Here is a 144179-nt window from a genome sequence, read left to right as displayed (position 1 = left end):
AATAAAATTATGATTATTTTAAACAAGAATGACAGTTAATACTGCATCAGATATACCGGTATCAGCTATCCTGCATTGGCAAGGCAGAGAATCGACCATTACAACGCCAACTCTCTTCACTGCCATTACAACGTGGACCTTACTATATTAAAATTATTGTCAAAACTGTGGTTATTTATTTATTCATATGGCTTTTATCGGCAGAGAGATCCTTTTGTATGTTTTGCCTCGCCCTATTACCCAATGTCATTTCCTATCAACACTCAAGTTTATAGGTTATATATTGGGTTCTTCATGTTTTCTCACTGAACATTTGCACTTTCACACCCTGAGTTTCTATTTTATAAAGTTTAAATCTATGGTGTAGTTAAAAGTAATGAATTTAAAATGTTTGAAAAGATCTAGCTCTGATCAAAGCTACTAATAATTTACAGAGTTTACCCTTTAAATGTTTAATTTTTTGGTTGTTATTGTATATTTAGTTAGTCATTCTTCATTTGAAATATTTTAATTCAGATTTTTTTCCAGCCCGAGAGTGCAAGCATTAATAATGAACTGCAAAGTCGTATTAGCACTCTACAGCGACACTTGAACCAATATCAGGAATCGAAAGAAAAAGTTTACCATAAACTTTGTTGTCTTCAAAATGATCAAGTGAGTGTTTTTAGCTGGTATCACAAATAAATATAATTCAATTATGGTTTATAATTGGACCAATGATTATTATAATGATTCATTGTTTTTTATCAGCATGAAAGGTTCTAGTTATTCACTTTTTGTGTAGTTGAGAAGTTGGTATTGTGGTAATTATTCATATCAAATGAAAAAGACTAATAAATTGTCAAAAATCTGTGTTTTTCTGTGTTAATCTATGTTTTTTTTTGATAATTTTTTAGTCTTTTTAGTTTGGTACTAGTTATTATTATAAACTAGCAGGTAACCCATGCTCCGAAAGGTATAATTAAAAACTTGACGTAATGAAATCTTGAAAAATTAAAAATAGGCCTATAACCTTCCTCGTTTAATTATTTATCTATATGCAAAATTTCAAGTTAATCAGTCCAGTAGTTCAGACGTGATGATGCGTCAAACATAAATTTTCCTATCCCGTACGTCTATAAGCCAGCTCTTTCCTTTATTATGGTATAGATAACTAACATGTAGCCTTATAAAAAAATTATTGTTTGTCATCCACATGAATAATAAAATAATCTTATGCTCGATTATAAATTGCTACAATTTGGACTGTTTTATAAGTTAGAATAGACAATAGAAACCGTTTTGAGCTAGCCCCCTGGTGTTTTCCTAAACTTTCTTTCATTTTAAGTGACTGAATGATTGAAACATTGAGAATTTGATAAAATTATTGAAATAACAAACTGTCTATTCCAGTGTTTCAACTTGAAAAGATTAATTTTTCATCGGTATATCACGGTATACTATTCTTTACTATTTAGTTCCACATAGTTTTTTATACAAAATTTAATTTTTAGATTTCTTATTGACGAGCTCAGGATAGCATCAATACAATTTATTGATGTATCTTTACGATACATAAAGACTTAAAACACTTATTGATTACTGATTTATTGATTGATTGATGTGAGCCAAATGTTTTGACTTATCGATTATTGTTTCATTCAATTTTTAAATAATTTTTAAATAATCATTGATTAATTTATGTATTCATTTTCTTTTTAGAACGAAAAAGTTACCAAACAACCCACTGAAAGTAATTGTGATGTACGAAAATGTGAAGAATATAATCAGTCTGGAACTAATAATATACAGGTAAATTTTATCTTTATCTACGGCTTTCACTGTTAGGGTACAAACACACTGTTGAGGTGCGTCGTGAACAATATAATGTTAAGTAATGAGCTAAAACACACTGCAAGCGTCTACTTGCAGAGCGGAGCGTGGCGTCAAACTTTGGAACAAGCTGGTTTGTTTTTTGGAGCGTCTACAAGCGGAGCGTCACAGTGCGAGTGCCAGTCTGCTCTACTCTTGTACTCTTCTAGGCTCTTGACGCTTGACGCTCAGACGCTTCCTATGTGTATCATGAACGCTCTGACCACGCCACGCGACGCTTCGCTCTAGAACGCCACGCTCTGCTCCGCCTTCGGTGTGTTTGTGCCCTTACACTGTAAAGACAAGTTGCTTTGTCTTTTTAAATATATATTTTTATAAATAGTTTCAATAGTTGAAGTAGTAAGTTTTAATAAGAAAGTAACAATTTCAGATTAGACTTAGATATAGACTGTGTTCCTAATTCACTGTGAGTCCAACCTTGAAAATGAACAAGAAATAAGTATCTTAGGTGAATCAAATCAACCTTGAAAATGAACAAGAAATACATTTTTCAGGTAAGGACTGACATTCTACAGTTCTACAAGAATTTGATTAATATAAATTCGTTAATTGTCATAGTTGAAGAATTAAAACAATATAAACTTGTTTCTTCCAAGTTATCCAAGTAAATACTACCTGTGAAGAACTAACAGAATAAATGTCGAGTGTGGCGAATTATTTGCGCACTCACATATTTACAAATTGTTCAAGGTGCACCAGAGAAACGTACTTATTTGAAAGGCCAATAAAACAAAAGTACTTGTTTCAATCTTTTTTTTATTTGAGAATACAATATCTCATTTTTTTCCATGCAGTATTGAAAATGACATCAGACCAATGGCGACCCCCATTGCGCATACACTGATGAAGTGGATTTTTGAAATTTTGTTGCAGTATATCAATCAGTATGTTGGCAATGGCGTCGCGAATGTTGTTCTTGAGGTGTGCTATGGTCCGTGGTCGATCGACATAAACCAAGGATTTCAAATAACCCCATAAAAAATCGCATTGAGGAAACGCATGTGGAAATGAGCATTGTCAAATGACCGCGTTTTCAGGCAGGTTGTCCATCAGCATATCACATGCAACAAAATCGCGTTCAGTCAATTCTTGAACAACAGCCAATTTATAGGGATGAAGTTGAAGGTCTTAATGGAAAACTCGTTGAACAGTGCATTTAGAAATTGCCATAGCAGCTGTGTGTTTGCGAGCAGAACGCCGGGGAGTACACACATCTGACTGCCTCACTCATTTTCTGGAGTTCTGATGGTACGTTGAAATCCATTTCTGGGTTTAGCGACACTTCCACACTCCTGAAATGAGTTAACCCACGACAGAATCGAATTATGGCCAGGAACGAGTCTGTGGGGAGGAATCTCAAATCGAGCGCGGAATGTGATCGACCATTAGAAAAGAATCTCTCAACTGTGAAGGCTCGCTGCTCTCTAGACCGGAGCATGATGGCTATTTACTTGAGAGAGGATAAATTTGAGAACCTCCCCCTCCAGATGCGCCCCCTCCTGCCCCTCTACACGACCAATTCAACCCACGGGAATTTTTTCAAGTTTCTCTGGCGCACCAGGTACAAACACGTTTGCACCTTTAACACCAACTTTTTACAGTTTACTACAGTAACATGGCATTTTCTCTCGACCTTTCTCTTCTTTCAACTCGTGCTGACCTGTTACCAGTATGCCTTGAAGGAGATTAGATTTTGATGTTATCATTTTTGATACACCAACCCCAACAGCCATTAGTCGTTTTCACACCGATATCTCGCCGACACGACAGAACAGGACTCACTCTGATGGACAGTATGGATAGAGGAAGCTATGGTTTATAACTGCGCGAGGTCTACTGTTCACAGAACTTCTAGTTTACTACTTTCTACTCATTCTTCGATTCAACAATGTTTGATTTTTCTTTTTCAGTGTGAGACAAGTAGGGATGCCACGATAAGACAGTTAACAAATGACCTGCAAGAACTCAACTGTCAACTCAAGTCCAGAGAACAAATTGTAAGTTTTTTTCTGAATATTTGTATCGTAATTATTAATTTGTATAATCACAACCAACTATGAACCAACTAACTATAAAATGATAATATCGAGTGACCTGGCTGGCTCAGGTCTGGTGTCAGAGTTTTCAGGTCGCAACTGATCAATTTCAGGGCCTCTGACATGACCTAACGACTGAATAATTCTGTAAAAAACTGAAAACTGAACAACTAAAATAGACATAACTCGAGTATTTGAAAACATCTAGAAATAAGCATTTATTTCAATTACAAGACAACAACTTTCTCTATATCTTGATTAATTGAAAGTGAATATATTATGGCACTCTTCTCCTCTTCTTCCTTTTTAAATAAATGAAAACAGGATGCACTTTGGGGATAAATAGTTAGGGTTATCTTGTTTCCCGCCTTCCAATATTTAAAAAAAAGATCTATCCTTATCATTTCAAACATTCCAAGTACGAGATTAAGCTGAACTTTATACAGAGATATTGAAAAGTCGCCCACATGTGAATGAAGCTTGCTGTAAATAGTAGTTTCCATGAATTAGCTATGCTGGCTTCTGCAAGCTAGCACAACATTATAGTACCTACAACCAATCTAGAGATCATTGAACTGGATATTAACCATATTAAAGCTGGCTTTACACCAAAGTTATTTACATTTTGTTAATAACTTAATCCTTATAGATTCTATTAGATTGAACGGAACTTGACAAACACATGTTTATCATGTTGATACCTCCCTCGCGTTCGCTACCTTTCAGCCTGCCGCTCTGCTCTGCTCCCCACGCCACGCATCAACCAAATGAGCGGTTGACCCACCCGCCACCAGGGTGCGCCTCAGTCGCCGCCACCCGTTCCTGCGTTTCTATTGGCCGAGCACCGCCGGCCAATAGCAGCGCAGGTGAACTCGGGGACTGTGAATAAAAGGGGGCTACTCAGCTATTTATACAATACAATATAATTCTCAACTATGAATGATTGTGGAAGGATCAACAGGCTTAAAGCCCAAAACTGTTCCTTCCCCAAATTTAGAAAGAAATTGCCCAAAAATAGGTTATGTTTAATTGTTTATCACTTCATATTTGTCCAAATTTGAGTCCAAAATATAATATATAAACTAGGAATTTAAAATTTAGATAAGTTGAAAACCAAATTAAATAACAATATTTTACCAAACCATCACTGATAACTGGGAAATACTCTATTAAAATATTGAAAATTGTAAAAATTGTAAAGAAACTCAGACTAAAGCTGCGTTTACACCAAAGCTACCCTCGATAGCACTTGCTCACTAGCAGCCTTCCACTGAAGAGCCAGAAGAGACCACCAGCCGAGACCACTACCAGAGACCACTACCAGCCGAGACCACTACCGAGACCAGGAGCAGAGCAGCGAGCAGGCCAATGAGGGAACCACGGCGAGACTAACCGCAACCTGAGGTGTCTTCCTTGTCTACTACCCAGCCGATGCCTAGGAGGAACCGAGCCGGCCGCCGAACCCAGAAGAGGAGGGCCCTACGTCGGCTTCGCCAGGTGGAGGAGAGGCTGAGGCTGTACACCGCCGCGCCAGCTGCGCCCCAAGACTTAGCGCCCCAGCCTAACAACTGGCACGCGGTTCTGGATGCGCGGGTTGGATGCCGAACCGACATCGGAGTGTGTGCAGCGGAAGCCTACGACCCTGCCTGCCCGGGGTTTGACCGAAGGCCCCTTCTAAACGAGGAAGTGGTCGAGGAGGTCCTCCCGGCGGAGATTCGGCACGACCTCTGGCTAGTAGATCACCCGGTCAGCCCTCTCCGTAGCCCGGGTAAACCAGAGTGGAGACTGCGAACCATTGACTTGAGCCCCTGCCGGCCTGCTCTCGCACCAGACGGACCTGCCCGGGACCCTCGCGCGGCGTGGTATCGCGCCAGTCGACGACTACTAAACATCTAGCCTGCCTTGGTCCCTTTTAGGGCCACCAGCAACAATCTTGGTCCCTTTTCAGGGCCACCAAAAGCCATTTTTTTCAGACAGTGGTAACAAACCCCTCGCTCGACCCGACTGACTAGCCCAATTGATGAACGAGCCACGCCTTCTGCTATATCAATTATTGGCACCTGCCAACGTGGGGCCACTCACTGTATGGAGATACAGTAACCCGTTACCACTGTCAAAACTTTTTTTTCAAACAAAATGTCAACCTAAATTTTCAACTAAATGTATGTCTTAAATTTTTCATCTAAATGTATGTCTTGAATTTTTCACACAAAAAAATTCAAACTTATTTTCTTTCAACAAAATGTGTCTCTGAATCTTTCAATTCAGAATACCTGTCTGGGAACAGGCAATTTCCCAGTGGCGCCCATAACACCTGAACATGGTAGCGACTAGAACCGGAGCCGGAGACAGTGGAGATACGACCACCGAAGATTCGATGCAGTCAACCAGCCAACACACCGAGTCTACATTCGCCGGCTGGCCTGCACAGACCACCGGTCAAACCGACAGCAGCACGACGCAGCCGCCCGCTTCCACCAGCGAAACCGGGGCAATGCAGCCACCCGCCTTCACCAGCGAGCCCGCTCGACCAACCACCCTGCAACCCAGCGCGCTGACCGTCAACCTGCCTGCTCCACCGTCAACCTCTAGTCACGCCACTACCGCAACCAGCAACATGGCCAACTTACCGGCTCCAGCCATCAGCTACACCGGCAACCTCAGCCAGCTGACCAGCATAGCGACCCTGCTACCGTTCTTCCGCGGCAAGCTCCATGAAGACCCCATCACCTTCATGCGACAGTGCACCGAGCTGCTACAGGGTCACCACATTCCCAGCTATACCTGGGTCATGCTTCTAAAAGCGCAACTACAAGACGACGCCGCCGCCTGGTGGAGAGACTACGGAGAATTCGTCACCACCTGGGAACAGTTCCGTGACTGACTTCAGGCCCATTTCTCGGGAGCCCATCGCAGCCGCTCACACGGAATTTTATGGCACCACCCACAAACCGAACCAGCCAGTGGAGCGATTCATCCGTCAGAAGCTCCAACTACAGCAGCGCTTAGGAACCAACCTGGCTGAAGACGAGGTGATCGCCCTGCTCATCGGTCAGCTGAGTTCCGAGCTTCGCACCCTAGTTCGAGCTGCTTGTCCCACGATCTATGAAGAGCTGATCATGATCGCCAACGACCTGGAAACCGACCTCAACAGTCGACCAAAATATAAGCTGCCTCAACCTACGGCACCCGCAGGGCCACCCCATCGAGAGCCGCCGCCGAGGTTCAACTACAACCAGCTTCCTCAGTGTCATTACTGCCCGGCCAAGCATTTTCATCGCGACTGCCCAGAACTCGCGAAGAAACGGCAGGGAAACGGCGATACTGGAGAGACTCGGACTCCACCCCTCCAGCACGGAAAGTAGGAGTCCACTACACTAACGATGAGGTGCAAGACCCGCAGCGCCAGCCTCGCAGGTCACCACCCCAACTACAAGCGATAACCGTCACCGAACCGGCCAGCCAGTCATTCCTTGGTCACGCCACCGTGGATCCTGCCAGCGTCACCAAGCCTCCTTCCAACGTCACCGAAGACCCCTCGCTCTTCTCGGCTGACGGAGACTCTCCACGGTACCTAGCAGCCGCACCTCCATGGGCTATCAAGAATGACCCAGTACCAGTCGTCACCCGGGTCACCGTCTCACAACAGCAACCGCGTCCGGCACACCCTTGCGCGTCAACCACCCAGCCGTCACTCATGACCGTCTCACTCACAACGGATCGATCGCCTACCCGTCACGCCACCATAGACCCTGCTAGCGTCGCTAAGTCTCCTTCCAATGTCACCGAAGACCCCTTGCTCTTCCCGGCTGACAGAGACTCTCCACAGCACCCAGCAGCCGCGCCTCTACTGGCCCGCGAGAGGACAGCATCACCAGCCGATGAGCGCGTCATCGACCACCAGCCTGGGGAGGAACATGCAACTGTGACCCACACGCACCCGCCACCTACCGGGGTCGCTGTCATGGACGGAGTCACCAACACTGCCCCGCCGCAGTCAGCCACCAGGTCACCAACACTGACCCAGCCGCATTCAGCCACCAGGTCACCAACACTGCCCCAGCCGCAGTCAGCCACCAGGTCACCAACACTGCCCCAGCCGCAGTCACCGACAAGGTCACCAACACTGCCGCCCCAGTAGTCAACAACCACATCACCAGCCCTCCGCCCAGCCAAGCACCGAACCTAGCCGTGATCCAGATAGACGGACAGACTCTACCCCGGATCCCTGTCATCCTCGCGGGTAAACAACTACACGCTCTACTCGATTCAGCCGCAACGCACAACTTCGTGAGAGCTGCCCACCTCGACCACGGTACACGGATCCAACCGCTGAAGCTACCTGTACTGCTGGCCAACTGTCCCACTAGCTGCGAAACGGCCATACAAGGACATCTGGAACTCCAGATCCAACAGCACATTCAAAATATTCCCTTCCTAGGTCTACCTGACCTACGCGAAGACATCATCTTGGGACGACCATGGTTTCGGGAGAATAAGGCAGTGCTTGACTTTGAGCAAGACAGGCTAATCTACGGCAAGACGCAGCGAGACACAATCTTCTGGATAGCGCAACCACCAGTCTCAGTAGAGATGGACACTCACCTGGTTGACAAGTTACTAGAAGACACGCCCAGCGACCAGCACCGACGGTTAACAGTATTACTGCAACAACACGCAAAATTGTTCATGGAGCAGATGCCACCCTCCATCACCACGGCCGCCACCATGACAATTCAACTCAACAGCTCAGAAATACGCAGCCAGCGGCCTTACCGATACTCACGGGAGAAACTGCAAATTATCGAGTCCGAAGTTGCCGCCCTCAAGGAACGCAACCTGGTAGAAGCCAGTGATTCGCCTTACAACTCTCCAATCGTCGTTGTCCCCAAGAAGGACGGCACATCACGGTTCTGCATCGATTACCGATGGCTGAATTCCATCACCGTTCCAGCCACGGCACCGCAGATGACCCTACAGGACGTCATTCGAAGCCTGGGAACTTCAAAAATATTCAGCTCACTCGACCTACGGATGGGATACTGGCAGGTACCACTCGCACCCCAGTCTCGACCTTACACGGCCTTCACCACTCCCTACGGCGAAAAGCTACAATTTAAGGTCATGCCTTTCGGCCTACGAAATGCACCCAGCTGCTTCCAATCCATGATGAACAAGGTACTGAGTGGATACGTCGACAAGTTCTGCTACGCTTATCTCGACGACATCATTGTGTACTCGGATACCTGGGAAGAACACTTACTCCACTTAGCCAAAGTGTTTGAACGGTTAAATCTATACAATCTCTCTGTCTCAGCAGCAAAATGCCAGATCGGCCGCAAGCAACTTGAATACCTTGGTCACATAATCACCTCCGAGGGCAACCAAGCAAAACCGCAGGCTATCCTAGCTGTGACTTCTGCCCAACCACCCACCACCAGAAAGAAACTGCGAGAATTTCTCGGAGTAGTCGGCTGGCTACAAGAATTTTTACCCAACGCCGCTGACGTTTGTGCGCCTCTGTCTGAGCTACTTAGCACGAAGACGCGATGGAAATGGTCACCAACAGAAGAGACAGCTTTCTGCTGCCTACAAGCATTGACCGCCAACATCCAACCACTCTGTCGACCAGATTTCTCCAAGACCTTCATCCTACAGACAGACGCCAGCAAGGTCGGTATAGGGGCTGTCCTATACCAAGAAATCAACAATGACCGTAAGGTGATCGCATATGCCAGTGCCAAGCTGAACCACACAGAACAACAGTATCACAGTAACGAACAAGAGTGCCTTGCGGTTGTCTGGGCAATAAAGCGATATCCCCCTTACCTGGAAGGCAGGCCATTCATACTCTGTACCGACAATAAGGTGATTACCTGGTTACAAACTGCAAAGGAGAGCCGCGCCAAACTCACTCGATGGGCCCTGCTCCTACAAGAATTTGACTTCACCCTAGAACACTGCCCGGGTAAAGAGAATCAGTTCGCCGACGCACTGTCATGGCAACCCGACAACGAAAAAGTTGAGGAGACCAGTCAACAACTAGAACGAACCATGCCTCCCGACATCCTGCCAGTCACCAGTGAACCCGCTACGCTAGCAAGCATCGCAACCGAAACTGAACTGTTAGAAGAGATTCGGAAAGCACAGGCCACAGACGACCAGATCAACGCGCAGGTGCAACGATGGATGGAGATCGAACCCCGACCGTTGGAGGATCAACCAGGAACTGATCAAGTATTCCTCACCAGTTACCGCCTACACAACCGACTCTGGGAGAAGAAGACACGCGACGGTTGGCGAATAGTCATACCGCCCAACTTTCGCACCTGGCTACTGTTCCGCTATCACGACGATGATCTAATGGGACATCCAGGCTACGCCGAAACCTACCGAAACATCGCTACATACTACACTTGGCCCCGTATGAAGGCGCAGATAACCGCGTACGTACAAAATTGCCTGCTGTGTAGCTGCTCAAAAGCGTACAACCGGAATCACGAACCTACGCAACGACCGCGACGGTCTACTAGACCATGGGAACCGTATGTCTCGATCTGATGGGCCCCTACCCACTCTCCAAGCGAAGAAATCGATTCATATTGGTCATCACTGATTCTTTCTCCAGGTGGATAGAAGCCTACCCGCTGCCTCACGGCGACGCCAACACGATTGGCCGCACGATGGATACGCACCTGTTTCCCAGATGGGGATACCCAAAAATCCTACTCTCCGACAATGGCACTCAGTTTACGGGAAACTATGGAACGAACTCTGCCTCAAATGGGGAGTCTTACACTACACCACGCCAATTTATCACCCCCGAGCCAACCCTACCGAGAGAAGGAACCAGGAACTCAAGAAGGGACTACGGATCCGCCTACAAGAACAACACCAAGAATGGGAGAACCAACTACCATCCGTGCTATTCACCCTGCGAAATCGACAGAACACGGCAACAAGATACAGCCCCAGTCAAATCCTGTTTGGCCAAACCCTTCCACGGCCAGGGGAATGGAGCCACTGGCCCGAAAATCAACTCGAACCGCACAAAGACCATATTAACCAGCGTCTACACACGCTAACCGCAATCCAACGCGAAGCCGTGTTGAACCAAGAAAATTATCTCAATAGGAAGGGAGACCCGATAGCCGAGACACAGCCTCGTTACCAGATCGGCGACCAGGTGCTCACACGGAATCATCAACTCTCAAACAAGGCTCAGAAATTCCACGCGGGCCTAGCACCCAGATGGAAGGGACCATATACGGTCGCCCACAACCAAGGAGCTGTCTACTGGATCACCCGTGACAACGAGACCATCAAGGTGTACAAGACTCAACTACGCCCGGCTCCAACCACCGACCAGCAACATCTCTTGGAATAACAACCCACCTGTTGGGGGAGACCCTTCTGGTCTTATTTCTGTAATTATTGACCACAACCCACCTGTTGGGGGAGACCCTTCTGGTCTCACTTCTGTAAAATTATCGCCCAATGGCACTTTTGTATATTTTGTAAACATTGTATCTTGTTTTTTGCAATCAATAAATTCTCGCCGTGGCTACCTCAAACGGGGGGGGGGGGGAATTGATACCTCCCTCGCGTTCGCTACCTTTCAGCCTGCCGCTCTGCTCTGCTCCCCACGCCACGCATCAACCAAATGAGTGGTTGACCCACCCGCCACCAGGGTGCGCCTCAGTCGCCGCCACCGTTCCTGCGTTTCTATTGGCCGAGCACCGCCGGCCAATAGCAGCGCAGGTGAACTCGGGGACTGTGAATAAAAGGGGCTCTCCTACCCTCGATAGCACTTGCTCACTAGCAGCCTTCCACTGAAGAGCCAGAGAGACCACCAGCCGAGACCACTACCAAGACCACTACCAGCCGAGACCACTACCGAGACCAGGAGCAGAGCAGCGAGCAGGCCAATGAGGGAACCACGGCGAGACTAACCGCAACCTGAGGTGTCTTCCTTGTCTACTACCCAGCCGATGCCTAGGAGGAACCGAGCCGGCCGCCGAATCCAGAAGAGGAGGGCCCTACGTCGGCTTCGCCAGGTGGAGGAGAGGCTGAGGCTGTACACCGCCGCGCCAGCTGCGCCCCAAGACTTAGCGCCCCAGCCTAACAACTGGCGCGCGGTTCTGGATGCGCGGGTTGGGTGCCGAACCGACATCGGAGTGTGTGCAGCGGAAGCCTACGACCCTGCCTGCCCGGGGTTTGACCGAAGGCCCCTTCTAAACGAGGAAGTGGTCGAGGAGGTCCTCCCGGCGGAGATTCGGCACGACCTCTGGCTAGTAGATCACCCGGTCAGCCCTCTCCGTAGCCCGGGTAAACCAGAGTGGAGACTGCGAACCATTGACTTGAGCCCCTGCCGGCCTGCTCTCGCACCAGACGGACCTGCCCGGGACCCTCGCGCGGCGTGGTATCGCGCCAGTCGACGACTACTAAACATCTAGCCTGCCTTGGTCCCTTTTAGGGCCACCAGCAACAATCTTGGTCCCTTTTCAGGGCCACCAAAAGCCATTTTTTTCAGACAGTGGTAACAAACCCCTCGCTCGACCCGACTGACTAGCCCAATTGATGAACGAGCCACGCCTTCCGCCATATCAATGTGTATGATAAGTTATGTTCAATCTAATAGAATCTATAAGTTTTCTTAAGGATTATATTATCTATTAAGGATTTGGTGTAAACGCAGCTTTAGTCTGTAGTGTTACTGAGTTTACAGCTTTGTGAGCATGTCGTTTTATCAAGGGCAGAGTTTTACCTCTGTGGGGTAAAAGTAGGGTTAAGTGGGATAAATAAACCAATTTACTGTGGAGTTTCCTTGAAGAAATAATTTATAAAAACATGCGACACACGCTGGATGAACACACTGGGTCAACATCAATGTAAACGTGCTAAAAAGTGTCATCAAACATGATAAAATAAGTTCGTGCATGAATTACTGGAAAAGGCAGCCATTTTGAGCATTTGTTGTAAAAATGTTAATAATTTTTATATACATGTACTAATCTATACTATAATAAAGGAAAGAGCTGGCTACACACGTACTGGATAGGACAATTATGTTTGACGCATCATCACGTCTGAACTACTGGACTGTTTAACTTGAAATTTTGCATATACATTCTTAATTAACTGGGTATGGTTATAGGCCTATTTTCAATTCTTCAAGATTTTATTACGTCAAGTTTTAAAATAGACCATTGTGGAGCACGGGTTACCTGCTAGAGAAAAATGAAGTTTGTGAAATGCATTTTACTACTTCCTTATCCTATATGATGTGCGTATTGATATGCGCGATTTTTCGATCACTCTGTATTATAAAATTTTTATCTAGAATTTGTAATCGTTTTCAGATAACCAATCAACAAGAAACAATCGATTTGCTGCAGAACTCTCTACAAATGGAACAGACTGAGATGGAAACTTTGGTATGTTTTTCTCTATCTAAAAATGCTAGAATCGTTCTTCATTGTAATTAAATTAATGTTTGTGTGATTATATTTATCTCATTAGTATTTTTGTAAGAAAGAATTCTTAACATTGCTTATTTTTCTAAACATAAGTCAGATGTGTAAGCAGTTTTTAATTTTTAATTTTACAGATTTCAATTTGATATGAGAACTATTTGTGTAAGTAATAGGAATGAGAGTAAACACGACATAAGTATTTAATACCTTAAGAAAGGTTTTTTAATAACTTGAACTATACAGGTTTCGAATTGGAATGAGTTTGTTTGGAGACTTAGTAACAGTAATAAAAAATTCAAAACATATGTTGTTATACAACAGTGTCGTTGAGAAGTTAATATTGTGGAAATTATTCGTATTAAATAAAACGAGTATTGAAATTGTCAAAAACCACAGATTTTATTGAGAGGTTATCAGAGATTGACAATGGTGTAACAACCGAAACCGGTCTTTCTAACTTTCAATAAAATATGTTGTTTTTGACAATTTCTTAGTCTTTTTATTTAATATGACAAAATTTATATTCCAAGCAAGAGAAATTCGTTAGATTGGATTCCAATATTGTAGAATTTAACTGAATTAATATCACATTTGTCTGGAGTCTAAATGTTGTATAAGCACTTTATATGATCTGTCACCTCACACATATGTTATAAGTGTCACTTTATTCTTTATTAATTCAAGTACACCATCAAAAAGAATAAGGTAACCTTGTGCTATTCCTCTTCCAAATTTAGATGAGGTTATTTATTTATTTACTTATTTCATTGACAATCACAAATCATAATAATAATAATATATAATATGATTGGGAGAAGACAACAGGCATAGCCCAAAACTGTCTTCTCCCAAATTTTTAAAAATAAAAGTTTCAGAAAAGAATGAGGTTAAGATTTCACTTTTCACTTTAAAAAGTCCAATTTCCACTTCAAAACTAATAACTAAACTAAATAGGTACACATAGTCCATAGTTACACTCTGTGGGTTTCAGTCTTATGACGCATCCACACCTTGGCCCAACGCGTACAAATGACGACCAGCTCCAGAGTGTGGATGGGTGGTTTTCCAGCGCTCGCCTTCATTGGCCATCGTTGGCCGTTGCTCCGATTTTTGTCGAGTGAAGGCCAATGAAGGCCAGCGCTGGCAAACCACCCATCTACACTCTTGTCAAACAATGCAATACAAGCAGTTAACTGATCAATGCAATACCTTTTGACTTGGATTTCAAAATTAGTAAAAAGAGCGTCAATGAGTGGATTAAGAGGGAATATTTCTTTACCCTAAATATAGCAATTTAATTTAGATTATTTTATTTTCATTTTATAGTATTTTCTCTGCACAATATTTGTTTGATTTTTATGATTCTGCTTTTATAAAGTTTTGTAATTATTAGTTAAATTTAACTTTAACTTTCTGCATTATTTCGAAATATTATGTTTTTCTTTTACTGTTTTGCAACACTCACCAGCGGGCAAAGATTTTCTTTTTGCTGGTGATGCCTAGATTTTATATCTTATTTTAATTTTATTCAAGTATATGTATGAGTAATTATGCTTATGTAATTATATTTTTAATGATATGTCATATTATAAAGATTTTGTAATATGTTTTGAATATTCCAATTGGCAATAAATGAAATTGAAATATTGAAATGCATGCTGTTCCCTGTTTTGTCGTCTGCTCTGCTGCTTTTCTGTGTAATTGAGTTGCTATAGACCTAAATATCATCAATTATTATTGCGTCACTTTTTTAAAGTTTTTATTGTGTTCATGTTAGTTAATATTTTCAATTTCCATCATGGATATGTCGCTGGCTACCGCTGGCGTTGATTGGGCACTGGTCACACATTGCAGTGTGGATGACAAGACCAACGCGACCAAGCAAACTATAGTGAGGTCCACGTTATAATGGCAGTGTTTGATTAGCAATGGTATTGCTATCCTTGTCTATCATTTAACAAAGCGGATAGCGCTATCTCTTTCTCGCTTTGCTCTGTTGCCAGATCGTCTTTTAACAATGTGTAATTGATAATTAATTGACAAAACATTTCATCTCAATTATGAATTGGAAAAAAATAATGGCTCGTTTAATAAAATATAATTGATTATTTTAAACGAGAATGAACAGTTAATACTAGTAGTTCTGTGAACAGTAGACCTCACGCAGTTTTCTCATCCACAAGTATCTGATGTCACCTGTTTGAAATGTTCACAAACTCATTTCACGTTTGAATTTGTATTACATAAATGATAAAATTCATCCAGTTCCGTGATAATCTTTCCATCTGATGAAAATATTATTTCTCAAATATTTAAAAATTGATTTTTTTTTCAATCAAAAATATTATAATTCCTTCAGCATTTAATTATTTTTAATCACCTATTAAATTTGTTGTTTTTTTTAAATGTGAGAATATTGGTACTGATGGACACGCATAATAATACCATGAATGCAAAACAAAATATTGAAACCATAGACCTTATATAAATAGACACGGCTTCTCCAGACATCTGTGTAATGCATGCAAAGAATAATTCACTTGTCAGCTGATTGATTATGAATAATTCTATAGTCTGATTAATCCTTCCTTCAGAGAAGATGATATAATATAGTGATATCGGAGTATGGAGGAATTCCTTTTCTTTTCTTTTCATAGTTGACCGAGCGAAGTGAGGTCTAAGATTCAAGTCGACGGTTTGGCATTTCTCTTAATGTTTAAATGTTTATATGTTGCGCATTCGCGGCGAAACGCGGTAATAGATTTTCATGAAATTTGACAGGTATGTTCCTTTTTTAATTGCGCGTCGACGTATATACAAGGTTTTTGGAAATTTTGCATTTCTAGGATAATATAAAAGGAAAAAGGAGCCTTCTTCATACGTCAATATTAGAGTAAAAATCAGACTATGGAATTATTCATCATAAATCAGCTGTCGAGTTGACTATAAATTGCATGCCATGACGCATGCGATTCAATATCTCAATGTAACTTGGTAAAAAATTAGCAGCTGTGTAGACTATAAATTGCATGCCTCATTGAATGCAATTTTCATGCACTATTAAATAGGATGCAAAGAACTTATAACAGCTCGTCAGGGCGCCTAGATGTCTTCCGGTTTTCTCGCGCTAAATTCCGGAAAGCGTTATATGATAATTAAATCTTGTGTAAGCATGGTCTGATCAAATAAATAGTTAGTGTATCAGTGTGGATGTGCTTATGGTTTGGGACGTCGTTATAACTGCGTGAGGTCTACTTTTCACAGAACTACTAGTAACCTTGAAATGCGAAATTTCAAAATAACCTTGTGTATACATCTACGCGCAGTTGAAAAAGGAATATTCCTGCCTAATCTCATTGAATTCTATCAATGCGTTTGGCCGTAAATGCGTTACATACATACATACAGACAAAAGAAAATCGAGTTACAACATAGACCTCACTACGTTCGGTCAATTACATCAATAAACCTGTATCAGCTACCGTCTATAGAAGGCATTGACAAGACAGAGGTTCGGCAACGTTTTTCTCCTATCTTTCTCCACTGCCATTATAACGTGGACCTCACTATAGGCATTACAATAGGCAAGATCAGTATGACTTCTAATTATAATTTTGTGTAGTTTCTCTCTCACTCCATTACAATAATTCTGTCTCTCTTACTTGCAGAAAGTTGAGAAGGAAAAAGCTGACGCTCAAACCCATGCCTTGAAAGCCAAGGTGAGTTAATTCAAGTAAGAATTCTATCTTCTAAATTCGAAAGTTGAAACTTATATCATATAGTATGACATTTGAAGAACTAAGTCCACAAGAATATCCCATTTTTGGATAATTAAAGTTCAGACTATTCAATTGTAAATAAACAAATCTCTTTTCTGTATAGGGCTACTTGTAATATAAATATAAAGAAAATAAAAATCTCAGTACCCTTTTTTTGAAATATTTTATCACAACATGTTTCGGACATTTATGCCATTTCATAAATGTCCGAAACATGTTGTGATAAAATATTTCAAAAAAAGGGTACTGAGATTTTTATTTTCTTTATATTTAAACAAATCTCTATTTAATTTCTTCGTAAAACCTGGTTTTCACTAGTAGAGTTAGTGGTCGAATAACTGGAATACAAAGGCCCGCCGCGAAGTAGACCCACGCTAATCCACGAAAAGCAACCCACGCTGTGGGATGTTTTTTAAACCATTGCTAGGCTTCTCCAGTTTAAACTATCAGTTCATTCAATTGAAACATATAATAAATTCGTCCATACATTGATTAAATGGGGTTAATGTTTAAAATAACTCTTGGAAAAACGACCATTAGTTTGACAATTCTCCTACAATACTAATCCCTCTATTGTGGGTTATGATTGGTCTTATCTGTTATTTTTTGGCAATTGACAGTTCTACAAACTGTACATCAAGAACCGGATTAGAAATTATTTTTAAAAGACGGCTGTTTTGGCAAAGAAGAATAGAAATATGAACTGGAACTGCAGAATATACATAAAATTGTCTTAGGCCCGGTTGTACAAAAGCCTGATGTATTTGAATCATGATTAAATTCCACGATAACCAATCGGAGAAGGAGGTTTTCTTAGAAGGAGGCTTCTGTGATTGGTTATATTTGCATTCAATCACGGTTAAAATTTAACAAACTTTTGTGCAACCGGGAGTTAGCTCTTAAAGTGCGTACAGACTTATGCGTCACTAACACGTGCATTTCGCTTTTCATTAGCAGCTGATGATATGCTTATTATATCTGTATCTGTACGAATACAGATATAATAAGCATAGCATCAACTGATAAAGATGGTGAAATGCTCGTATTCGTGGGGCATAAGAGTGTGATCACATTGAATACGTATGTGTACAAATGCAATCTTGTTTATGCATGAGAAAACAAATCTAGAAAGAGCAATAGTATCTCTCACACTGAACACTTGCACTTTCTGGTTGCAGCTACAAACAAGTCACAACGTGTTTCAATGGCGGCACTTGATTTTGTTTCACGGCTCATGCATGATCTGATGTTCACTTGCACAGAAATAAACAACAAAAAAGATACAACAATAACAGCCAAGGCATTCCCATTTCCCCTGATAAAGATCTTCAAAACTATAAGTTTCTAACCCTATTAGGTACTTTTTCAACTCAGTTTTAAACCTTACCGTATCCGTCTCGTTTATGATGCTACTCGGAAGGTACCTCACAAATGTTATTCTCATATTTCATATGGTTGAATTTATTTAAATTTTTCTATGATCAGAAAGCCTCATGATATGACCAAAGAATTTAAGACGTCTTTTCTTCATGTCTTTTACAATATTTGAATGTTGCTCAACTAATTTATTTTTTGTAATCTATAACCGTTTTCAGTTAATGTTGGACCAAAAACTTTTCTTATTATTTTCCTTTCCTCCTTCAAATTTTCCAAATCGGCATTCCTGTTAAGGTTCAGTGTCTCACTGGCATAGAGCATCGATGGTTTGATCACTGTGATATAGTGTCTAATTTTTGTGGAAAGCGACAAACATTTCTTCTCTTTTTTTATTTATAAAATAGAATTATAGCACCCTTTGAAATTAATAAAATAATAGATAAATAATACAAATTATAACAACTAGTTTGAGTGTTCACACCATCGACAGGTTTTAAAAATAAATTTCAAATAAACGTTCACCAATAGTTTTGTTATATTCTAGTTATATTTTGCTATATTACTTTCCTTGCCCTATTACCATAGGTAAGGAAAGTATTGCTTTCCGAAAAAATTAAGGTACCCCAATTTCTAAATTTCTATATGTTTCAGGATCCCCTGAGTCAAAAAAAGTGATGTGTGTGTGTGTGTATGAGTGTATGTGCGTCTGTGTACACGATATCTCATCTCCCAATTAACGGGATGACTTGAAATTTGGAACTTAAGGTCCTTACACTATAAGTATCCGACACGAACAATTTCGATCAAATGCAATTCAAGATGGCGGCTAGAATGACAAAAATGTTGTCAAAAACAGGGGTTTTCGCGATTTTCTCGAAAACGACTCCAACGATTTTGATCAAATTTATACCTAATATAGTCATTGATAAGATCTATCAACTGCCACAAGTCCCATATCTGTAAAAATTTCAGGAGCTAATCTATGCAAAGTTTGATTCTAGGTTCCCAATTATCAGGCTTCAGATACAATTTTAACAGAAAATTCAAGTGGTAAAGATTCAGCATGAAAATCTCTACAATTTATGTTCAGTAACATTTTCACCTGAAATTGAAAATAAGCTCGAAATTCAAGAAAATATGATTGTTCAATATTGCAAACTATTGGCAAATGTTGATTCTATTAAATGATTCACTATGAAGAGATAGCAGATCTCGTGTGTCTCCATCGTAATTGTCCTGTCACCAGCTGGCTCAGATTTTTGAATAGTAGACTTGAGATGCGCGTGAACACTAGCGTCAGGTGATCAATTTTCATAACGGCAAGGAAAGTTGTGTGAGTGGGCCACACTAGATCTTTTTAGTTGGTGTGAACACTGAAACTAGTTGTTATAATCAGTATTCTTAAACTATTATTTTATTAATTTCAAAGGGTACTATAATTCTATTTTATAAATGAAAGAAAGTAGCCCTGAATTTATACATTTAAAGAAAACATTTCTTCTCTTATTATAAATAGATTGGTATTATTATATAGAAGGAATTATGATATAGAATAGTAGATATTTCTGAATAATTCAGAAATATCTACTATTCTATATAATAATACCAATTTATTTCTTCTCTTATTATAAATAAATTTCTTATTAAAAAAACAAATTTCTTCTCTTAAGAAGAAATAAATTGGTATTATTATATAGAAGGAATTATTATATAGAATAGTATATATTTCTGAATTATTCAGAAATATCTACTATTCCATATCATAATTCCTTCTATATAATAATACCAATTTATTTATAATAAGAGAAGAAATGTTTTCTTTAAATCTATGAATTAAGGGTTACTTTCTTTTATTTATAAAATAGTTGTTTTCATAATTATTATGAAATAATAAATGCTTATTTACTGTGAAATATGTTTCTGTTTGTAGGTATTGTTGCTGGAAGCAGAGTTGAAGGAGGTGCAAGCTGCCTTGACCAACAACTGCTGTGTTGAAGCAACAGGTTTCGGCGCCGGTAAGGCGTTGAATTCAACATCGAGCAAAACATGGACGCCCTGGTCTGGCAAGCAGACACTCCCCACTCATCGACACATACATGATGTGTGACGTGACGTCATCACATCTTGAATTCATCCATCATGCCCTCAAGCATCACTTTATCATAGATAATAGCAGGTAACCCGTGATCCGCAAGGGTCCAATTGACCTACTGAAGTCTTGAACAATTAAAAATAGGCCTATAACCATCCTCGGTAAATTGAGAATCTATATGCAAAATTTGAAGGTAATCAGTCCAGTAGTTCAGACGTGATGATGCGTCATTCGTGATTTTCCCATCCCGTACGTGTATAAGCCAATTCTTTTCTTTATTATATTATAGACCAGGAGATAATGATCGAATCAATGATCTCCATGGAAGAATCAGAACTTCTGATTTTTGAAGCACACGATTGTCTCTAGTGAACCATTGTGGCGATTGAGTGTACCCAGTCTTTTTTGGCTCAACTCACGCGACTCAAGTCGAGAAGAGACTGCAACTCTAGTCTCTTCTTTACGCAGCATGTGTTTTCAAATGGTGACACTCAAACCAGTCGACTCTAGTCTCCGCGACCTCACGACTGTGAGACTGAGTCGAGCGTCGACTCGACATGTTGGTCGAGCCTCGACTTGAGTTGCATAGTACCGTGCATTTTTAATTGAAGCGAGGTTATTTTTTATGAAAGTGATGTTTTATCATTCTAAAGTCTTGTCATTCAAGATAAGAATTAAATGAGACAATATATTCATAACTAGCTGGCCCTGTGAACTTCGTACCGCCAAATAGTGTAATGCATCTCATGACAAACTTTAGCTGGATGCACACCTGAGGAGGCGCGATGCGGCATTTTAATTATACAGATTTTCCAACTGCAAAATAAATAATTTACAAAAAAATCAATTAATTCTGAACACCGATGACAGCACAATTATTCGAAACAGAGCAATGCCTTTAGAGCATGTAAGTCTTTAACCTGAGGCCGCACTGCTGGATGGTTACACACAGAACAGTCATTTAACTTTTAGTCGGGGCGTTTAGAATAAAATACATAGACGGTTATGCAGCAGCACACACTCTTGTCTACTATCTACCAACGGCTGTTGTATGACGCAATGATTATAACAGCTGATTTTTATTTCTGTGTGTGGCCAGCTTACAAATCTTCTCCCATAAGGATTACATGTGAACTTTGAAGGACCGTAGGAAAGAGTGCTGAAGTCGGATTATAAATTTTATAGTCCATAAACCTGCTCCTGAACATAACAAACACAACTAAACAAAAATCATCAAACTCGGTGCACACATAAAAAAGGTATTGAATGTCAAAATTTGAGGCTCGATTTTTATTTATATAGATAATTATTATAAAATTTGTTACATGCGCAAAAGTGACGAAGATATCATATTTTCAATAAAGTGAGGTTAGAAAATGGAGTAGCATGGAACTGAAGTAGTGACAATGAGCAAGAAAGTCGTAAGGTCGAGAGACTGGAGTCGTACGATTTGAGTCGAGCTAGTGTGAATTGAGCCTTAGAGACTCACTTCCGTCTTTGGTATTCCCCTATAAAATGAGATTATCTCTTTGAAGTCAGCAGCGTCTCATAGCTCCACGAAAAAGAATTACTACAGTGAGGTCCACGTTATAATGGCAGTATTTGATTAACATTGGTGTTGCTATCCTTGTCTGTCATTAGACATAGCATAATTAAATAAGACTAAAAAATTGTCAAAAACAACTATTAAGAAAACTTTATTAGACTTCATATTTAATATGAATAATTACCACAATATCAACCTCTCAACTACACAAAAAGTGAAAATAACGGAATTCATTCATTCCGTAATAATTGTGTATGTGTACAATAATTGTGTACAATTATAATGTGTACAATAATTGTGAATGTTTTTTGAGAAATAAATTTGAATTCATCATGACATCATTCATCACTTTATCATAGCTATAATGTCGTCAGAAATGAGAGGTCCTTCCGTCTTTGGGCTTCCTCTATAAAGTAAATTCGTATGGCTTTTGTTGGTGGGGTTCTATTTCGCCTGAATATATAATTTAAGTCGTCAATGGGCCTTACGACTGTCATACTTCAGCCAGGAACGACAATTTAAACTTTTGGTAATGAGAGGGTTACCTCTATAAATATAGTGGGGTTATCGTTATTTTGGGGATTATAGTCATAATTATATTATGATTATAGTGCTTTGTACATTAAATAAATAATAAAGAACAGCTCGATTTCAAGGCAGCTATCAAATTTATATATAATATTCAAGTTAATAGCTCACGTAGATCGTGTGTTATTTTATATTTGTACAATGCTTCTCTAATCAAAGTAAACCATACTGAATATTTATTCCAAAACTAATAAGGACATAAGTGTGTTTACATCTGATTACACAAGAGTGTAATTACTAATTAAATATAAATGTAGTCATCACTTATCATTGTAATAATAATTGTAAATGGTGCTAACGTTTGATATATTGACGGGTGTCTGTGATATCAAAATAATAATTTATCAAAGCTTTTATGAAAAATTGTACTTTATCCAATTAGGGTTATGGTGGAGAATTTGAATATGAATAGTATTATTAAAGCTTTTCAAACTTTCTTAGAAATGATTTTTCATTACAGTATTAGGGCTTTCTATAAGTTTTAATCTAATCAGGATTATCAAAGCTTTAGAATTTTTATTTGTTCTCATTCAAAATATTGAGCTACTTTTAAAAACGGTGTTATTTATAGTCAATTTTTCAATAAAAAATGGATATGTATTTTATATGTAAATAAAAATATAAATCTTGGTACACTTTTACAGAGCCACAAAATTATTTTGTCATTTTTAAATGGGTACTGAGATTTATATTTTTATTTATATTAAAAATAGCCTTAAATAAAAAAGGACAATTTTATATGTATACACTCAATTTGTATTAGCCAATTTATAGCGTCATACAGAAATTCTGAAAATTTTTATTTTTTTAATGTGTAACTTTATGCTTTGGCATAACATTTTACATGTACGGTAATAGTATATTTCGCACCTAGAGCAGAAAATGAGATTTTTCCGGCTCGAAATCGGTTTTTAAGTCCGAGGCCGTAGGCCGAGGACTAGAAAAGATTGAGAGCCGGAAAAACATTTTTGCCCGTGGTGCGAACGCTATTTTTCGCCACACACAAAAATAAACAATATATATATGAGAATAGTTGTTTACTAACCACTTCCGAAAGCAGAAGTGGAAGGTGATAGCTCTAGCAAATCTGAGGTAATCTGAATATCAGGAAATTGTCAAGTATTTTTATTTTTTATTCTGATTTGTCTAAATAACCTAAAATATGATGTTCAATTATGTGAGAGGTTGAGTTTATACTTTTTTATTCTTTCAAATGACAATAAGATGATATTATTATAAATGTTTTAATTTTTGAATAATGAACACAAATAATGAAAAGTTTTTTGATCAGCTGTTTTTTGATCACCTTTCTTAGTTACATGTTAGCGGCTGGAAAGGGTACTCTTTCCGGCCTAGGCCGGAAAGAAACCTGTTCTGACGTCAGACGAGAGTCGTGTGCAAACAATGTCTTTCAGATCTACGTAGGGACTGGAAAACAGCTGCTTTCTGTGCAGTGTGGCGAAAATATACATTCTTGAACATTAAAAATCACTACCAATTTCTTTGTATTTTTCAAAGAAATAAAAGCAGATATGATATAGACCTAAGTCTATTCTATTTTGTGAGAAAGTTTTCTTATTCTAAATGGCATTTAGAATATCTACAAATTATTGCTGGCTATTGCAATGATACAGTAAAGAGATATTTTATACAATATTAAAATATACACTGGAAAAAACAGTATTATTTGAAGGCAAACCATTTATTTTCAACGTGTTTTATATTTTATACAATAAAAATATAAACTGTAAGAATACAGGATTATATTTTGAAGGCTACCATTTCTTTTGAAAGTGTTTTATTATAGAAGAATATAATAGGGAATTGACATGTACCGAATTAATACTGTAGGCCTACTTAATCAACTATAACTTTAGTGAGGTCCACGTTATAATGGCAGTGTATGATTAGCAATGGTATTGCTATCCTTGTCTATCATTGAACAAAGCGGATAGCGCTATCTCATTCTCGCTTTGCTCTGTTGCCAGATCGTCTTTTAACAATGTAGAATTAATAATTAACAAAATATTTCATCTTAACTATGAAAATTCATTATGAAATTATTGAAAAATATAATTCCTTGCTTAATAAAATATAATTGATTATTTTAAACGAGAATGAACAGTTAATATTACGTCAATAAACCTGTATCAGCTACCGTCTATAGAAGGTATTGACAAGACAGTGAGGATCGGCAACGTTGTTCTCCTATCTTTATCCACTGCCATTATAACGTGGACCTCACTATAGGTCTATTGTTCTTGAAAGAGAAAACAAATGTTAGCCCAATAACTTTCCTAAATTTTCTTCCGGTTGCATAAACGCCTATCAAATTTAACAGCAGTAAAATGACGTTAGCGCATTTTCGTCAGATCCGTTCAGTGGTTTTTCTGGCATTGATTTCGTAAGATCACTTCATAACAGATGGAATTAAATAGAGAATGCATTTATCCAAATGCTAATTAATATATAATTATTATTTAACGAAAATCCCAAATAAATGCTGCAAATCACCCCGAAGACCTCTGCTACTGCAGACATTGACAAAAAAATTTTTTTTTTTTTGGATAATAGTTCTCATCGAATTTCCATCTAGCTGTTAGCCCTGTTGTCAATGTCTGCAGTAGCAGAGGTCTTCGGGGTGATTTGCAGCATTTATTTGGGATTCTCGTTAAATAATAATTATATCACTTCATAAGATGACTAATAAGATGTCATTTCACGGCGGTTAAATTTAATAGGCATACGTGCAACTCTAGGTAAATTAAGGCTGTGCAAAGGCTGAAAATAAACTTTCTACTGGTGATATTTTCAAAGTTTTTCGATTTGTATATCATCAAGCTATCAACATTAAAAAGTTTTCTCAGGAAAACATTTTTTTCGATCATTACTTTTTGAGATATGAGCGCTTAAAGTTTAAATTTTTGGGACAACATTTTGAATTCGGTAAGAGATTTACAGGATCGATTCTTCATGGTATTGTTGATATAGTAAAACATAAAATTTTCTGAAAATATCAATTTTCGAGAAACTTACTCAATTTACCAGAAATGACAAAAAATAACTTTCAGTTGAGTCATTTCTGGTAAATAGAATACATTTCTTAAAAACTGATATTTTCAGAAAATTTTATGTTTTACTAGATCAACAATACCATAAAAAATCTATCCTGTAAATCTCATGGATTTATCTCTTACCGAACTTGAAATGTTCTGTCCCAAAAATTTAAACTTTAGGCGCTCATATTTCAAAAAGTAATGATCGGAAAAAATGTTTCCCTGAGAAAACTTTTTTTTTATAGCTTGAAGATATACAAATCGAAAAACTTTAAAATATATCACCGGTCGAAAGTTTATTTTTAGCTTTTGCAAAGCCTTAAGGAAAAGTTTTGCGCTGACTAGTGTTTTTTCTTTCCATAATAACTGTTTTTTGATCAACGTTAATAATGGTAATAATGTTTTGATGAAAATAAAAAAGAATGAAGGTTTTAGACTTGGTTGTTCCCTTGTTTTTTTCGTGCTAATTTGATAAATAAAAATATAATAAAGCACAATAATTTAATAGATTCAACTTTATCCATTCAAATTTCAATACAGATGGCTTTATTTTTTAATATAAAAATAAAATTGTATAATAATTAGAATTGTATGAGGCTTTGTATTTGTACTTTTGTAAAAAAATATTGACGATTTTGCTATAACTTTTGCTTGATGCATTTTTTACTTCCTTTTATTCACATGATGAAGTAATATTGTGCCAATTTGTTGTATTTTTGTGCTCCAGTATTGTTACTAACAGGGTTATTTTTATTTTCAAAATACTATTTAATCAATTTCCAACTTGTTATTTATACATTAGTTTTGTTGTTTTAGTTAGAAGAAACCTTTTGGTTTATACCACCATTTTATTTATGTAACTTATTTATTTTCCTCAATTGTATGATTTATTGCTTATTGTATGTTGTTCAGTATTCTTCAACCGTCCTCTCACATTTTATTTTGGAATTTGTTGGCTATTTTTAAAATAAATTATAAATTATTTATTGTGTCTAGTCTTCTATTTTTTAAATCATTCCTATTTTTTGTTCCTCTTGCAGCAGACTTAGATTTGATTAAAAAGTTATCTCTGAATCGTCTTTTCTCAGCTTATAACTTTCAAGTTGAATTGTATTAATGATGTATGAAAGAATTCTGTTTATTTCTAACAATATTTAATAAATTTAAAACAAACCAGGATAAGACGATTTTCAAAACATATGATGTAGCCTAATCAATGAAGTGTTATAGAGTGAAACGTTTTAAGGACAATGTGTGACTCCGCAATCCTGGAACCGCCGAGTTGACACTTGTGGCCAAGTTGAAAATTTCACCACCATATTGGAGCTGTTACAAAAATGCAAGGAAAACATCAAATAGGTTAGAGAGAATTTAATGTTCTACAAACCTAGAGCATCTTACTACCCTAAACAGAACTGCGGGGTCAAATAATGTCTTCCAAACTTTTCCTTTGTCTATACCCTTTTTTGAGCATTCATTGCCTGGACTATATATATTGAAGTCTCTAGTTAATGACAGTCTCCAGTTCAATCTACAAACCTAGAGCATCTTATACTACCCCAAAACAGAACTGTGGGGTCAAAAATTGTCTTCCAAACATTTCCTTCTTTACCCTTTTTTGAGCATTCATTGCCTGGACTATAATATTGAAGTCTCCAGTTAACGCTGTTCGGTTTTTTTTACTTTCCTTGCCCTATTACCATAGGTAAGGAAAGTATTGCTTTCCAAAAAAATCTGGTGTGGTACACGCACACAACTTTCCTTGCTCATTGAACTGTAAACCTCATTCTTAGATGAGAATAATTTAGGGGAATAATATAATGACGATTGGCGGCAAAATATTTGCAACTACGATCAGACTACTTTATATGTGTATATATAATTGTTTTCAGAGTACTTTTTCCTTTGTGTAAATTGTGAAATTCGATGATTTTTTCAAAAGTCGTCGAAACCGCTGTTCTACAGATGAAATATCTCGACTATGACTGTGTTCTTTTTATAAACTGCTCTACCTACCGTACCCACGGTATATGGAAGAAGAAAAAGTAAAAACCGTGTACCTACCTATCTCATGCACGAGAAGGAGGTTACAAAGTCCATTTCTCAAGGATTGGGTGGACCCCCCATTAGTACCCCAGGAAAAAGACTCATGTCAGTTGATAGAGCTAATAAATGACTATACAGGGTATGGATTTTAAAAAAATCGTTAGAGCCGTTTTTCAGAAAATCGTTAAAAACATGGTTTTTTAGTAACTGTCATTTTTCTCAAGAATATTACGGAGCTCCTGCAATTTTCTCAGAAATGAGACTCATGTCAGTTAATAGGGCTTATAAATAGCTATCCATGGTAAAAATTTGAAGAAAATCGTTAGAGCCGTTTTCCAGAAAACCGTGAAAAACATGGTTTTTTAGTCATTATCCGCCATTTTTCTCAATAATATTAAGGAGCTCCTGGAATTTTCCCTGAAATGAGACTCATGTCAGTTGATAGGGCTTATAAATAGCTATCCATGGTATAAATTTCAAGAAAATCGTTAGAGCCGTTTTCGAGAAAACCGTGAAAAACATGGTTTTTTAGTCATTATCCGCCATTTTTCTCAATAATATTACGGAGCTCCTGGAATTTTCCCAGAAATAAGACAAATGTCAGTTGATAGGGCTTATGAATAGCTATCCATGGTATGAATTTGAAGAAAATCGTTAGAGCCGTTTTCGAGAAAAACGTGAAAAACATGGTTTTTTAGTAATTATCCGCCATTTTTTCCGCCATCTTGAATTGAATTTTATTGAATTTCTTATTGTCGGATCCTCATGGTAAACTTAAACCTTAAGTTTAAAATTTCAAGTCGATTGGTCAATTAGGAATGGAGTTATCGTGTTCACAGACATACACACATACACACACACAGACCAACACCCAAAAATCATGTTTTTGGACTCAGGGGACCTTGAAACGTATAGAAAACTTGAAATTAGGCTACCTTAATTTTTTTGGAAAGCAATACTTTCCTTACCTATGGTAATAGGGCAAGGAAAGTAAAAAATTAAGGTACCCTAATTTCAAGTTTTCTATACGTTTCAAGGCCGCCTGAGTCCAAAAACATGATTTTTGTGTATGTGTGTAGTGTGTGTGTATGTCTGTGAACACGATAACTCCATTCCTAATTAACCGATTGACTTGAAATGACTTTAAACTCAAGGTCCTTATACCATGAGGATCTGACAATAAGAAATTCAATAAAATTGAATTCAAAATGGCGGATAACTACTAAAAAACCATGTTTTTCACGGTTTTCTCGAAAACGGCTCTAACGATTTTCTTCAAATTTATACCATGGATAGCTATTTATAAACCCTATCAACTGAAATGAGTCTCATTTCTGGGAAAATTCCAGGAGTTCCGTAATATTCTTGAGAAAAATGGCAGATAATGACTAAAAAGCTATGTTATTCTTGGTTTTCTCGAAAACGGCTCTAACGATTTTCTCCAAATTTATACCATGGATAGCTATTCATAAGCCCTATCAACTGACACGAGTCTCATTTCTGGGAAAATTCCAGGAGTTCCGTAATATTCTTGAGAAAAATGGCAGATAATGACTAAAAAGCTATGTTATTCTTGGTTTTCTCGAAAACGGCTCTAACGATTTTCTCCAAATTTATACCATGGATAGCTATTCATAAGCCCTATCAACTGACACGAGTCTCATTTCTGGGAAAATTGCAGGAGCTCCGTAATATTCTTGAGAAAAATGGCGGATAATTACTAAAACACCATGTTTTTCATGATTCTCTCAAAAATAACTTGACCGATTCTTTTCAAATTCATATCGTGTATAGTTATTTATCAGCTCTATCAACTGGCATGAGTCTTCTTTCTGGGAAACTAACGGGGGGTCCACCCCATCCTTGAGAAATAAACTTCTTCTCGTGCATGAGGTAGGTAGGTAGCGCAGTTCATAAAAAGAACACAATTATAGTCGAGTTATTTCATCTGTAGAACAGCTGTTTCGACGACTTTAAAAAAATGACGACTAAAAATATCATCGAATTTCACAGTTTACACAAAGGAAAAAGTACTCTGAAAACAATTATATATACACATATACAGAAGTCTGATCGTAGTTTCAAATATGAGCAAGGAAAGTTGTGTGAGTGTACCACACCAGATTTTTTGAGCATTCATTGCCTGGACTATAATATTGAAGTCTCCAGTTAAGGCAGTTCGGTTTTTTTTATTGGATAATCTTTTCCAATATGATTGTTAAGATCATTATAAGAGTGAGAAAAAGTGGCAACTGAAATTTCTAAGTGGTCTAATAAGCGAGTTATGGGTTGTTGAAGTGCTAACTTCGTTTTCTTTCCAGATCACAAACGGTTTCGACTATATTAACAGAACTTCTCTTAAAAATTCAAAAAATGTATCTTTCCAAACTGAAACATTTTATTCCTCATATCGTAATAAATAAAGAAGTAACATTTTTTGTAAATTCGATAACTTGTTTATTTTGGCGAAAATCGCATATTAGAACAAAGCCAATGATGTACCAAATGTATTAAAAAAACTCCAATGGAAAATTCGAAACCGTTTATGATCTGGAAAGAAAACGGAGTTAGCACTTTCAACAACCCATAACTCGCTTATTAGAACTCTTAGAAATTTCAGTTGCCAATTTTTCTCACTCTTATAATGATCTTAACAATTATATTGAAAAATATTCTCAAATTTAAATAAAAAAAGCGTACTGAACAGCCTTAATTACACTATTCAATTAATATTAGCGTCTTGATAATTTCATCATAATATTCACTTCTCTAAAAGTTTTATTGCTTCAAAAAATACATTAAAGTATCATTTCTAGAACATTTTCAAATCAAAACAAATCTTTATTTGTCCCAAAAACATAATTACAATGACAAAAATGGTTGTAAATGAAAAAAGTAAAATACAATATAAAATGAAAAAGAAAAATACCATTAAAAGGATTATACATAACTTTATTAAAAACGGGAAGTCCCTGCAAGGTTCGAGGAACCTGAGCGCAGAGGCCGAGTGTTCAATGCTTAACAGTACAAGAAAATAATAATGGGATATTATAAAGAAATAGGGAAAAGAAAAAGTGAGTGAGGAAGGGAAGAGAAAGAGCAGAGTGAAGGCATAGGGGAAAGTAAAGAATATTTGAAAATTACATAAAAAACATGAGAAGTCTTTATACTAAGCTTTGAGGAAATTACATTGCCAAAATTACATTGTTCGAGATTATCCATGTATGAATTTCAATTAGCAGTTTTCTATTCAATTTACTAGTGATAAAATGGTTAGGAATAACATTGATGAGCTTTGATACCTGATATAAAAATTGTTTTCTACAAATTGATAAAATAGTATCTGTTATTTGAAAGGTAATAGATGAGGGACGGAGGTTTTACGGTTTTTACACATGAAAAACAGCTCATTGTTACACATATATTTATTTATTCAAAGACAATAGATACTATCCAGATGACACAACAGGCATTCTCCCAAAACTATTTGAACCTTGATTTAAAATAAACAGTCCAGAGGTTATGTAAAGTTCATGATTTGATTCACAGTGGATAATTATTGTCCTATTTGAAAAACCCAGAGTCCTTTTCTATTCATTCATTCAAGCAAAATGAGCGGATTATAAAGCATTGATCTTCAAAAATTAAAATAATTTTAATTGTAAATAACTTCAATAATAATGATAGATTTTTTAAAGTGGATTTTTTTCATCTTACAGCATAGGAAACTCACTGATATAATTAAAACTTATCACATTTCTAGCCTACAATTTACAAGTTTGTGTTTCTTTAAATAACTCAATATTATTCGTTGCAAGTAGTAATTGAGTGGAATATTTCTAATTAATTTATCAAATCAAGCCATTTAAATTCAAAATTTATAGTTTTCATGTTTATTTTGGACTAAAATTTTATAAAATTGTACACGTGAAATTCTTGGACTTTGTCACCTATAAATTTGGAAGACAATTAGCACAAGGACTAACTACCTTATTATCTTATCTGCTAATGTTATTACATTAGTGTCATCTGCATTGTAAACGAATAAAAATAAATTTGCGAGCTCTGGGGAATTTCTCATTTCGAGCACTCATTAATTCCTCATTAACCACAAACGAGAATAATTTATTGTGGTTGTTTTATGGAAACTCCAATATTATTATAAATATCGACGTCTCCATAATATGAGTCTATGACATTTTTTGGAACCCGTAATAAAGTGATGACAAACTTCTATCCAAAGTCATTATATCATCAGCCACCAACACCCACCATATTGTAATTCTACTCAAACATCCTTCAAATTGGCCACTTTCGATGGCTTTAAAAACACCATCATATAGTTTCTTCTCATCGGCGTTTTCTCGTTGCCTCAGCAAAGCTAGATCTATACTTGATGCTAAAACCTGCTCAAATAAAATTTCCAAATCTTGATCATCTATCTCGAAAAAATCTCCGTTGCCGAAACGTTGATTCGACGAAAATGTTTCAAAGAATGTTGAATATTTTTCATCTGTTTTTTTACTGCGTTTCTGTTGTACCCAATCTTGGGTGAACAAATCCACGTGTTTTTTGTTCACGTTTGGGAATAATTGAAAAAATAAGTGACATTCCAAGTAGGCGCTGATATGTTTTTGGAAAAACTCGTAGTTTTTTATGTTTTTGATAAATCCCAGCACGTTCTGAATTTCAAAAAAGGGTACAATAATATTATATTTTATAAATATATAGATTTTTTGTTTACATTACAATTCCATTTGGGCCCCATCACACGATCAAATATAATCGAACAATACATTATATTCGATCAGAGATCCTTGATGGAGTGACAGATCTTTTTTTATCAAATATTTGATGGTCTAACAGCTTGAAGGAAACCAACTCAAACCAGCTGCAAGTTTTAAGTACCTGGGTTCAAGTGTACAGAGAGATGGAGGGCTTGATGTAGAAATACAGCATAGAATAAATTGTGGATGGATGAACTGGAGAAAAATGAGTGGTGTTCTTTGTGATAAGAGAGTGAATTGTCAAATGAAGAGAAAAGTGTATAGATCAGTTGTAAGGCCAGCTATGCTGTATGGAACAGAAACATGGCCCATTTCAAAGAAACAGGAACGAAAGATGGAAGTGACTGAGATGAGAATGTTAAGATGGATGTGTGGGGTTACTAGAAGAGATAAAATGAGAAATGAATTGATCAGAGGCACTGTAAAAGTTGGACCACTGGGAAAGAAAATGCAGGAGACAAGGATGAGGTGGTTTGGGCATGTACAGCGACGGGAGGAGGATTATGTTGGACAGGATTTGGTTTTGGATGGTGTGAGTGGACGAGGTAGATCTAGGATGAGGTGGGGAGATAGAATAGCGGCTGACTTGCGGGAGAGTGGTTGGAGGAGAGAGGAAGCATTGGATAGGGCTTTGTGGAGAGGCTGACTAAGAGGAAGGAATGCCTACCCCATTCAAATGGGATAAGGCACAGCCAAAGAAGAAGAAGAAGATTTGATGGTCTAACAAACACGGGTCTCATAGTAGGGAATAAAAGAATTATTATAAAAAATGGTTTCCTTTCAAATATTTCTTGATAGTCAAATTCCAGTCTTATAGCTTCATAAAAGTTTGCCCTGTATTGTAGTGAAACGTCTCATATTATAGCACGACACTTGTTAGGTCGACCTCTATCATAGTCCGAATATCAACCAAATCTGGGAGATTTGCATTTTTTATGAAATCCATGAATAAAACATCATAGCTTTTTCCAAAAATTGTCGAAAATTAAAATCGCTCAAACTCTCAGGAATGATAGTAGTTGACGAGAGGAACAATAATATGTCATCACGTTGGCAAAATTCACTCCTATTCTTGAGTTGTACTCATTTGAAGATAAGTGATTTCTCTGATCTGTGAGGTGAGGAGAGATTTTATGTTTGAGTGAATAACTCACCCTGTATTGTAGCAATACGTCTCATATTATAGTACGCCAGCACTTGTTAGGTTTACCTCTATCCAAAGCCCGAATATCAACCAAATCTGGGAGATTTGCATTTTACATGAATGATGCACATGGCCCATTGCAATAATGGAAGATCTTTTACCAGCGCATTTTATTTGATCGAATTTATGACCGTGTAATAGGGCCCTAAGACTATGAGCGATATATTATTAATTACAACCTTCTGATTTGAATATATACGACTAAGGCCCGGTTGCACAAAAGCCTGTTAATTTTTAATAATGATTGAATTCCAAGAGAAGGTTTTTTGAAAAGATACTTCTCTGATTGGTTCATGTGGCATTTAATCGGGATTAAAAGTTGACAAACATTTTTGCAACCGAGTGTTAAACTTTCTATATCAAAATGACTGAGATGTTGCAATTATATACAAATACAGGTATAATAAGCTGATGAAAGGTGAAATGCCAGTGTTTGTGGCGCATACGTCTGTACGCAGATAAAGGAATTACTACATACAGTAATAGATTTTCTGGTGTATGACATTCAAATATACCACTCCACACAATACTGGAACCTGATTGACTTTCCAGTGACAAAATTTTTGTAACATTTTTTATTGAAATAATACTGATTGACTTATCATTTGAGAATAATATACAGTATATTTATTATTATTATTAAACGAAACTCCAAATTAAATGCTGTAATTTACCTCGAAGACTTCTGCTACTGCAAATATTGACAACAGGGTAAACAGCTACATGGAAATTCGATGAGCGCTGCTAATTCCCGGGCTGACAAATAATTTTTGAATAGTAGCGCTCATCAAATTTCCATCTAGCTGTTTACCCTGTTGTCAATATTTTCAGTAGCAGAGGTCTTCAGGGTGAATTACAGCATTTAATTTGGAGTTTCGTTTAATAACAATTACTATATGAACTAGGCTAAAAAACAGCTTGATAATATCTTCATTTACATACCAGGATTGATGTGAAAGTCATCAATAAGAAGAACATTGATCGTATTTTTACAATCATATTATTGATGATATTCAGTTTATCTCAGCAAGACTGAAAAATTCAAGCGTTCAAACTTGGTTGATCATCAAATAACAAGAAATCTACTTGGTACAGCTTTCTGAATATCAATTTTACTCCATCAAATTGTACTGAAAAATGTAATAAATTTGAGTATCAGTTGAAGCATTATTGAAGAGGTACGGTAAGCGACGTATTTCATGTCAAATGCCACCTGAATAAATAATAGGAGATACCGTACCATGAAAATGAGATCACTTAATAGCTATCACCATTAGCTCTATAGGAAACGCTACCGTTATCTCAAATTCAAATTCAAATATTCTTTATTCCAGAAAATGCATATATACAATAATAAATACAATTACAATAATTGTAATAGAAATGTATGGAATACCCCTACAAAGTCTATACATCTGTGAGTAGGGGCATAGAGAAACAATAGCGTAGGCTATAAGTAGATATCCCATGGTATAGGGCGTTCATGTCGCAACTTTTACTGTTATCTCAAGCCGATTATTGTCGATTTTTACTGTTTTGACCGGGTAAGAGTGTATGAACGGCACAATATGAGAAACTACCAGCGTCATAAAGCTTCACAGGAAAGAACTACGTGGACTATCAGCTTGAGATAACAGTAAAAGTTGCGTCATAAACGCCCTATACCATGGGATATCTACTTATGCTTTTGTTTCTCTATGGTAGGGGTGAGTTCCGGTCAGCCTGTCGAGGCCTGAATAAGCAATAAAGAAACAAAATGAGCAATAAAGATTTTCAAAATGCTACCAACTATACTCTAAGATAAATAACTAAAAATTGCAAATTAAAATAATAAATAAAAATGAAGCAACTTCTGGTAGGATATAAAACCAGTGTGGGCTACATTATACTCCTGTATCTATGATACCAGGTAGTTGAATTTCAGAATGTGTAAATTAATAATAAATGCAACTCAGTAGTAAAATCCAAAATTAAAGTTAGGGAACATCCTAATAATAAAGACCAGCCGATGGCCCGGTGATTTTTCATTGAAGAAAAGAGATAAAAGAGAACTGAAAGCTTCTTATACAAGAAGCTGAAATGCGGGAGAAAAAGGGAAAGAAAAACACTTGTTAAGACTGATGTTATTTTCAATATAAGTCGACCGAAGCAGGCTTTATGACCTTTGCCAGCCCAAGCGGTAAATCCACCCCTGCACCATGCGCTTGAACACGTTAACTCTGCAGACCTCCATGATATTCCTTATCTCAGCAGGCAGATTCCTGTACACCATTTGAGCTAGATAAAAAGGCGTTCTGAGCTCCACTCCATGAACCACCTGAGGCGTCGCTTAGCCACAACTCAAACTATATCTTGTGGGATAAGTATGAATAATATAATTATCTATAAAGAATCCTGCCAGATTGAATTGAATCTTACTATAGCTTGATATGGCAATTAACTTAGAGTCTACTTTATGAAAATTGATAGTTACTACTCAATTAAATGACATTTGAAAATTTCACAAATTCTGTGAAAACTAATGTTTTGGAAAATGCCAAGTAAAAAGTTTATGTATTTATACATTGATAGATACGGTACAATATCATACTCAACCATGAATTATTGGAAAAGGAACAACAATTTGATACTCTTGGGCTCTTTCTTCATTTGTTTTCAAATTTATTTTAAACAATTGACTTGTTAGAAGTAATATAGACACCGATTGTACAACTTTTGAGGGTGTTCAAAAAATATTCGAAAACGTCAACCATTTATTTATTAAAATAAGGAGGTATCCTTATTTGATAGGATCCTTATTTGAGATATGCCAAGATTGTTGCGTACAATTGACATCTCTATTGACAGATGATTCACTTTGAATTTTCAGCATTTGTTGAATGTGGAGACCTGATGCTATTTATAAGGAACTAGCTTACCTGGCGAACTTCGTACCGCCAAAAAGTCAATGTATCTCATGTCATGTCACACTTGACTTTATTTGGTGAATCATTAAATTTATCTGACAATCAATATTTTCATTTACATCTCAATACGGACTTCCTATGTGCTTGAAACTACCGTTTTAATACCAGTAAACAATTTTAGAATTGTTGAAGAATATCTTGGCTGCATAACCTAAGGAAATGGACGGGAAAAACATCAGCTGAACTCTTCCGCATGGCTGTGGACAAAATTAGGCTTGCCATGCTGGTTGCCAACATCCGAAACGGATATGAACTACAAGAAGAAGAAGAAACAATTTTACCACAGAGTGATGTGTTTATTACAGCTGGTAATCATAATATTATCACAACATGATCTTGAATCATGATGATCTTCCCGTTCTACGTTAGCCGCTCGGCCGACAATTTCGAAAACATAGGTCTGTAAAATGGAATAATATATAATTATTATTAGCCCCCTATTAAAATTTCTGGTCTGAAACCATTCCCAATATTTACACAACATCTTCCCGAAGTTTCATACTGTTCTGTCAAGTAGTTTTCGAGTCTATAGGGAACAAACAAACTAACACACAAACAGACATTCATTTTATATATATATAGATGGTGGCAGTAGAAAGTAGTAGATAACACATAGTAAATCTAAAGAACATTATTGAAATGTCCGGTTTATTACTGGAATCACAAATCGATTGGAAATAGTTTAACAGTAATGTGCATTCATTAGGCCTAAAATTCTATATCATGATACTAAATTAAAGAAAAGTATCCATGAGCCCTTTATCTTTGATTTGATATCAGACTCGATATATGCATTCTATTTTCAAAAAGCGGAAATTCATATTTTTCATACATTTTAAAGTTTATAAAGCTGCGTTTACACCTGAGTTAATAACACGAGTTATTAACAAAAAGTTATTAACTTGACTGAATCGTCAAAAATGTCTCTTGACAAAAGTTAATAACTCATGTTCCTAACAGAAAATTCCTTGTTATTAATAATTATTAACAAGATCTTGTTATCAATATAATTGACTTCCATATGATTTCATTTAACGAGACTATTCATATGATAATTATAACAGCCGGAATAAAAAGCAAAAAATTGTCTTCAAATTTGAATTGAAACATGTGTGTGATCATTAAAATAATGATCTTCATCTGATCTAATGTAAACAAATTATAATGCGTTTACACCAGAGTTTAAAACAAAAGTTTTCAACATAAGTTAATAACATTTTGTTTTCGCTGCTAGTTTTGTTATCAACAAAAGTTAATAACTTTGTCAAGTGTTTTGTCTGCAGCTGTAGTTATTAGGGAACAGCTGTAGTTGTAGGGTTGGGATCCTTGGCAAGGGGGTTGGGGGGAAGATAGTAACCTGTTATTAACAAAAGTTACCGACTCGATGGAAACATAAATCTTGTTAATAACAAGGAATACTGTTGAAAACACGAGTTATCAACTTTTTTCAAGAGAATTTCTTGTCGATTCAGTCAAGTTGACAACTTTTTATTAATAACTCATGAAAACATAATAATATAATATGAAACATCATTTTAGCAAGGATTATTTTGCTGGTAATTATTGTTTGTTTTATCAATTTTCATCCTTTCATTGAAAAAGAATAATTTTCCATCCAATATTATTGTACACCAGCCTTAAAATCGTATATAAATTAGCTTAAATATATATTTTTTAATTTCAAACCTTTCAAATTTTACTTTGATATCCCAACTTATATGTGGAATATTAAGTTTTAATAATAATCATGGATTTCATAAAGTATTCCACATGATAATAAAGAACAAGTTTTTGCGTCATTTGAAAAAATATGTTTAATTGTTCAAGGCTTGATCAAACCTACAAAGCGTTGGAAATTTAGTCGTTTATGACGTTTTTAATCACTTTTTAGCCATTATTATCCAACGTTTATTCAGCTGTAATTCAACTAGAATTTTATAAACGTCACAATTCTATTGAAAAAATATTCTCTTTAATTTTCAATAGCTGAATCCACTAGTAATTCAACTGTTGAATGTAACACAACTTTTTGAACGTTGGGTAAATTTCGATAGCTACCGAGAATAAAGATTTCAATAATTTTTAGCTGAGTCCACTAGTAATTCAACTGTTGAATGTAACACAAATTTTTGAACGTTGGGTAAATTTCGATAGCTACCGAGAATAAAGATTTCAATAATTTTTTCAATCTCCAATCAGCCAACCATGTATTTTAATATACGTTTATTGGTGACTTTTTCAACTTTGGGGTCGATTTTGGTAAGTCTCAACAATATTTTTTCAAGCTTCAACTACTGAGTATACAATAAGAAAAGTAGTACCTATGTTCAGAAAAAAAGCCACATCTTTTCTAGGATATTACAATTTTATCGGTAAGAAATTTAGTGAAAACATTCACATATTTATAATATTATGGAAAACATTTATTTAAAATGTTCATGTTTTTTTAGTAATACTAATATACTAGTGTACTAATATACTAATAACAGTGTATAGTAATTAGTAATACTAATAGGCCTACCTAATACTAATTAATTATTTATGCTGTGCCGTATTTACTATATACTTTTGTACTATCAATGATTATCATTTAAATCGTAAAACGAGAATATTATACAGTACCCAGCTAAATAGTCAATCTTTCAAGAGTGTATTTTTTTTATTCCTACATTTACATTGAATGTATCAGCAAATTCCACTAAAATTCAAATTTGCTATAGTTATATTATTCATTTATTTATTTACAATGGAGACAACGGGGTTCCCCAATGTACCTAGAATGTATTCTGGGTACCCTGGGTTCCCCCAAATATGTCTCCTTTACAATAAAAATCTTACAAATACAAATGAAAAAAATAATACAAATGGAAGAAATAATACTTATGCAAAAAGAAATAATACATATATCAAAAATAGTGCCGAACTCAAGAGATTCATGATTTCAAATACTAATGGAAAAAGGTGAAATTGAAAATATGAAGAATTGAAAAATTCCAAAACTTATGAGGATATAAGATGTGATTATTTTTGTTTATAAGATGAAACATGTAAATAATGTAATTTGATCCAATAGAGTATACCGTTAATATCATTCATTAATGTTTTAATTAACTATAAAACCAGAAATGACAGAAAATAATCAATAATAATATTTACTGAATGAAAAAGACTAAGAAATTGTCAAAAAACCACAGATTTATTGATACTTAGAAAGACAATGGTGTAATAACCGAAACCGGTCTTTCTAAGTATCAATAAATCTGTGGTTTTTTGACAATTTCTTAGTCTTTTTCATCCAAAATGAATAATTACCACAATATCAACTTCTCAACTACACAAAAAATAATATTTATTTTATGATTACACAATATTAAAATGTATTGATACCATTTATTAACAGAGTAGGTCCCATCATAGAAAACATAGGTAACTTACTAAGGTACAATATATATTTATTTTTAATCTATGGTTCCAGGTTCTGACAAATGCTGTAGTGGAAGAAAGCGAGGTAACGATAGGAAAGATAAACGACATTCTCTACGACTCATATGCGGAAGCCAGTGTACGTTTATTAGGTGAAGCAGTACTCTATGATCCCAACTTCAAAGATTTCCTGGGAGGCAAAACAGTCCAACAGTTTCACGACGACAAAAAGTTCTACGATATATTCCAGAGCCAACTCGACATCTACTACGTTGGCTATCTGTTTTTCAACACCTATCCGTTACTGAAAGACTCGGTGACCAGTTTCGCCGCAGATTGGGTCAAACAGAACCCTAAAAACGAAGACCCCGCTGACGGTTACACCGTCGAATTCAAAAAAGTGCTCAAAAAAGACGCAACAAAGAATAAGGACAAAATTAATTTGGTTGAGAGTTTTGATAGTAGCCCGCCGCCAGAAGATTTGAACATGATCTTTGAACAGGTGCTGAAATCCAGGGTGAGTTTGGCTGAAACGAAGGCAGCTGGTCCGCAAAAAGATAATGATTATTTTGACAAACTGTTTGCTGCTGTCGAAGCAAAGAAATTTGAAAATAGTCTCGACAAGTACACAGAGTGGCGAAGAAGGCTGTTGGCAGATCTTGAAAATGTCCAGTTGTTGGTTAGAAAGCTGTATGCCAGTTTTAGTAGTTTGGATGCTTTTGAAGACGAGGATGAAGATTATGAATGAATCTGCGGATATAAAAACAAATATAAATCTTTAAAAAGAATAGCCTACTCATATTTATATTCAAATTTAGCCCTAAAGAAAAGAAACAATGAATCTGCAGATGAGTATTGACGATATGGTTTGAATCAGGGCAGGACTTTCTATATCCTTCCTAGTTTATAGGAGGTCCTAATCAGGGTAAAGTAATATAAATTTTACACATTTCTTTTTTCTGTTGTTTGAATACAGCTGGAACATTTCCAATGCTTACATAAATTTTAAAATTAATACTTTTCATCAGTACTGTGTGTAATGTATTTTATCTCAAATAAAACAAGAAAAATCATGGTAAAATTTGTGTTATTCAATAAATTATTAATTTGTTGTTGAATTAATACTGTTCATCAGTAGCATACTGTGTGTGATATGTTATCTTATTAATGTTGATTTACTTGAAAAACATTGTCTCACGAAACCTAAAATAGGGCTAATGTATATCAAGAAAATGAGACAAATTTAATGGAAAATTCAATAAATCCCACTTGACTCTTCTTCATCATTTCAATGTTTATCTCAAATGAAATAAAAAAAAAATTGTGTTTGAATTAATACTGTCTATCAGTACTGTGTGTAATATGTTATCTTAAATAAGATAAAAAAAATCATGGTAAAAATTGTGTTCAAGAGCTTTATCTTCCCTGTGAATATTGTAGAATTTGAACCATATATCTATAAATGAATCACTTTTAGATACTTGAAGGATGGAACAATCAACAATAACTATTATTAGGCTACTTAAATATTCAAACGCACGAAAATAGTTCGATGTGATTATTGAATGAAAAAGACTAAGATATTGTCAAAAAAACACTGATTTATTGAAATTAGAAAGACCGGTTTCGGTTATTACACCATTGTCAATCTCTGATATTTTATATAGGAGTTTATCAGAAATTGACAATGGTGTAATAACCGAAACCGGTCTTTCTAATTTCAATAAATCAGTGGTTTTTTGACAATATCTTAGTCTTTTTCATTCAATATGAATAATTACCACAATATCAACTTCTCAACTACACAAAAAGCGATGTGATTATAGTACCTACATGCAACGTTGCCAAATAAGAGTTCATCAAGGATGTCCACAGTTGATTATAAATGAGAATTAATTTTATATCAAATTCTTGACAAATTGGCAACGTCGATTGGTGCGGGGGGGGGGTTGAGAAGGTACTCAGTTCTTCCAATTTTGGCATTGGACTATTTGAATAGCATTGCACCAATTGAATAGCATTGGACTATTTTCGTGCGGCTACTGTCAAGTAGCTGTGTAGGTACTGTGGTGACTTTTAACTATTGTTCCTCTTGTCAAGTACTATCATTTCTGAGAGTTTGAACGATTTTAATTCTCAACCATTTTTGCAAAAATCCATGACAGATTTCTATTAATGGATTTCATGAAAAATGCATATCTTTGATAGTGTTTGACCTAACAAGAAATTTCGTGCTATAATATTAGATGTTCAAGATCACTTGAAAGCTTTTAATTCAATAATACCTAGCCTGTATAAATCCTAACACAAAAATTCTTATACTAATATATTTCAGAATGCCTCGCCCGAATTATATATTATGATAGCTCAGGTAATGGAAAAAAGTATTATAAGTAAATAGAAGATATTCATAAGTAAAAAAAGCAGATATCCATAATTTTAAGTTATTTGTTTCCACTTTTATTGATACCGTACTCTGTAAGTTTCTATGTATTCCATGATGTGAATTCTATGTTTTCATGTATTTTACAATGTAAGTACAGCCCAATATTCTACTGTGCTTGATAATAAGAGCAATAAAGTGATAAATAAGACTGAAATCAATAACTTTTCAGTTTCAAATAATTATTATTAATCTTTTCAAATTTGAACGACGCGGTACTCCTCCTGAAAAAGATGGCCGTGAAGCTTACAGAATTAACTACTAGAAAGCGCTAGCTGCTGGATATTCTCTTTTCCCCACCGTTGCTGAGGGAAATTCCCTCTCTGCTGAATTTTCCCCACTGACCGAGCGACCGTAGTATTTTGTATCTTTCAAGCTTTCAAGGTTTCAAGTTGCATCATTCTTGTTTACGTTTATTCATTTACCCACATGCTTCTCCGAGTTATCTGTCAAAGTCTTCGATTATTGAAATAGTTGATTTCAAATTTAAATAGCTTGCAAGTGTTAATAATTATTATTCAGTCTCAGCTGTGAAGAGTTATAATATTCAGTTATATAGGAAGCTACTTGGTTTGTCGTTTATTGATTTTTCACGTTTTGAGGTTATGAATACCGTTGAGTAACTCGTGCGCAAAGTACCGGCTGTTTTGATTGTAAATTATTGACGGTAAATTAATTGATTGATAAACGGATTGTAAATTGACTTTATTCATAAGGTTTATCGAGCCGAAAGAGTGATTATTTGCCTTCAGGAAATTTTTGGTAAGCAAGACTTTGTATTATTATTAAAATTTTGCAGAAAAAAATCAATTTTTACGCGTTCTATATCTGTTCTAAATCTTCTATTAAAATTCTAAACTAAATATTATTCTTGGTCATTTTTTGTAAATGGGATAACTTACTCAAAAATTGATATTTTCATGAAATTTTCGTTTTATTCAATCAACAATACCATGAAGAATTTATCCTCAAAATTACATGAATTTATCTCTTACCGACTAAAAAAAGATCTGTCCCAAAATTGGCTAAAATGGCAAAAAATGTTGTCAAGAATTTATCCTCAAAATTACATGAATTTATCTCTTACCGAATAAAAAAAGATCTGTCCCAAAATTGGCTAAAATGGCAAAAATGTTGTCAAGAATTTATCCTCAAAATTACATGAATTTATCTCTTACCGAATAAAAAAAGATCTGTCCCAAAAATGGCCAAAATGTTGTCAAAAACAGGATTTTTGCAATTTTCTCGAAAACGGCTCCAACGATTTCGATAAAATGTATACATTAAATAGTAATTGATAAGCTCTATCAACTGCCACGAGTCCCATATCTGTAAAAATTTAAAGAACTCCGGCCCATCTATGCAAAGTTTGATTTTAGATTCCCAATTATCAGGCTTCAGATACAATATTTAAACAAAAAAAATCAAGTGGAGAAGATTGAGCATGAAAATCCATCTATACAATTAATGTTCAGTAACATTTTCACCTAAAATTGAAAATAAGCTCGACATTCGAGAAAATGTGATTATTTAATTGCAAAATGTTGGCAACTATTGATTCTATTAAATCTTCCACTATGAAGAGATATCAGACCTCTTGATCTCCAGCGTTATTGTCCTGTCACCAGCTGTCTCAGATCTTTGAATAGTAGACTTAAGATTGAGATGCGCGTGAACACTAGCGTCAGGTGATCAATTTTCATAACGGCAAGGAAAGTTGTGTGAGTGCGCCACACCAGATTTTTTTATTTTGATCGCTTGATAGTATAAAAATCGAAAAGCTCTGAAAAATAATATTATCATTGAAAAGTTTTTAAGCCTGTTGCACAGCCTAACTGTCTCCTAGTACAGCTGTCCTAACGCGGCCACCCTTCCAAAGTAAGAACCGATTGCTCAATATTTAAACAAAAATCTTCATAAATCAGTAATGCCTTAAATGCTGTGAAGAAACAATATAATTTGATAATTTGATATATAAACAGCATGAATAAACTACAGTGAACTTCAAACTGTCATCTTTCCTATGCATAACTTCTATCGAAGATAACTTATGCGTTCTATTTTAAAATTTAAAACGTTTTATAAGATCACTAGCCGTCAGGCTCGCTTCGCTCGCCATATCCGTCTAGCCAGGGGGCTCCGCGCCCTGGACCCCCGACTGGATCGTCCAAGAATGAAATCAGCAGGCTCGCTTCGCTCGCCTGCATTTTTCATTTGAGCATTTTTATCATAATTATGTTAGGACGATCCAGTCGGGGGTCCAGACTAAACGTCTGGCTAAACGGATATGGCGAGCGAAGCGAGCCTGATGGCTAGTAATATAATATCCCAGGAATAGCTCTGATTGAAGTAGCAGTGCCCAATCAATTTTTCCGCGATAAATGCATTTCAATCTTCAACTTGGTGCCAACCTAACAAAGTCAACTCAACTTAATGCCAACCTGATAAAATTATTAATTTACTGTTGTGAAAGATAGATAGAGTGAGAGAGAGAGAGTGAGTGAGTGAGAGAGAAAGGACTACAACGACAACATAGTACAATGGAAATAGATAGATGATAATGAGTAGATTCACTGCAAAATGTCAGCGTATAATGAATGAGTAACATTGATGTTAATTGTAAGGAATGCTGACATTCTACAGAGACATGAGTTGATTTCACTATTTGGCAATAGGAAAAAGTACAGTTACGTCTGTCATAATAGAATAATAGGCAGCTGATAAATAATAGATACTGATGAGTAAACATTTATTCAATACTATCTACTCAGTATGGTCTATCTATTGTACTATGTTGTCATTGTTGGTCTCTCTCTTTATCTCTCTCTCTCTTCTCTCTCTCTCTTCTCTCTCTCTCTCTCTCTCTCTCTGAATAAAGTACTCAATCAATCAATCAATCTCTCTCTCTCTTGGTAGAGGTTTTGGTAGAGAGTTAGTGGGAAGGATATTTTGAATATTCTTTCCGAAGAATGGACATTGATATCTCCAAAGCTCCGCCAATTTATGTAGATGCATAACAATATCATCTAGATTTATTCCAAATTGATTTTTTCATATCATAGGCTATACAGTTCAATCATTATTTTCTTAGTCTATATTATGTAAATTCATCTATAATTTTGCTGTATTGTAAGCTATATAAGTGTATAAGCCAGTATATATTGTAATCTACATAAATAAAGTACTCAATCAATCAATCCCTCTCTTTGTAATCTTCTGTAATTTTTCATTTTGTAATGGGTTGTGTGGCAGAGAGGACCTGGAGTACTAACTCCGCCCTAATAAAGGCAAATAATCAATCTCTCTCTCTCTCTCTGGTAGATTTTGGTAGAGGACTAGGAAGGATATTTTAAATACTCTTTCAAAAGAGTGAACATTGATATGTTCAAAGCTCCGCCAATTTAAGAAGATACAAAACAATATTATCTTGAAGGAATTTCTAAGGCGGGATGCACACCGGAGAAACGCATTTCGTGAAGCCCTCTTTCATGAAACTTGTTTCATGCAATCCGTTTCACTCGCGCATGCACACAAAAGAAACGTTCCCTGCTTAATCTTATCAGTCGATTGCGAGCAACTTTCGTTTCACGTTTCCTGAAACTTTTTTCACGAAACACTTTTCTCCGGTGTGCATCCCGCCTTAATGCATTTTTTTCTTATCATGTACAGTTCAGTAATTATTATTATTTCAGTTTATATTATGTATACTAGTAGTTCTGTGAACAGTAGACCTCACGCAGTTTTCTCATCCACAAGTATCTGATGTCACCTGTTCTAGTTGATTCACAATTCACAGTTGAATCATGATTTACTCTTAACAACTGTTATTTGTTTTCTCCAAGAACAAAAACTCTCTTATTCTAAAGACTGCCTTATCTTATAAACTCAGTTCACGTTTGAATTTGTATCCCATATGATAATTTATCCAGTTCCGCGATAATCTTTCCATCTTATGAAAATATTTCTCAACTATTTTAAAATTAATTCTTTTCAATCAAGAATATTATAATTTCTTCAGCATTATTCAGTTAATGTAGTCATTTTTTATTTTATTTTTTAATCACCTATTAAATTTGCTTTTCAAATGTAAGAATATTGATACTGATGGGCACGCATCATAAAAAATATTGGAACCCTTCCTACCTTATAGAAATAGACACGCCCAGACATCTGTGTATTGCATGCAATGAATGAACCACTTGTCAGCTGATTGATTATGAATAATTCTATAGTCTGATTGATCCTATCTTCGAAATAGATGATATAGTGATATCAGAGTCTTCTCATATTATCCTTAAAATGCAAAATTTCAAAAAACCTTGTGTATACATCGACGCGCAGTTGAATTCGACGCGCAAATCTCATTGAATTCTATCAACGCGTTTGGCCGTAATCGCGTTACATACAGACAGACAAAAGAAAATCCGAGTTAAAACATAGACCTCACTACGTTCGGTAAATTAATCTAAAACTGTATTGTAAGCTATTATAAAAAGTGTATACGCCAGTATATATTGCAATCTGGATAAATAAAGCAATAAATCATTCTCTCACTCACTCTCTCTCTCTCTTCTATTTTTTTACTCGATCACTTTTGGGGCACGTTTAGCATCTCAAGAGATAAGCTAGATGTGCTCCAAGTTTTCAAGTAATTGAAGCATCTGTAGCCAAAAATAATAATCACTTTTTTATTAGACAATCATGTTTCTTTAATTAACTTCTAGATAAGTAGGCCTATCCACCTCAAAATTTTTGATTGAAATATTCATTGATAAACTGTGAAACATTCATTGAAGAACAAGAATAGTTATTTGGGAACTTTTAAAACCTTGGACTTGACCTTCATAATATTTGGACGATTTGTGACAAAATTAAGAAATAAAAGTTTTGGGCAATAGCCTGTTTTTTCTCTTCGAACTATTTTAATGTTTGTTTTACCCAATAAATAATTAAATAGTTGATCATTATATAATCAGTTCGTAGATTGCCAGCAATTTATTGTGACATATTTAAGTAGTTGTGTTTGCAAAAATTGGGGCTCATAAAAATTTTAGTGTCAAGAAGTGATAAGATACGGCTTCAGATAACATTGAACTTAGCATTTACAACCTATGAAGGTTACAGTACTTCTGTTAGATAATGTTTATGACACTCCTCATGGCACTTCACAACAGTTTTTTCAAGTCTGATGAATGTCTACATATTATTTTATTATCTTGGAAAAAATGCTCTCAATTTTATCATCCGAATAAAGTAGCAACTATTCGCTAAATTTGTAGAAACACGAGTTGGGTTACTCTTATCTATATAGTGAGATTAAAGTTATACAATCAGAGGGAATGATAAGGCTAGGCACACACCAGTCAGTCAACACAAGAAAAGACATGATCAGACACGTTTAGTCACAATACTTCACATCATTGCTTATGACTAATCAGTGTGTGTTGCGTCATAAGCAGCTATGTGAAGTATTGTGTCTGATCATGTCTTGACTTGTCTTGACTAACTGGTGTGTGCCTAGCCTAAGACGGCGTAGTTGCCAAGTCTCCTTTTCCACCGCTTTCTATAGTGGGTAGATGTGATGGGTTTGTTGGGTTTGGATGGGGGGAACGTCACTTATGGGGGGCGGGAAGGGGTTTCTTGGGTTTCTAGGGGGTGGCATAGGGATAGGGGGGGGGAAATTTACATTTACATTTAATGTAGTTTCATTCTCAGGGGGGGGGGTTTAGTGTCACTATTATTGAAATGTCAACAAGCTTAACCGATCTGTGCAAGTACTGCGAAATATTTATATATGCCTATTCCTACCTTAGACTCATTCTCGCACACAGGCAGTAATGCCTCTGCGAGAGTAAATATTTCTTAATATATATTTGTATATCTGCTGTCATTTCTGTGGTGCTGACATTGTCTTATTTTTATTGTAAAGTGAATTCTTATTTTATGATGTAGGCTACCACTGTGATTGCTTGTAAGACTTGTGAAATAAATAACTTTTTGAATTGAATTGAATTGATTCAAATAATACCAGTGTATCTGATATACAATATTAAATTGTTGTTAATTCTTTTCAATAATGATTAATAATTATATCAAATACATTATATTCACAAAGAAGATATACAGTTTATCTTTACTGTCTGTACAGTCAAAGCTTGAACTGAATTTAATCAGCTGGTGGCTTAAACTCAAAATGAACCACATCATAACAAACGAGACTTGATATGGATTCAATCCAGTTTAAAATGAAATTTAGTTACAACTGTGTCACTGTGCAAACAGCACTTAATACATTTTCGTAATTGAGATTTAAATATTGTGGTAGTTTATTATATTTCCTCTCAGCCTACAAACAATTTGGCAACGGTGCAGAGATGCAGAAAAATAGAAATGTCTGGTTTCTCTAATGTCGGGCAAGGATCTCAATCCTATGTTAATTAGGTGCTGATTTTATAACATGAAACTCACTAAGCATATTATTGAGATCTATGCATTGACATTATCTCTCTATAGATTTCTTCGATTTTCAAATCAAATGCTATCATATTGAATTGAATCACTCAAGATTAATGTAATAAAGTAAAGAACTGGCTTATACACGTACAACAGTGGTTCTCAAACTTTTCACTTCGAGCCCCCCCCTCCTGCATAATTCAGCTGTAAGCCGGGCCCCCCTACATGTATAAGCGTATAACAAAAATTCTATACAATTATAATTTATTCAGGTACTATAGCTACTATAGTACATAGTTGTTACTTTTGTTTCTCATAGTAATTAACAATAAAAAGAGCTTCAATGTGAAGGATGAGCTTGTTTTTTTCGCACAGAGTTTGTTGAAAAGAGGTGTCAGCTCTGATTACGCTACTCTAAGTTCCTGGGTCACATCCAGTCTTGATGTAAATTCACTTTTTATGGCAGCTAGAGAAGAAAACCCAGTTTCACACGAATAAGTTGTCGCAAATGGAGGCAATATCTTCAATGCCTTTTCACTCAAAATTAGGTGTTCCTGTTGCACACCAATCCAGAGGAATGTGAGAGAATATTCTTCAAACTTCATTTTAAGCGCAATAGTCAACTTGGAGATCAATGAGGTTTTCGTTTTCTATCATGTTAAGGGATCACTCATTGATCGAGAATTTGAATGGGTTTTGAATCCATGCCAAACCATTCAAGTTCTCATTGAAATATTTGTTAGTAGAATTTTAAAAGTAGAAAGATTGCTTATCGTAATTATTTTAGAAGTAAATTTGAATAATTTCCCAACAAAGCTTTGTGCCCCCCCTGAGCACTTATCGCGCCCCCTTGGGGGTCGCGCCCCACACTTTGAGAACCACTGACATACAAGATAAGAAATTCAAGAATAGTGCATCATCACATCTCAACTACTGGACTGATTAACTTGAAATTTTGCATATAGATTCTTCATTTACCGAGGACGGTTATAGGACTAGTTAGAATTTTCCAAGATTTCAGTAGGTCAAGTTTTTCAAGTTTTTAATAATTAGACCCTTGTGGAGCACGGGTTACCTGCTAGTCTTCAATGAAATACAATTTTTTCATAAAAGTGAATGATGATTTGTCATTGATGCTCAGTTCAGGATTTTACTAAAATATTGAAATGATCAATATGATAGAATGATACATAGAATGAAATGAAAATTTGTATCAATTTCCACACAGAAAATACTAAACATGTAGAAGACACATTATTTATAAGAAATATGCGCATCATCACATCTCAACTTGAAATTTTGCATATAGATTCTTAATTTACCGAGGATGGTTAAAGGCCTAGTTTGAAGTTTTCAAGATTTCAGCAGGTCAAGTTTTCAAGTTTTTTATTGAAACCTTACGAGCACGGTTTACCTGATAGTTGAGAAATAAAGATAAGAAATCCCTTTCTCAAGATCACTTAAAGGATTAAAATATCTTCTCTCTAATGTTTTGCAACCAATTCTAACGAACTGGTTTCATTCATTTCTCTTGATGAACCTATATTTCATTTACATTCCCACCTTCTATTCTAGGATTGAAGGGTCGTCAATCTTAATATTCTCGTATTGGACTCCCATTGCTCTATAGCTATACTATGGTCAATTATTTTTGTTTCCTTTGCAGATTTTTTCTTGTTGTTTGGTATTGTTTTGCTGACGTTGTGGTCGATTAAAAAAATAGGCATTGTTGTCCATTACTGTGCCCCGAATCATCAAATCAAATGAAAATATTTATTTCCTAAAAGCTAATAGAATACAGTTAGAAACAAAACAATACATTTTTCTAAACGCTGAATACACATAAATTACAATTATTGTGAAGAAGTTGATGGTTCATTGTTAAAGAGGGAACTGACCTACTTGTTTGAAATTACGTCTGCTTTGCTCTTTTATTTCATTTACTCATTTATTTAATCATTATACAAATACAATTCAGGTAAAAACAACAGGCATTCGCCCAAAACTGCTTTAAACCTTAATTTGGAATACACAGTCTAGTCTAGAGGTTATGTAAAAATTATAACTTAATTCACACACTATTTTGAGTCTAAAAATGTCATTATAGAAAAAATTTCATTAGAAGTCATTCTATTGTTTTATTCTAATATTTATTTATACATTCATTATCATTCTTGACTTATTGGGGAAGGAACAACAGGCTTATAGCCCAAAACTGTCCCTTTCTCAATAATATTGATTGAAATAGTCCAAAAATATGTTTAATATGTGAATATTTTCTATTTTAGTTGAAATAATGTGAAATATTTCTTTTATGTTTAGTTTTGAAGCATCTAAATTTGAAAATCTACTTTGTGAAAATTCTTGAGGACTGAACATTTTGTGAATTGAAGAACTACAAGACTTAACCTATTTCGGACTATGTGTTATCATAGAGAAACAATAGCATAAGTAGATATCCCATGCTATAGGGTGTTTATGTTGCAGCTTTTACTGTTATCTCAAGCCGATAGTCCATGTAATTCTTTCTCGTGCAGCTGTGTGACACTGGTAGTCTCTCATATTGTGCCGTTCATACACTCTCACCCCAACAAAACAGTAAAAATCGACAATAATCAACAGTAATCGGCTTGAGATAACAGTAAAAGTTGCGCCAAAAATTCCCTATACCATGGTATATCTACTTACGCTATTGTTTCTCTATGGTATTATCTAAATTTGGGAGAGGAATAGCACAAGGCTACCTTATCTTTCCTCCCCCTACCATTTTGATAATGTACTTAGTATATAAATAATTAATAAAGAATGAATGAATAGACTATATATTTATCTCTATTTTTAATGACAATGTTATTTTTCGTTTTCATTTAAAAATTGATTAATGTGTTTTCTTCAACGTTGTATCAATGATTAAGCTATTGTATTATTTTTATTATGGCGAAATAAATTTGTTTTGATTTGATTTATCGTAAGCAGATAACGAAACCAACAGACAAACAGTAATTTGTGACTTCTATCTGAACCTGTTGCAGATCCAAACCACACAATGCGTGCGAACTTCATCTACTGGTACCTCATTTTGTCACATGGTGTGTGTTTGTGACGAGTACTGTGTTTAGCAGCTACGCATGCCCCTTCAACAGGCGGAGTCTGCAACCTGCTCAACTCACAACGTTGTACTGTGTCTAGCTCGACGCATGCCCCTTTATCAGACCGACTCTGCAACCCGCATTACTCGTATCTCAGCTTCCAGCAGATGATGATCAGACTGAACTTTTAGATCATGGCAGACGACGCGAATCGCGTCACGTTGCGACGCAAAATCACGCTAGCCAACGGCGTCGCGTTGATTGTGGGCTCGATCGTCGGGTCTGGTATTTTCGTGTCGCCGGCCGGTGTTTTTCTCTATACGCGATCAGTCGCCGCGTCGTTGGTCGTGTGGACGCTATCGGGCGCGTTCTCGGCGGTCGGCGCGGTATGTTTCGCCGAACTGGGAACCTGTATCGCGCGTTCGGGCGGCGACTATGCGTATATTCTGGAAGCGTTCGGCGATCTTCCCGCGTTTCTGTACCTGTGGGTCGTGTTGTTAGTGATTAGGCCGTGCACACAGGCTGTGGTCGCGCTGACGTTCGCACAGTACGCGGCGAAACCGTTTTTCCCGACTTGTGAACCGCCTCCTGTGGCCGTCTCTCTTCTAGCTGCTGCATGTTTATGTAAGTTCACTCACAATTTTTTCCTATAATTTTATTAATAGCCTACAAGTTTTCATTTCATTCTATTCATAATAAATTTTATCTTATTGGTCAATCAATTCAATTTTATTTTATATTAATAAGTTAATTTCCCAAAAAAACTAAAACTACTACATCAATTACAGAAAATATTCGATAGTTTACAATTAAATACAATAGTTAGATTCAGAAATTTCTTATAATGTGTCTTCTACATGTTTAGTATTTTCTGTGTGGAAATTGATACAAGCTTTCATTTCATTGTATGTATCATTCATTCATATCGATCATTTCAATATTCTAGTAAAATCCTGATCCAAGAATAAATAAGACAAATCATCATTCATTTTTTTGCAAAAATTGTATTTCATTGAAGACTAGCAGGTAACCCTTGCTCCTTAAGGGTCTGATTAAAATCTTGACAAACTGGACCCACTGAGATCTTGAACGATTCAAAATAGGCCTATAACTGTCCTCGGTAAATTAAGAATTTATATGCAAAATTTCAAGTCAATCAGTTGAGTAGTTCAGACGTGATGATGCGTCACTCGAGAATTGAGGATTGATTCACGACTGACGCACCATCACGTCTGAACTACTGGACTGATTAACTTGAAATTTTGTGTATAAACTCTTAATTTACCGAGGATGATTATGTGTTTATTTTAAATTCTTCAAGATTTCAGTAGGTCAAATTTTCAGTTTGTCAAGTTTTTAATCAGACCCTTACTTAGCACAGGTTACTGGCTAGTGCATTAACAGAGAAAGCTATAAATAACCAGTGTGTTTTTTCTGTATAGGGCAACTTGTAATATATATTTAAATAAAAACCTCAGTACCTTTTTTTGAATTATCTTATCTATATCCATTATTCTATCTATTTTACCTTTTTACTTTCCTTGCCCTATTACCATAGGTAAGGAAAGGATTGCTTTCCGAAAAAAATTAAGGTACCCCAATTTCTAAATTTCTATACGTTTCAAGGTCCCCTGAGTCCAAAAAAGTGGTTTTTGGGTATTGGTCTGTATGTGTGTGTGTGTATGAGTGTATGTGCGTCTGTGTACACGATATCTCATCTCCCAATCAACGGAATGACTTGAAATTTGGAACTTGAGGTCCTTCCCCTATAAGGATCCGACACGAACAATTTCGAATAAATCCATTTCAAGATGGCGGCTAAAATGGCGAAAATGTTGTCAAAAACAGGGTTTTTCGCGATTTTCTCGAAAACGGCTCTAACGATTTTGATCAAATTTATATCTAGAATAGTCATTGATGAGTTCTATCAACTGCCACAAGTCCCATATCTGTAAAAATTTCAGGAGCTCTGCCCCATCAATGCAAAGTGTGATTTTAGATTCCCAATTATCAGGCTTCAGATACAATTTAAACGAAAAAATTTAATTGGAAAAGATTGAGCATAAAAATCTCTACAATTAATGTTCAGTGACATTTCCACCTAAAATTGGAAATAAGCTAGAAATTCGAGAAAATGTGTTTATTCAATAACGCAAACTGTTGGCAACTGTTGATTCTATTAAATCATTCACTATGAAGAGATAGCAGACTTCGTGTGTCTCCATCGTTATTGTCCTGTCACCAGCTTGCTCTAATCTTTGACTTGAGATGCGCGGGAACACTACCATAGCGTCAGGTGATCAATTTTCATAACGGCTGGAAAGTTGTGTGAGTGCGCCACACCAGATTTTTTTGAAGATTTCATTTGAAAATGGCATGAATGTTGAAACATGTTGTGATGAAATAATTATTCAAGAAAAGGCTACTGAGATTTTTATTTCTATTCAAATAATCAGTGATACGTGACCTTAATATGAAACTGTTGGCCCAGTATGCTGGGTCAGAAGATTTATCTCCTAGATTGTGACAAAAATCGACTCCAAAATTTTGCATATAGACTTTTAATTTACCGAGGATGGTTATATGTTAATTTCAAATTCTACAAGATATCAGTAGGTCAAGTTTTCAGTTGGTCAAGTTTTTAATTAGACGCCTTCTTAGCACGGGTTACCTGCTAGTGTATTACTAGTGGTTCTGTGAACAGTAGACCTCGCGCAGTTTTACACCACAACCTCCTCTAATACTGTCAATCAGAGTAAACTATGGCCTGTCCTGTCGTGTCGGCGAGATATTGGTGTGTAAAGAACTAATGGCTGTTTCGGTTGTTGTGCCGACAATGCTAATAATGTTGTAAACAACTATGCTACTATCATTAAAAGCTTACGGAGTTGAAAGCAGAGAAAAGTCGGGAGAAAATACTATGCAATTTCGAGTTATTAATTGCATGCATCATTGAATGTAATTAGTGGTCCACACGACTGCTAATTTTTTACGGAGTTACATTGAAATATTATAATTGAATGCTTCATTGCATGCGATTAATAATCCACTCGACAGCTGATTTATGATCAATAATTCTATAGTCTGATTTCTACGGTAATATTGGCGTTCGAAGGAGACTCCTTTTCATTTTATATTATCCTTTAACTACAAAATTTCAAAAAACCTCATATATACGTCGACGCGAAATCCAAAAATCTGGTGTGGCGCACTCACACAACTTTCCTTGCCGTTATGAAAATTGATCACCTGACGCTAGTGTTCCCGCGCATCTCAAGTCTACTATTCAAAGATTTGAGCCAGCTGGTGACAGGTCAATAACGCTGGAGACACACATGAGGTCTGCTATCTCTTCATAGTGAATGATTTAATAGAATCAACAATAATTTGCAATTGAATAATCACATTTTCTCGAATTTAAAGCTTATTTTCAATTTTAGGTGAAAATGTTACTGAACATTAATTGTAGAGATTTTTATGCTCAATCTACTCCACTTGATTTTTTTTTTCAATTGTATCTGAAGCCTGATAATTGGGAATCTATCTGCATTGATGGGGCGGAGCTCCTGAAATTTTTACAGATATGGGACTTGTGGCAGTTGATAGAGCTTATCGATGACTATTTTAGGTATGAATTTGATCAAAATCGTTGGAGCCGTTTCCGAGAAAATCACAAAAAAACCTGTTTTTGACAACATTTTCGCCATTTTAGCCGCCATCATGAATTGCATTTGATCGAAATTGTTCGTGTCGGATCCTTATAGTGAAAGGACCTTAAGTTCCAAATTTCAAGTCATTCCGTTAATTGGGAGATGAGATATCGTGTACACAGACGCACATACACTCATACACACACACACACACACACACACACACACACACATACAGACCAATACCCAAAAACCAGTTTTTTGGACTCAGGGGACCTTGAAACGTATAGAAATTTAGAAATTGGGGTACCTTAATTTTTTTCAGAAAGCAATACTTTCCTTAGGTACCTATGGTAATAGGGCAAGGAAAGTAAAAAGGAATATACTCTTGTCAAATTTCATGAGAATCTATTGCTGCGTTTTGTCGTGAATGCGAAACATATAAACATAAATATAAACATTTAAACATATAATTGAATCTTAGACCTCACTTCGCTCGGTCAATGAACTGAAACATTTCAAACTGTCATGTCAGCTTGATGATTTGAAGAGCTATTGATGAGCTATTTGAAGAGAGAGTTTCATACTGTAGTGAAATCCACATCATACTGGCAGCATTGATTGAACGGGAGGTGTTGATGGTATTGATAAGAAATACTGACAAGTGAATAGGGCAGACTATAGGGTATAGTGTAGACTGAGCTGGGTGGTTAGTTTGAAGATGAAATCGAAAGTGATATAGGGCGGGAAAGAGAGAGAGGTAGAAAGAGAAAGAATGATAGTTTTGGAAAGAGAGAGAGTGAGTTAGGAGAAGTGTTTTATTGAGTATATAAAATGGACTGAGGTTACTTATGGAAGTGAGATTGATCGAGAGGTAGAAAGATAGAGTGAGAAAAAGAGATTGATCGATTGAGTACTTTATTTATGTAGATTACAATATATACTGGCTTTTACACTTATATACAGTAGCTTACAATACAGCAAAATTATAGATGAATTTACATAATATAGACTAAGAAAATGATTTTTGAACTGCATATGATATGAGAAAAGCAATTGGTAATAGCATAGAGAAACGATAGCATAGATATCCCATGGTATAGGGCGTTTATGTCGCAAGTTTTACTGTTATCCCAAGCCGATAGTTCACATAGTTCTTTCCTATGCAGCTGTGTGACGCTGGTAGTCTCTCAAATTGTGCCGTTCATACACCATCACCCCAGCAATACAGTAAAAATTGACAATAATCGATACACCATCACCCCAACAAATTATTGACAGTAATCGACAGTAATTGGCTTGAGATAACAATAAAAGTTGCGACATAAATTCCCTATACCATGGGATATCTACTTACGCTATTGTTTCTCTATGGTAATAGCTATAGATAATAATATATTGTTATGCATGTACATAGATTGGCGGAGCTTTGGACATATCAATATCCATTCTTTGGAAAGAATATTCAAAATATCCTTCCCACTAACTCTCTACCAAAATAGAGAGAGAGATAGATGGATAGGCTGCCTTTATTTTAACCTGGAGGGCGAAGTTAGAGCGCATCCGGCCCTCTCTCCCATTCAACCCTCCTATAAAAATCTAATGCATTTACATCACAACAACATAAGGGAATATATTCTAGAAATATATCAATAGAATATTAAGAAATATGATACAAAAAGTATAAATCAATAGTAATTGAAAAAAAACAACAATTTCATTTAAATGAGGAGAATATATTTTACTGAAAAACATTTTTAGAGAGAGAGAGAGAGAGAGAGAGAGAGAGAGAGCTCTAATAGAAGAAATGTTTTTTCGAGTATAGAAAAAACCTCATGGACTGAGGTTTCTACAAATAAGGAGTTCAGGATTGATTGGAAGGAGATGAATTAGAGATCAATGCTTAGATGAGGAGATATATGAGAGAGAGTGAGGGAAGGAGAGAGAGAGAGACGAGAGATCTCCAAGAGAAGAAAAAACAAGATCAAAATGAAGAAGAGTCTTATGGAGTGTATTACATCGACTGAGGTTTCTAGTGATGAGGCGTTCAGGATTGATTGGAAGGAGATGGAATGAGAAAGAGATGCTATGATGAGTAGATATATGAGAGAGAGAAAGAGACTGAGGGGTTTGATTGGGGTGTGAATAGGGGTGGCTTTGACAGAGAATGAAATGCTGTAGTTGTTTGTTTCATTAAGTAAAGGGTCAACGTCATTATTTCTGTAGAATGGAAACAATTCTGCACTGATTGCAGGCTGCAAAGAATCACTTTTCCGCACTAGTGCGCAAAGTGAGTACTTTGCGTACTCCAGATTTGCAGCATGACAACGCAAAATAGTTAGTAGGTTATATGGAGCACCAGTGCAGCAAAATCAAAATTAAGTTGGTAACTGTGACTGGTGCACGTTATAATGGCAGTGAAGAACAACGTTCTATTTATTATGTGCCTTGATTATAGTCATTTCAATGCTTACATAACATAAACCCCCTTCAAGCAGTCAGATGAATTTTCAATTGAATTACTAATCATTATAATTCAATTTTAAATAAATTGAGGTTTTTATTAATAATAAAGTTACACAGAAAAACATTTGATGGATTTCAGGGAATTTTACCCATAATTACCCACTTTTCATATTCAATGGTAACTGTAGGAAAAATTTAATGTGAAATACGTGCGCAAAGTTCGTTTGCTGCACTCAAGAAACCATTCCGACCTCGCCTACGGCTCGGGCGTAAACGTTTCTTTCGATGCAGCAAACTGTCACTTTGCACACTAGTTGCACAAATAACTATTATATCCTTTCTTTTTCAGAGAATCGGAAATTGTTTGTTAAAGCACCGTCGATTTATGAAGTTACATCACAATAACATATAATCGTTATTTGAATTGCATTCAATATTTTTATTCCCATTAATTAATTTTTAATATTTTGTGAGATTCGTTGAATAATCAGCAATACTGTCATTTAATGAGAATAAGTGTATAAGCCGGTTTATATTGTAACATATCTAAATAAATAACTCTAATCTAATCTAATCCATTGATCTTCTAAACATCGTCTAGGGTCCAATTTTCATCCTCCTTGAATAATAAATAAATAAATAAATGTTTATTTCCCAAAAAAACTAAAACTACATCAATTACACAAAATATTAGATAAATTACAATATTACATACAATAGTTAGTTACAAAAAATTCTTATAATGTGTCCTCTACTTGTTTAATTTTTTCTGTGTGGAAAATTGACCTACTCCACTATGGCGTACCATGTTCTAGAGTAGGTTTTCTTAGTTTTTTTTTGAGCGTATTATTAATTAGTTAGTGTTTAGTAAGTCATTAGGTGGTTAGTTGTTATTTGAAATAATGTTTTCTATGTTCTGTCTTCCTTTGCTCATCAACCAATTGTGTACTATTGTTTTGAACTTTCTAGGATGATTAATCTGTTTAAAGTTTGCAGGAAGTAGATTATATAATTTTGGTGCTAAATGATTGAAATGTCTCTGATATAGTGCCTCCTTTCAATAAACTGAAAGATAATAACAATAACTGTAATAAAAATTTTAAAACAATTTTTGTAATAATTCAAATTTTTCAAATAAGTGCAATATTTCTTAAGTTTTTAATCTATTGTGATACATTCTGTGATTCATTTGGAGTATAAAAGCAACCTTCAAAATTTTCAAATAATTATTCCTGGACCGAAAATCAAGTGACGAAGCAGTGTGTGATTACATAACCTTAACTTTTGGACAAAATAAACATTTTATCAAAATTTTTTGAGAGAAATAGTACAGGCTCAGCCTAATTTTTCCCTCAATGTCATAATTTTATTATGATTATAGTGTTTTATACATAAAGCTCAAAGCACTCATTTGAACACGTGGTGCACAAAAAGTAGCGTATTTTACGTTTATTTTTGAACCTTCTTTTAGAAAATGGGAATCATTTATGTTTGTTTCTCTTATTGTAACAATGTCCAGGGGCATTGACCGGCTGTGGTCCAAATTAGTTTTGCTCCAATTTTGAAGTGAACATTAATTCAAGATTGTAGGCGTTGCCGTGTAAGCCATGTAATTATACAATTTACGATTGACTGTTCTAGCATAACTTATAAAGCTATTGGGTCACCTTATCTAGTTCTTTGGAATCTTTCAAACTGTCTAGCCCAAGTTATTATTGCTTTATTAATTAAATAATTGTAATATTAGTGCCGGTTGAATTTTAACCGTGATTAATTCCACGATAACTTTAGAAAGAATTGATCAATCAGCTTCAAATTTTGAGCACGTATTCTTCCAACCTTTTTACAGATCAAGTTCGTTGGACAACAAAATTGGATCCCCAATAAAGCCTACTGTCAAATTATTCTTGTGAAAGAAATTTGTAGCTGTTTCCATAATTTTCACCAATTCTGCATAATCAGTTGTGGCTATTTGGGAGTTATCACACAGGCAGTCATTCATGCGCTGACACATATTTTAGCTGGCTAATATGCAACATAATTTACAACTTTTACATCTACAAACAGATACGAGTTGAGATATCAATGAGCGGTTTTCGCCATTCATTTTCTCTTGGAACTCTGTATCAGAATCATGTATCACATGACCACTTTCTCATTTAAAAGATGAATTTGGACTTTTATTTATTTACAATGCAAATTACACTAATGTAATAACATCGGAATATAAAATAATAAGGTTGTCCTTGTGCTATTTTTCTTCCAAATTTATAGGTGACAAAGTCCAAGATAGGGTTAGACTTTCACGTGTAAAATTTTTATAAAATTTTAGTCCAAAATAAACATGAAGCTATAAATTTTTAATTTTGATGGCTTGAATTAATAAATTGGTTAGAAATATTCCACTCTAAATATGAGGGTCAAAGATGTACAAAGTAATCTTTGAAGAGTAATTTTCATATCAAATAAGATCTCCCATGAAACCTACTGTCAAATAATTATTCTTGTAAAATACATTTTTAGCTGTTTCCATAATTTTCACCAACTCTGTATGATTGAAAGTTGCGGGTTTCAAAGACTACAATACAACAGTTCATAAGCGAGTTCTCCAACCCATGGGGTCACTAGTATGTGTTCAAACGTGTTCATAAGCAAAACAGTTCATGAGCGAGTTCTCCAACTCAGGGGGTCACTAGTATGTGTTCAAACGTGTTCATAAGCAAAACAGTTCATGAGCGAGTTCTGCAACCCAGGGGGTCACTAGTATGTGTTCAAACGTGTTCATGAGCAAAACAGTTCATGTTCATGTTCAAACAGTTCATGAGCGAGTTCTCCAACCCAGGGGGTTACTATTATGTGTTCAAACGTGTTCATGAGCAAAACAGTTCATGTTCATGTTCAAACAGTTCATGAGCGAGTTCTCCAACCCAGGGGGTCACTAGCATGTGTTCAAACGTGTTCATGAGCAAAACAGTTCATTTTCATGTTCAAACAGTTCATGAGCGAGTTCTCCAACCCAGGGGGTTACTATTATGTGTTCAAACGTGTTCATGAGCAAAACAGTTCATGTTCATGTTCAAACAATTCATTGGCAAGCTCTCCAACCCAGGGGGTCACTAGTATGTGTTCAAACGTGTCTCTATCAACCTTGCCTAAAATATTTGGTAACAGGTTGTCGCTCCAGTAACAGCTGGTGTGTCAGCATTGTTTGAATGTGAAGCATTCATGTTAATAACGATGTATACTGACAGTTTGCAGTGAGTTCCACTATAGAAGAGACAAAGCAAATTGCCTGCAATACAGTTGCGGCCTTGTCCCACAATTAAATGCACATAAAGTTCAATTGAAGTGCCCCGCAATTAGACCTACACACACTCACACATGTGTGAGAGTATGACCTACCTTTCACACTTGTTATACTCACACTTGTACTATGTACTGTACACTCTACACTTGTGCTAATATGCACATTAGGCTACTACATGTGACCAAGTGCTAATATGCACACATTGCATATATGTGACACCTCTAAGAGAAAGCTTTATTCAGATTCTGAATCAACAGAATCTACAGTATCAAGTATTGAGTATTTAGTATTTCCGCAAGGGACTCCCCACCAACAAAAGCCATACGAATTTACTTTTTTTAGTATTGATATCTCTACTCTATTGTCTACTAGTAGTTCAGTGAACATTAGACCTCGTGCAGTATAAGGCACAACCTTCTCTGTCCATACTGTCCATCAAGCCCAAGAGTAGTATACTATATCCTTGTATCAAGCCTGGTTTCCACTAGTAGAATTGGTGGTCGAGTAACTGGCGATATTATAAATGGGGTCTTGTAGAGTCGGCAGAATGTGAGTGTGGTGAAATGCAAACTTGTCACTTGTACAAGTCACTTTTTGACTTACCAGCTTCTACTGTCACTAGAGTGACTTTAAAGTGACTTTATAGACTCTGTAACAAGAAAGCCTGGGTTCCACTGGTAGAGTTAGTGGTCGAGTAACTGTTTCCACTACAATTGAGAATAGTAGGTAAAGTGTGTTGTCTTGTGAACAGAACTAACCTTTGAATTTCAATTTTAGACTCTACTCTACTAGCTCGAGACTGTTTGTATTAGCCTAGTAGTGGTAGAGTAGAGTGAGAAGCGGTGGTGGGGGAAGACAAGTGGTAGAGTACTATCCCACGGTGCTATCCCACTCTAATCTACCAAGAACTCTACAATGCTCTACAATGAACGTTTTCATTGGGAGAGTTTACAAGATAGTTAGTACTTGCCCAGGGAACTCTACCGCTAAAACCAACTAATGGAAACCAGGCTTCAGAGTGAATTCTGTCCTGTTCTGTCGTGTTGGCGAGATATCGGTGTGGGAACGACTAATGGCTGTTTGGGTTGGTGTATCTACAATGCTATTCATCTGTTGTGAACAACTCTATCAGCAAAAGCTTACCTAGTTGGAAGCAGAGGAAGAAAGGTCGGGGAAAAATACTATGTTGTACTTTGAGTTACGGTACTGTATGAATACTATTGTATGCATCATTGCTTGCAGTATTAATGATCCACTGATTAATAATGAATAATTTTGTAGTATGATTTTTATAGTCATATTGGCATATTAAGGAGGCTCATTTCCCTTTTATAACAACCTTGAAATTCAAAATATCAAAAATCCTTATGTATATATCGACGCGCAATTCAAAAAGGAACACTCCTGTCAAATTTCATGAAAATCCATTGGCGCGTTTCGCCGTAAATGCGGAGCATTTAAAGAGAAATGCAAAACCAATTTTGAATTGGAACTTGAAGGCTAGACAAGACAAGACATGATCAGACACTTTTAGTCACAATACTTCACATAGCTGCTTGTGACGCATCTCACACTGATCAGTCACTGGAATTAGACATGTCTTCATAAACAACTAAGTATGTGAAGAATTGTGACTAAACGTGTCTGTCTGATCATGTCTTGGCCTTAGGCTGGGCATACACCGGTTAGTCAAGACAAGACTAGTCAATATCTAATTGAGTAATATAATTGCAATGACTAGATTTGCAATGAAAGTTATTGCAGACTAGCCCGTGCTTCGCAAGGGTTTAATTGAAAACTTGACCCATTGTAACCTTGAAGAATTTAAAATAAGGCTATAACCATCCTCGGTAAATTGAGAATCTATGTGCGAAATTTCAAATTGATCAGTTGAGTAGTTCAGACGTGATGATGCGTCAAACATAATTTTGCCAACGCAAGGTCTATAAATACAGGTCATGACACAATCCCGTGATGCATTGCAAAATCGCCATTTTATGGGGTTATAGATCACCAATTTTCAAATTTATCAGCTGTCATCATTATAGATTGAACAACATGATGAGTTATTTTGTTATATTGTTCAAGGAATATTTCTTGGCTTTGAATTGTAAAATAAATTCTTCCAACAGAATAATAATATTCAGATTCCAAAATTAGGAACTGAATTGTTGATTTTTAGATTTAATTGATTGGGAACTTTAAACTTTTTTTGAGGTTAGCCTTTTGTACCAATGCCGTATGAATCATAACAAGTTACAAGAATAAGAACAATTTTTAATAATACAACATGAATTATTGAACTATTTATTATTGAAATTTAATTATTGAAAAATCGAAAACCTGAATTTACATATTATCTGAACCAGAATAATTGTTTTTAAAAAGCATAATGCATGATTTTGTTATGAGCAGATTGGAATTTCAAATTTACCGCCATAAAGACCCCACATAATGGCCGCTCCTAAGGAACACGAGTGTCATGACCTGTGCCAACGGTGCGGAGGCACCGCCATCTGCTTTGTTCAAATACAAACAGAGATAGCAAACCATTGTTAATCAGGTGCTTTAACTAACGTGGATATCACTAATAGTATTGTCTCTGATTATATTGAAGAACTTCGTAGAAGTTCACTTCCTCAATTAGCCTATACTTGGAGAGAAAAGATAGCGTAAAGGTGCGTACAGATATACGCGCCGCGAACATGAGCAAGTCACTTTTAATCAGCTGACTATATCTGTATTTTTACAGAAACGGTAAGATACAGTTATAAAAAGCTTGGCATCAGCTGATTAAAAGTGAATTGCTCATGTTCGCGGCGCGTATATCTGTATGCACCTTAAGAAGATATCCCATGGTATAGGTCGTTATGTTCCAAATTTCAAGCCGATTTTGTGTTGAATCAATCCGATTACTAATGAATACTGTTGTCCATTATTACTGTTTTGGCCGGGGAGAACGGCACAGTATGAGAGACTACCAGCGTCACATAGCTCCACACAAAAACAAAACTATAGTGAGATAAAGTGTCCACCTTAATGGCAGTGTTTGTTTAGCAATGGTAGGTATTGCTATCCTTGTCTATCATTCAACAAAGCGGATAGCACTATCTCTTCACGCTTTGCTCTATTCCAGATCGTTTTTTTACGATGTAGAATTAATCATTAATTAACAAAGTCTTTTTTTTTCTTTTATGTGGCTCTACAATCCTGAGTGGACTTTGGCCTCCTCTACATAATGCTTCCAAACTTCTCTCTCCTGGGCTCTTCATCGCCAGTCTGCCACTCCTAGCACCCAAAGATCGCCCAAGACGTCATTCAGCCATCTCATCCTTGGTCTTCCTCTTCTCCTTGTCCCCATCATCATCTCATCCATCATCTTCAATGGGACTCTCTCTTCACCAATCCTTGCCACATGACCCAGCCATTCTATACGTTTTGCCTTTATGGACCGTACAATGTTTTCTTGCCCAATGGCTTCATCAATCTCACTATTATACCTGGCTCTCCAATTTCCATCATACCATTTTGGTCCCCAAATCCTTCTGAACATTTTTCTTTCAAATGAGCTCAGTGCTCTCTCATCCTTGCTCAAAATTGTTCATGTCTCCGATCCGTATGTCACAACCGGCTTTATTAACGTCCTGTACATTTTTTCTTTTGTTTTACGCGAAATGAGTCTGCTCTTGAAATTTTTTTGGTTTGCATAATATGCACGTTTGCCCATCATGATCCTGTCATATATTTCATTACTCGTTCTATTATCACCAGTTAGCATTACCCCAAGGTACGTATTTGAACTTACCAACGCCTTCTATTTCACAACCATCTGATATTTTCAAGTTATTTACCTGTCTCCTCTCCTCTGCTCATTTGCTGACATTCTCATGTACTTTGTTTTTCCAATGTTTATTTCCAGACCCACACTTCCAGCCTCATCCCTCACTGTACAGAAAAGTTCTTTTAGATTGTCTTTATTTCTTGCAACTAACACAACATCGTCCGCATAGGTCAGAACCTGACACATTCTATTTACTATTGTGCCTCTCAGTCCCAGCTTCCGAATTACTGTTTCCAACACCACATTGAAGAGTGTAGCTGAAAGTGCGTCTCCTTGCCTAACACCGGTTGTAACAATTAACAAAGTATTTCATCTTATTATGAAATCATAATAAAATATAATTGATTCTTTTAGACGAGAATGAACAGTTGATATTACATCAATATACCTGTATCAGCTACCGTCTATAGAAGGCATTGACAAGACAGAGGATCGGCAACTTTGTTCTCCTATCTTTCTTCACTGTCATTATAACGTGGACCTTACTATTCAAGGTTTATCGGTTAGAGTTAACATTACAAATTGCAACATAAACGTGTCCTATACCATGAGATATCTTCTTGTGCTATCTTCTCACTATGCCTATACTTTGATGTCTTTTCTAATAAGGAAGGAAGTTTCTAATTATCTATTTATTGCGTTCGCAATGATTTGCCCAATTAGATATTACTGATGAAATAATAATAGATTACTGTTGTCCATATTAATTTATTAGACTTGGCTCTTGTAGTACGGAACACGAAATTTGTAGTGCCTATTTGTTCCTTTTAGTAGTGTTGCACTTATGAGTTCTAGACTATACTTCTTGTAAATCTTCTTCAGACTTTGTGGAATTTGAAAAGTAAATTCGTATGGCTTTTGTTTTAGTGGGGAGTCCCTCGTGGGAAGGTCCCACCGCCTGAATATATAAAGGTGCGTACAGATATTACGCGCCGCGAACATGAGCAATTCACTTTTAATCAGCTGACTATATCTGTATTTCTACAGAAACGGTAAGATACAGATATAAAAAGCCTGGCATCAGCTGATTAAAAGAAAGATCACTTTTAATCAGCTGACTATATCTGTATTTTTACAGAAACGGTAAGATACAGATATAAAAAGCTTGGCATCAGCTGATTAAAAGTGAATTGCTCATGTTCGCGGCGCGTAAATCTGTACGCACCTCAATAGTTCTAGACTTGAGCGTATGTCTGCATTGAACATAAATTATTACGCAAATTGAAGTAAATCTCATTACAGCTCAAATCAAACTCTGCAAATGTTTGTATAATGAGGTGCACGTTATAATAGCAGTATTTGAATGACAATGGTGTTGATGCCAACGGGGCGTAGTCACTGTCCACGTTAAATTAAGGGGAGCAGACCAAAAAATAACTCCATAAGCCGTAATGCTAACATAATATGTACCTTTTACTAGAGATCTATCCAACCGATCAACCTGATATATTGAACACTAAATAACATGACCTTTTTACATAATTTAGCACAAGCTTTTCAGTTTTCAACCATTTTTTCACTAAATATGATTTTTTCTGAATGACTGCTCGAAAACTCAGTATTGAATTACAAAAAGGCATATAAAATGGGATTTAAAAATTATTTCTGAATTACCTCTCGCTAAAGTGTTCATATAATAGTGCTAATTAGTGCTGTAAAAATTTTAGACGTCTACTTTGAAGAATTCCTGGGAAAAATGTACATAATATGTTAACATTACAGCTTATGGAGTTATTTGTTGGTCTGCTCCCCTTAAATTTCGAAAAACTAGAAAATTGAACACAAAATAAAGGTAAAATAGTGTAAAGTTTCAGCTATTTTGAAATATTTAGGAATTTTCCATTTCGTCAAGGAAAGCCGTTTCCAATTATAGAGATGAGAAAATATAGATTAATTGACCGAGCGAAGTGAGGTCTAAGATTCAAGTCGACGGTTTGGCATTTCTCTTAATGTTTATATGTTGTACATTTACGGCGAAACGCGGTAATAGATTTTCATGAAATTTGACAGATATGTTCCCTTTTTAATTGCGCGTCGACGTATATACAAGGTGTTTTGAAATTTTGCATTTCAAGGATAATATAAAAGGAAAAAGGAGCCTCCTTCATACGCCAATATTAGAGTAAAAATCAGGCTATAGAATCATTCACCATAAATCAGCTGACAAGTGATTACACAGATGTGTGGAGAAGCCAGTCTATTGCTGTATTTCCATAAGGTCTATCTATAGTTTCAATCAGGGACTTGTGGATGAGAATACTGCGTGAGGTCTACTGTTCACAGAACTACTAGTCATAAAAACTGCGACTACGCCCACTACCTCCGTTTACGGACTCCAGCTGTTTGAAGTCTAGAACTAAATCCCGAGCTCGGAAACCGGCCCTAAAATGTTTAGTCGAGATTTGTGGCTCGAATCCATGAAACTGGTCATGGTTTGAAACCTCATAATTTAAATATAACTTCCTCAAATATAGAATTCATGTACCGAATTTTAGCTCTTCAGGATTTTCCACAAATTACTTTTTGTTATTTTTCAGGTCTTCTGACGGCAGTGAACTGTGTCAGTGTGCGATGGTCGATGCGAGTCCAGAATGTGTTCACGTGGGGAAAGCTGATTGCTCTGGTTGCCATAATTGTGGCTGGAGTTTATCACATTTTTACAGGTAATGCATCACACTCAATCGTATCCCTATTATGACATAAGTCTCTAATATTTCTGTGTTTTAAGGCTCTACAGTATGCGTACCGTAGCTCTGCTTCCGTGACTTTGAACCGGCATATAGGCAAGGTATGGTTCGCGGGGTAATATTCCTACATTTACAAAAACATTAGATCCAGAGTTCCAATAGTGAGGTTAGGTTAGTTTAGGTTAGGTTAGGTTAGGTTAGGTTAGGTTAGGTTGGTTATAATGGCAGTGTTTGATTAGAAATTGTATTGGTATCCTTGTCTATCGTTCAACAAAGCGGATAGCACTTTGAAAATAACTTTTCTGGTAGCAAAATTAATAGAGGACCAGGTAGGCTGAGTCCTGAATACAACTCGTCCTACCAAAACAATAGGTAATGCGAATAATTGCAAAATCAAGTAGTGAATAATTGTTATTTTTATTGTTGAATTAATTGTGATGTAAGTTTCAAAATACATAAGTTGAATGTGATGCCAATTGTAAAGACTTTCAAATTGTAAAGAAACAAGATTCAAAAAATAAAATGATTTTGTATTCAAAATTTTGAATATTATTCAATGTCCTGAAATGACAAACTCTTTGATTGCCTTTGTAGGCACAGCTCATAAGTAAGATAAATCTATATAAGTAAATGAACAATAGCAGTATGAATGATAATGAATGAATGAAAATAGATAAATGAATGAATAAGAATGGATGATATTACAAATTTATGATGAATATACAATTACTCAACCTGAATATCTTGAGGATGTCGAAAGCTGTCGAAGATTGTAGGCATTTGTAAGAAATGCTCCAGCAATGGAAATCATCATCACCATACCGGCCAGAGAGTGGGAGGGTATACGTAACCCCAAAGTGGAATGCTAAATTGCACAGTCGACCAAGTGAGTGGGAGGGTATATGGAACCCCAAAGTGGATGCAATTTCGACTGTCAATAGAGACTGCAGACCTTTATCGGTAGATTCGATCGTAGGTAGAATTGTAGAACAGATTCGGTAGCAGATTGATTCGAGAGATGTAGAGAGATTGATTGAGTTTCCCAAAATCCAAACTGTGGACAGAGGAAAAGAAAATACCCTACGGTAAGAAAATATGTTCACTGTAGCAACAGCGCTCTGAACTACACAGAGTTCAGAGTACAAAGAGTTTGAAAACAAGAATATGAAATAAAGATTTGTAGAAACATCAAGCAATCTTGATGATCTTGGATTTTTGCAGAAATGCAAATAATTGAATGCTCTTGAAACGTAATGTCCGAGCAAAGACAAAATCGGAATAGCAACTTGACAAGTAGATCACTGAGAATTCAATGGAATCAAAATGCTAAATTGACATTTTTTAAAAAAGATTGAAATAGATGAACAATGTAAAATTGGAAAGAGCTTTAAACTAAATTCTAAAAATTGAGTTCAGACAAGCGTGTTCAAATGGAAAGTGAGGTTACACCTACCAGAAGTTTGAGATTCAAACACAATCCGTGAAGACATACAAGTTGTTTGATTGAATTAGGCCAATATTTATCGCAAAATGCCAATGAAACATGAAAGTATTGAATATTCAGCTGGAATAAATTCAAATTCGAAAATTGAAAACAAGAGTTGGCCAATTTTTACATTTTGGAATCAAGTTGAAACAAAGAAGCAGCACACCAGCACCACGCCAAGCCGAGTGGAGCAAAACCTACCTACAACGATTTCTGCAAGTGAGAAATGCAAGAATAAAGATACAAAACACAAATATTATTCAAAAGCAAGTGAAAAAGGACAAATTTGAAATCAATCAAATAATACTAGACAACAAATTGAAATTATTACAAAGATACAAATATTGAAAACAATGCAGACTAAATCTGCCAAACGTTGGCTATACTGGCAACGTGCTAAGTTCAAAAATCAAGGATGATGCAAATTGAGTTTTAACACTTACATTGAAACTCCTTGTGTATCTTTTCGGATTCAACATATTGCTTTTGAGAAAATACAAAAGAACATCGGTTGGTTATGGAAAGTTACATTAAAGCTCCTTGTGTATCTTTTCGTATCCCTAGATGGAGGAAGCTCCCTACACACAGAGATTCTACATGAATGAGAGAGCTGCAACGTATCACCAACAATGGAAAGAGCATAAATTATTGACGAATGTTAGCTGATAGGCTTTGTTGTACTAGTAGGACGTAACTCCGGAAAGCTCCTTGTGTATCTTCTCGGATGCAACACGTTGCTTATGAGAAGATACAAAGGAGCATCTGTTGTTCATGGAAAGATACATTAAAGCTACTTGTGTATCTTTTCGGAGCAACATGTTGCTTTTGAGAAGTAACAAAAGAGCATCTCTTGCTTATGAAAAGATACATTGAAGCTCCTTGTGTATCATTTTGGATGCAACTCGTTGCATTTGAGAAGATACAAAAGATCATCTGTTGCTTATGGAAAGTCACATTGAAACTCCTTGTGTATCTTTTCGGAATCAACACGTTGCTTTTGAAAAGATACAAAAGAGCATCAGTTGCTTATGGATTGTCACATTAAAGCTCCTTGTGTACCATTTCGGATGCAACACATTGTTTTTGAGAAGATAGAAAAGTGCATCTGTTGCTTATGGAAAGATACATTAAAGCTCCTTGTGTATCTTTTCTGATGCAACGCGTTGCTTCTGAGAAGATACAAAAGAGCATCTGTTGCTTATGGAAAGATACATCAAAGCTCATTGTATATTTTTCCAGATGCAACATGTTGCTTTTGAGAAGATACAAAAGAGAATCTGTTGCTCATATGGAAAGATACATTTTCTTAAATGTTTGATGTTTTTGAACGGGTTCAAAAGTGGCCCTCCGCCGATAGGCAAAGCTACAGGACTGAAACTAGTTAACTATGAAAGCGAAAAGCGGTTTCGCGAGCCGAGTGCTGGAGGCAATTCGTAGAGAAAGACAAGGTTCAACCCCCGGACTGGGAGGAAAAAGGAAGAAGAAGAATAAAAATAAGTAGAAGAGGGAGAGAAAGAGAAAGAAGAAGTATAAGAAGAAGAAGAGGAGGAAGAGAAAGAAGCGGAAGAGGAAGAAGGAGAAGATGAAAGGATGTAATTAATAATCCAGCTGACAGCTATTTTGTTTATTTGTAATGTTGAAGAAGGACAAAGGATTGAGTTAATATCGAAAGATATGAGTGACGAACGAGTTAACATACTATCTTTGGCCATGAAAATCATTTTTTTTTGCAATTAAAAATATAATATGAGTTCGAATAATTAAGAATTGGCAAGATCCAACAATCAATTTCAGAACAGATTTACCAGGATAACTTCTGGAATCACAGCTATTTGCAACAGAAGCCGATGGAAACGTAATAGTGGCAACAATGCTTTCCTATCATTTCCTCTGACTTCAAAACGTATGAATCACACTAAAGAGTATCTATTTTTTGAAGGAATACTTCCACTTCATTCTCAGTTCTGTATTTTCTGTATTTCAAATTTTGTCAATGCAAATTAAGGGAATCTCATCTCGAGAATGAATAAAAATACAAGGTGACACAGAATAACGGGAACTTTTAAAAACGCCATAACACATTAGTGGGTGGGCAAAAATTATTTTAAGGTGAAATAAAAAGATGTCGTCAATTCCACAAAGTTTTTATTTGAGTCCAAACTAGTTTCGATGCACTTGGCATCATCATCAGTGGTAGACTTTAAAAATAAGACAATAAAAACTTTGTGGAATTGACAACATCTTTTTATTTCACCTTAATATGGAGAAATTCCACAACATCTCTGTGTAAAGTGTTAATTTTATAAAAATGATTTTATTCAAACTAATGTAAAGTTCAAGACTCGCCATTTAAGAATTATTAATAACATCTATCAATTTTTGACAATTACTTCTTTAAGATGGCTTCCTCCTGCACGAATACACTCTTGAAATCTGTGTTGACGATTCCTGAACGATTGCTGCAACATTTCAGCTGGGATATTTTTAATTTCATTTTGAATTGTCTGTTATGATTCAACCACAGTTATTGGTCAAGTTGTGAAAACGTTTGATTTGAGATAGCTCCACAAACAGAAAATCGCAGGTGGACAGATCATGGGACCAGGAAACGCAACCTAAGCGTGAGATTAAACGGTTACTAAACAATACTCACTCGCACAGTTGCCATTGAATGCCGTGCAAAGTGGATTTCGCTCACAATAATTTTGAATTGATTAAAAATTAAAACAGAATAGCAAATGAAATCCGCAATATCCTATATGAGATGTTGCAGCGATCAATGAGGAATCGTCAACACAGATTTCAAGAGTGTATTCGTGCAGGAGTAAGTAATCTTAAAGAAGTAATCGTCGAAAAAGTGATAGATGTTATCAATAATTCTCAAATGGCAAGTCTTGACCTTTATTTAAGCCGTGTCTACACTGATCAAAGGTTCGACATACATGTTCGGCAAACATGTTTGTTGAGGAGCTCAGTGACAAACATTTTAAAAAGTTTGGACAATCATTGTTGTCAAACAAAAATTACTTTTTTTCCAAACATTTTCAGTTTTGACAGTTGTAAAACATAAAACCTGTTCTTCCCACTTACAAATTGATGACGCATTCACACTGGCCACGGGCAAACATTGTTTGTCAAACATAATAAAATTTGCCCAAACCTTTTCCACAAACATGTTTGTCGAACATTTGTTCAGTGAGAACACGGCTTTACATTAGTTTGAATAAAATCATTTTTGCCCTTCCCACTAATTTTTTATGGCGTTTCTAAAAGTTTCCGTTATTCTGTGTCACTCTACTGTATTTTGAACTCTTTTTGGACTTTGTGTAAAGTTGACCGATAAATTCAATGAAACTAATTGAAATTTTTCATCCAAGTTTGGAACTGATTGAAGCTTGTAACTTATATTGGAGTCTCCAGTCGTTGAACATGCTAGAAACATCTAAACCGCAAAAATTGTAAAAGTGATTAGGCCTATTTAGAGAAAGCTATAATCATTGATACGTGACCGTAATATGAAACTGTAGGCCCAATATGCTGGGTTCTATCTCCTAGATTGTGACCACAGTAACAACCGTTCTAACCACACAGTTAAAAACTATTGATAATCAAGGCCTAACAGTTTTCTTTGCCAACTGCTGTAAATTTATGAAATCTCATGAAATGATGAGAGTTGAGTTTCCAACGTAGGTATAGTGTGGTCCTTGTTATAATGACAGTGCAGGGAGATAGGAGAACAACGTTGCCGATCCTCAGTCGTGTCAATGCCTTCTATAGACGGTAGCTGATACAGTTTTATTGATCTAAAGGTGCGTACAGATATACGCGCCGCGAACATGAGCAATTCACTTTTAATCAGCTGATTATATCTGTATTTGTACAGAAACGGTAAGATACAGATATAAAAAGCTTGGCATCAGCTGATTAAAAGTGAATTGCTCATGTTCGCGGCGCGTAAATATGTACGTACCTTTATATTAACTGTTCATTCTTCAATAATCTAATAATGAATTTCTATAATTAAGATAAAATATTTTGTTGATTAATTATTAATTTTACGTTGTTGAAATACGATCTGGCAACAGAGCAAAGCTTGAAAGAGATAGCGCTATCCGCTTTGTTGAATGATAAACAAGGATAGCAATACCATTGCATTGCTAATCAAACACTGCCATTATAACGTGGATCTTATTATAGATGGTAGACAAAGACATTATACTTTTCTGATACATATGAATACATAATTGATAAACTCTCAGTCACCTCCACTGCTACACTCTACACTCTACCTTCGCCATTCCACTATGTTTTGATCCATGATCGTTCATGGTCATCTTGAGAAAATGGTTACAGTAAATCAAATAAAATCAAAATTTTTATTCACAATACAAACAATTGAGGATCCTGCCAAACCCAAAGGTTTTTCAGCGGGTGCCCAGTTACAGCAAAAAAACGAGTTACAAAAGATAAATAAACTTAGACAAAATAAATATTACACTTCAAAGATTTTAATAAAAAAAAGAAAGAAAACTAGTACAAAATGCAAAAATAAAATAAGAAATACACATCAGATTTTGATACAGAATTAATAAAAAAAAGGGAAAAACAAAATTTTATTAGAAAGGAATGAAATAAAAAGGAAAAGGGAAAAATTGTTTTACACAAATAATAGTACATTTTTATCGTTGAGGCAGGCGGCAGTGACAAAAAATGGAAAATTTTGAAACTTCAACCAGCAAAAATTGAAAAATTCTAATAATGTAAGCATATGCTGTCATTTTTTCAACTTGACGTTTCTCAAATTATTATGTGTACGTTTGTAAATTACTTTAAATAGAAAATATCGTCATGTGAAATACATGGAAAAAGTGTGTAGATGAAATACATTGTAGACCTTATTCAGCTTCATATTTGTAATTGTGCGGACCGGTTGCTTAAACACTTATCAAGTCTCACGGATCATCTTCTACATATATAAAAGCGAAATAGCACTGACTGACTGACTGACTGACTGACTGACTGACTCACTCACTCACTCACTCTCAGAACTAAAAATCTACCGGACCAAAAACGTTCAAATTTGGTAGGTATGTTCAGTTGGCCCTTTAGAGGCGCACTAAGAAATCTTTTGGCAATATTTTAACTCTAAGGGTGGTTTTTAAGGGTTTAAAGTTCGTCTTCTAGCATGTATATTCTTCTTATTCTCTTAGTTATAATTTATTGAAAAATGTCCATACCATTTATGTTAATATAGAACTATAATCTAGTGAGAGTACCTCTTCGAAACAGTTGTTAACTGGTAACTAAATTAATAATTTTGTCAGGTTGGCATTAAGTTGAGTTGACTTTGTTAGGTTGGCACCATGTTGAAGATTGAAATGCATTTAATGAATCGCGAAAAAATTGATTGGGCACTGCTACTTCAATCAGAGCTATCCCTGGGAATATAATATTACTAGCCGTCCGGCTCGCTTCGCTTGCCATATCCGTTTAGCCAGACGTTTAGTCTGGATCCCCGACTGGATCGTCCTAGCATATGATAAAAATGCTCAAATGATAACGCGAGCCTAGACGGATATGGCGAGCGAAGCGAGCCTGACGGCTAGTTGAATATATAAATAATCAATGGTTTATTGGTCCATTAGGCTTCAAACTAATAACTTGCTTGTTACAGGTGGAACATCGAATTTCGAAAACGCGTTTGAAGGCAAATACGACGTGGGCTCCATTGCTTTGGCTTTCTACTCGGGACTTTTTGCATTCGGAGGCTGGAATTTTCTCAATTTCGTCACCGAGGAACTGCAAGACCCTTACAAGTAGGTAAACTTTTAAAAATAATTCTAAAAAATATTGAAGTATACTCATAATTTTGAATTAAAAATAATTTGAATCATAAAAACACTACTTAACAAATTAATGAAAACAATTTTAAAAGAATAAAGGCTACTACAAGATTTTTTATATTGTTTTTATTAATAATTTGAATTGCTTAAATAGTTTAAGAATTGTAAAATCGCTTCCCGGTGGTTCGGAACACACCTAAAAGTGTAGGTACATTCATCTCTTGTTATCATCCGCCTCATCACCCTCGCACAAGTCTAGAGCTCAGTTGGGCATCACCCTCAGGTAAAAATTCAGTCTTTCAATGTTTCAATGAAGCCTAATATACAGAGTCCTGCAAGAGTGTGACTTTGTGTTCTTGTACAAATGTATTTGAATTATGCAAGTCGAAAAAAGAAACATTCGAGATGAAGGTTTCTTTAAATATTATCAAGTATTAAATCATACATAATCTATTATACAGGGTGTTTCAGAAGTAGTGTCGAGAATTTTAGGGTATTGTACCTGGATGCTAGGAGACTACAAATGTCATATTTGAAGTGTCCAAAACTCAGCGGTTATCCTTATAGCTGCCATTTTGTTTTTTTCACTTAAAAAATTTTTATCTCAAGAAAGAAAATGTTGTATTGATCTGAAATTTGGCATGAATATTTATGCTATAAAGACTCAACTATAAAAAATAAAAAAAAAAATTTTTCGTTGAAATTTTTCAAAATGGCGGCCATTTTAAGTTTTTGATGGCGAATATCTCGAAAACCGTCCATTTTACAGAAAATTTACAAGAGACAAAAAAGTTAGCAAATTTTTTCTCGATTCCAATGATACCTAATTTATTAAGATTGGTCGAAGAATAACAGAGAAATTAATTTTTTTCGTACTGCATGCATGACCACTTTTCACCATTTGAAGATCAATATTAATTTTTTTTATAATTTCATGAAAACCGTTCTTATTACAGAAATATACAAGAATAACTTTCCTCCAAATTTTATTTTACATTGAAAAATATTAATTTCACTCAAATCGGTTCACTGATACTAATGCAGCAATTGCTCAAAATGCCGTCCTTCAACTTGCTATAAAAGCATTTTCATCATCTTGAATGGCACCTGCTGCAGCAACCACTCTTGCCACAAGGTCTTCTTCGTTTTCTACTGGCGTGCTGTAAACAAGGTCTTTCATATGACCCCAGAAAAAAAAATCTAAAGGGTTGAGGTCAGGTGAACGTGCGGGCCACGGTACTGGTCCACCCCGCCCAATCCACCGCTGACGATAGGTCATGTTCAGAAAGTCTGTAACAACATTTCCGAAATGAGCAGGGGCACCATCATGTTGAAACCAAATATTATATCTGTTTGCAAGAGGCACATCTTCCAAAAGTTCTGGTAGTATGTCTCTTAAAAAAGTAATGTACGTGGGAGAATTCAGACGATTAGGAAGAATGTATGGTCCAATCACGCGATTACCTAAGATACCCGCCCAAACATTCAGCGAAAATCTATGCTGATAACCACACACTTTGACCTCATGAGGATTGTCTAAGGCCCAGACGTGACTGTTGCGAGAGTTGAAGATTCCTTCTCTTGTAAAGCTGGACTCATCGGTAAATAACACATTTTCTAGAAAATTTGGTTGGATAATGTCTTGCTGAAGAAACCAACGGGCACAGTTTACTCTTGGCTCATAGTCGCGTTCAACCAATGAGTGAACTTTTTGAAAGCGGAAGGGGTGAAGTCTTTCCTTGTTTAGTACACGCCACACAGAAGAAGCACTTGAATTGATTTGCTTTGCAACTGCTCTCGTACTCGTTCTAGGATTGAAATCGAATTTCTGCAATACTTCCTCTTCAAAAGCAACATTTCGAACTGCTCGAGGCCTACCAGCAATTACCCTGTTCCGTTCAAATGAACCAACTTCTCTCAGCCGATTGTGAGTTCTTGTGAACACCTTGTCGGAAGGGAGACGGCGGTTTGGAAATGCAGCTGCATACATTCTTCTTGCTTCGGTCGCATTGCCAAGAGCTGCTCCATACATGAAGTGAATATCGGTGTACTCCAGCGAACTAAATTCCATTACAATAATCAAATATTTGTGTAGAAGCAACGTAAGAAAATATTGAAACTGGAAATTTAAGATAGAAATGAGACCTAGGAAACGTGAGACTAAGAAATAGGAAGCACTACATCTGGTTCTTTACTTTTAATGAAACAACAATACTTTTACAAGACAAACATTATCATTTGAAAACCATTGTAAAATCATCTGTTTGCCCATATGGAGCCATACCGAGTTTCAAAGCTTCATCTTAAATACATCTGGAATTAAAAAATTAATATTGATCTTTAAATTAATGATGAAAAGTGGTCATGCATGCAGTACGAAAAAAATTAATTTCTCTGTTATTCTTCGACCAATCTTAATAAATTAGGTATCATTGGAATTGTGAAAAAATTTGCTAACTTTTTTGTCTCTTGTAAATTTTCTGTAAAATGGACGGTTTTCGAGATATTCGCCATCAAAAACTTAAAATGGCCGCCATTTTGAAAAATTTCAACGAAAATTTTTTTTTTATTTTTTATAGTTGAGTCTTTATAGCATAAATATTCATGCCAAATTTCAGATCAATACAACATTTCGTTCTTGAGATAAAAATTTTTAAGTGAAAAAAACAAAATGGCAGCTATAAGGATAACCGCTGAGTTTTGGACACTTCAAATATGACATTTGTAGTCTCCTAGCATCCAGGTACAATACCCTAAAATTCTCGACACTACTTCTGAAACACTCTGTATAATAAAGAGAGAATTGGCTTACGGAGCACATGTTACCTGCTAGTAGGAAATTAATGTTCACGATGTATTAAAAAAAAAAATAATATCGAACCAGCCAGGTCGGCTCAGGTCTGGTGTCAGAGTTTTCAGGTCGCAACTGATCAATTTCAGGGCCTCTGACATGACCTAACGACTGCTTTTTAGGCAGCCGGGACCGACGGCTTAACGTGTCCATCCGAAACACGGGAGTGGCCCGAGATAAATATCGATGTATTGAGTGGCTTGAGAGAAATTTGTGTGTTCAAAGTCCAACTCCAAGTAAAATCGGTGAGCTGTGGCATGTCTGGGTTCAAAGTCCATATACAAGTGCACAAAATAAGAGATCATTCACCCCAATAACGAATCTGCCACCTGTTGAATGTCAGAGAAATTTGTGAGTTCAAAGTCCAACTCCAAGTAAAATCGGTGAGCTGTGGCATGTCTGGGTTCAAAGTCCATATACAAGTGCACAAAATAAGAGGTCATTCACCCCAATAACGAATCTGCCACCTGTTGAATGTCAGAGAAATTTGTGAGTTCAAAGTCCAACTCCAAGTAAAATCGGTGAGCTGTGGCATGTCTGGGTTCAAAGTCCATATACAAGTGCACAAAATAAGAGGTCATTCACCCCAAAAACGAATCTGCCACCTGTTGAATTTAAGAGAAAGTTGTGAGTTTGAAGTCCAACTCCAAGTAAAATCGGTGAGCTGTGGCATGTCTGGGTTCAAAGTCCATATACAAGTGCACAAAATAAGAGGTCATTCACCCCAAAAACGAATCTGCCACCTGTTGAATTTAAGAGAAAGTTGTGAGTTTGAAGTCCAACTCCAAGTAAAATCGGTGAGCTGTGGCATGTCTGGGTTCAAAGTCCATATACAAGTGCACAAAATAAGAGGTCATTCAGCCCAAAAACGAATCTGCCACCTGTTGAATGTCAGAGAAATTTGTGAGTTCAAAGTCCAACTCTAAGTAAAATCGGCGACCTGTTGCTTGTCTGGGTTTAAAGTCCAAATACAAGTGCACAAAATAAGAGGTCATTTACCCCAAAAACGAATCTTCCACCTGTTGAATGTCAGAGAAATTTGTGAGTTCTAAGTCCAACTCCAAGTAAAATCGTCGACCTGTTGCATGTCTGGGTTCAAAGTCCAAATACAAGTGCACAAAATAAGAGGTCATTTACCTCAAAAAAGGATCAGTCACCTGTTGAACGTCAGTTAGTGTGATAAAGAAACCTCAATAGCATGCGATCCAACTGATCTAGCATTATGTTTTCCGTAGGAATGTGTGAAGCATAGAGCTTAAAACATACCAGGCCTTGGATTTCGAAAAACACCTTCGAGAAAGGAGCTAGTGGCAAAAATCTAAAGATATATCTTACATTCAACAGGTGGCAGATTCGTTCTTAGGGTGAATGACCTCTACTAATATAGTAACTCAGACAGTACACTTCATTCAATAAGTTTATTTTATTGTGTAACTTACAATATTTTCATTGTTAAATCTGGTTTTTGTTATTTATAAATCAATATACGGTAACTGATGGTCCAAATAGTGTAAATGTGCTAGTATCCTATTATATTAAGCGTGAAATTTCTGTATATATTTTTATATTTGCTTATTTATATGGTCATTTATGTCCAACTGATCTCGAAAACGGCTCTAACGATTCTCATGGAATTTGTAACGTAGTAGGTTTATGATATCAAAATTCGATTGCACTAGGTCTGGGAAAACTCGCTAAAGGGCATGAAAAAGATAATAATTATTGATCCTTGGAAAAACAGATGATAATTTTCGATAATCAAAACTAAATCAGAAATGGAAAGTCAAACCATTAGAATAAATTATTGAGACGATGTGTTTGCTAGAACCAATTCGACAGAGATAATTCATTCATTCCAAAAACGAATCTGCCACCTGTTGAATGTCAGAGAAATTTGTGAGTTCAAAGTCCAACTCCAAGTAAAATCGGCGACCTGTTGCTTGTCTGGGTTCAAAGTCCAAATACAAGTGCACAAAATAAGAGGTCATTTACCCCAAAAACGAATCTGCCACCTGTTGAATGTCAGAGAAATTTGTGAGTTCAAAGTCCAACTCCAAGTAAAATCGGCGACCTGTTGCATGTCTGGGTTCAAAGTCCAAATACAAGTGCACAAAATAAGAGGTCATTCACCCCAAAAACGAATCTGCCACCTGTTGAACGTCAGTTAGTGTGATAAAGAAACCTCAATAGCATGCGATCCAACTGATCTAGCATTATGTTTTCCGTAGGAATGTGTGAAGCATAGAGCTTAAAACATACCAGGCCTTGGATTTCGAAAAACACCTTCGAGAAAGGAGCTAGTGGCAAAAATCTAAAGATATATCTTACATTCAACAGGTGGCAGATTCGTTCTTAGGGTGAATGACCTTTACTAATATAGTAACTCAGACAGTACACTTCATTCAATAAGTTTATTTTATTGTGTAACTTACAATATTTTCATTGTTAAATCTGGTTTTTGTTATTTATAAATCAATATACGGTAACTGATGGTCCAAATAGTGTAAATGTGCTAGTATCCTATTATATTAAGCGTGAAATTTCTGTATATATTTTTATATTTGCTTATTTATATGGTCATTTATGTCCAACTGATCTCGAAAACGGCTCTAACGATTCTCATGGAATTTGTAACGTAGTAGGTTTATGATATCAAAATTCGATTGCACTAGGTCTGGGAAAACTCGCTAAAGGGCATGAAAAAGATAATAATTATTGATCCTTGGAAAAACAGATGATAATTTTCGATAATCAAAACTAAATCAGAAATGGAAAGTCAAACCATTAGAATAAATTATTGAGACGATGTGTTTGCTAGAACCAATTCGACAGAGATAATTCATTCATTCATAAGATGACTGTATCTTAATGAATGATTGATCGTACAATCATGGTTCTAGCCCAATCTTATATTATCAATTAGAATGGAATTATAGGATAGAAATATGTATCTCATTAACTTGGCTAGTATGTTGTCGTAATACAGTAGTGTTTTGCTTGAAGCTGCCTTAGGATACTGGAGTTAGATAGATAGAAAATTTAGCAGCCACTGACCTCCTCTCAAAGGGGTTTATGGACTTGTCAATCATTTAAATTATTCCACTCAAATTGTGCATTTATAAAACAGATTGTAACATATATACTCTCAAAGGTCTACGAAAAAACATGAACTAAAGCAACTGGAAAACTCCTGAATCGAATAAAAGTGCTGTACAGTCCTTCAAGTTCTGTCTTCAACTGAACTTCGATGAATTCCCACGCTGGTTACCCCTTTCGCATAATAAAGCATATGAAGTGAATTTGAATTTCGCTCCTTCAGTTGGGGGAAGCTAGCAATACCTACTATTACTTCAGGCCCCACAACTAATAAATGACGTCATAACATGTAGATTGATTCTTCCTACATCATAGTAGTTTATACTAGCTTATCAATGTAACTTTTGTTACTGTATCGACTTTTTATTGGATGGAATACTATCTAAATTTTGGATTGAAGACATTTGTATTTTATTAAATATAAATTATATTAAAATAAAAACACTTTATTCCACAAATGCAATAATTTATCCATACTTTCAGCCTGATAGACATAGGCCTACTCGATTCAGTGATAGAGCTATTGATAAATTCATCTCAACCGAAAATACTTAATAATAGCATGTATCAGAATCGAAGGAGAGGTAAATCAAAGATAAAGCAAATTAGATGTAACTCTTTTTTAGGAAAGGGGCCCCCATAAACTTGATCACAATAAATCTGTGGTACAAAGAACCCATCAGGAGAATGTTTTTCAGTTAGGTAAAACCTTTAATATGGACAGTTCCAACACTGCATTTACTTATTAATTTATTAGTTCAAATGTTCTTTCACACACTCTATTTACACTGTTCTTCCACACTCTAATTAGGCTACACTGTTATTTCACATTTTATTTACACTGTTCTTTCAAACTTTAATCAAATTTTCCACTCACACTTTATTCACACTGTTCTTCTACACTCCATGTAAACCGTTGTTTTGTAGAATTGGAATTCATTCTTCTTTTCGCTTGTATCCATTTTCGTTTCAAAGTTTCATCTTTTGAAAAAGAAAATACTGTACGGAAACTTTTGGAGTCTTGTTATAATTCCGACAATTAGGTACACAACAGTATTCCATGATTTAAAACCCCAAATTCATTATTACTTTTCACAAACGAATATTAGAAGAATGATAAACAAACCATATTCATTGAAATGGGAGACCGTGAAAATTGAATTTGTAATACCAATTATTTTGTTGATTACCATATCAGATGTGATAACAAGCATCAACCCTCTTATTTTGCTTGCTTACCGCCAGTAGATATCATAGATCTACATGTGATGACGTCATAGTTTATTAGAGATCAGTTGTGGGGCCTAAAGTAATAGTAGGTATTGAAGCTAGTGGGAGCGAAATGACATCACTCGTGATGACGTCACGGACGTTCACTTTGTTACGTTCAATCTGTGAGTGGCCAAACACATCCTGATTGCTGGGCGCAAGTTGCACATTCCCGAAGAAAGGGTAGAGAAAAAAAGGAAGATAAGAAAGAGGAATAGAAGAAATAAAAAATCTGGTGTGGTACACTCACACAACTTTCCTTGCTCATTGAACTGTGAGCCTCATTCTTAAACGAGAATAATTTAGGGGAATAACATAATGACGATTGGCGGCAACATATTTCAAACTACGATCAGACTACTGTATATGTGTATTATATAATTATTGTTTTCAGAGTACTTTTTCCTTTGTATAAATTGTGAAATTCGATGATTTTTTAAAAGTTGTCAAAACAGCTGTTCTACAGATGAAATATCTCGACTAAGTTATGTGTTCTTTTTATAATCACTGCTCTACCTACCTACATCATGCACGAGAAAGAGGTTACAAAGTCCATTTCACAGGGATGGGGTGGGCCCCCCATTAGTTTTTCAGGAAGGAGACTCATGATAGTTGATAGAGCTGATAAATAACTATACAGGGTATGAATTTGAAAAAAAAATCCGTCGTTATTTTTAAGAAAATCGTGAAAAACATGGTTTTTTAGTCATTATCCGCCATTTTTCTCAAGAATATTACGGAGCTCCTGAAATTTTCCCAGAATTGAGACTCATGTCAGTTGATAGGGCTTATGGTATAAATTTGAAGAAAATCGTTAGAGCCGTTTTTGAGAAAATCGTGAAAAACTTGGTTTTTTAGTCATTATACGCCATTTTTCTCAAGAATATTACGGAGCTCCTGAAATTTTCCCAGAAATGAGACTCATGTCAGTTGATAGGGCTTATGAATAGCTATCCATGGTATAAATTTGAACAAAATCGTTAGAGCCGTTTTCGAGAAAAACGTGAAAAACATGGTTTTTTAGTCAATCGGTTAATTAGGAATGGAGTTATCGTGTTCACAGTCATACACACACACACACACACACACACACACACACACACACACACACACACACACACACACACACACACACACACACACACACACACACACACACCACACACACACACACACACACCACACACACACACACACACACACACACAACACACACACACACACACATACATGCACACACACAGACCAACACCCAAAAATCATGTTTTTGGACTCAGGGGACCTTGAAACGTATAGAAAATTTGAAATTGGGGTACCTTAATTTTTTTTAGAAAGCAATACTTTCCTTACCTATGGTAGTAGGGCAAGGAAAGTAAAAAAGAGGAGGAGGAATATAAGTAGTAAGAAGAGAAAGGGGGGAAGAAGAAGAAGAAGAAGAAGAAGAAGAAGAAGAAGAAGTGGGTGGGGATGAAGGAGGAGGAGGAGGAGGAGGAGGATGAGGAGACGGAATAATGCAAGTGAAGTGGCAGGGCGTTGAATTGATAAGAACAATGGATGCAGCTGAGAGTAAATGAAATGGACCGTCAACGCTGCTATACTACTGTATATATGCTCTCCTATTCACTTGCAGCTGCTGGCATTTGCCCGCAAATAACAGTCATGAATGCTTCCCATCTGGGCCAATGCTAATAGCTCAAACCTCACAGTGATCGCACAGTTTGCTTTGCTCTCAGCTGCCTGCTCTTTGACCATTCAATGACAGACGGTATAGTAGCTGCTGGTAACAGGATGTGAGGAGGTGTAGGTGGAGGAGGAGAAGGTGAGAAAGAAGATGGAGGAGAAAAAGAAAGAGATGACGAAGAAAGATGAGGAGAAGTAGAAGAATAAAAGAAGAAGATGATAATGGAGAAGAAGAAAAAAGAGGAGGAGAAGAAGAGGAAGGAAAGGAAGAATAAGAAGTAGAAAAGGAAGAAAATGATGATGAAGAAGTAGAATAAGAAAAAGAAAGAGGAAAACGAAAAAAGAAAAAGAAAGAGTGGAGGAGATGAGGAAAAAAATTAAAAGAAGAACTATAGAAGAACAATAGATAGATAGTTAGAAAGATAGGGTGGATAAGAGAGAGAAAGAGAAGAAGACGGAGAAGAGACGGTGAAAACTGAAAAGAATTGGAAAGGAGGAATGTATGAAGAGGAGGGAAGATGAAGAAGGAGAATGAGAGTGGGAGGTTACAGATAAAGAAGTAGGAGTGGGAATTTTAGAAGAATGAGAAGATGATGGAGGAACAAAGGAGAAATAGAAGCAGAAGAGGAAGAAGAAGAAGGAGAAGAGGAACGTAGAAGAAGGAGAAGAAGAAGTAGAAGAAGAAGAAGAACGTAGAAGAAGAAGAAGAAGGAGAAGAAGAAGAACCTATAAGAAGGAGGAGAAGAAGAAGTGGAAGAAGAAGGAGGAAAAGAAGAAGAAAGAGAAAAGAGAATAGGCCGATCCAAATAATGCAAGTCAAGTGGTTTTCTCATCAATAAAACATCCACTCTCATCTATCACTGCAAAGCTTAGAGTTTCAAGACTTATCATAGAATACTAGTGACGACCCGTGTTGGAGAACTCGCTTAAAATCCCTCTGATATTCTGCCAGCTGTTTTATTGAAGGCAGTAGTAAATCAAGAAAGATTATTCAAATTGCTTTTATTTTTTGATTCTTCATCTTGAATTACAATGTATTGTCAGGTCATGGAGAGAAGTTAGAAATCAAGAAATGCATCATTTTGCAAGTCATCTATAATCTATCTATCTACAGTGACTCCCACGGTTGGAGAACTCGCTCAAGAACTGTTGTATTGTAATCTCAAGTATCGCTGTAGCTCTCGTTGCAGAAGGTCGTTTTGAACCGATGCTCCGTTATCGTAACCTTCTTATCTTTGCTATGCAGTAACTTTATTCTACAGTCGTGCCTCTCTTTTACTAATTTGGTTAATTCTGTACAGTTTTTCACTTGTTTTTCTTCTTCTTCCGTTTCCGAACTTTGTTATTCTCCCGAATTTACCTATAAAATGAGTGATTGTGCGAGTTGCAATTTGTCCGTAAATCGTTCGGCTAAGGACGGAGTGTTGTGCTTGCAGTGCGGCTTAATTTTCCATGGGAAATGTGTCAATGGTGGAAAGATCTTAAGTGAGCCTGAACTTGAACTTATGTCAAAAAACTGGTCGTGTAAAAACTGTTTATCGAAACTGAGAATACAGCGTAATAGCAGCTCAGATACGCCAGTGAAAACTACACCAGGGAAAACGGCTACTGGTTCGGATTCTCAAGCTTCAAATAACACTGACACGTCAACAATAACAAATGACGCTTTTAAAAAATTGTTATTGGACTTAAAAAACGAGATTCTTAGTGGTCAAGCCAAGCTGGAGAAATCGCTTGATGCGTGTAAGCAGCAGCTCAGTTCGAACGCCGTTATTCTTACAACACAGAGTGAAATCATTAAGGCTCAGGAGGAGATTATCTCATCTTTAAAAATGGATAATATAGAACTGAAAAAGAATGTCGAACTTTTGACCAATAAGTTGGATGCACTCGAGCAGTATGGCCGGAAGAATACGCTGGAGATTCGAGGTGTGCCGGTTGCTGATAACGAGAATGTGGCAGATTTGGTGATAGCGACATGTAAGGCGGTTGGCGTGACTGTGGGAGCCGAGGCGATTGACGTATGTCACCGCCTAAAGAAGAGTGCAGCGCAGCCGACGCCCGCCATCGTCGCCAAGTTTGTGCGTCGCGACGTCGTTCACCAGGTGCTCGCAGGCAAGAAACAGTTGAGGAAGCTGTCCTCTCGAGTCTTTGGCAATCAAGGTGACGATCAACCAATTTATATTAATTTGTCATTAACTCTAGAGCGGAAAAGGTTACTAGCTCAAGCTAAAAAAATTCAGAAGGACCTGGGGTTCAAGTATGTTTGGGTTGACTGGGCTGGAAATCTAAAGGTCCGAAAGGTGGATAAGGGAAAGGTGTTTACTATAAATACAGATAATGATCTAAACGCTCTTATGGCCACCTGTACTTGACTCCTTAATTTTTCGAAAGAAGAATCCAACTTAACTGACTGATGGTACCTATTTTTATTTGATAATGTAGATTTTTTCCCAAATAAGAATAATTCTAGTAATAATTGATTATGATAACTATAAATTCAAATATCAAATGAACGATAGATGAATATCAATACTTATATAGCTATAAAGCTGTATTATCTAAATTGATTTTTTCAAAATAGTTCTCTTGTTCCCCAAGGATTGATTCGGTTGGCTGATTATTATTCTACAACTTACATATTTAAGCTTTTGTTTCTTTTCCCATTACTTTCGTTTAATTATTTCCAGTTATATTTTTAGCTTAATTTGAATATTATTTTTTTCCCACATCTCAATATCATGCGATTTCTATTTAATGATTCAAATGTATTGCAATGAACGAAAAAAGCGTATTTCTTTTCTTTTCCCCTATCCATCCTTGCTTTTCTGAAACAAGTGATTTGTATCTTCGTATTGTGCCTTATAACGGAGGGGGATGTAATGGGGAGAATTCTCAATTGTGCTTATTCTAAATGTGTGAATTATGTGAATGAAGTGAGAACGCTGAGATGACTTTTATTTTATATTCGATTTTTATTTCACTTTATTAATGTACATATGTATTTTTTATGAGATGTTCATAGGTCTTAGTTATTTTTGGAGGGGATTATTGCCTTGGAGTGAACGGAGAGACTGTGTTAACTAGTAAAAAAGAATATAAATAAGTAAATAAAATATAAAAATTGATAAATTGCATTCTAGGCTGCAACGGCTTACTTGTCAATTCAATGTTTGATTCTTGTTCTTTTCATGATTTTGTTCCTCGGTAAAACTTTCCAAGCAATCTTATCATTAGAGTGCCTAGGCCGGGTAGCATTGTCGACCCTGATCACCAACTTCTCTAGTTACAGTTCTCTTTCAAAATACAGCAAGATTCCTTCATCTACTTCTGTTCTTATCGTAGTAACAGTTTGCAATAGAGCAAAAGTGATGCAGTTTCTCCTCTCGCTCACGGCGGTATCTCTCTCTTACATTAAGCACTTTGTTTTTATTTTTATTCTTATTTTTATTTTCGTTCATCGATAGTAGCCTACTATCTCAGTCAACTAGATTATCCTTTCTTTTTCGAGGTAAACAAAATATAGAAATGCCGTACAGAAAGATGATCAAGTTTACCTGATAAAATTTCGTTTGAGGCATGGCTTGAATGTGCCTATACCACTTCTTCTCTATACCTAATTTAAGTAACTTTTAAAATTAAAAACTAACAAATTTTCATTTAACGTTAATTTTTCTTTTATCACATAGTTTTTCAAAGAAATTAGTAGCTTATATCTTTTCTACTTTCTCTTGTCTATTTTTTCTCTTTCCTTTTTAATCTTGAATTAAATTTTTAATAACCTTTCATGGTTATAATTGATAATTTTGACAATGAAGCTGCACAGGAATGCTACAGTACAATTGAGTTAGATAATATTCTTCCACCCCTACCAATTAATTTTGTTAATGATGTGGAGAGGAGTTCAATGAGTGTTCTTCACATGAACATACGAAGCCTAAACAAGAATTTCGATGAATTCGCCTACACAATTGAAAACTGTTCCTTAAAATTTAATATTATAGTATTGTCTGAGACGTGGATGAGCGAAGACGAGCCTTTCAACTATGTTTTGAATGGTTACTCGTCAATAAATCAGCCAGGTAAGAGAAATAGAAAGAATGGTATCTGTGTTTTCATCAGTAATGAACTGTCTTTTAACAAATTAAACATTGAAATTATGGAATCAGACTCATTGATACTTAATATTAAAAATCCTATCACTAAAAATGAGATCAATTTAATTGCAATATACAGATCACCCTCTCTATCAGCAAATCTTTTTTTGAATGCTTTGGAAAGTACTTTGGAAAGACTGCTCGCACATAAAAATATAATTCTAATTGGTGATATCAATATCAATCTAAAACAGACTACCGCTATTTCTATTGATTATTTCAACATATTGTCTTCAAACGGTTTCGTCTCCTATATAAATAAACCTACTCGAGTCCAAAATCAATCGGAATCGTGCATTGATCATATCTTTTTCAAAAATAGTTCCTTCAAAGCTGAAGATTTGATAGGTGCTATTTTCAAGACCGATATAACTGACCATTACAGCACCAGTATCCATATTAAAACCGCAGACGGTGGTTCTGATAGGCCTAATTTAGCAAACACTATTACTGAAAAAATTGTTTTCAATAAATTAATTTCAAATCTTGAAAATGAAGATTGGGAGGAGGTAATAAATAATAATAACATCCATACACTAGTACACTCTTTTGAACAAAAACTTTCAACCCATATTGAAAATGCAACTATCAAAATAAAGACATCACACAGAAATAAACCACTAAAGAACTGGATCACCACCGGACTAATAAGAGCTATTCAAACCAGAAATAAAATGCACAAAAAACTACAGAAGCAACCACATAATAACGAAATGAAACAATGCTACACTCGCTATAGAAACGTCCTAAACAAATTACTGAAAGAAACCAAGATTAGGTATTACAGAAATAAATTGGAGCAAAGTAGAGGTAACTCCAGGAAGACATGGAATACCATAAATGAAATACTTGATGTAGAAAAGAAAAATTCAAAGACTGATATTGATCCTGAAATTTTAAATAAACATTTTTCGTCTATCGGGAGAGTACTCGCAGAAGAACTGAATAAAGAAAATAAAAACATCCCTCCTCCAACTGGTCAAAATTCCCGTTTTTCACGAATAGGTTTCCCAAATTCCTTTTTCCTTTTCCCGACAAATGAGGAAGAAATTATCAAAACAATTAAAGACCTCAAATCCAGCTCAGCACCAGGAATTAATAACATAAATAATAGCTGTCTAAAAATCATTGCCCACTATATTGCTAAACCTTTAAAAATTATAATTAATAAATGCTTTGAAGAAGGTTTCTTTCCGGAGGAGTTCAAGGTGGCTAAAGTCATACCTTTACATAAATCGGGAGATGTTGACGATCCCAATAACTACCGCCCAATAAGCTTGCTAAGTGGATTTTCAAAGATCATGGAAAAGCTTATTAAAAAGCGGCTAGTACAATACATGGTTGTGAGAAAGGTGATTCACCCTAACCAGTTTGGATTTCAAGAAGGAAAAAACACAGAAGACGCTATTTCGTTATTAGTAAAAACTTTAACTGAAAATTTTAGTAATAATAAAAAATCTATTGCAATTTTTATTGACTTGAAAAAAGCATTCGATACTGTCCCACACACCAAACTGTTGGAAAAGCTCAATAGAATTGGAATTCGAGGTTTGCCCCTGAAACTTTTTACAAGCTACCTTGAAGGTCGCTCTCAAATATTATCAATTGAAAATAAATCCAGTACTGAAAATCTTTTAGATTACGGCTTACCGCAGGGGACTGTACTCTCACCAATTTTATTCATACTATACATTAATGACCTCCTGAATCTCGACTTGCAAAATGGTCAAACAATCTCATTTGCCGACGACACCACTTTAGTTTTTTCGGGTGATAACTGGGAGAGTACTAAAATATCAGCTGAGAAGGGTATTTCCAGGGTCAAGAACTGGCTTGACTATCATACCCTGACTCTGAATCATAAAAAATCTTCATTCATGACCTTCACACCAAATGCTGCTACTCAACCTGTAAACCGAATAAACTTGAAAATTCATAATATCAAATGTAATAAAATAGGTTTGAATGATTGTGACTGTCCTAAACTAGAGGACTCTAAAACCGTTAAATACCTGGGAATAATTGTTGACCGTCATCTGAGATGGGATTCCCAGATCCAATCTCTATGTCACAAGGTCAAGTATCTAACAAATAAATTTTACAAAATGAGCCAGTTGAAAATGCAACAAATTACTAGAATGGCCTACTTTGCTTACGCACAATCTGTGTTGCAATATGGAATTAGGGTATGGGGGGGTACTGCTGAATGTCATATAAACAAGATCTTCAATGTTCAAAAACATATAATAAAAGTGGCACTAAGCAAACCAAGGCTGTATCCTACTAGAATTCTCTTCCAGGAATCTAACATACTTACAATCAAACAGCTCTACTTGAAAAATTTAATTTCATATTTATTAAAAAACAAAAATCTTTTCAATACCCGAATTACTCCATATAACACGCGCCAAACTTACAGGAGATCTGACTTACCTGAAACTAATCTAACAGTATGTAGAATGCAATTTCCGTATAGATGTGACAAACTAGTAAATATTATACCACAAGACTTCATATCAGACAATCAAAATTGCTATAAGAGAAAAGAAATCTTATCATGGATCAAAACATCACCTGACGTTTTCAGTAATCAAAGGCAGTAGCTTATAACAAATTCTAAATTTACGTTTCTCCACTCACCTCTTCTCATCACCAGTTGACTTGTGCATTCACTGTGCTTCTTCTCTTTCTCAGGTTTTCCCTCTTATATTGTAAAAAAAAACTGTTCTTCATTTCACTCTGTATTTCAAATTTATTTTACCATTAGGCTATTCTTAGTCATTTATTATATTCTATTTTATAAATATTTTTTCTTTTCTACGTTTCTCAATCTTTATATTCTCTTACTCATGCTCGCGAACAGACGAAAGTCTTGCGAGCTACACATTCTTTTGTACTCTTTATTTATTTTGTATTTTTGTGTATTTAAACTATGTAAAATGTGCAAAGAATGAATAAATTGAATTGAATTGAGACAGTAATCAGCTTGAGATAACAGTAAAAGTTGCGACATAAACGCCCTATACCATGGGATATCTACTTACGCTATTGTTTCTCTATGGTTACATTTACAGTGGTTACAGTGGGGATCCTTTTTGAAATGAAAAATTACGCTGTTGCTTCAACATTTTTGTCCCTCTTATGAATCAAAATTCATTTTTTCAAATGAGAAGGTGGTCATGTAGTCCAGGCAATGAATGCTCAGAAAAGGGTATAGAGGGAAATATTTGGAAGACAATTCTTGACCCCACAGTTTTGTTTAGGGTAGTGAGGAGTTAAACATATCAAAAGTCCCCACCCCTACCCCTTGTGCTAAGGGGCTGGGGATGGCTTAAAGGTTCCATTTTTTGATTTCTCGCATAAAACTCAAAAACTATGTATCTATGGACTTGACTGTCATCATAACAAATTAAAGCTTACATAATTTCCTAAAATATTCCTTCTACAACTTTTTCATATCTCCTCTAGTTTTTGAGATATCTGCTCTTTAAGGTGTGACATTTTTGAAAAAAGTATAGTGAAATAATTCATGAATAGTGAATAGTTGAATAGTGGAATAATTCATCATTTCAAAGAGAATTCAATGATCTACAAAACTACGATAAGCATCAGTTTATATGATGCATTATTGGAGAGTTATAAGCCCTGAAAGAGCAAAACATTGGATAAAAACCTGTTATTTTAACAATTATACACCTTCAAGAGCGAATATCTCGGGAACTGTTGGGAATAACACAAAATTCCACTGAACAAAAAGTGTAGAAAATTTATCAAGCTTAATTTTTGAATAGTTAGTTATGTCGGTTGAACGCATTGTTCTCAAGATATGAGTGTGGAAGCAAAACGCTGAAAAATGCAACTTTTAAACCACCCTCATTCCCTCAGCACAAGAGTTAGGAATGGGGACTTTTGATATGTTCTCCTACTAACTAGTCTCAAAAAAGCTGCAAAGTCAAAAACTTTTTTTAAAACATTCCCTCCAAATTCCTTTGTCAATTGGTCTATTGTTGCAAAAATGGAGATTCCACACTCAACACTAAAGCTGCTGCAAAAGGTGTAGGGAAATTCGTAAAAGTGTGAAATAATACATCAAATTGAAGAGAGTTCAATGCTCTATAAGCTCATTATTGACATGGATTTTTCCCATCAATTTTTGAAAAGTTAAGAGCAAAAATAGAAAAAAATTGGTGGCAAACGTGTTTTTTTTTTCGAAAATGTCACACCTTCAAGAGCAAATATCTCAAAAACTAGAGGAGATATGAAAAAAGTTGTAGAATGAATATTGTAGGAAATTATGTAAGCAAAATTATGAAATCATGTGTCAGTGCATGAAGGAGTGTGTGTCTGTGTGATAACTCCCAAATAGCCTCAACTGATGTTATGAATGAATAATGAATGGACAAACTGTAGTAATTGCATGAAATGAATACTCCAGCTGATTAAATGATCAATCACGACATATTTCTTTCTTGTGCACTTTCTATGTTATTTTTTGACCGAACATAGTGAGGTCTATGTTCTAACTCGGATTTTCTTTTGTCTGTATGTATATGTAACGCATGTACGGCCAAACGCGTTGATAGAATTCTATGAGATTAGGCAGGAATATTCCTTTTTTAACTGCGCGTTGATGTATGCACAAGGTTTTTTGAAATTTTGCATTTTAAGGATAATATGAAAAGAAAAGGAATCTCCTCCATACTCAGTTATCACTATACAGTACAATCATATCACCTACTCTGAAGATAGGATTAATCAGACTATAGAATTATTCATAATCAATCAGCTGACAAGTGGATTTTCCATTGCATGCATTACACAGATGTCTAGAGAGCAGCCGGTGAACAGGTTTCACCGAACTTCGCTCGTTATTTTTATTTATTGACCGTGCTTAGTGAGGTCTAAGATTCAAGTCGACAGTTTGGCATTTCTCTTAATGTTTAAATGTTTAAATGTTTGAATTTTTAAATGATTGAATGTTTAAATGCTTAAATGTTTGAATGTTTAAATGTTTGAATGTAGAATGTTTGAATGTTAAAATGTTTAAATGTTTATATGTTGCGCATTTACGGCGAAACGCGGTAATAGATTTTCATGAAATTTGACAGATATGTTCCTTTTTTAATTGCACGTCCACGTATATACAAGGTTTTTGGAAATTTTGCATTTCAAGGATAATATAAAAGGAAAAAGGAGCCTCCTTCATACACCAATATTAGAGTAAAAATCAGACTATAGAATTATTCATCATAAATCAGCTGACAAGTGATTACACAGATGTGTGGAGAAGCCAGTCTATTGCTGTATTTCCATAAGGTCTATAGTTTCATTCAGGTACTTGTGGATGAGAATACTGCGTGAGGTCTACTGCTCACAGAACTACTAGAATATCCTGAAAAAATGTTTTTTCTCGGTAACGTTCGTTCAATTGATTGAGACAAGACACACTTCTGTAATTTGATTGGCTTATTAGCAAAATCCGAGCTCTCAGATTGCAAACTTGAGATGGGGGATGTTGGAGATTCAATTAAAACTGTCAGAATTCTTAATGAAATTACACCATATCTTTTCAATCAATTAATGCTGACAATTTAAAGTGAAACCCACTATAGTTAGTTCTACTTCATTCTGTCAGAATTATTAATGAAATTACTCCATATCCTCCCAATCACCTAATGCTGACAAATTCAAGTGAAACCTAGTATGGTAAGATTTACGTTATTCTGTCAGCTCCTCTCATGAATAACATTAACTGCTCTCGTTCAATCAACAGTGACTGTTGTAAGTGAAACTCGGTAGAGAAGTTTGAGATCTGTGGATTGGAGCTGAGAGCTGAGAATAACTAGAAGTGCACAGAAAACGGGAAACGCAATTGATCTGAGACAGTAGAACCCTTTTAGTTGAGAGAGGGTGGAAGAGAGAGAGAGAGCGAGTGCCAGAAGAAATCTTTCAGTTGAGAGATGTTGGAAGAAAGAGAGAATGAGAGAGATTGATTGATTGATTGATTATATGCCTTTATTAGGGCGGAGTTAGGACTCCTGGTCTCTACCACACAACCCTAAGTGAGAGATTGATTGATTGATTGAGTACTTTATTTATGTAGATTACAATATATACTGGCTTATACACTTATATACAATAGCTTACAATACAGCAAAATTATAGATGAATTTACATAATATAGACTAAGAAAATAATTATTGAACTGTATATGATATGAAAAAGCAATTTGTAATATGATAACTATAGATAATAATTATATTGTTATGCATCTACATAAATTGGCGGAGCTTTGGACATATCAATGTCCATTCTTCGGAAAGAATTTTAAAAATATCCTCCCCACTAACTCTCTACCAAAAAAAGAGAGAGAGAGAAGAACCCTTTTAGTTGAGAGAGGGTGGAAGAGAGAGTGAGAGAAAGTGTGTATCTGTTAGTTGAGAGAGGGTGAAAGAAAGAGAAGAAGAAAGAGAGAGAGTAAGAGATAAATAAAGAGAAGATACGCAGAGAGCGATTGATTGAGTACTTTATCCATGTAGATTACAATATATACTGGTTTATACACTTATATACAAAAGCTTACAATATACAGCAAAGTTTTAGATGAATTTACATAATATTCATTTATTTATTTATTTATTCATTTACGATACAAATGACACTGATGTAATAACATTGATAGATAAAATTATAAGGTAGAGCTTGTGCTATTCTTCTTCCAAATTAAGGTGACACTGTTCAAGATAGTCTTTTACGTGTACCATTTCAATACAACTTTAGTCCAAAATAAACATGGAAACTATCAATTTCAGATGGTATAAATATCAATTAATTAATAAGAAATATTCTACTCAATTACCACTTGAAACGATACAATAATGATAATTTCTCTTAATGCTAATGAATTGCAACCAGAGGAGTTTATTGACAAAATAATATTTAGTTATTTTAAAAAAATTTGAAACCATGAAAGAAACACAAACTTCCAAACACTAAAGCTAAAATATAAACTGAAATAATGATTATTGAACTGTATATGATATGTTAAAAGCACTTTGGAATAACTATAGATAAATAATATTGTTATGCATTCCCTCAAATTGGTTGAGCTTTGAACATATCAATGTCCATTTTTCGGATTGAGTATTCTATAAATAAATAACTAAATCTTTATTCAATGACAAGTACTTTACAGAATAACAATAATCAAATATTAAATTCAACAAAAATGTTGTAGTGTACAGTCAATGAATACAATACTGTTTGCTAAAAAATGAACTTTGTCTGCAAACAGGAGCATATCTCATAATTGAAAATAAAATCAGGAATTCGCTTAGCGTACACAAATGAGATTATATAAACTGAAATGAAGCAAATAAAATAATAATGATAATAAATATCAATGATACCAAATAAGAATATTCTTCTATTCTTCGGAAGAGAGAGAGGGAGAGTGAGTGAGAGAGAGAAACAGAAGAACCATTCTAGATTAGATTTCTTTATTTATGTATGTTACAATATTTACTGGCTTATACACTAATTTACATCAAATGACGGTAATGCTAATTATTCAACGAATTTTACAAAGTATAGATAATTTATCGATGAGAATAAAGATTAAATGCAATTAGAATATCGATAGTATAAAATTGTAATGTAACTTCTTAAATCGGCGGTGTTTCAACAAATAATTGTCGATTCTTTAAGAAGGATACAAAATAATATCCTTCCCATCAACACACGACCGGGAGAGAGAGAGAGAGTGATTAGATTAGATTTCTTTATTTATGTATGTTACAATATTTTCTGGCTTATACACTAATTTACATTAAATAACGATGATGCTAGTCATTCAACGAATTTTACAATAATTAATCAATGAGAATAAAGATTGAATGCAATTAGAATAACAATAATCTAATAATGTGATGTAACTTCATAAATCGGCGGTGTTTCAACAAATAATTAACGATTCTCTAAGAAGGATATAAAATATCCTTCCCATTAACACACGACCGGGTTGTGATGAATTAGAGCTGTTGGGAATATTAAAGTAACTTTCAAATAAGAAACTCTAATTATTAAGTTAAAAACTAGTTGATTTGAATCTTAGAATTATGGGATGAAAGAATGAAATTAGAATGAGTAATAGCATAGAGAAACAATAGCATAAGTAGATATCCCAATGGTATAAGGCGTTCATGTTGCAACTTTTACTGTTATCTCAAGCTGATAGTCCACGTAGTTCGTTCTTTCCTGTGAAGCTTTATGACGCTGGTAGTCTCTCATATTGTGCCGTTCATTTACTTTTACCCGGTCAAAACAGTAAAAATCGACAGTAATCGGCTTGAGATAACAGTAAAAGTTGCGACATAAACGCCCTTTACCATGTGATATCTACTTACGCTATTGTTTCTCTATGGTAATAGTGAATACAATATTGCATTGATAATTAAAATAAGATAAATGGAACAAACGTTATAGGGTGGGATTTGAAGAGAGAAAGTGAGTGAGAGACAGAAACAGAAGAACCATCTAGTAGAGAGAGAGTGGGGAAGAAAGAGACAGAGTGAACCATACAAATAAAGAGAAGAGAGAGTAAGAGGGACGGCAGAGAGTAAGAGAGAGAGAGAATGAAACAGACTGATGCTGAGCTCTGAATCGTTTCCAGGCCTAATTTGGCACGCACTAGACGTCTAAGTATCACCATTTCAAACTGTTAGGAAAAGTTGAATGGTAAGCATAAAGGTGTTGAAAGTAAGGAATGCTGACCCTCACAAGTGAATCTCACTACAGCTATGATGATGATGATGATGATAATGGCTGGAGATATCGAGAGATAACAGCAAGTGCAAAGTCAGCGAAATAATAATCTCGACATTCTAAATTTGCGCCGTTTTGAAGAAGTCCTAACAACTTGGACTTTTATTTAGGATCGATACGCTTTTGAAAGAATTGATAGACGAATGTTCTAGAAGAATGCAATCCTTGTACATGGTACAATTATTGAAATACTTTTTTTTTTTAATTAGAGACAGCCAGTGTATCCTCAATCATCAATCTATCCCATTATCTATAGCCAGAATCTTATGTGGACATCTAGTCCAGTCAAGGAAAGGTTATAGAGGGAAAAGATGGGAGGACAATTTTTGTCAACCCCACAGTTCTGTTAAGGGTAGTAAGGAGGTAAAATATCAAAAGTCCCCTCCCCCTACCCCCTGTGCTAAGGGGGTGGGGGTGGTTTAAAGGTACCATTTTTTGGTTTCTCGCATAAAACTCAAAATCTATGTATCCTAAGGACATTTATTGAATTGTTAGTTATGTCGGTTGAATGCATTTTTCTCAAGATATGAGCATGGAAGCAAAACGCTGAAAAATGCAACTTTTAAACCACTCTCATCCCCTTAGCACATGAGTTAGGAATGGGGACTTTTGATATGCTCTCCTCCTAACCAGTCTCAACAAAGCTGCAAAGTCAAAAATTTTGTTACAAACATTCCCTCCAAATTCCTTTGTCAATTGGTCTATTGTTGCAAAAATGGAGATTTCACACTCAACACTAAAGCTGCTGCAAAAGGTGTAGGGAAATTCGTAAAAGCGTAAATCACATCAAATTGAAGAGAATTTGATGCTCTATCAGCTCATAATCAGAATGGACTTTCCCCGTCATTTTTTAAAGAATTATAAGAGCAAAAATAGAAAAAATTGGTGGCAAACGTGATTTTTTCAAAATGTCACACCTTGAAGAGCGGATATCTCGAAAACTAGAGGAGATATAAAAAAGTTTTAGAATGAATATTGCAGGAAATTATGTAAGCTTCAATTTATTATATGACAGTCAAGTCCTTAGGGTACACAGTTTTTGAGTTTTATGCGAGAAAACAAAAAATGGTACCTTTAAACCACCCCCACCTCCTTAGCACAGAGGTTAGGGATGGGGACTTTTGATAAGTTTACCTCCTTACCATCCTAAACAGAACTGTGGGGTCAGAAATTGTCTTCCAAACTTTTCCCTCTATACCCTTTTTTGAGCATTCATTGCCTGGACTAATCATTATCCTCTGCAAAATAATTAGTAAATCTATAATTGATCGAGCGTTAGCGAGTTCTAACTTTCAACTCAAGGCCAAAGTCGTTGTCCGTCTGTTTGTATGTTCGACAATAGCTTTTGAAAGACTTGATCAATCAGCTTCAAATTTTGAGCACATATTGTTCGACCCTTTTTACAGATCAAGCTAGGACAACAAAATTTACCGACTCCTTCTTCCTTTTCCAGGATAACAGATAATTATTATTTAGTCAGCTGGAGAATGCATTGCATGCAATGACTACAGTTCTTCCATACATTCATAACATCAGCTGAACCTATTTGGGAGCTATCACACAGACAGTCCTTCATTCATGCGCTGACACATGATTTCAGCTGGTTAATATACAACATTAATTAACGACTTTCACTTCAGAAAAATTAATACGGTTTCAGATATCAATATGCAGTTTTCGCCATTCATTTCTCTTGTCAGTACAGAGGTGGTTGAGGATAGCACTATCTGCTTTGTCGAAAGATAGACAAGGATAGCAACCCCACTTTTAATCAAATACTGGCATTATAACGTGGATATAGGAAATTTTGATCTATGTCAGTAGGAGTTTTAGCCCTACAACGATAGGTGGAGCTAAATTTAGGTGCATTTTGTTCAGTGACCGTTAAACCAGAAGTGATAAGGGCACATTGTTCAAGCCTGTTCACTCATTCCACCCAACATTTTATGAATGGCAACCCCTTCATCCATTGACTTGTTTCATTGTAGTTCAGTTAATTAGATGACAGAAACGTTACTCCGTTTCTGTTCATTAATTATAATAAAATATTGTATTTCTCAAGTCGGATTAATATATGAACTAGCGGGTGACCCTGCTCCGCAAAGGTCTAATTGAAAACTTGACAAACTGAAAACATGATCTACTGAAATCTTGAAAAATTAAAAATATACTAAAACCATCCTTGGTAAATAAAGAATCTATATGCGAAATTTCAAGTTAATTAGTTGAGTAGTTCAGATGTGATGCGTCATTCGTTAATTTCCTACCCCGTACGTGTATAAGCCAATTATTTCCTCTATTATATTATAGATAATAGATTAGCAGGTAACCCATGCTTCGCAAGGGTCTAATTGAAAACTTGACAAAATGAAAACATGATCAACTGAAATCTTGAAGAATTCAAAATATACTAAAAACCATCCTCGGTAAATAAAGAATCTATATGCGAAATTTCAAGTTAATTAGTTGAGTAGTTCAGATGTGATGATGCGTCATTCCTTAATCTCCTACCCCGTACGAGTATAAGCCAATTATTTCCTCTATTATATTATAGACTAGCAGGTAACCCATGCTTCGCAAGGGTCTAATTGAAAACTTGACAAACTGAAAACATGATCTACTGAAATCTTGAAAAATTAAAAATATACCAAAAACCATCCTTGGTAAATAAAGAATCTATATGCGAAATTTCAAGTTAATTAGTTGAGTAGTTCAGACGTGATGATGCGTCATTCGTTAATTTCCTACCCCGTACGTGTATAAGCCAATTATTTCCTCTATTATATTATAGACTAGCAGGTAACCCATGCTTCGCAAGGATCTAATTGAAAACTTGACAAAATGAAAACATGATCTACTGTAATCTTGAACAGTTTAAAATAGGCCTATAACCATCCTCGGTAAATAAAGAATCTATATGCGAAATTTCAAGTTAATTAGTTGAGTAGTTCAGACGTGATGATGCGTCATTCTTGAATTTCCTATGCCATACTTATATAAGCCAATTATTTCCTATGCCATACTTATATAAGCCAATTATTTCCTTTATCATGTTATAGATTTTCTACGTTTATCCTATTATATTAAGCGAGCAATTTCTGTATATCTGTTTATATTTCTTATATTTTTATCTCTGGTTATTTATGTTCAACGGATCTCGAAAACGGCTCTAACGATGTTCACGAAATTTGTAACATAGTGGGTTTATGATATAAAAATTCGATTGCACTAGGTCTCATCCTTGGGAAACTTGCTGAACGACATTAAAAGGATAATTCATCCTTGGCTGAAACAGCTGAGACTTTCGCTTTCTGTGGATAGTAAAAAGTGAGCGAGTGATTCTGTGGAAAATCAAAATATCGCATCCCTGAAATTCATAAGCTGACGTATAGCTAGCTGTAAAATATAAACACGATCATTTTAGAGAATTGTATTGTGTTTATCAATAAAATATCGGGGACCGAGCTTCGCTCTGGAGTACAAAAGCATACAAATTTATTACAAAATAAGAAATTATAATAACCTTCATACAGAAATGTTCTATCTAATCACAGTAAATTGAGATTAATTCCCAGAGGAATGCAAAAATTTCCCTCACAAAGGCCCAGTTGCACAAAAGCCAGTTGAATTTTAATCCTGATTAACTTCTCGTGAACCAAATCAGAAAAGACCATTTAAAAAAGATGGATCTACTGGAATTAATCAGGATTGGAAATAACTCGGCTTTTTTGCAACCGATACTAAGTACCTGATTGAATGATTACAAAAGTTCAACAGCTGAGTCATAATTTTGACACAGTCCCACACACATGAACTCGCTCACTCACTTCCATCACCAACATACGTCGAAATAAATTTATCATCTGTTTTTCCAAGGATGAATGATAATTATTATCCTTTTAATGTCCTTCAGCGAGTTTTCCCAGGTATGAGACCTAGTGCAATCGAATCTTTATATTATAAACCTACTATGTTGAATTTCGTGAGAATCGTTAGAGCCGTTTTCGAGATCCGGTGAAATACAAACATCTAAACATCTGAACATTTAAACATCTAAACATAATTATACACAGAAGCTGCTCGTTTAATAGAATGGAATAAAAATAACGAGCGAAACTCGGTGCCCGAATATATTTTTCTTCAACTTAGCAACTTTCATGAACTTTTTCAGGAACCTGCCTCGAGCCATCTGGATTGCCATGCCGATCGTGACACTGATCTATGTGTTGGCCAACCTGGCCTACTTCGCTGTCGTGTCGGCCGACGAAATGCTCTCCTCAGCTGCTGTCGCAGTGGTTTGTATTCAAAATTTTTCCGAAATAAAATATCCCTTTTATTCAACAAATTTCAACGGTTTTCCCCATTCTAATTCCATTTTCAAACTATAGACTATCCAACTGGTTTTTCGAATCTATTCACGCCAAATTCATTGATCAGTCATTTCAAACAACAACTCATATTTTCAAATGAACATCTAATGACTTGCTTAACACTTAGGCTCAACTCACACTTACGCGACTCAGGTCGAGAAGAGACTCGGCTCTATATTGAGGTCCACGTTATAATGACATTATTTGATTAACTTTGGTGTTGCTACCCTCGTCTATCATTCGACAAAGCAGGTAGTACTATCATTTTCTAGCTCCACAACGAAGCCAATTATGTTTTTGACTATATAGATATATAATTAATTGAGACAGAGAGTCGGCAACGTTATTCTCCTATCTTTATCCACTGTCATTATAACGTGGACCTCACTATAGTCGAGAGCATGTTTTCTCAAATGGTGACACTCAGACCAGTCGATTCTAGTCTCCGCCATTTGAAGACACATGCTCTCGACTGGAGTCAAGTCTCTTCTCGACCTGAGTCGCGTAAGTGTGAGTTGAGCCTTATATTACTAATGCGTGTAATGCGCACACAAAACAAAGGAAACAAAACCTACTCTAGAACATGGTACTCCATAGTGGAGTAGGTCCATTTCCACACAGAAAACACTACACATGTAGAGGACATATTAAAAGATATTTTTGAAGCGAACTATTGTATTTAATAAAACTATCTAATATTTTCTAATTATTATCATACGAAAATCCAAATTATATGCTGTAATTCACCCCGAAGACTTCTGCTACTGCAAATATTGACAACAGGGTAAACAGCTAGATGGGGTGAATTACAGCATTTAATTTGGATTATCGTTTATTAATAATAATTATTAATTCATTTGAATAATTGCAATATCTCAGTGATATTTTCTGTCATTGATGTAGTAGTTTTAGCTTTTTTGAGAAATAAACATTTATTTATTTTTTTCAAATTCCAACTGTTTTCCCAACTAAAACTGTCCTGTTTAGGCTTTAATTTGACTGCAAATTCTAGTCAAATTCGACTGCTAGTCGTTCTATTTGATACCTAAGAAGTGTTTCAGTAGTAAGCAGTTAGTGATGGAATAGTATATTTCGCACCTAGAGCAGAAAATGAGATTTTTCCAGCTCGAAATCGGTTTTCAAGTCCGAGGCCGTAGGCCGAGGACTAGAAAAGATTGAGAGCTGGAAAAACATTTTTGCCCGTGGTGCGAACGATATTTTTCGCCACACTACAGGTATTGCTGACAGAATAAATAAAGAATACAAAATAAAGAATACTCGTTAAGCTATCGTACCTATCTCTTGATTTTAGTGGTAGAAGATTTGCAGTCAGGATTTCAGATTCTTTTAAAATTTCACTTGGAATACCACAGTCATCTTCAAGCATTTTTGAAAATTCGTAATGCACTAATCAACAATAAATAATTGAATAAAACTGGTTGCGAAGCAAATTAGTTTGATTCGAAACTGGAACTGAAATCATGACTTTAGCTGATGATGAAAGTGGCCACTCGCCCGATCTAGCGGATGACTTATTAACTACTTCCATGAGCGGCTGGAAAGAGACAACTTTCTGGCCTAGCCCGGAAAAGAAACCCTTTTCTGACGTCGTCTGCAAACAAGGTCTTTCAGATCTACGTAGGGACTGGAAAACAGCTGCTTTCTGTGCAGTGTGGCGAAAAACAACATTCAAGAATTTTAGTTGGAATACCAGTGAGAAATAAACTGCTATCTATATTTGATACGTTGCCGTGATATTGCTTCTGATCTTGCTTGATCAATAATTTTAATGCAAATTAATATTTCATTCTATTATTTTCAAAAGGTACTATAATTTATTCTATTTTATGAATAAAAATATGTGGCACTGATTTCATACATTTTTGAAAGATGTTTTAATAAATATAAATTTGATTGATTCCCCAATACATAACGATATGTGTTGTGGTAATCAAAATTTTCATTTGATATGAAAAATCTTCTGATTGTATTAATTTTCAATCTGTCTGCTTGTATTTTCAATGTATTTATTGAGTTGTTGTGTTCGTCAGACGTTCGGCAACAAGATGTTTGGCGCGCTGAGTTGGACTGTGCCGGTGTTCGTGGCGCTGTCGACGTTCGGCGGTGTGAACGGCATCCTCTTCACGTCGTCACGCCTCTTCCTGACCGGGGCCCGTCAGGGGCATTTGCCCCAAGTGCTCGCTTACGTGCATGTCACTAGGTGCACGCCTGTCCCGTCACTGGTTGTCACTGTGAGTATATATAGTCTCAAAACTTATCTATAAAAAGATAAGATATTTATTGACAATTTTTACAAGGCTAATGCCTATGGTAACATCTACAAAAATTGACAATATAAAATTGAATCAAACTTGAAAAATAAATCATTATTTAACAGCTCCGCATCAGTATTAATCAATAAATTACAGATATCAAAGAAAATAATATAGTATATATTAGGCCATCAACAGTATACTAGGTCACATTAGCAAACTAGAGGAAACAAAAGTTGTTATTTGCATCCATGTGGAATGAAATTTATCATGAAAGTATACCATGAAAAATTAAACTTTATAATTCAATACAATAGAGGGTAGATGGAATAGGTAAGGAAAAAACTATAAAGGTGGTCCGATTACAAAACATTGTGATCAGACTTTTAATAAAGAAGAAGAGAAGTAATTATGAAACTGTGCATGAAATAGGAGCAATGAAATGAGAGCATGAATGATTCTCCAAACCCTGCCAATCATAATGCCCTTATGCTAAGGTATCATTTGTCAATGATGACAGAAGCCTCGATTTAAACAAATAGAATGTTGGTGAGAAAATCAACTCAGGTGATAGATTGTTCCACGGTCGGGGCGCTACTAAAGTAAAAGAGGAGTTGTACATAACTATGCGGTGGAGTGGAATTTGTAGGAAATACTGGTGATGCCGTGTGTTTCTGTGGTGGATGTGCGCAAGAGGGGTGAATCTCTCTTTCAGATACTGCGGACCCTTGCCCTCGAAAACAACTAGGTGGTATCATAGAGAAACGATAGCACAGTATACATACAGTATGGAAACTTGGCTAGTACCCTGACGCTAAAATCCGCCATCTTGTTAGGAAGCGCCGCATTGTAATAGTATTGATGGTAGGTTCGGATCACTTTAATGATCCGGATCAATTTATCTCATTCACTGCCACGAGCCAATCAGAAGACCAGGATTGGAACTTCCCAAGGTCACGTGACGTGTTTAGTATTGGCGTAATGTAAAAAGCATTGGTCAGATAGGCAATTGATTACAAGTTTCCATTCTGTGCTTATTCTGTGACGATAGCGTAAGTAGATATCCCATGGTATATGGCGTTTATATCGCAACTTTTACTGTTATCCCAAGCTGATAGTTCACGTATTTCTTTCCCATGCAGCTGTGTGACGCTGGTAGTTTCTCATATTGTGCCGTTCATACACACTCACCCCAACAAAACAGTAGAAATTGACAATAATCGACAGTAATCGGCTTGAGAACAGTAAAAGTTGCGACATAAATTCCCTATACCATGGGATATCTACTTACGCTGTTTCTCTATGGTAATATACAAGACATAATATACAAGAAATGGGACAGTTTTGGGGCATGAGCCTGTTGTGCCTTTCCTCATGTTAAGTATTTGTACCCAATGTAAATAAATAAATAAATTCAAAAATAAAATGAAATAAATTCTAATAAGACAAAATTTATTGCTCTTACTCCAAACAAAAACTGGTGAACCACCTATTGAATTAGATATAAAAATTCACAACCATGACTCTCATATCGTCTCTAGACCCAATAATTGTATCTGTGGAACAATCGAAAAAGTCAATTTTCTAAAATATCTTGGAATAATAGTTGACAGTCACTTGAAATGGAACTTTCATGTACAACACATAATATCTAAATTAAAATACCTAATATACATTTTCTATAAAATTAATACTCTAAAGGATATCAGAATCATAAAAACCATATATCATGCATACGCTCACTCCTTGTTCCAATATGGAATAGAATTATGGGGGGGGTACCTTTGACACACACTTTAATAGAATATTTACCCTGCAAAAGCATTTAATTAGAGCCGCTCTAAAACGGCCTAGACTGTATCCAAGCAGGAATTTGTTTGTTGAATTTGGGGTTCCAACGCTACGACAGGTCTTTGTAGGGAAAATCATTACACATGCCAATAGAAATAAGCAGCATCTTACTTTGAATACACATTTACACAACCTTCGTCCGTCTGTACTCAATCCTTATACTCGAAACTTTACAAGATTAACTATAAATAAACATCAATTCACATACTTCATGGAATACTTTGCTAATATAGTCCCATATCACTTTATAAACAATAGAATAACAAAAAAACTAAGTAGTGAAATAGAAGAGTGGGTAAAATCTAGAGTTTATTTTAAGATAAGTGTATGAAATGATAATTTTGTAATAACTGTAAGATCATAGTGTATAATACGTCTGTTATAGTACGTTTTCTACTATGGATATTATAGTATATATCCACTTTTAGTCTTGATTAATATTATAATATTTGTAATTTTCAATCGCACTCACTGCTGGCGAACAAGTTCCACTTATGCCGGTAGTGCCTTTTATATAAATTTACTTATTTATAATATTACTTATAGTATCTATCATATTTTTAATGTAAGTACTGATTGTAAGATGTTATGGCAAATAAAATTCCATTTCATTTCAAATAATATGAAGTACTGTCTCCGGTCCTTCAGTTTCAGCCATTACAGTCTCCTATAGAAAAGTGTGATATAGTCATCCCTTCTTGCATCATATATGAACCTAACTGCATAGTTCAATGCACGCTGCAATCTCATATTAAGCTTCTCATTCATGTCATTGAAGACCTATACTGTAATAAAGGAAAGAACTGGCTTATACACTTATGGGATGAGAAAATTATGACGCATCATCACGTATGAATTACTGGACTGATTGACTTGAAATTTTTTGCATATAGATTCTCAATTTACCAAGGATGGTTATAGGCCTATATTAAATTCTTCAAGATTTCAGTAGGTCAAGCTTTTAATTGAACCCTTGCGAAGCACAGGTTACCTGATCAAATAATATCTCAACACGGCCCCATTTCATAAAGGCTGTGCAAAGGCTAAAAATGAACTTTCAACTGGTGATATTTTTCAAAGTTTTTCGATTTGTATATCATCAAGCTATCAAAGTGAAAAAGTTTTCTCAGGAAAATATTCTGTTTCTGATCATTACTTTTTGAGATATGAGCGCCTAAAGTTTAAATATTTAGGACAGAACAATTCGAATTTTGTAAGAGATAAATCCATGAGACTCAGAGGATATATTCTTCATAGTGCCGGTTGCACAGCAGCCGGTTATATTTTAACTGTGATTAATTCCTCGAGAACCAATCAGAGAAGCCGTCTTATCAGAAAGGCCTTCTATGATTGGTTCTCGTGGAATTAATCACGGTTAAAATTTAACCGGCTGCTGTGCAACCGGGCCATAGTATTGTTAATTGAATAAAACAAAATTTTCTGAAAATATCAATTTTTGAGAAAGTTATTCAATTTACTAAAAATTACCAGAAATAACTTTTAGTTGAGTTATTTTTGGTAAATTGAATAAATTTCTCAAAAATTGATTTTTCTATTCAATAAACAATACCATATGAAGAATTTATCCTCTGAATCTCATAGATTTATCTCTTACCGAATTCGAATATTGTTACGTCCCAAATATTTAAACTTTAGGCGCTCATATCTCATAAAATAATGATCAGAAAAAAAATGTTTTCCTGAGAAAACTTTTTCATTTTGATAGGATGATGATATACAAATTGAAAAACTGAAAAATATCACCAGTATAAAGTTTGTTTTTAGCCTTTGCACAGCCAGTCACAAGTTACAGTGCGGGTCCTGTAGCTTTGCCTATCGGCGGAGAGTCACCAGACTACAATACTACCCGTTCAAAAACATCGAACATCTTCGAATATGTATCTTTCCATAAGCAACAGAGATTCTTCGTGGATTGAATGATTGATTGACTGGATGAGAGAGTTGCAACGTATCACCAGCAATGGAAAGAGCATGTTGAACGAATGTCAGGTGATAGGCTGTGTTGCATCCGAAAAGATACACAAGGAGCTTTAATGTATCTTCCCATAAGCAACAGATGCTCTTTTGTATCTTCTCGAAAGCAACGTGTTGCATCCGAAAAGATACACAAGGAGCTTTAATGTATCTTTCCATAAGCAACAGATGCTCTTTTGTATCTTCTCGAAAGCAACGTGTTGCATCCGAAAAGATACACAAGAAGCTTTAATGTATCTTTCCATAAGCAACAGATGCTCTTTTGTATCTTCCCAAAAGCATCCAAAAAGATACACAAGGAACTTTTTGGAGTTACGTCCTTTTAGCACAACACAGCCTATCATCTGACATTCGTTTAACATGCTCTTTCCAGGAATCTGAGTATATCTGTTTTCAAAACAAATGTGAAAAGGATGCTTTTAGAGAACCCACTGTACAGTGTTAGAGAGTTCTCTGATCTCCCTTGTGATATTGTAAATAATTTCTTCCAAGCTGACTGATATATTTATATAATTACGAGAATTGTTATGTTATAATTATTGATTGATGTTTATAGGTATCTTGTAACCTGTATTTTTTATATTGAGATGTTTATATGTGACATGGCCCACTGTACTATTTTAAGTATTTATCGGCTAATATAGTTATTTGTGCAACTAGTGCGCAAAGTGACAGTTTGCTGCACCGAAAGAAACGTTTACGCCCGAGCCGTAGGCGAGTTGGGATGGTTTGTTGAGTGCAGCAGAGGAACTTTGCGCATGTATTTCACATTTAATTTTTCCTACAGTTACCATTGAATATGAAAAGTGGGTAATTATGGGTAAAATTGCCTGAAATCCATCAAATGTTTTTCTGTGTAATTTTATTATTAATAAAAACCTTAATTCATTGACAAATTAAATAAAAATGTTGTCCTTGGTTATAATATCTACTTAATAATTTGCTCGTTGTGCTTCGTTGCACCTCTGCTCACTATAGCAGCCACAGCAGTCACTGTTACCAACTTCATTTTGATTTTGCTGCACTGTTGCTCAATATAACCTACTAAGTATTTTGCGTTGCCATGTTGAAAATCTGGAGTGCAGAAAAAAATTTTCCCGCACTAGAGCAGAAAAGTGATTCTTTTCGTTCTGTAATCAGTGCAGCAATGGCCACTTTTCAAGGTAACTGTAGGAAATAGTTATTTGTGCAACTAGTGCGCAAAGTGACAGTTTGCTGCACCGAAAGAAACGTTTACGCCCGAGCCGTAGGCTCGGGCGGAATGGTTTCTTGAGTGCAGCAGAGGAACTTTGCGCACGTATTTCACATTAAGTTTTTCCTACAGTTACCATTGAATATGAAAAGTGGGTAATTATGGGTAAAATTGCCTGAAATGCATCAAATGTTTTTCTGTGTAATTTTATTATTGATAAAAACCTTAATCCATTGACAAATTAAATAAAAATGTTGTCCTTGGTTATAATATCTACTTAATAATTTGCTCGTTGTGCTTCGTTGCACCTCTGCTCACTATAGCAGCCACAGCAGTCACTGTTACCAACTTCATTTTGATTTTGCTGCACTGTTGCTCAATATAACCTACTAAGTATTTTGCGTTGCCATGTTGAAAATCTGGAGTGCAGAAAAAAATTTTCCCGCACTAGAGCAGAAAAGTGATTCTTTTCGTTCTGTAATCAGTGCAGCAATGGCCACTTTTCAAGGTAACTGTAGGAAATAGTTATTTGTGCAACTAGTGCGCAAAGTGACAGTTTGCTGCACCGAAAGAAACGTTTACGCCCGAGCCGTAGGCTCGGGCGGAATGGTTTCTTGAGTGCAGCAGAGGAACTTTGCGCACGTATTTCACATTAAGTTTTTCCTACAGTTACCATTGAATATGAAAAGTGGGTAATTATGGGTAAAATTGCCTGAAATGCATCAAATGTTTTTCTGTGTAATTTTATTATTGATAAAAACCTTAATCCTAAAATCCTAAAGTCCTCGTTGTCCTTGGTTATAATATCTAATACTAATAATTAGCGCGTTGTGCTTTGTTGCACCTCTGCTCACTATAGCAGCCCAGTCACTGTTACCAACTTCATTTTGATTTTGCTGCACTGTTGCTCCATATAACCTACTAAGTATTTTGCGTTGCCATGTTGCAAATCTGGAGTGCAGAAAAAATTTTCCCGCACTAGAGTGGAAAAGTGATTCTTTGCGTTCTGTAATCAGTGCAGCAATGGCCACTTTTCAATGTAACTGTAGGAAAAATATATTTCTATTTTCTATTTCTATGGAGGTAAAGCTATGGGAGGTATACTGTAACTATTATTGTTTTTTGCTGAATAATGAATTTAATTGTGATATATTTGCCTGTTCTAGTGCGTGGTGTCCCTTTTAATGGTGACGAATAGCAACGTGTTCACGCTGATCAACTACTTTAGCCTGGTGTTGTGGCTGTCCATAGGCGCATGCATCGGCGCACTGCTGTGGCTGCGCGTATCTCAGCCGCACCTGCATCGACCAATCACAGTGCACCTTGCATTGCCCGTCTCCTTCCTGCTCTGTTGTGTATTCCTCATTGCAGTTTCCGCCGTCACCGAGCCGCTTAATGCCGGTCAGACTCAATTCTATCTGCAATTTATATCAGAAATAGTAGTTTATGCAACAGTTCTAAAATAAGGGTCTTTAAGGCTGTGCAAAGGCTAAAAATAAACTTTCTACTGGTGATATTTTTTGAAGTTTTTCAATTTGTATCATTGAGCTATCGAAATGGAAGGGTTTTCTCAAGAAAAAAAATTCTCCGATCATTACTTTTTGAGATATGCGCGCCTAAAGTTTAAATTTTTGGGACAGAACATTTCAAATTCGGTAGGAGATAAATGCATGAGATTCAGATGATAGATCCTTCATGGTATTGTTGATCTGGTAAAACAAAACTTTTCGAAAAATATCAATTTTTGAGAGAGTTATTCGATTTACTAAAAATTACCAAAAATAACTTTTTCTTTATTTACAATGCAAATGACACTAATGTAATAACATTGAAAGATAAAATACTAAGGTAGTCCTTGTGCTATTTTTCTTCCAAATTTATAGGTGACAAAGTCCAAGATAAGGTTAGAATTATTTTGAAAGTTGAGTCATTTTTGGTAAATTGAATAACTTCCTCGAAAACTGATATTTTTAGAAAATTTTTGTTCTACTAGATCAACAATATCATGAAGAATCTATCCTCTAAATCTCACGCATTTATCTCCTACCGAATTTGAAATGTTCTGTCCCAAAAATTTAAACTTTAGGCGCGCATATCTCAAAAAGTAATGATTCAAAAAAAATGTTTTCTTGAGAAATTTCTTCATTTCGATAGCTTAATGATATACATATTGAAAAACTTTGAAAAATACCACCAGTAGAAAGTTTATTTTTAGCCTTTGCACATCAGCCTTAAAAAAACGTTTCAACATTATCAAGTTTATTTCAACGTCTAGTTTCGACCTACTGACAGAATCCAAGGTCAGGGCAGTGGACTGTGGATGATAGTTGGTATAAATACCTACAAATAAATCTTTGAATTCTGTGCATAAAAATACTGATAGCTTGAAGTGTGGTAAGTACGCCAATAAAAGACTAAATGAATCAAAAACATAAGATTTAATAATAATAAGATAATAATAGGCAGATGGCCACATACAAAAAACATTGAGTCAAATATCTTGGGATCAATAAAATAATAATAGGCAGATGGCCACATACAAAAACAATTGTAAGTAGATTAAGTCAAATATCTTGGGAAAATTACAACATGTGATAAAACGTTAGAGAAATACAAAATTTAAATGAGATTAGGTCAATGACATTAATGACCATTGAAGTCTGACAATAAACGAAAAGGTAATATTAATGATACCTGAAATGAATATAAATTGAGTGCTATAATGAAAGTTATTGCTGTAAGGTTCAATATTAATGATTAAAAAATGACAATAAGCTGTAAATAATGCTCAACAAGTAAAATACATAAAAATATATGTGGCATAGGCCTTCAGTGATTTGAATGTCAAGATAGACTTCGACCAAACAATTAATAGGCGTCACTGGCCTTAAAATATCACTTAAGAGCTAAGGGTAGCTAATAAATACAATGAATTAGTAGGCGTCGGTGGCCTTAGTGAATTGAATGTCAAGATAGACATTAATAAAACAATTATGATACATACGTAAATGAAAATTGAATAGAACGATTTACATAACCTGAATAAAATTTTGAAGAGGAGATGCAGCCAGGCAGACAGGCAATGACTCCGCAATACCCACAGGAACAGGACATCAGCAAGCGATGATGTGATCTGGCCATGCGATGACAAGAATGGAAACGTCTACCACAGCAGGCAAATCCCCCAGTGGAAATGTAGGCAGGAGCAAGTAGAATTTCAAACGAATAATCCGATCTTCAAGTTGTGGAATTTTTAGAATGATTTCCAAATGGTAGAGATGATGAATTTGAAAGTTTGAGTTACATGAGGTGAAGCCAATAGTTAGAAGAATGGCAATTGAAGCTCACATGAGGTTGTAATTTTTGACAAAGTTTATCAGAGTAATATGCGAAGCAATCAATGAATAATTGAATCACAATTGAAGAATAGAATAAATGAATTAATTTGTAGAATAATTCACACTTTAAAAACGTTCTGTAGATCAAATAAATAGCGATGAACGCCCAAATGAGGTCGTGAACTTAGCAAAGTTTATCAGAGCAAATATGCGAAGCAATCGATGAATAATTGAATCACAATTGAAGAATAGAATAAATGAATTAATTTGTAGAATAATTCACACTTTAAAAACGTTCTGTAGATCAAATAAATAGCAATGAACGCTCACACGAGGTTGTAATTTTTGACAAAGTTTATCAAAAGTTTATCAGAGTAAATGAGTGAAGAAATCGATGAATAATTGAATCACACTTGAAGAATAGAACAAACGAATTAATTTGAAGAATAATTCACTTTAAAAACGTTTCGTAGGTCTGATGAATTCAGATGAAAAGTTTAGACCGGGCGCAGGATGCACACCCGACTATCCTCCATTGAAAGACAAACAGCAAACCTAAAGGCGCTAGCAACAAAAAGGGAAGGCGGAAATGTCAGCCACGTATGTGAAACGTCTACAAACGTTAGGTGAAAAAGTGGCAAATATCTAGAAAGTAAGATGCCTAAAGACAAAATAAATTCCAAAAAATCGAATAGTATGAATATTAAAATTGCAACGGCAAATAATCCGACGAAAAAGTACGAATAAAGGTATAGAAAACCAACTTGACTAGAGCAGTGGCAAAGAACCGTGAGTGTGACGTCACTGGTCAGCGCAGACGCACAAAATGACGACATGATGTCTACGTAGTAGCGGAACGAGTAACAAGTGGAACCGTTACAATGAATGCTTTGTCAGATTTTACACCTACTTTGGCCATTTTCAAGTTAAGTTCACTATTTGAACTTGAAAATGGCCAAAGTAGGTGGAAACTAGTCATTGAAAAGTTTTCAAATGAAAAAGGTACTACAAGTTTTATATATTTTTTATTAATTTGAATAGAGTAGCCCGTAAGTAAAGTGATTATATAAATATAAAATACATAAATGAATCTACATTCACCGCTCTGTTGAAAATAATACATACACTCTTGTATCAGAGAAGGTACGGTAGCTGTGAGTGTTTAAATAATGCATGTATGTAAATTTCTGGCTACATTTTACCCTACTTTCGCCGCTCCATTATGTTCTGACACATTTGAATATATCCAACACTATTCTGCCTTCTCTTATAAACTCTACATTTATTAATTTTTTCAAGCTGAGAATTTAAAGTGAATATTCCCATAGAATCAACTGATGATCATGTTGATCAACGCCATATTGGGATCTAAAGTTATTTGTGATGGGCATTACTACAATAATCACTCTTTCAAAATATTACGTCTATCGGAGGAGACGATAAACCGACATAAAAAGTAGTCGTCATCTCTCATCATCATCTCTCTCACTCATTACGCACGCACAAGCCTGAGAGCTTTATGTGGGCATCAACCTCAGTATTATTATAAAAAGCAGTAAATGTGCAAGAGAAAAAATCAGGTGTTGCCCCCTCACACAACTTTCCTTGCCGTTATTAAAATTGATCACCTGACGCTAGTGTTCACGCGGGTACGCGACTAGGTGCCACCCCGACAACTTGTCCCCTTTTAAAACCGGTTTTTAGGGGACAAGTAGACGTGAGCCATACCCGTCTACTTGTCTCCTTTCTGAGGAGGTGATAACTAGTCGTGGGGACACCCTGTCATAAGGGTGCAAGGTGTCAAGTTGTCGTTTACGATCGGGACTAGTTGACACCTCCGGTCCAGTAGGTGTCAAGTAGTCGGGGGGACAACTTGACGGCAGTGGCATATTTACACGAGGGTACAAGTAGTCGTCTACGGTCACGAAAACCTATCCCCTCGACTCCACTCCACAAGAAATCACCATTCCGGCTGGCTCTTCATGGTTATGCAACCATGGTGCAATCAATAATAAGTATAGAAACAGACAGGATGTTGAAAGAGCCTCAAAATATTTGTCTAGCATTAGTGACAAGTTATTTGTAATCTTGAGTGATCAATAAACTTTGAATCGGTTTCATTTTTATATGAAACATCTTTAAACGCTACTCTTCTTAATAATCATACTAATAAAATTTGTTTGAACAGTGTCTGTGAGTGTAGAAGACACATACACAACTTGAAGATTCTCATTGGCCTTCTTATGGTCTGATTGCAATCTGAGCGCAAGTGTGTATGAATAATTATTTATCCTCATATTAATTACCAGACTTCATGTAATACCTCAGTTGATAACCAGACTGATAGCTTCATCTGCCATATCATTCATTGATGAATGTAAATTTGACTGTCCTAGCATTAGGCTCAATTTACTCGTAAACGGTGCATCTGACGAGAAAATATAACTGAACAAAATGTGTTTAGAATTAATTTCTACATCTGGCTCAGTCATCAAAAGGGCTTATTATTCATTTTTTTCTGTTTTCAACCAACTCGAAAAAATTTATCCTAAAAATAGCAAAGACGGCGAATATCTCCCGAACCGTGCGTTTGACGGGAAAATATTACTGAACTAAAAGTGCTTGGAATTTAATTCTACATCATAACCAGTAATAAAAATTGCTTGATCCCTTCTCCCTACGCCGCGGGGATGTAAGTCGTGCCAATTGGTGCTCTGTAGGTGACAAGTAGTCGGGGTGACAACTTGACGTGAGCCATCTCCGTCTACTTGTCTCCTTTCTAAGGAGGTGTCAACTAGTCGAGGGGACACCCTGACGCGAGGTGTCAAGTTGTCGTTTACGATCATGAGTAGTTGGCACCTTTGTTCCAGTAGGTGTCAAGTAATCGGGGGGACAACTTGACGGCAATGGCATATTTTTACGAGGGTACAAGTAGTCGCCTATGGCCAAAATGACCAGGTGTCAAGTAGTCGAGGTGACAACTAGACGGCTACCCGTTCACGCGCATCTCAAGTCTACTATTCAAAGATCTGAGCCAGCTGGTGACAAGACAATAACGCTGGAGACACACGATGTCTGCTATCTCTTCATAGTGAATGATTTAATAGAATCAACAGTTGCCAACAGTTTGCAATTGAATAATCACATTTTATCGAATTTCGAGCTTATTTTCAATATTAGGTGAAAATTTTACTGAAAATAATTTGTAGAGATTTTCATGCTCAACCTTTCCCACTTAAATTTCTTTGTTTAAATTGTATCTGAAGCCTGATAATTGGTGATCTAAAATCAATCTTTGCATAGATGGGGCGGAGCTACTGGAATTTTTACAGATATGGGACTTGTGGCAGTTGATAGAGCTTATCAATGACTATTTTAGGTATACTTATGAACAAAATCGTTGGAGCCGTTTTCGAGAAAATCGCGGAAAACCCTGTTTTTGACAACATTTAGAAATTGGGATACATTATTTTTTTTGGAAAGCAATACTTTCCTTACCTATGGTAATAGGGCGAGGAAAGTAAAAATGTGGAAGCTCTTATGTATTACTACTTTCTCTATTAATTATTTAAGATGGGTTCCCACATGATGAATTAATCTAATTTTCCCCCTAAATAAAGTAAATAAAGCGGATTCTCCTTTAACAGTATCAGTGTACGTATCCGGTTCAGTGAAAATATTATTCTAATGTGTTCTAATGGGACTATTCACACAGCCCAACCGGGCGAGTTTGAATACTCCAATTAGAACTCAAGGGAATAATATTTTTGCCCGTGGTGTGAACGATATTTTTCGCCACACTACAAGTATTGCTGACAAAATAAATAAAGAATACAAAATAAAGAATACTCATTAAGCTATCGTACCTATCTCTTGATTTTAGTGGTAGAAGATTTGCAGTCAGGATTTCAGATTCTTTTAAAATTTCACTTGGAATACCACAGTCATCTTCAAGCATTTTTGAAAATTCGGAATGCACTAATCAACAATAAATAATTGAATAAAACTGGTTGCTAAGCGAATTAGTTTGATTCGAAACTGGAACTGAAATCATGGCGACTTCAGCTGATGATGAAAGTGGACACTCGCCCGATCTAGCGGATGACTTATTAACTACTTCCATGAGCGGCTGGAAAGAGACAACTTTCTGGCCTAGACCGGAAAAGAAACCCTTTTCTGACGTCGTCTGCAAACAAGGTCTTTCAGATCTACATAGGGACTGGAAAAGGGACGATGTCAGGATACACCACCGTCAAAGTCAGACACATCCATCCTAGCACTGAAAATCAGTCTTGTTTTGGCGGTGGCAACTTTTGTCGTTCTTTTGCTGAAAAAGAAGTGTCTTGTTTTGGCGGGGCGAGTCCGTGACTAATTTCTCTACCTGGAAAACAGTCTCTGGTTGTCGCTATCAGCTTTTGACGCTTATGTGAGTTAAGCTGACAGAATAGCTTGGAAGTAAACTGGTTTCAATTTTGGCGAAGACTGTACTTTCTTTGAAATATTCTTTTTAGAACTTAGTGTGACTGTAGAAGTGTGGACAATACTCCTGCGTGACATTGTCTCTTATCTCAACCTTATTTAGTTCTATTGCTTCCTCTCTCATTCTCTCTCTCTCTCTCTCTCTCTCTCTCTCTCTCTCTCTCTCTCTAACTCTCTCTCTTACCCGGTTGTGTGCTAATGCTCTCCTTTCTTCAAAACCCCTCAGGGTTTTGTTATTATTTCATACAATGCTTCAGACATAATTATCTACAACCTATCTTGAATTTGACTTTCCCATGCCTAGATTTGTAAATTTCTTTGTGTCAATAATATTCATTACTATCAACTCTTGCTTGTAATATTGTGAATTCCCCCATTCCACCGAGTAGGATTGTATAATATAGTTGATGTAGCATCGTACTGGAGGGTTAATGGTTGAATGTGAGAGAGGGCCGGCCGTGCAAAAAAAAACTAAAACTGCAATTCAATTAAATCCTCACTTCTTCACTTCTCACTATAGGCCTATATCCCTCAGAACCACACTCTCTTGTGAAATACACAATCCCCTACACTGAAATAATTTTACTCCTTCAAGTTATGTGCTCCCAACTTGATAATACCGCCCGTTGTTCTCTCAATAATATTTGTTGAACGAGCGTTAGCAAGTTCTTACTTTTTACTCAAGTTCAAAGTTGTTGCCAGTCTCTGGGTTTGCTTGTTTGTTTGAATGCACTACAATAACTTTAGAAAGAGTTGATCGATCAGCTTCAAATTTTGAACACGCACTCTTCGAACCTTTTTACAGGTCAAGTTCGTTGAACAACAAAATATTTTACTCACTTCTTCGTCCTTTTTCAGGATATAAAAGTAACATTGAAAGTACTGCATGAGACAAAATAACTTGCTCCTGTGTGTCTGCCTGACTATTATCCTTCAATAGCATACGCATAATATTAATGATACAAATTGTGATGGCAGTTGCTATGTCGTTGGTATTATTGATTTAACAAAATTTGAATTCTGATTCTGAATCATTTAACCATACCGAGAAACCTATGAAGTCCTATGGATTCACGTAGGCCTACAGCGTAATATTAATAGGAAAACAGCTTAATGTTCCTTTTCCAAAGATAATATAACAGTGGGCTCCACTGGGATTCTATTCAAATTGAAAAAAATTCTATAGGTAGCTTCAAAATAATTTTGGTCTGCCATCTTCGTTCCGCCACATTGAATCAAAAATTTTCTATGGGAAGGTTTTAATACAAGATTCGAATAATAAAGAATTTCAAGAGACAATGAATGGTGGAAATCGCTCATAAATATATCAAACCGTTTCAAAGATATTCACATTTTAGTGTTGAAGTTTTTGGATATCTGTGATACAGAAATATTGCTCGCCTAGAACAGGATAGATTATTCATCACATATTCTTATCATTATCGTTCCCTAGCAACCTATTTTAAGCGTTTATATAGTAGCTGCTGAGAGAGATTTATGTGATAGATATACCTGAATAATACTATTAAATACTATATTCGACTAAACAACGAGTGACCCAAATGAAGCGATTCAAATATAAAAAAAAGAAAAATGGGAATGCGAAAAATATTATAATATTTGGAACTCCATAACTTATCATTTAATTAAGAGACATTTATAGGATTAATAATTTATTGAAAAACACTAATAATTTAGCAATATTGCACTAATAGTTTTAATTTTAGATGACTCTCTCCTGGATTATTGAGTTATGTGTTGGATATTCCTCAGTGATTGCTGCATCATCTGAGAAAACTCCGTAAAAGTGATCTCTGTTCGAAATTAACAGAATGCTCAAGTATAGACATTTAGAAGAAAACAAACATTTCATTTAATGTTCATTGAAATCGACCACATCAGTATTATTTACACGTGAATTACCGGTAGTGTATTGTTAATGTATTAAGATTTGAGAAGATGATATGAGCATCTTATTGGTTTTTCTCTCAATGATTGAAATGAATGGCTAAATTGCTTTTATATAATCATGAAAATATCACAGTTTATTACATTCCAGTACAATTATCTTGTTTCACAATCCATTTAAGTAGCTCATATGTATCGTAATCTTGCCATACAATTACCAAGTTGATTTCATTCAACTTCAGTGGTGCCATTTCACCAAACTGCTAAAGGGGGGGGGTAAAAACCAAGGGGTATTGGGGGGGAGGAATATACCCCCAAAGGATAGAGGGACCTGGGTTTTTCCCCATAAATGTTACATTAGAAGATGTTATTATATGCTTCATTTTTTCCAATTTTATACAAATGTGGTTGAAGTATCAATACAAACATATACATTATTAGTTATTTAATTCAATCATGGAATATTTATTAGAAATATGGGTCTACAGAGAGGCCCTAGAGTAGGAATACACTGAAACAGATTTCTTAAAAATCATGGAAAAAGATAAATTTTTCTTTTACAATGACAATTTCAACAATTTCATTGTGGATCATATTCTAATTGGAAAATAACTTCCAGTTAGAAAGCTGAAGATACATCAAGCTGTTTCCTTAATTCTCAACAACCCTTTACATACATTTTTGATTGTCTGATTGTGCCCTTTCTTTTGCTTTCACTGTGACATCTTGCAACTTGTTAATTCTCACATTGAAATTTATTCAATAACTCACTTATTGTGCTCTGATCAATAAGTGTACCCATTCTGTATTCAAATTATACCACAGAGAAAAATATATTATTTATTACTCTCTACCCATACTTTCAAGGCAATTTTGCTACATTGTTGATACTGTAGAAGGAATTATACTACTGCTGATAAAGAAAAGTATTAAATCATTATGAGACTCTGAGGATTCGTGTAGATAGACCCGCATTTTCATTATTTATCTGATCCTTGAGGGGGGCCTAGGCCCCCTAGGCAGCTGATTATAAGTAAAAATTGATATTGATATTTTCATAATACAGTACACCTGAAGAATTGGCAAAGTTTATGGTAAGGGGTGAGGAGGTACTCAGCTCTTCCAACTAACATCGGATTAGTTTTGTGCAGTCTACTATAACAGACGTTCCCATATGGATGTTACTATAGACGTATTTATCATCGTATTCAATTTCTGTTTGTTAGTTTGTTTGTATGTCTGATGGAAATCGAAAACGGCTCTAACGATTTTGATTAAGTTTGAAATATAGAGTTTGTGATACGAGAATCATCATTTGGATTAGGACTCATGTTTAGGATAACTCACTGAGGGAACTTAAAAATGATTAGGTACGGTAATAATATTCATCAACCGAGTAGCAGCTGACTGAGAGAGTTTTCCGTCGTCAGTTAAAAACAGTTGATCAAGAGAGTTTTTCATCGTCAGTTGAAAACAGCTGATCGAAAGAGTTTGCCATTGTCAGTTGAAAACGAGACAGATGTGTTGAGTCACCAAGTTTGTTGACGTCATTTTTTTGAAGTTATTGCATGATTCGAGAAAATGGTGCAGAGAGCAGCCGAGTGACAGCAACGCAACGCAAATTTGAATTTAAAACATAATGATTGCGGTAATATTAATCAGGTAAATGCTAAAGTAGTCAGTTTTAATATACCTGAGTAATTGAATTATAGCAATTCATTCACTTCTAAATTTCCATCTCTATGTCTTTGTACTTTCAACTCTGTTTCTTTGATATTGTTATCTTCATAGACGTGAAGTAGATAGATAAGGGTGGGTGTCTTCCATGAGTAAAATGAAATGTCTATTTCCGACTTCTGCAGTTGAATACTTGTAGCTAGTAGTTCTGTGAACAGTAGACCTCGTACAGCATTTATAAACAGATCTCATTGTCAATATGTCACTTCAATTAGCCCTTCGGACATCGGAAAAACATCCAATGACTGATTGGCGTGTATTGACGATGACAATATTACCTGTTATAAATAAAACCGAGAGCATTGCCAAGCTGTAATCATCAAAAGCTAATTTACAAACATGCCAACATACATATACAGACAAAAGCAAATCCCGTCGTTGAAACGTAGAAAAATCAATCATCAAAATATTATCATGAAAAAATAACATTTTCCCGCTATTTTGGGAAATGATAACTGTATATCTTCCAGTATTGAAAATGACATTCAAAATGAAAAACAATACTGAATAATTTTATTATATTCAAAATTCTCAATGTTCGAGTACCTAATTAACCCTCCATTAGGCCTAGACTACATTCAACACAGTAGAACCTATATAATTTGTAGCTTACGGGACCAAGCATTTAATACGAATTTTGGAGGGTGACGAATTATATATCAAGCTCTGCAATATCGAGGCTGATAAAACAAAATACGAGAAAATTATATCATTGATACTGATCCCATCTTTGCCCATAATTAATTCATAATATAGCCTCTATGAATGAATATTAGAAAATATTGTTAAATATTAATTTGACATACTTGTAAAAGATTTCAGAGATCAATACAACTGTTCAAGAGCGAGTTCTTCAACCAAGGGTGTCTCTAGTTATATTATTATATGTGAATCCATAGAACTTTAAAGTTCACTCCGTATGGGTAAATAATTAACAATCAGCATTAGCTGTTATGAATAAATGGGTAAATTGTGGTAATTGCATGCAATTAATATTCCTGCTTACTAATGATAAATCACAACACCCTTTTTTCCAATTCACTTCATCAGTTGATGTGATTTTCGGTCTCCTCATCACTGGAGTTATTAGTTACTGTAGCATAATTTTCGATGAACTCATTACTGGAGTTATCAGTTACTATGGCATATTAGTGTATTTATCTTTATGGGAATACTAATTACAGTGTTTTTGATGACAAAACTACGAATTATAGAGAAGTTTCAGTGTACTCACTAATCTTGACAATTGACCTATCAAGTGAAGTTATTTTTGTTTTGTGTCAAGAAATTTACTAATAGTTCTATTATTTAAGCTCCAAATAACTGCAGAAAAGAGAGACAACTGCACAAAATAGGAATGATATATAGGACTTATAAAATATATATAGGACTGATAAATAGGAATTATACAGTTACAAGATAAGTCATCGACTGATATTACTACGAAGAGGGATAGAAAAGAGTGATAGGTTTCAGAAATAAATTGTCAATGGTCTTGTTAAGAATAGCCTACATGTGGGGATTCATCAGAACAATACCATTGTTTGAAAACCAGTCAGCTCTGCGTAGTACAGTCCGTCCAAGAAGTATAACCTGACTGTCTTGTTTTTGAAGTGTCAGAGATTTGATGTGTCTGACTTTGTCGTTTCTGTACGGATGTAAAAGAGTCCGGTTTTGGCGCCTAACGCACACGCCAATTCGAGACTCTTTCAAAACAGTCTTTCCCTGTCGCTGGCGTACGGTGTCGATGGATGAGATAGTCGCTGTCCACTCCTGTCAGGTTCTGGGTGTGTCGGAGGACTAAGGTGGCGCGTACCCCTGGAAAACAGCTGCTTTCTGTGCAGTGTGGCGAAAAGTAGATTTTCAAATTAAGATGCTTCAAAACCAAAAATATTATAGATATTTCCCATTATTATCACTCAAATAGAAAAGATTCACATTTTACTCCTTCAAGTAATCTATAGATTAAAAAATCCAAGCAAATCACAGTGACATGTGATTGCTAAAACTAGATTCAAAGAAATTTTAGCTAAAGAGATTCAGTTTTAACTGTCAGAAATCCCCATAAACTATAAATTATGTCAATATCATTTAATAGTGATAGTAGCTTAACAAAGGTTTTGATTTGGACTGTAGTATAAATTTGAGAAGGGACAGTTTTGGGCATAAGCCTGTTGTGTCTTCTCAAAAAAGTATAATACTCGTAATTATACAAGATTGAATAAATATTTATTTATTGGATAGAGTAAACAATACAGTAGTCGGAAAAGAAAAAACCGGCTATTGCCCAAAACTTCTTCAATTTCCTAATTTTGTCTTAAGGCTGAGCAAAGGCTAAAAATAAACTTTCTACTCGTGATATTTTTCTAAGTTTTTTGATTTGTATATCATCAAGCTATCAAAATGAAAAAGTTTTCTCAGAAAAACATTTTTTCTGATCATTACTTTTTGAGATATGAGCGCCTAAAGTTTAAATTTTTAGGACAGAACATTTCAAATTCCGTAAGAGATAAATCCATGAGATTCAGAGGATAGATTCTTCATAGTATTGATGATCTAGTAAAACAAAATCTCTCTGAAAATATCAATTTTTAAGATAGTTATTCAATTTACTAAAAATAACCAAAAATAACTTCTAGTTGAGTTATTTTTGGTAAATTGAATAACTTTCCCGAAAGTTGATATTTCCAAGAAATTTTTGTTTTACTAGATCAACAATACCATGAAGAATCTATCCTCTAAATCTCATGCATTTATCTCCTACTGAATTTGAAATGTTCTGTCCCAAAAATTTAAACTTAAGTCGCTCATATCTCAAAAAGTAATGATCGGAAAAAAATGTTTTCCTGAGAAAACTTTTTCATTTTGATAGCTTGATGAAATACAAATCGAAAAACTTGGAAAAATATCACGAGTAGAGAGTTTATTTTTAGCCTTTGCACAGCCTTAAATTGTCAAAATACTAAATGCTGATAAATAAATAAATATGCTGATAGATTGAAAAATGAGTCTATCTATAGCGGTTATCAAAATCTGTATTATATTATAAAATTATATGTCTTACTTAGAAACAATAATTATTTATCTCCATGCTCAATAAATTAATGTAATAATTTTTGTTTCAGTAATTCGTCTACTGGTTATTCATTCAGCATATAATATAGCATATTTTGGTAACTAGTTATTCAGCATAGTTATTTATTTTTTTGTTTTTTGTTTCAGTAATTGGTCTACTAGTTATTGTTGCTGGTATTCCAGTCTATTACTTGTGCGTCAAAACCAGAAATGAGGGGAAATCTATAAGGAAATTCAACGGTATGTATGAAATCTAGGTTATATGCTTCTCTTTTTAAAATGTCTAATATTATTAGATGTCTAATAAATATCTAATAATATTGTTAATATTGTTTTTGTTCAAATGACATATAAATTTATTCGATTCGATTGTTTTGATGTATAGGCCGATGATTGTATCATGAACGGAAACTATTTCAAGAAAGGGTTGCTTATACTGGTCTTATAAACCAGTTGTATAATGCCAGAGACAAATGATTACTATATAAGTAAAATTAATACAAGTTAAACGGTATCTTTATGATAATTTATTTATTTTGTAAGTTAATTATAATAGAAGATAATACTTGAAAGTAAGTGCTGCATATTATTAGCATAATTAAACATGTAATTATTTCAACCCTGATTAATTAGTCTGTAATCTGTATTGATTTTACTTTTCTATTGAAATAACTAGCCTATAGCAACTTTTCCTTCCTCAAGTCACGACTGGTTTCGATGCCGAAGAAGATTAAAATAAGGGTATACTAAATTAGTTATTTCATTCAAATAAACTATCGGTATACATATAAAAAACAGTAATCAATAGTTATTTGTATATCTAGAGTTAAAAGTACTGTTTTTTCTCCCTGAGGGAAAAGTTTGAACCCCGAGGCGAAGCCGAGGGCAACAATTTTCCTGAGGGAGAAATAGTTATTTGTATATCTAGAGTGAAAAGTACGACTTTTTCTCCCTGTGGGAAAAAGTTTGAAGCCCGAGGCGAAGCCGAGGGCAGCAATTTTCCTGAGGGAGAAAAAGTATTTTTCGCTCGTGATGTAGGCTACACAACATTTTTCCTCCATCTACATTTTTTTATAGAAACTGCAAATAAAATCATTCTAATAACTTACGTATTGGTGACAATGATTCCTAACAACATAACCTAAATCTAAAACCTAAAAACCGGTCGTCTGATTGGCACTGCTGATTGCGCTATCTATTGGCAAAAGTTGTAACAATTATATCAGCTGAGCAGCTACCAAAAATCCAGATCACGCGGTTCAGATTTGAATTGCAGATCAAAAATATTTGTTGGCTGGTATTTTGAATAGAATAAAATATTTTTAAAATTGTATAAATTTTTATCGTCTACTAATATTAAGAATATAATAATTATCATACAAACATATTATATTTCATGAGTTAATCAAATTTCTGGTTGTGGTATTGAATTCAGTTGACTCAATGACAGACACCTCTATTATGCTTTCTCATCTGAGCTTAGACCTTCTAACCTATTACAATGTAAGTTTCAAAATAGAGATGCTCCCCATGTTATTTAAATGGAGTTACTTTTACTCCCTAGGGAGTTTTTCTGTTTTTTACTACTGAGAGCGAAAAAGTGACACTTTAGTATTAGGTTTCAGGGAGTAAAGTAAGTACTTTAGACAGTAGGTGGAGGAAAAAGCATTTTTCACTCGTGATATACACAACATTTTTCCCCCACATACATTTTTATAAAAACTGCAAATAGAATAATTTTTAAAAACGTACTTGACCAAACAATGTGTTACAACATAGTCTAAAAAGTAAACAGAAACAGCTGGCTTGTAATCACAGTTCTCCGTCGACAGCGCTATTCGCTAGTGTCGGCAAAAGTTGTAGCAACAATGGCCGCCACAAGTACAGCTATGATGAAGTTCCCGTTTCAAATTTGATTAGTTAATGAGGAATATTCGTTGGCTGGTATTTTGAATAACATGGAATAAAGAAATTTATACATTTTTTAGTATAGTGATATGAAGTTTGTAATAATTTTAGCATACAAGCATAAATTTCATATAGACCTATAATATTGATCAAATGTCTGGTTGAGGTATTGAATTTAGTTGGTTTAATGACTATTCTATATGCCTCCTCATCTGAGCTTAGACCTTCTAACCTATTTCAAATGTACGTTTTTAAAATAGAGATGCTTCCCATGTTATTTAAATGAAGTTACTTTTCCTACCTAGCGAGTTTTTCTGTTTTTTAGTACCGAGAGCGGAAAAGTGACACTTTAGTATTATGTTCCAGGGAGTAAAGTAAGTACTTTAGACAGTAGGTGGAGGAAAAAATATGATTTTACACTATTTAGTGCAATACAGTATTCATTGTTGAAAGAATAAGACGTTGATATTGTCAATATCACTATATATCTTCAAAATCAATTAAAATTACAGAACAAGGTTTCATGGTAACACCTGCCACATTTTGGCATGAAGCCTGGTTTTGTAATTCAAATTAATTCTGAACAAATATAGTGGTATTGTCTTAGAATATATGAATTCAGGGCTGCTTTATTAAATATATAAAATATAGAATTACAGTACCCTTTGAAAATAATGAAAAATAATTTGTATTCTTAATCTATTTATTATTTTATTAATTTCAAAGGGTACTATATTAATTTATTCTATTTTATATACATAGTGGTATTGTCAACATCAACGTCTTTTTCTTTCAATTATGGAGGAATACTACAACTTATCCTCCTATAGAATCAAATTAATGTTTATTGTTTCAAAATAGTTTTCTCATTTATGAGAAGATTCTTATATTTATGCGGGTACCTAACTTCTGTATTGATTTGATTCAGTACTTTCGTTTCTTAATTTTATATTGTTTTTAAAAAATCCGTTTCGAAAGTATTTTTAATGACACTGCAGTCTGATTTATTTAAATATTGGTTATTAAAACTAGTACTCAATGTGTACCCTGTGTATAGTTTTAAAAACGGATTATTACTTGCAGTTCGTCATGGATAATAAAATAGATGAGTAATTTTATTTTCTAAATTTGTTGCAGAATCGATGACAGTTTTCATCCAGAAGCTGTTCAACGTTGTCAGCTTGGATGATGATGATGACAATCATCGCGAAGATAATGATGATGACGAGAAAGTAATCAAGTAGACTCCATCCGCCATTTTGAATTTCGCTTTTTCGCTTGTTCAAAAATGAGTTTCAAGCATTCCAGAACCAGGCCTTGTACCTGAAAATGCAAAGTCGTAAGACAATCTTGTGTTCCTATTGCATAATTTGCTTTTGAAGCTTTTGAGCCTGGAAAAATGCCAGATCTTTTCAGGAATCGAACCGTTTCACAAAGGTATATAGGTTTCTATAGTAGGTAGTTGAACCTTTATTCTATAGAACCCTATTTACTTTCCGTACTAAGCCGTATTTACTGAACATTATCACTTTTGTGTTATCAAATAGAACGACTAGCGTCAAATTTCTTCAATAAATTAATTTATTCTTATTAAGTTCTTCTTTTATTGCAGAAATTTGTCTGCTATAGTTAGGTCCACGTTATAATGGCAGTGGAGAAAGATAGGAGAACAACGTTGCCGTTCCTCTCTCTTGTCGATGCCTCCTATGGAGGGTAGCTGATACAGGTTTATTGATGTAATATTAACTGTTCATTCTCGTTTAAAATAATCAATTATATTTTTATTAACCTTTGAATTATATTTTCAAATGATTTTATAATCAAGATAGAATATTTTGTTAATTAAGAATATTTCCACATTTTAAAAAAACAATCAGACAAAGCAAGAAAGAGACAGCGCTATACGCTTCGTTGAATGATAGGCAAGGATAGCAATAGAATAGCTAATCAAACACTGCCATTATAACGTGTACCTCACTATAATAGTCGTTCTATTTAATAACAAAAAGTGATTTTATAGTAAGCAGTTCTTGAAGATCCATATGCAATTAATACTATAATATGTACTATGTTTGAACTGTTATGAGATTCACTCCAAACTGTCATGATTTCTATAATGGGAAGCAGTGATGTTATTCATAAAGAAAACCGACACTTCAAAATGGATCTCACTTTATTGATTTTATTGGTGTGATATTGATAATTTTGTTATTGTTCCTATACTTATACTCCTAGAAATTGAATTGAGTTTATAATATTATTACTAAACGAAAATCCATATTAAATGCTGCAAATCCCCCCGAAGTGATAACTTATGCTACTGCAAATATTGACAATAGGGTAAAAACAGCTAGATGGAAATTCGATGAGCGCTACTATTCAAAATTCTGCGGTAGCAGAAGTCTTTGGAGTGATTTACAGCATTTTTATTGACCGAGCGAAGTGAGGTCTAAGATGCAAGTCGACGGTTTGGCATTTCTCTTAATGTTTAAATGTTCATATGTTTATATGTTGCGCATTTACGGCGAAACGCGGTAATAGATTTTCATGAAATTTGACAGGTATGTTCCTTTTTAAATTGCGCGTCGACGTATATTCAAGCTTTTTGGAAATTTTCCAGGATAATATAAAGGGAAAAAGAGCCTCTTTCATACGTCAATATTAGAGTAAAAATCAGACTATAGAATTATTCATCATTTAATCAGCTGTCGAGTTGATTATGTATTGCATGCCTCATTGAATGCAATTATTATGCACTATTAAATGAACTATTGATTGCGTGCAAGAGCGCCTGCAATTAATAACTAAAATAACAAAGTATTGTCTCTCGAACTTTCTCTGCTTTGAACTCGGGCTGTCCTGTTGCCAGTATGTCTTGAAGGAGGTTCGCTTTTGATTTTAGCATTTTTGATACACCAACCCGAACAGCCATTAGCCGTTTTCACACCGATATCTCGCCGACACGACATACAGACAGGATTTACTCTGATGGACAGTATAAGAGGAGGCTGCGGTTTATAACTGTGCGAGGTCTACTGTTCACAGAACTACAAGTTTGTATTTTCGTTCAATAGTATTCATTAATTCATTAGCATTTGAATAAAAGCAATATCTCAGTAATTTCCATCCGTGAATTGAGGTTATTGACTATTTTTCTATAAATGAAAGCTGCAAGAGGATCTATCTGCAATAGGAAAACTTTAAAAATCATTCAAACGAGACATTGACCAATAATTATTAATAAATAATATATCAGTTTATGCGAGATCTAAGTTTTGTTGCCTAGTTGAGATCTGTAAGATGAGTAATGTGTCTTTGTTATGGGTAGAGTCATTCCCTGTTGCATAAGCTTGTTAAGCATATTGCTTGAGTCTGTTTCTGGGAGCAAAATGTTATTGTAAGCAATCGTTGTAAATAATATAAAGTTTTAGTTTTAGGTTACTATAGAGAAGCAATCCAATATTTTCATTGATTTATTTTGCTAAGATATTTTTAATTAATGTGGACATTAATTATAATTTTATATCCGAAGATGTGTGTTTAATATAATACCTCCTTCTTCTTCTTCTTCTTCTTCGCCACCTCCTCCTCTTCATTATCGTCCTCCTTCTACATTCATGACCTGTCAACTGGATAGATATGGCGTCAACAAAAAAGTAAGATGGCAAGCCAAACTTTACTGTACTTTGTAAACATAAAAACATTCGTTCACTAAATAGAATGGATTTCTCTTCAGCCAGATCTCGACGCTGCTTCTTAGCTTCTAAAAACAATATTCTGCAGGTTTTTCTTACAGGCAGTTTATTGTAAAAGTGCAGTGCAAAGAATAGGGAAGGAGTACTTCCACTTGCTTTTGGTTTTGCAGCGCGGTATGTCGTTTCCAAGTATTTTTCTTGTAATGTGATATGTGAGCATAAAGATCAGGCCACATGCAACAGACTAGACAGAACCATAGGCTACTGATGGTTAAAGACTGTAAATATGCGCAGCTCAACGAAGATTGGTCTACAGTGCTCACAATGCCCTGCTGATGTGATAACTATTATCATAGAGAAACGATAGCGAAAGTAGATATCCCATGGTATAGGGCGTTTATGTCGCAGCTTTTACTGTTATCCCAAGCCGATAGTTCACGTATTTCTTTCCCATGCAGCTGTGTGACGCTGGTATTCTCTCATATTGTGCCGTTCATACACTCTCACCCCAACAAAACAGTAAAAATTGACAATAATCGACAGTAATCGGCTTGAGATAAGAGTAAAAGTCGCGACATAAACGCCCTATATCATGGGATATCTACTTACGCTGTTTCTCTATGCTATTATACGGTAACTTACTACTCTACACGAGTGCTTTCTTCTATTATTATTTATTCTTGGGATTGATTCCCTACTAAATGAATACGGTCTAGAATTTCCTCTTTCTAGGGCTATTCTCTCATTTGTCTTATTTTCATAGAAAAAACTTTCACATTCAAATAGATATCTAATTCTAATACCGTAATGTAATATTATCTTTAGGTACCTTAGTCTACTCTTTCTATCATTATCACAGTTGTGCTGTTTAAAACTCAAAACCTATGGATGCCGATAATGTTTCTTAGTGGAAAAAACATGTTATATTATTAATGTTAAATAAATTGATTCTCAAAGTCTCTTTTTTGTTGATGACAATAGCATCAGCTGTTTTTGTCGGTCTTGCATTCCTTTTTTCATTCCATTTCACGCCTCTCGACATCAGACGGAACTGATCAAACCACGAAACGAAAGGTACAACGAAAAAATTACTGAAACTAAAAGGTGAAACTTGATCTGTAAAACTGTATAATATAGGCTTCGTTGAATCATTCTAATACATTAAATTTAGAAAACGAATATTTAAATTTTATTGGTATTTTATTTTGTCCCAATTTTAAAAAAATGGATAAAGAGGTAAGTTTTTAAAATCGTTCTTCTACATAATAATCTTAAAAAACAGTATAGCTTATAAAATTCACACAATATTTATTTTTTTTATTCCATATAATTATTTGGAAGTGAGGTTTTTTATCAGAATTCATGGTATAGTGAGGTCCACGTTATAATGACAGTATTTGATCAACTTTGGTGTTGCTATCCTTGTCTATTATTCGACAAAGCAGGTAGTACTATCCTTTTCTTGCTCCACAACAATGCCAAATCTGTTTTTGACAATGTAGAAAGTTAATTAATCAGGGTAGAGAATCGGCAACGCTGTTCTCCCATCTCAATCCACTGTCATTATAACGTGGATCTCACTATAGTGGAAACCCTACTGTTGTCCCATGTAAGCACGCTACACACAAAAACATTAGTGGCCTTCAAATTTAAAGCTAACTATAATTATATGGAGTAGAAAAAGTTATTAAATTAATTAAGGTAACCAGGATAGTAACTGGATTGATCTAGGTAGTAAAGATGACTATTCTAGTAAAAAATGATCTAAGATTAAAAGAGAAAAATCAATTTATGTGCCATACAAACAATGACAAAACAATAATATTTTGGGAATATAGGCCTAGTCTGCATCAAAAAGTGTAGAGATGATATGAGTCAACCTTATAAGGTTGTTTAACCATTAATCAGGCACGTATTTTTTGTCAAACATAATTTATTATCACATTTTTGGAATTTCCTTTTTATTCAATGATCAATTTCGCCAGAAAATAATCTCAAAAAAAACTTTAATTGAAAAGTAGGCTACTTAGGCCTAATGTTATGTTGTTAAAAACTAATGAAGTTCTATAGAGTTGATTCTGCCTATTTGAGTGCTTCTAAGCAGCTAAAAATGTTTATTGTTTTATATTGATAGATTTAGAGAAATTCAATCAATAAAGCTGTACACTGTACTATAGATAGACAATTGAAAAATGAACTCTGTATTGTTTTCAGAGTCAAACAGCTTTCCAGAGTATGGAGTACCATGTTTGTAAGTACCTAAACAAATTAATTATTATTGAACGAAAATCCAAAGTTAAATGCTGTGAATCACCCCGAAGACTTCTGCTTCTGTAAATATTGACAAACGGATTAACAGCATTTAACTCCCGGGATTTTCATTTTATAATTATTATTTTTCGATGATCATTTGAATAAATACAATTTTTCATGTATTTCCATCTGTATATACTTTGTTTCTTCTTTTAGTTTCCTAGAATCTCAATTGTTGATTTGAGTCTAAACTTTGTTATGAAATCCCAGTTATTTTATATGAAAAAACTTCTGCTAAACCAATAAGAGACACTGTAAACCTATGAACTACACTGAACCTTTAAAAATGTATGTGCAGGCTTCACATCAGAGTTATCGAAAAATTATGTTGGTTCATTGAATAATGTTTAATGAAACAACATTTAGTTTTTGATTGATAATTATTTCAGTCACTATATACATTGGTGCTTGCAATATTGTAGTTCTGATTTTTTAATATATTATTTTGATACATGAGAGAAGTCCAGAACCATTTTTTCACATTGCATTGCAATTGCATTTCATATTTTCAAATTACATTATGCTAGATACAGAGTGACCTAAAACCTCGTGTTTTCGGTTTATTTTCCAGTAGTCAGCTATTTGTGCCAATTCCAGTAATCGGACAGAAAAATTTGCTCTCGCCTTTTTTTAGATTATAAAATTCTGAATAAAATGAGATCATTCGGAACTCTCTATCTCCAATGAGTACAGAGTTATAATTTTTCAAAAATGAGTAAAATTTAAAAAAATCAATTCTGATGAGTTTTAGTTTTTGATCAACAATATCTTCTGATTGTTACCATTTAGATGTATAATTCAAAATCTTTCTGGGCGTATTTTTGTGCTCTACAATCTCATAAAGATTTCCAGGTACACCTGACAAAAATTAATGCTCCTTGTATTGTGAAAAACACCTAATTTTCAGCTTCAACCATCATCACCAACTAAATTGTCCTTACAGTAATATTTAGCACGATGATATAAGATCATGAGATTATGTTCTTTAAGAATCACCCGTTAGCTGCAATTCATTTCAGTATTTCCTAGTGGAGAGGCGCGCATGAGGACACCTCAAGAATTAAAATTTCAAACACTTATAACTTTTGACACAATGCTCTGATTTCATCGTACTACACTTCATTCTTCTCGGCTCGTCAAGGCGGTCCAAAATCATGCATCATAAGTCAAATTCGGTCGGAAAATGGAAAACTTATTGCTGAGTGTACTTGATCCCTTATTTCAATACAGAAAAAATGGCCAATTTATATATTCAAAGCTATGTATCTCGGTAACCCTTTATTATAAAAAAACATTACTTGGTCTTGAAATGTACAATAGAATCTTCTCTTTAATTTGCTGTAAATGTTTTATGAAAAAATATGTTTGTGAAATAAGGTTGATCAAATAACATTTGATACTATTTTTGGTAATATGACACTTACTGATCTTCTAAAACTCATAATTGATTAACGAAACTAGATTTTCTTGAAAATATTTATCATAATATCAAACACCCAAATTTGAAAATTCAATAAATATTTTTATTTTCATGTCTCATAATTTTCATTCACTTCATAATTTTACTTAATTTCAGGTGGGAAAATCGCAAAAGTAGTCGTTCAAAGACTGGAAGATTTATCAACATTTAGACCACAAATCAAAGTTCAGGTAAAATATATTTAAAAAAATACATTCAAATTTGAATACTGATTGTTTCAGGTACAAGATACCTAATAGATATATTTTCAACCCTAGCATGTGTTGGTGTTGTATGTGAAACATTTGACTCTCTAGTCGAGGAAACTAATATTGTTTTACAATTATTTTCATAAATGTAAAAAATGAACATTTTTTAGAGAATACTAATGCATGTAAATATTTCCAAAGTGGGGATTATTGTGAGATTTTTAAAGCCTTGAAATGGTTGTAAGTACATGTATATTGAACTAACTCAATTGAACGTTGTTTACTGATGGTATATGACATTGCATTGCAGTCTATTTGCTCATTGGTTGATGTGGGATTGACTTTGTTAGATGACATCACTTGATAGCGGTTGAATTTGATAGTTGGCCTATACCAGGAAATAATAAGGATTAATTGAATATCTGCAAATTTACAGTGCTGCCTGTCTGGTATAGGCAAAGGCAACCTACGTCCTGTCCACTCATCTACAATCCAGTACTCTGTACTCTCTTATGCAATGTGTAAAATGGGGGTCTGTTGCTTGAGATCTCCGTTATGTAGCAGCTAAAAACACCATTATTCGATCTATGGGGATTTCAAGCTTTGAAAAATCTCATCATCAGAGTGTTTTACCTGATAAATTGTCAAGTACAGTACTTTATCAGGGTATCTGAAATAGAAAACCTCAAAACAGAAAACGTGTTTCAACAAGATTCTACTGTGAAGGATTCAAGTTGATTTTTTGTCTGTTGCAGGTTAAAGTTGAGAAACAGGAAAGTGCTTTTGATGACAGTTGGATTGGAGCTGCACGTAGTGATACAGCTACTCAGCAGGCATGTATTGTTGAACAATCCACCTTGAAATTTATTGGCTACAGCTATATGATGAAGTTGAATCCAATTTTCCTCCACCTTTTCACTGTTGATAGTATATAATGAAATTAGTTGAAAGATTATTTCAGTCTCAATATTCTTTATAATTATGCAATATTTTTATTGATCGCCTTTCATGCATCTTAAAAAAAAGTAGAGTAGACATCAATGGGAACAATAGAAAAAGGTCCATTCTTAAAAAGATACATTCTTGAATCTTATCATTGCTATTCTAACAACAGAAATAAACAAACAACTACTACAACCCATATTTTAATAGTGAGCACTATTACTTGCTGAGTTTAATATTCGTCTAGTTTCCAAGTGACACAAGATTCTCTTATGTTCACAGATCAAGATCGAGAAGCAGGAGGATGAATTTGGAGAATGTGAATTTGCAACTAGCAACGTCAAAGATGAGTCATCCTCGCACAATGGTTCAACTTCTAATCAGGCATGTATTCTATCTTGACTAGAATAAATAAATAATGCAGCTAAGTTTGAGATTTTCTTATTAAATTATAATTAAAACTTATTGCTGAATGAAAACTTTTCTTCCAGATTCGGTTGTTGTTATTATTAGCGCAGGCTTGAATTGTGTGGAGTCCCACAGGAAGACCAGCTTGTTTGGAATAGATGGATAGAATTCTATTTCCTTCAAATTCAAGGAACACAATCAATGTCTATATTGCAATATTGTCAATAACATTAAGGCTCAACTCACACTTATTGTTTATCGTTTTTGAAGGGACGGATTCAAGGATCCAAAGTTTCAAAGAACCCCACACGTCAAACGAAGCTTATTGTGTTCCCAAGTAGTATGTTAGTTAGGCAAACCAATACCTGTGTCCTTTACGAGAACCTGGAGTTTTTCCCTATACTAACATCCAATTCATCACCTGGTTGCTTGTCGCAATCCAATGTGATATGCTTGGCAGTCTCTTCAGACTGATTAGTCCTCGATTCAGCCTCTTAACCCGCATTTGTGCTGGAGTTTCACCCATCTCTGGTCTCTTGGATTTTTACTTTCCTTGCCCTATTACCATAGGTAAGGAAAGTATTGCTTTCCAAAAAAAAAAAAAATAAGGTACCCTGATTTCAAGTTTTCTATAAGTTTCAAGTCCCCCTGAGACCAAAAACATGATTTTTGGGTGTTGGTCTGTGTGTGTGTATGTGTGTATGTTTGTGAACACGATAACTCCATTCCTAATCAACCGATTGACTTGAAATTTTAAACTTAAGGTCCTTATACCATGAGGATCCGACAATAAGAAATTCAATGAAATTCAATTCAAGATGGCGGAAAAAATGGCGGATAATTACTAAAAAACCATGTTTTTCACGTTTTTCTCGAAAACGGCTCTAACGTTTTTCTTCAAATTCATACCATGGATAGCTATTTATAAGCCCTATCAACTGGCATGAGTCTCATTTCTGGGAAAATTTCAGGAGCTCTGTAATATTCTTGAGAAAAATGGCGGATAATGACGAAAAAACCATGTTTTTCACGGTTTTCTCAAAAACGGCTCTAACGATTTTCTTCAAATTTATACCATGGATAGCTATTTATAAGCCCTATCAACTGGCAAGATTGTCATTCCTGAGAAAATTTCAGGAGCTCTGTAATATTCTTGAGAAAAATGGCGGATAATGACGAAAAAACCATGTTTTTCACGGTTTTCTGGAAAACGGCTCTAACGATTTTCTTCAAATTTATATCATAGATAGCTATCTATATGCCCTATCAACTGACATGAGTCTCATTTCTGGGGAAATTTCAGTAGCTCCGTAATATTATTGAGAAAAATGGCGGATAATGACTAAAAACCATGTTTTTCACGATTTTCTCAAAAACGGCTCTAACGATTTTTTTTCAAATTCATACCCTGTATAGTTATTTATCAGATCTATGAACTGGCATGAGTCTTTTTCCTGGAGAACTAATGGGGGGTCCACCCTATCCTTGAGAAATGGACTTTGTAACCTCCATCTCGTGCATGAGGTAGGTAGAACAGTTTATAAAAAGTACACAGTCATAGTCAAGATATTTCATCTGTAGAACAGCTGTTTTGACGACTTTTGAAAAAATCATTTAATTTCACAATTTACACGAAGGAAAAAGTACTCTGAAAACAATAATTATATATACACATATACAGTAGTCTGATCGTAGATGCAAATAATATGTTGCCGCCAATAATTGTCATGATGTTATTCCCCTAAATTATTCTCGTTTGAGAATGAGGCTTACAGTTCAATGAGCAAGGAAAGTTGTGTGAGTGTACCACACCAGATTTTTCTTTTTGTCCCTCCGAAACTGCTCTGATGGGGCAGATACCTTGGGTTTGAAGGCAAGGCAACTTCTGGAGTTGCCTTGGGGTCCCTTTTGGTCGCCCCCTACGACAAGCAGGGATACTGTGGGTGAATTCTGGTTTTCAACACATTCTTGAGTACGATGTTCGACTCAAAGCTCCCCCAACCCACAGGGGGCAACTCACACTTACGCGAATCAGGTTGAGAAGAGACTCGACTCTAGTCGAGAGCATGTGTTTTCAAATGGTGAAAATCGCGGAGACTAGAATCAACTGATCTGAGTGTCACCATTTGGAAACACATGCTCTCGACTAGAGACGAGTCTCTTCTCGACCTGAGTCGCGTAAGTATGAGTTGAACCTACAAGTGTATGAATACAGATGAAAGTCCATACTTCATTGTTATACAATAAGTTGTAAGTATTTTGACTAGCGTTCTTGTCTGTTTTCTGTTTACACGCACCAAACTAGCAATCAGTTTATCTTAATATAGAGAGAGCAGAACTTGATGGCTGCTATTTCAACTTCAACTACCCCTCACTCACCCAGTGCACAGTAGTATCTCTTGCCTGTCCAGGTGTACTGCAGGGTGGAGACGAATATCTGTACAGTTATAGCTCTTTGGCAAACCTTAACGTGAATGGCAGGCCTTAGCTTTAAATTTCATTATTTTTTTGATCCAATACAATTGCTATCATTAAACTGCAATTATCGTGATATAACTCAAGACTGCTGTCAAATTGAGTAGCTGCTGCTCCTTCACCAATATTTGCGTCTTTTACATGAAGGGTAACAATAATCGATTGTCTCCTCATTGTTTGTGATGTCAATATTGCAGATGGCGAGAGTTAAGCAGGAGAATGATAGCAGCCAAGAACCAGCGCCAGAGTGCAGCACTGCATGCTCTCCAACTGATGATGATTTCAGCCAACAACATTATCTAATCCCTGGCTATAATCTAATATTCATCAAAGAGGAAGAATATGGTGAGATCCGTGTTTTATTTCATTCATTTTCATTCATCAATGATAATAACACATAACTGGAAATGAAGGAACTAATAGTTATGTGAACAGTAGACCTCGCGCAGTTATAAACCGCAGCCTGCTCTTATACTGTCCATCAGAGTAAATGCTGTCTGTATGTCGTGTCGGCGAGATATTGGTGTGAAAACGGCTAATGGCTGTTCGGGTTGGTGAATCAAAAATGCCAACATCAAAATCTAATCTCCTTTCAAGACATACTGGCAACAGGACAGCCCGAGTTCAAAGCAGAGAAAGTTCGAGAGACAATTTAATCGCATGCGCTATTGCACGTAATCAAGAGTTCATTTAATAGTGCATAAAAACTGCATTCAATGAGGCATGCAATTAATAGTCTACACAGATTTTTACTTTCCTTGCCCTATTACCATAGGTGAGGAAAGTATTGCTTTCCGAAAAAAATTAAGGTACCCCAATTTGTAAAATTCTATACGTTTCGAGGTCCCCTGAGTCCAAAAAAGTGGTTTTTGGGTATTGGTCTGTATGTGTGTGTGTATGAGTGTATGTGCGTCTGTGTACACGATATCTCATCTCCAAATTAACGGAATGAGTTGAAATTTGGAACTTAAGGTCCTTCCCCTATAAGGATCCGACACGAACAATTTCGATCAAATGCGATTCAAGATGGCGGCTAAAACGGCGAAAATGTTGTCCAAAACAGGGTTTTTCGCGATTTTCTCGAAAATGGCTTCAACGATTTTGATCAAATTTATACCTAAAATAGTCATTGATAAGCTATATCAACTGCCACAAGTCCCATATCTGTAAAAATTTCAGTAGATCCGCCCCATCTATGCAAAGTTTGATTTTAGATTTCCAATTATTAGGTCTCAGATATAATTCAAACGAAAAATTTCGAGTGGAAAAGATTGAGCTTGGAAATCTCTCTAATTAATGTCCAGTAACATTTCACCTAAAATTGAAAATAAGCTTGTAATTTGAGAAAATGTAATTATTCAATTGCAAACTGTTGGCTACTGTTGATTCTTTTCAATCATTCACTATGAAGAGATAACAGATCCCGTGTGTATCCAGCGTTATTGTCCTGTCACCAGCTGGCTCAGATCTTTGACTTGAGTTGCGCGTTTACACTATAGTGAGGTCCACGTTTAATGGCAGTAGATAAAGATAGGAGAATAGCGATGCCGATTCTCTGCATTTATTAATTTTATTTCTACACTGTCAAAAACATGATTGGCATCGTTGTGGACCTAGAAAAGGATAGTACCACCGGCTTTGTCGAATGATAGACAAGTATAGCAAAACTAAAGTTGATCAAATACTGTCATTATAACGAGGACCTCACTATAGCGTCAGGTGATCAATTTTCATAACGGCAAGGAAAGTTGTGTGAGTGTACCACACCAGATTTTTCTTTTTGTCCCTCCGAAACTGCTCTGATGGGGCAGATACCTTGGGTTTGAAGGCAAGGCAACTTCTGGAGTTGCCTTGGGGTCCCTTTTGGTCGCCCCCTACGACAAGCAGGGATACTGTGGGTGAATTCTGGTTTTCAACACATTCTTGAGTACGATGTTCGACTCAAAGCTCCCCCAACCCACAGGGGGCAACTCACACTTACGCGAATCAGGTTGAGAAGAGACTCGACTCTAGTCGAGAGCATGTGTTTTCAAATGGTGAAAATCGCGGAGACTAGAATCAACTGATCTGAGTGTCACCATTTGGAAACACATGCTCTCGACTAGAGACGAGTCTCTTCTCGACCTGAGTCGCGTAAGTATGAGTTGAACCTACAAGTGTATGAATACAGATGAAAGTCCATACTTCATTGTTATACAATAAGTTGTAAGTATTTTGACTAGCGTTCTTGTCTGTTTTCTGTTTACACGCACCAAACTAGCAATCAGTTTATCTTAATATAGAGAGAGCAGAACTTGATGGCTGCTATTTCAACTTCAACTACCCCTCACTCACCCAGTGCACAGTAGTATCTCTTGCCTGTCCAGGTGTACTGCAGGGTGGAGACGAATATCTGTACAGTTATAGCTCTTTGGCAAACCTTAACGTGAATGGCAGGCCTTAGCTTTAAATTTCATTATTTTTTTGATCCAATACAATTGCTATCATTAAACTGCAATTATCGTGATATAACTCAAGACTGCTGTCAAATTGAGTAGCTGCTGCTCCTTCACCAATATTTGCGTCTTTTACATGAAGGGTAACAATAATCGATTGTCTCCTCATTGTTTGTGATGTCAATATTGCAGATGGCGAGAGTTAAGCAGGAGAATGATAGCAGCCAAGAACCAGCGCCAGAGTGCAGCACTGCATGCTCTCCAACTGATGATGATTTCAGCCAACAACATTATCTAATCCCTGGCTATAATCTAATATTCATCAAAGAGGAAGAATATGGTGAGATCCGTGTTTTATTTCATTCATTTTCATTCATCAATGATAATAACACATAACTGGAAATGAAGGAACTAATAGTTATGTGAACAGTAGACCTCGCGCAGTTATAAACCGCAGCCTGCTCTTATACTGTCCATCAGAGTAAATGCTGTCTGTATGTCGTGTCGGCGAGATATTGGTGTGAAAACGGCTAATGGCTGTTCGGGTTGGTGAATCAAAAATGCCAACATCAAAATCTAATCTCCTTTCAAGACATACTGGCAACAGGACAGCCCGAGTTCAAAGCAGAGAAAGTTCGAGAGACAATTTAATCGCATGCGCTATTGCACGTAATCAAGAGTTCATTTAATAGTGCATAAAAACTGCATTCAATGAGGCATGCAATTAATAGTCTACACAGATTTTTACTTTCCTTGCCCTATTACCATAGGTGAGGAAAGTATTGCTTTCCGAAAAAAATTAAGGTACCCCAATTTGTAAAATTCTATACGTTTCGAGGTCCCCTGAGTCCAAAAAAGTGGTTTTTGGGTATTGGTCTGTATGTGTGTGTGTATGTGCGTCTGTGTACACGATATCTCATCTCCAAATTAACGGAATGAGTTGAAATTTGGAACTTAAGGTCCTTCCCCTATAAGGATCCGACACAAACAATTTCGATCAAATGCGATTCAAGATGGCGGCTAAAACGGCGAAAATGTTGTCCAAAACAGGGTTTTTCGCGATTTTCTCGAAAATGGCTTCAACGATTTTGATCAAATTTATACCTAAAATAGTCATTGATAAGCTATATCAACTGCCACAAGTCCCATATCTGTAAAAATTTCAGTAGATCCGCCCCATCTATGCAAAGTTTGATTTTAGATTTCCAATTATTAGGTCTCAGATATAATTCAAACGAAAAATTTCGAGTGGAAAAGATTGAGCTTGGAAATCTCTCTAATTAATGTCCAGTAACATTTCACCTAAAATTGAAAATAAGCTTGTAATTTGAGAAAATGTAATTATTCAATTGCAAACTGTTGGCTACTGTTGATTCTTTTCAATCATTCACTATGAAGAGATAACAGATCCCGTGTGTATCCAGCGTTATTGTCCTGTCACCAGCTGGCTCAGATCTTTGACTTGAGTTGCGCGTTTACACTATAGTGAGGTCCACGTTATAATGGCAGTAGATAAAGATAGGAGAATAGCGATGCCGATTCTCTGCATTTATTAATTTTATTTCTACACTGTCAAAAACATAATTGGCATCGTTGTGGACCTAGAAAAGGATAGTACCACCGGCTTTGTCGAATGATAGACAAGTATAGCAAAACTAAAGTTGATCAAATACTGTCATTATAACGTGGACCTCACTATAGCGTCAGGTGATCAATTTTCATAACGGCAAGGGAAGTTGTGTGAGTGCGCCACAGCAGAATTTTTACCAAGTTACATTGAGATATTGAATTGCTTGCGTCATGGTATGTAATTTATAATCTATCGACAGCTGATTTATGATGAATAATTTTATAGTCTGATTTTTACTCTAATATTGGCGTATGAAGGAGGCTCCTTTTTCCTTTTATATTATCCTTGAAATGCAAAATTCCCAAAAACCTTGTATATACGTCGACGCGCAATTTAAAAAGGAACATACCTGTCAAATTTCATCAAAATTTATTACCGCGTTTCGCCGTAAATGCGCAACATATAAGCATTTAAACATTAAGAGAATTGCCAAACCGTCGACTTGAATCTTAGACCTCACTTCGCTCGGTCAATAATTCATTATGTAGGGTAATAGCTATCAGATTTGGTTGCCATAGCAACAGTTAAAGGTATAAGTTGCATTTATACACATTTCTTCAATAATTTGATTGTATGTGAGGATATATTGTGGTATATTATATACCACTATACATAGTGTCCCAAAAGTAAAGTTCCAAACTTCGGGAATAGGTTCTATTATGGGTCAAAACAAAGAGAATGTGGAATAATTTTTTTCCTAAAACGCTTCGTTTACGAGATATTCGCCATTTTGTATTCGCTATAAAAATCGGTAGGTATGTTCAAATAAGAGAGATGAACTGTAGAAAAAATATTCAACTTTGTCCAATACGAAAATTCAAAATGGCGGCCATTTTAAACTTTCAATCCAAAATTGCGGGAGAACGGTGATAGATAGAGAAATTTAACAATAGAAACTTTTTTCAGGAAATTTCATTTACAATCATTCAAAACCAAAAAAATGAGAATCGGACAAAGCATAACAGAGATACAATGAAATGTGTGTTACTAGGCAGCAAAACATGAGTACATCACAGTAAGCTATTAAAAATATTAAAAACAAATTTTTTTCATCCAAACACAAGAAAATTATAATTTGATGTTAATACAGACTGGTAGGCTTCCTTTCTATTTACAACGAATTGATGTTTTGCTGCCTCGTAACACACATTTCATTGTATATGCTTTGTCCGATTCTCATTTTTTTGGTGTTGAATGATTGTAAATGAAATTTCCTAAAAAATTTTTCTTGTTAAATTTCTCTATCTATCACCGTTCTCCCGCAATTTTGGATTGAAAGTTTAAAATGACCGCCATTTTGAATTTCCGTATTGGACAAAGTTGAATATTTTTTCTACAGTTCATCTCTCTCATTTGAACATACCTACCGATTTTTATTGCGATCGGTTGGAAAACTTTGAAGATAAAAATTATTTTGTAAAAAATACAAAATGGCCAATATCTTGTAAACGAAGCGTTTTAGGAAAAAAATATTCCACATTTTTCCTATGTTTTGACCCATAGAACCTATTCCCGAAGTTTGGCACTTTACTTTTGGGACACCCTGGATACATAGTGGTATTGACAACATCAACGTCTTATTGTTTCAATGAATTGCCCTTCACTTGATTACTTGTGTTCACTACAGATTATCATCCTATTTCCAGCACAACTGATATGCAATAATGTGCTGTGTTTGCCAATTGTAGCCATGTTGCTCTTCTGAGTAGTCGATGAATAGTGGATGCGCCACTCATCAAACCAGAGCTCACAATTTCATGTCAGTTTATAGTTGTAATTTTGATGCACATTTCTTACAGTTTGTGTCAAAACGCAGGTAAAATTTCCTATTTATTCAACAGTATTTTTGTGTTTTGAAACAAAAGAGATAGGCAGCCATATACATAGCCAATCATTTTCAGACAATTCAACCTATATGTATGTCAATTTTGAGAGAAACCCATGGTCTGGATACGCAATCATGGATCATTATTCAATAAAAAAGTAGCTCATGGCATAATTTATTTGTTATTATTATTATTATTATTTCTCTGATTGTTCATAATCCAACCGAATATTTAACACTATAATGTGTTTTATCTATATATATAAAAGCGAAATGGCACTCACTCACTGACTGACTGACTCACTCACTCACTCACTCACTCGCATAACTAAAAATCTACCGGACCAAAAACGTTCAAATTTGGTAGGTATGTTCAGTTGGCCCTGTAGAGGCGCACTAAGAAATCTTTTGGCAATATTTTAACTCCAAGGGTTGTTTTTAAGGGTTTAAAGTTCGTCTTTCAGCATGTATATTCTTCTTCTCCCAATCTCTTAATTATAATTGAAATTTCCATATCGTATGTTACTAAAGAACTATAATCTAGATAGAGTACCTCTTTGAAACAGTTGTTAACTGGCAACTAAATTAATAATTTAGTGAGGTTGGCATTAAGTTGAGTTGACTTTGTTAGGTTGGCACCAAGTTGAAGATTTAAATGCATTTATCGCGGAAAAATTGATTGGGCACTGCTACTTCAATCCTGGGAATATTATATTACTAACCGTCAGGCTCGCTTCGCTCGCCATATCCGTTTAGCCAGCCGTTTAGTCTGGACCCCCGACTGGATTGTCCTAACATACGATAAAATTGCCCAAATAAAAATGCAGGCGAGCATTCGCTCGCCTGCTGATCTCATTCTTGGACGATCCAGTCGGGGGTCCAGGGGGCAGAGTCCCCTGGCTAGACGGATATGGCGAGTGAAGCGAGCCTGACGGCTAGTGTATATACTATTTCTGCAATCGGCTGCAAAACTCTTGGTTTGTATAAACTATTTTATCAATTGATGAATAATGATTATGATAATTAATGCGGTATGATTGAGGTGAGGCAAGGACAATTGTGTGATTGTTTTGCACTATATTTTATCATTACTTTATTGTCTTTATTCTGCTTTAATCATCTACAAGTTGCATTATTGGTGTTTGCAGTTGAGCAAGAGGCAGAAGGATGTTCAGTGGAGAGTGAACCGGAGATGTGGCCTTCAAACTGCAGCACATCTGAAACTGCTAATGCAACAGAAGTGGGTGGACTGAATGCACATTCAATCTCCCCC

General features: G+C 35.5%; 3 protein-coding genes across 3 annotated transcripts in view; all 3 read left to right on the top strand.

Moving 5' to 3' along the window:
* The window catches only part of LOC111055259 (girdin), a 58227-nt gene extending 37512 nt beyond the window's left edge, over positions 1-20715 (top strand). Inside the window, exons 13-18 of the mRNA XM_039424705.1 lie at positions 529-654; positions 1702-1791; positions 3783-3869; positions 13271-13345; positions 17053-17103; positions 20471-20715. Of these exons, the coding sequence (XP_039280639.1) occupies positions 529-654; positions 1702-1791; positions 3783-3869; positions 13271-13345; positions 17053-17103; positions 20471-20647 (606 nt within the window). The 3' untranslated portion in view covers positions 20648-20715. The remainder of the gene's footprint in view (positions 1-528; positions 655-1701; positions 1792-3782; positions 3870-13270; positions 13346-17052; positions 17104-20470) is intronic.
* A 17791-nt stretch (positions 20716-38506) lies between these two features.
* LOC111055258 lies at positions 38507-41312 on the top strand. Its single transcript, XM_022342427.2, has 2 exons — positions 38507-39084; positions 40301-41312. The coding sequence occupies exons 1-2, from the start codon at positions 39031-39033 to the stop codon at positions 40994-40996; spliced, it is 750 nt and encodes a 249-aa protein (XP_022198119.2). The 5' UTR covers positions 38507-39030; the 3' UTR covers positions 40997-41312.
* A 1702-nt stretch (positions 41313-43014) lies between these two features.
* On the top strand, positions 43015-129046 carry LOC111055257 (large neutral amino acids transporter small subunit 1). Its single transcript, XM_022342426.2, has 9 exons — positions 43015-43453; positions 52177-52857; positions 68035-68160; positions 75345-75486; positions 101561-101684; positions 103811-104011; positions 110237-110471; positions 123755-123847; positions 126653-129046. The coding sequence occupies exons 2-9, from the start codon at positions 52428-52430 to the stop codon at positions 126757-126759; spliced, it is 1458 nt and encodes a 485-aa protein (XP_022198118.2). The 5' UTR covers positions 43015-43453; positions 52177-52427; the 3' UTR covers positions 126760-129046.
* The last annotated feature ends 15133 nt before the right edge of the window (positions 129047-144179 follow it).

Source organism: Nilaparvata lugens, chromosome 3 (assembly GCF_014356525.2).
Source record: "Nilaparvata lugens isolate BPH chromosome 3, ASM1435652v1, whole genome shotgun sequence".
Taxonomy (NCBI): Eukaryota; Metazoa; Arthropoda; class Insecta; order Hemiptera; family Delphacidae; genus Nilaparvata; species Nilaparvata lugens.
The sequence above is the reverse complement of the archived record's forward strand: the minus strand, read 5'-3'. Positions and strand labels throughout refer to the sequence as shown.

What these genes read in the sequence shown, in the direction of transcription:
- LOC111055258 (XM_022342427.2), top strand. Translation starts at nt 39,031, where the DNA reads ATGTATTTTAATATACGTTTATTGGTGACTTTTTCAACTTTGGGGTCG. An exon ending in CAACTTTGGGGTCGATTTTG is followed by an intron (nt 39,085 to 40,300) that starts GTAAGTCTCAAC and finishes CTATGGTTCCAG; the next exon opens with GTTCTGACAAATGCTGTAGT.
- LOC111055257 (XM_022342426.2), top strand. Translation starts at nt 52,428, where the DNA reads ATGGCAGACGACGCGAATCGCGTCACGTTGCGACGCAAAATCACGCTA. An exon ending in TCTAGCTGCTGCATGTTTAT is followed by an intron (nt 52,858 to 68,034) that starts GTAAGTTCACTC and finishes GTTATTTTTCAG; the next exon opens with GTCTTCTGACGGCAGTGAAC. An exon ending in CACCGAGCCGCTTAATGCCG is followed by an intron (nt 110,472 to 123,754) that starts GTCAGACTCAAT and finishes TTTTTGTTTCAG; the next exon opens with TAATTGGTCTACTAGTTATT.